Raw genomic sequence first — 140,611 nt, 5'->3', positions numbered from 1 at the left:
GTTATTGGTTCCTTTTTTATATCAACTTTTTTTTATTCTCGTCTTTTCTGTCACCTTTCTCTTTGTTCTACCTATCTAGAAGGATAACAATCAGAAAAGCAAACTGTTATAGAAATGTGTGATACATAGTTGTTAACTTACTTCTAAAACTGCCCTGAGCCTTTTTGGAAGGCGGTATACAAATCAAATAAATAAATAAACCCAGAGAAAAATCTGGTTCCTTTTGTTCATTTAGGATTGTATTAATAAATGTAACAAACTGGAATGAAAATTAACATGGCTGATATCATGATGATTATTTTCCTTGTATGTTGATACAGTTGTTACTTACCTTGTGAAGGAACTTCGCCTGGTGTGAAGGTTGCAGACATCACACTGTGTCTAGTAGGTTGTTAGGCAGTACTGGGGAGGAATCAGCTGTCGTTGTGCATGTTGGCACCAATGAGGTTGGGAAATGCTGTCAGGAAGTCCTGGAAGCCAAAATTAGGTTGCTAGGTAACATACTGAAGTCCAGGACCCCCAGGGTAGCATTCTCTGAAGTGCTACCTGTTCCACGTGCAGGGACAGCGAGACAGGTGGAGCTGAGGGGTCTCAATGTGTGGATGAGACCGTGGTGCTGGGAGGAGGGGTTTAGATTCGTTAGGCACTGGGATACATTTTCGATGAAGTGAAACCTGTACAAAAGGTAGGGATGTGAATGGAACCGACTAGCCCCGTTCAGTTCTAGTCCAGACCGGACTTGAACCTGACCAGACCAGTTCGGTCTGGCACCCCTTAGAAACTGCCCCCCCGGTTCAGGGGGGGTTTCACGAAGTTTGTTTGTTTGTTTAAAAAAATTAACCGTTAGCCCCTTTGGGAGGGCTTCCTTTAGGCCATGGGGGGAGGGGTCCGCAGAGGTTCCCCTCCCCCCACCAGCCTCGGTCATCGCTGCCACAGCCTGTTTTACCCATATGTTGGCACGACGGCCATTTTCTCTGCCGCCAAGCATGCACAAATGGCCTCTGTGAGGCCTGGAACCGGTTTGACGTAGAACCGAACCCCCCTCAAACTGTTCGCACATCCATAACAAAAAGGACAGGCTCCATTTGAACCGAGATTCACACAGAATCATTATGGGTAACATTACGAGGACTGAAAGGAAATGTGTCACTAGGGACGTGCTATCACCCTCAAGATCAAAGTGCTGAGAGTAGTTGGAGAAACAAATAAGAGAGGCATCAAAGAGAGACATGGCAGTAATAATGGTTGACTTCAACTACCCACACACAGACTGGGTAAATTCACATTCAGGTAATGAGACAAGAGTCCAAATTTCTAGACGTGCTAAATGACTGTGTCTTAGGACAGTTAGTTGTGGAACCAACCAGAGAGATGGTGACTTTGGATTTAATCCTGAGTAGTGCCCAGGAACTGGTGTGAGATGTCAGAATTGCAGAACCACTGGGTAGCAGTGACCATAGTGTGATCCGATTCAGCATATATACGAGTGGAGAATTGTCAAGGAAGTCCACCACAGATGCATTGGACTTCAGGAGAGGAAACTTCTCAAAAATGAGGGGACTAGTAAGAAAGAAGTTGAAAGTGAAAGTCAGGAGGGTCAAATCACTCCAGAAAGCATGGAACTTATTTAAAACCACAGTACTAGAAACACAGTTGGAATGTATACCAAGAAGGAGGAAAGGTACTACTAAGTTCAGGAGGATGCCACTGTGGCTATCAAGTATTCAGGGGAGCTATAAAAGGGAAGAAGACTTTCTTCAGAAAATGGAAGTCTTGCCCAAATGAAGAGAACAGGAAGGAACATAAACTCTGGCAAAAGAAATGCAAGGAGACAATAAGGGATGCAAAGAGAGAGTTTGTGGAGCATATAGCTAGAAGTGTCAAGGGGAACAAAAACTTCTTTAAATATATCAGAAGTAGAAAACCTGCCAGGGAGGCAGTTGGACCCTTAGAAGATGGGGGTGCGGGGTGAAAGGGATTATTAAGAAGGATAAGGAGATTGCAGAGAAGCTGAATGAGTTCTTTATATCTGTCTTCACGGCGGAGGATACTGACCATATACCTTCCAGAATTGAGCTTTTCAGGTTTAGCAACTGAGGAACTGGGCCAATTTGAGGTGACATAGGAAGATGTTCTAAACTGTCTTGAAAACCTAAAAATGAACAAATCACCAGGGTCAGAGGGCATCCTCTCAAGAGTTCTGAAGGAACTCAAATGTGAAATTGCTGATCTCCTAGCAAAAATATATAACTTTTCCCTACAATCGGACTCTGTACCAGAGGACTGGAAAGTAGCCAATGTGACTCCAATTTTCAAAAAGGGATCCAGGGGGGATCTGGGGAATTACAGGCTAGTCAGCTTAACTTCAGTGCCGGGTAAATTGATGGAAAGCATACTTAAGGATAAAATTGTAAAGCATATAGAAGAAAAGGCCTTGCTGAAGGAGAACCAGCATGGCTTCTGCAAGGGAAAGTCTTGCCTCACTAATCTTTTGGAGTTCTTTGAGCATGTCAACAGGCATGTGGATAAAGGTGATCCAGTTGACTTAGTATACTTGGACTTCCAAAAAGCTTTTGACAAAGTTCCCCATCAAAGGCTCTTGAGTAAACTTAGCAGTTATGGGATAAGGGGACAGGTTCATGTGTGGATCAGTAACTGGTTGAAGGACAGGAAACAGAGTAGGAATAAATGGAACGTTTTCACAGTGGAGGTAGGTAGGAAGTGAGGTCCCCCAGGGATTGCTACTGGCTTTTTAACTTGTTCATAAATGATCTAGAAGTTGGAGAGACCAGCAAAGTGGCCAAATTTGCAGATGGCACTAAACTAGTTAGGGTAGTGAAGTCCACAGCGGATTGTGAGGAACTCCAAAAAGATCTCTCCAAACTGGGGCAGTGGGCGACAGAATGGTAAATGCAGTTCAATGTAAGCGAGTGTAAAGTGATGCACATTGAGGCAAAAAATACCAGCTTCACATATACACTGATGGGATCTGAGCTGTCAGTGCCTGACCAGGAGAGAGATCTTTGCGTCAAGCTGTGAAAAAGGCTAACTCGATGCTAGGAATCATTAAGAAGGGGACTGAAAATAAAAATGCTAATATTATAATGCCCTTATACAAATCGATAGTGTGGCCACATCTGGAATACTGCATACAGCTTTGGTCACCGTATGTTAAGAAGGCTATTGTAGAACTGCAAAAGGTGCAGAAGAGGGCAACCAAAATGATCAGGGGCCTGGAGCGCCTTCCTTATGAGGCTAGGCTACAGCATCTGGGGCTCTTTACCTTGGAAAAGAGGCAACTAAGAGGAGACATGATCGAGGTGTATAAAATTATGCCTGTGGTGGAGAGGGTGGACAGAGAGAAATTTTTCTCCCTCTCTCACAACACTAGAACCAGGGGTCACCCCATGAAATTGAAGGTTGGGAAATTTAGGACCGACAAAAGGAAGTACTTTTTCACACAGCACATAATTAATCTGTGGAATTGCTTTCCATGGGATGTGGTGATGGCCACCAGCATGTATGGCTTTAAAAGGGGCTTAGATAGATTCATGGTGCACAAGTCTATAAATGGCTACTAGTCTGATGGCTGTGGGCCATCTCCAGCCTCAGAGGCACGATGCCTCTCAATACGAGTTGCAGGGGAGCAACAGTAGGAGAGAGGGCATGCACATACCTCTTACCTGATGGCTCCCCAGAGGCATCTGGTGGGCCACTGTGTGAAACAGGATGCTGGACTAGATGGGCCTTCTGCCTGATCCAGCAGGGCTGTTTTTATTTTCTAATGAAATGGTGATTTTCTTCCTTCAAAACCTCCAGCCACTTCATTTATAGCCTAATCCTACACATGTTCTTGGAAATTAGTCCCACTGTGTTCAGTGAGACTTACTCCCTAGTAAGTGAGCCTATCCTCACAATGGAGGGAAAACGGGCTAAGGGAACACGGCCTGTTTTTCACCCATCGCGAGACCCACCGGGCTCGTGGGCAAGTTTGGTGGTTCAACGATGTCTAGCCCACGAAAGTAGTCCTCCCTTAAAATGAGGTTAGCAGAGTGAGTTCTCTGCAAACCCCATTTTTAAGATCATGAATGCCGCAGTGTAGCAAATTGCGAGTAGACCCCCCCCAACCAGGAGGCTGCAGCAATGATGGACAGGTCATTCACACGCTGTAGGAGAAGAATGGCATTCAGTCCCCAAATAGCAGTCAAGCCAGTTTGGTGAGAAAGCAGCAAAGCAAGAGGTCTCGAGACAGTTCTTTAGTATTGAAGAACTACAAAGATTTATTTAAAGAAAAGATTACAAACAATTGTGAAAAAGCCTGCAGCTTAATTTCAGCTCTAGCACATGGCTGAAGAGAGAGACCAAAACAGACATCTCTGGAGAGACAAAATGGAGGCCATCACTGGAAGAACAAAGTGGGGAGGAGGCCAGCACTTTTATCCATGACCCTAACCTCCCCAGTGGTCACTATGAGACATTGCAGGTGATACTGCCAGGGTCCTAGCTGCAATACATGCTTGGGAGGGTGGGCGAGGTTGTTATGAACAGTCTATAACATATCAGAACTAGAGGTATCAGACTCAGAAGTATGTGAAACATAGGCCTGTGTCTGATTTCATTTCTTTATATTAAGAGTTCAATTAGACCTGCCTGGGCAATGCTTGGTAATTGATTTGTAGAGGCAGGGGTAATCTAGCATTGTTTATCAGGGTTTGCAGAAACTCACTGAGACAATGGGTCAGGCTTAATTACCAGTCTCACACTGCTGAAATTAACCTGTTGTCCAGTAACAGGATGCTTCTGCCTTAAGTCAAATGTGTTGATTAACTTGCCTCACTCATGCTTACCCTTTTGATGATACTTTGAATATTCTTTTGTTGCAAATACACACTAGATAGAGGTATACAAATAGAACTAACTCCCTCTTACTAATTGCTAACTTTTAACATCTTCTGGGACCAGGCTAGCACATCTGGGATGCAGATTTGCTTTTGGACTTTGTCCCCTCCTCAAGATAACAGCTAACAGGAGATGAGAGTGAGATCTCTCTGGACTGATCAAATATCCTGAGCAAATTTTGGTAATTAAAAGACAATATTCCAAGGATAGCAGGAATAAATGCCTTTTGTGATCCAGAAGACTAAAAAGGATAAGAAGGAGTCTCTGGACATGGCAGTTTAGTAGTTCTGTGCCTATGGGCATTCTGCTCACACGCTAGCTATCTTGTGCCTACAGCAAGATTTGCTCAGGAACTCTGCTCATGAACAGGAACTGTCTGTGACTTCTACTGTGCAGTGAGAAGTCAAGACTTTTCCCCAGCCATGGCACCTTCACTCTCTGCCTCGCTCTGAGCAAACTGTCTGCTTGACAACCAGAAGCCAGACCATCGCTCTGTTGCTGCTCCCAGCTACAGTCTCTCCGCTTCAGCTGAAAGATCCACCATTCTCAAGCCTGGGTAAATATGCGGCTCATACAAACCTGGAATTCCCTCATCCCTTCCCCTTCTCCTACACCCTTCACCTCTCCCCTCTACTAATTTCTGAACCCCCAAAACCATACCAGCGCTGAGCCTCCCTCCCTCCCTCCCCCTTTTTCCGCCTGTATCTAAACTGTACTAGGCTCTAGGAAGATTTAATTGCACGCACATATGTCAGTTAGGCACACTGTGGAATATATTGGTACTGGTTAGGATGTTCTGTTTAAATACTGTTGCTAATATTAATAGAGTGTTCTGCTTTCTGCTTTGCTAGATTATGTTGTTAGTCTTTATACTCAATAAAGCCCATTGAATCCTTCTGAGTAGTTTGATCTCCTTTCCTTCATTGCTTCCAGATCATACGTGGTCATCAATATAAAAGAACTTGGTCCAGACCTGTTTTGTATACTAGCTAATGAGCATATTTAGTATATAGATCAGGCCTGGTCTGCAACAAGGTGAAGACAGGGTAGGGATGTGCGCAGAATGGGGGAAGCTTAAAAGGGGGGTGCTGCTTTAAGGGTGGGGGAAGTGCGCTTACCCCTCCCACCACTCTTTCCCCACTGGCGCTCCATTTTAGTTAGTCCATGGTGCCGCAGTGTACCTCCCTGCTGCCCCATTTGCCCCCATTTACCAGATATACCCCAAAGTATCTGCTGCACCTGCACACACCAACACAAGCGCGTGCCCATCACATGCCCATCCCCGCCGGGTGTGTGGCCGCACATGTAGGTGTGTGTGTATATATATATATATATATATATATATATATATATATATATATCTGGTATATCTGGTATATCTGGTAATATCTGGTATATCTGATATATATCTGGGTATATCTGATATATCTATCTATCTATCTATCTATCTATCTATCTATCTATCTAGATATAGATATAGATATAGATATAGATATATGTATGTATATCTGGTAAACGGGGACTAACGGGGTGGCAGGGAGGTATGCTGCCACTCCATGGACTTACTGAAAATGGAGTGCTGGCAGGGGAAGAGCAATGGGAGGGGTGAGTGCACCCCCGCCTTTGAACCGGTGGAACTACCTGCCATTCGAACTCGTTCGGAGGCCCATAAAGGGCCTCCAAACCAGTTCCGTGCACATACCTAAGGCAGGGTTTAATCTACATTCCCTGCAGATGATCTGGGATGGCTTGAGCAGTGCTACGCTGCTGCGCACATGATCGCCTCCACGGTGACTGGCGTGACATTCTGGAGGCCAGGGAAATGTCCCACAGCCTCCAGTAATCCCACAATGCAGCTTGTGGCCCTAACCTCAGCTAATAGCAGGGTTACGCAGGAGCAATGGGATCTGCATGGATCCCAGCATTCCACACAAGCAGCCTAACCCAGGCAGGGCTTCGTCTAGGTTAGGCTGCTCATGAGAACAGCCTTAGAGTTTAGAGACAGACAGTCAGATTATATAGCTAATAATGCAGAGCACATGTGCAGAGCCTTCTGCACACGAGGCTTCTGCACACAAGGCTTCTGCACACGAGCAGATGTTGGCTGTCCTCCTTTCAGTCTTCCTAGTAAAATGTATGGATAGGCAGCAGCATGCTGATGTAGATGCAGAGCTCATGTGCTGAGCCTTCTGCACACAAGCATATGTTGGCTGTCCTTCTTTTGATCTTCCCAGTAGAATGTGTGGATAGGCAGCGGCATGCCGATGTAGAATGAGAGAGTTCACAGAGTTCTGAAGGGGCCTAGGCAGCTCAGGATGTGAGTCTGGAACTCAAAACTGACCCATGTTAGGGAGACCTCAGCCTTTGTGGAAGTCTTAAAGAGATATAGAAGGTTCTGGGCATTTCAAGAAGCAAATTCTGGGACCTAGAGAATTCCCACATCAGGGGGACCTCAGCTGCACCTTCTATTGTGGCTTGGGAGGGAGGGCCAGGAGCTAAGAGTTCAACTCCTGGAGAAGGGCCAAATTGGTGGAGCTCTGGCACAATGAAGGCAGCTTAAGGATATCAACTCCCCAGCAGAAGCAGTTCCAAGAGGGGTGCCAAAGAATCTAGCTCAACCAGTTTGGTATTTCTGCATGACTTGAATGTATGCAGAGTTCTGTCTTTCTGAGCACACACAAAACAGGAACTTCTATGCCTAAGGCAGATGTAGGCAACCTTGGCTCACCACAACTCCAGTCACAATTTATTGTGGCTGTAGATGATGGGAGTTGTAGTTCAACAACAGCTGGAAAGCCAAGGTTCCCTACCCCTGGCCTAGGGTCATAGCTAGGCAATCAACAAGGCTGGAAATAGCTGCTGATAACTCTGAACAAAAAGTTGATGAAGTTGGAGAAGAAAGGTTCGCTGTGTAGTATGGCAGACAATGGGTCTCCTTCAATCTTGCATACTTAATTGACATTTTCAGCTGGTTACATTAGAACGTATTGATGCAGTGTATGCTGTCTCTGTACTAGAGTTCCAACTTTACCTGTTGCCAAGGCCAGCACAACAGGTAGAATGTGCCAAGACTGGTGGGTTCATATGACATGACCAATCTCAGCATATCCTCCCTGAGATTGGAAGTAGGGCATGGGCACATTCCTGGGGCTCTGGCTGCTCCATTGAACTTTGAGTTCAGCATGACATGTGAAGTCACCCAGAGAGAGAAATAAAAATCTCCACCTATCTTTCTTTAAAACTGTCCCAGCTGGGACTATTCTTAGCATTGAGAGCTGTGTGCATGTACTGACTTAACAGGATAGCATGGGAAGGCAAGCAGCAAGGTAAGTTAGATGGGGAGAGGCAAGCAACAGCAACCTCCACCTTTCTGGGTAAGTGATTCCCTATTTCCCCAGCTCTCTCTGCTTCCTTTCTCATAGAAGAAAGCAGGAACAGCCAACTAAGTTTTATTTTATTTATTTATGTGGAGTTTGATGTTGCGCCAAAAACCCAAAAAGATTAACTTGATTATTTTCTTCATTGCATTACCCAAACAGAAAGTGTCTAACAAATGTCTTATTTCTGCCAAAAGTAATGTACTTCTGGAGATACCTGACACAAGCTTGCTTAGAAGTTAAGACCTAGACATAGAAACCTATCCATCTAATAATTAAAGATTAGTAAAGGCTGTTTGCACCTGCTCAGAGCATTCTATTACATCTCATATTTAAGGGCTTGGCTCTGGCTATCAAAAGAGCTTTAGGGGACAAAAAGTATTTCTGTGTAGGCTTTGCACTTGTCATTCACATGGCTCTTGCTGATTTAGATTCAGTAAGTTTCCTGCTTGGTTATGAAGCTTTATGGTGACCTTGGGCCACCCACAGTCACTCTCTGTCTAACTTACCTTACCAGATTGTTATGAGATTAAAACTGAGGGGGATTGGGATAGAGAATACCGAATGCTTAAAAATATGATGGCTGACATCCAGAAGCTGCTTTGCCCAGAGACACTCGACTGTGTGGATCCATGCAACCTAGCCATATTCACTAGGGATGTCCGAACAGGTTTGATGTCAAATGTGTTCAATGTCAAACCGGTTCAGTTCAACTGTTTGGGATCGAACCAAAGCCCGCTGGGGGTTCGTAAGTTAAAAAAAATTGTTTTGGGGGATCGAACCAAACCGCCCTGGGGGTTCGTGAGGTTTTTTTTAAAATTGTTTATTTAAAAAAAATTTACCCCCTCTTGGGGAGTTATACGAGGGGTGGGGGCATCCACAAAATTTTCCCCTCCCCTTGCCTGCCTCCTCTTCGGCCTTTCACCCTTGGTGCGGTGGCCATTTTAGAGGCTGCCATGCCTGCACAATAGGCCTCTGCGAGGCCTGGCATAACCCAGTTATACACACTGACATAAGCAAGTTCCTGGTTGCTATCCTATTTGACTTTCCCCCTTTATGTCTGTCTTTCATGGTGTGTCTATATGCAAATATTGCCTGAATTTTCCCCTTACAATATTTTCCCTGAAGCTAGTTCCTGTAACATTGCAAACTGTATGTGGAGGGAGGACATTTTGCCATTTCAATGAGTATCGGCTTTGGATGAATTGCATATGCTAATAGTCAGCAATATAGATTAATGACGGACATATCACAATTCTACATTGATGTCTTTATGGTTTGGAAAATAACCTCAGACAGGGATATGTAGTCGCCACATTTTCCACAGTTCACATTGTCATATGCACATTCAAAAGTTTGTCTGACTGCTACCCACAATTCATTTTGTTTCTCCTGCATAATATAGTTTGGATATAAATGAGTGTGCAGTCATTTAATGATTTGTACATATGGAATCATACCATGAATACACAATGTAACATATTGGTACAGGGTTTTAGTATAGTTCCACTGAAGCATATAAGTATACCCATGGAGGACATTTAATTTTCCTTACTGTAAAGGCCACATTACTTCATTTGGGGGTGGGGGATTTTTCACCACATTGAGGATTAAAGCAGTGCCAGCAGAAATCCAAAAGAACTTCATTAGACTACAATGAAGCTCAGTTTATTTCCCTGTTTGTAAATGCCAGCTTTTGAAAGTATTATAAGATTTTCAGCTTAGAATGTGTTATTTAATTCCTTCTGATTTAGATACAACTATTACATATAGCATTGACAGAGTGAGATTCCCATATGGTTTTCTCTGAAAGTCCTCTTCAGCTGTGTTATCACTATAAATAATCTCTAGCTGTATATGGGGCAAAATATAGGTACTTGTTGAACTCCTAATGTCACTTCACAGGAACTGAGAAGAAGCTTATCTGGTGTAGCTTTCTTTAAAAAAATTCCTGTTTTTGACAAAACCAACAGCATCTTATAAAACCACTGCAAATAGAACTGGTGGGGAAATATTTGTACCAGTAATGTATCACTGCCTTGTAATGCTTAAAACATAAATGTTACCAATACATTAAAAAAAATAGGTCAATGTACCAGCAAAAGTCAACTGAAAGCATCCAGTCTATACAGAAAACTGTTGGCATCTACTAATTTTTTTGCCAGACAGATGCATTTCACACCGGACCTTCAGTCATGCACTGAGGCCTTCCAGACTGGAGATACTACAAATGGTTTTTGTAGGCAAATAAAAGAACAAATTTCCATAGTGAGCCTTTATTCTATGCCAGACAGGTTCATGGCTCTCATGTATGTCAGAGAGTAAGGCTTCCATATGAGCAGTGTGGAGAGCCTAAAGGGTGTGTGTGGGGGGGGAGAGCGGGCTTGACCCGCCCTCCCTGCAGATGAGCAGGGAGCCATCCCTGGGTGGCCAGAATGGCCGCCTGGATGATTACCAGCTCTGTCACAGAGCCAGTTGGGCTGGCAGGGTCTGGGGGCCTCCCAGCCCACGGAAGTCCTAGAACACCCCGTGTGAGGGTGTGGGGCATTCTGCGGAGCCCACCCCGTGACACTGGGAGGCTTGTTGTAGCCTCCCCGTCGGAGGCTACTCGTGAGTTGCTGAAGCACGGAGTAGCGCCACAACAACACATGATCCTTTGACCCATTTCCTCCCCCCCCCCAGGTGCTCTTGTGCCCCAAACCTGGGTTAAGTGGCAGATTACCTGAGAGGCTTTGCTGCTGCACCGCTGCCGGGATCCACACAGCTCCCAGTGGTTCTCACACTCAGTTAAACCAGGCTAAGGAAGCACAGCGTGAGACTAGCCTCAGTGAGTCCTAGTCACAGTGGGAGAGTTGCGTTTTGGGCAGTTTACAAGTGTGTTAAATAAATAAATAAATAAATAAATAAATAAAAATCTTAACCTTGCATTCTGTGAATAGAAGTCCCTCCATTCACGGAATGAGGATTAGGTGCATGAAAGTCTCTTCCCATGAAAAGAAGGACTTCAGCTTCACAGAGCACAAGGTTAGGACGCAACCTGGAGTTCTGGGCTCCGTAATTAGTGGCTGACATCATGTGTAATGAAGCACTTGCACAGTTGTGCAAGGGCAAGAAAAGTACATAATTGTGGTAAAAGGGGGATATGCAGAATTGTGCTCTTGCACTATAGCACTCTTGTGCAAAAGCGACCTTTAAAACAAATGAAGTATGCTGCAGGTTGTGCGCAAGCACACTTGTGGCTGTGCAACACTAAAATGGAATGCAAACATCAGATGTAGTACAAATAGCGAACAAAACAGCTTTGTGCCAGTGCAGCATCCTTCCAGAAGTTCTTGTTACTCTGGATACCAGCCAATGTTCTTTCCCCAAGACACAGTAATCTGTTACTCAGCCTCTCCTTTTGGGTATGCATCACTGGCCAGATGTTATTTGGACATTATGTTGTACCTGTGTTCAGATATCTATACCCTTGTACAAGTGTTTGTGTGTATGACTGTACCTGTCTTCATTTTAAAAGTGAACCTTGCTATAAACATAGGACGTGTACTTCTACACCTGTGTTCAACATAGGCTATAATCCTAGTTTTCTATCCTGTTTAATCAGAGTGATTTGACTAAGATTGACCTGAAATTCTGCATTCTCACAATCAGCTCCACGGGGCTCATGGATCATGATTAACTTTTTAACCAGGATCCTTATGACTGTGACAATGCAGCCATAATGTGTGAATAACTATACCAGTCAACAGTTCCATACCTGTGTGCACTGTATACTCATTGTACGAGTGTTGAGCATAACATGTGAATAGGGCTACAGTCTGTTCACAGTCTTTTTAGCTTAGAATTTCTTTGAAACAAAGTAAAGAAGGTACAAATAAAGAAAATATATAATTCTTAAAGGAAAGCTTAGAAAAATATTGTAAAGAGATACCAAAGCAAAAAATATCTCAAATATTAATGTTAATGCTGTTAAGAAACAAACCAATTGAGGTGAATTTGACATAACTTTGTAGACAGCAGAGGGCACTGCAGCCATAGCGTATTTCCCTATGATGTTCCTTTCAGGTGGTTAGAGTTGGCATTCTATGAGTTTACTAGTGCCACTAGCAGAATGATATGTTAGTAAACTCTCTGCTATATTTCTGGAATAAACATGATACAAAGAACTCTTCTTCTAAGTGAAGCTACAAATTTAGACATTTCTAAGTGGTAGAACATCCAGAAACCATTTGGAAATATGTGCACATAACATTTGATTGTACCATTAAAATATTAGGCTACCCCACTGAAGACATTTTATAGTTTGTTAAAGCAGTTGCTTCTGTTTGGGCCTAAGGTGCAGAAGAAAGCAATTTGATCATTATTGCTTTTTGACGACCTCACCCCAGATTTGACAAATAAAACAGAAAATGATAAAACTATGCCAGCTTCCTTCCAGCTGTTGTGTGCATTTAAGGGCACTGCTATCACAATGAGGAGACAAAACAGAGGCATCAACACCTATTTGTAGCCCAGAGGAAAAAATAGATTGGCTGACATCCTAACAAAGTGCATGCAGCCGTTCAAAGTAACTTATAGAAAGTTAAAAATGCAATGAAAAAAACCAACCAGTATAAAATTAGCAAAATCAAGTAAAAATAGCTATTGGCTCACCAAAAATTCAGCCCAAGTCAAGCTGAAACACAAAAAGGCCTTGCAGCCATTATGAAAAGTGGGTAACAAATGGAGGCTTATCTCACAAGCAGTCAAGCCCAGGTTTACACAGCCAAGCATGGCAGTGCTGAGGTGCTAAACCCAATGCCAAAGACTGGTTTGCAGCCAAGGTTAAGGGCACAAATGCAAAATGGATTCAGATTATTATTAATAATAATTCCTGTCCTCAAAGGGCTCACAATCTATAACAAAACACAAAACAGCCACTGATGGGATGCTGTGATGGGGACAATTTCTCACCTCCTACTAAACAGAAGAGAACCACCACTTTGAAAGGTGCCTCTTGCCCAGTTTGCAGGGGTGAATCACATGGCATTCATACTCTAAAAAGCAAACTAAACTTCATTCAAGTTTAAACTTCATTCAAGTCATTCAAGTTTTGTACTTGCAGTCACAAGATTTAGGAGCTGTTACAAGTCCAGTTTTCAGAACATATCCATAAAGGTCTGGCCACCACCAGTTTTTATTATGCTCATTAATGTGCACATTGTTAAAAAGAACCAAAGATGTAACCAATACACACGCTCCTCAGCAATTCCTAATTATGAAAATCTCTTTGGCACTAGAGCCTCTGCCATTTAATAGGCATAACCTTCACATTTGGCCAAAGGGGGTTCAACCTCCACACACCCCCACACACCTACATGGCTTAATCGCTATCCTACAAAGAGGACAAGAGGTAGGGTCTTCTAAAATCAAACAGAGCCAAACCTGAGTGACATGTTTGCACAGAGGCCTTTTTTTTCTTTTGCTGTTGTGCATGCACAAAGGCCAAAAACAGGCCCAAAACAGGCCTGCCCACTTTGGTAGAGGGTGAGGGTGAGGAGTTCCCTCCCTCCCTTCCCAACTCTTTTTCTTTAGGGCCCCTGGTCCCCTCTTCTCTGTAGGTAAAGGGGAATCCTTACCAGATTTCCCTTGACCAGTACGACCTTGAACCCCACCCAACCAAGTTTGAATTTGATCTGAAACAGGCCTGGTTCGGGTGTGCACAAAAACAGACTGGACCCAATTTGGTTCAAATCCAATTCGACTCAAACCAGGGTTTTGGTTTTGTGTACATCCCTACTGACACCATCTAGCTACAATGCCTGGAGAGACGTCCTGGAAAAATTGTTTAAACTGTTTTATTGATCTACCTGATCAAATTTTTGAACATTTCATATCCAATTTTTCTACATTCTGGACAGGATCTCCAATCTTGCCTAATCCTGAAGTAGGCAAGCCCAGAGTACTCATAATGTCCTGATCATCAGATAGGAATCTGATGTGCTAAACAAGTAAAGCATGAATAAAGGAAAAGGAAGATTGCCTTTCAGGGGAAAAAAAACTTAGCTCAGAATTCATAGGGGGGGAAACACTTCAGTTCCAGTTCAGTTTTCCTAAAAGCTCCTGTCTATTTACTCATTAGCTCTTGTCCCAGCTCCTTTAATCAGTAGGTATATTTACTTTCTTTACATTTGCTAGTCTAAGGATTAATTGATTCAGCTTTTGGCAGCTCAGAGTGAGTATTCTTTCTGTACTGCTTGCTGTGTTCCAAAAACTGACCTTTCATTTTAAGAAAATCAATACACCAACCAAGCACAGAATTTAAGGCCTCTTGTATGGCCCAGATTTAGAGTATTAGCAGAGAAAAGAAATAGCATTTATTCAAGAATGCCCCACAGCTTGATTAAGCCATGTATGTTTGAGGTACATGCTTGTTTCTCTGCCTTCAGTATCTAGAACAGGCCTGTAGAACTTGTGACCTATTAAAATAAAACACTATAGTACTACAGTCCACCAATGATGTTTTTTGGCCTGAGAGCTGCTTGAGTATCTGCCTGTGCAGACTTAGCAGGCAGAAAATACAGCAAGGATTTCAAGTGCTGGTCAGGTGTCTTACATTGGCATCATTGGCCTGTCACACAAATCCGCAGTTAAACGAGACAGAGGTTGGAACTCCATGATGTCCAAATACGTGCAACCACAGTTTCACAGCAAAAGTGGCCTGAGGTTTGTCTTGCCAAACTCAAATTTGAACCTTGGGTTAGTAGTGAGTTTCGCTGCTGTAACCTGAAGTTTTTCAGCAACAGCATTACTTCCAAACACAGCACCATATCCGTGGTTTCGTTCATTGTCAGGAACCGTAATCTTAGAGCCAGTGGTGCAGAAGCACCTGGGACTGTGACCACGCCATGCCTACAGCATTTCTCACTGGCCACCTCTCTGAGCACCCACCCATTGTCTCTGATCCAACAAAGCAGTTGGCTGGCAACAGCGACGCTGCCATATCCCATCCCACACATGTCAGCCAGTCAAATGGCAAAGTCACCCAAGGGAATGCCTGCTTCCTGCTCTATCCCTTGCTCCTCCCTCCTGGCAATTGGGAAAAAAAGCGGACAAAGATGCCAAGATTGGCACTGCATGCTTTGCTCTCTGAAAATGAAGCAACAAAGTTGTATGTTCAGAAGCACATGCACTCGAGGTCGCAACATAAGTAGGGCAACTGCATTAGAGTGATGGGACGGCAACAGATGGCAGGGCGGCAATACACAGGGTTGTGTTTAAAGGGCCACACCAACAGAGAAGGGCCAGGCAGTAGGATCAGCATTGCTCCAGTGAAAGGACCTTTCGACATATGTGATGAGGATGGATGTGATTGCTGAGTAGACAGCGCATTCATGAGAGTGCAAGGCCCCTTCACAATTCACAAGAAGAACTGTCTGTGGGGACTGGGTGCTGGACAGAATAACTAATAATGTGGAACGATATCCCTCCTCCCATGGACCACTCTCTCATGAGAGTGCAAGGCCCCTTCACAACTCATGAGAAGAACTGTCTGTGGGGACAGGGGTACTGGACAGAATAACTAATAATGTGGAACGATATCCTTCCTGTCTGTGGGGACAGGGGTGCTGGACAGAATAACTAATAATGGACAGAATAACTAATAATGTGGAATGATATCCCTCCTCCCATGGACCACTCTCTCGTAAGAGTGTCGGGCCATGGAGACACACATGGGGGCCAGATAGCAGATGTTGCCCAACCTGGTTGCTCTGTACAAGCAAGCCCTGGAGATGGTTATCCCAGCAACACATCTCCCTGTCTTGGTGACTGCCATGAAGAAACTGTCAAAGTGTGCCCTCTGCCAGCCCATTCACCCATTTGAACTTTTCATCTTTGTTTTTGCCCGGAATGGTGTCCCCACTCTCCTAGGGTCGCTGGAAATTGAGGCTTCCCTTTTCTGCAAGTCCCCATGGCGGCAGATCTGTATACAACACAACACTGGTCCAAACCTAGGAAATTTGAATGATAGTAAAGATCTGTCCCCGGTCCCAGTGATTCCCGGTCCCAGTGATTCCACCTGGCTATTCACATGGAGCTTCAAAATCTCCTTTGGGTGCATGAAAGGCTTCCCTGGAGAGGAGGGGGTCGCTGTGAAAAAGTTCTATCATCAACCGGAGAGATTGGGGCCCCTCCGCAAATGGTGCCCCTTTGTTGGGTTACCTCAAATAATGAGCGTGCAATCCAATAGAATATTGAAGGTTCTGGCAGGCCTAAGGTCCTCCCCAGTAGACTGGCCCTTTCATGATAGTGCTAGTCATCGACAGCACATCACCATGGGGGCAGGAGTGTGGTTTGGTCTCCATGGAATGCTTTGCTTGGGGTGAGCCCTCGCGAGAGTATCCTTGGTCACAGCAGGCCAGACCCCAGGATCCTTTGTCTCCCTGATATACATATCCCTCCTAGGAAGTAATCATGTTCCCTTCCCTTTCCTGAGTAACAGAAAAATAGTTATTTTCAAGATGTGGTAACTGTGCTAACTCCTCCTGATTCATACGTGAAAACACTTGTGGCTGTGGCTGTTTGAAACAGAACTTTGTATGCCAGAGTCCATGAGGCAAGTTTTTCTGTGAGCTATTACTTCCCTGTTCAGTTTGGATGACTCTCGCTATGCCATCGCAAATCTTCTTTTTATGGTTCATGCTATCATGGTTGAATCTGCCAAAACCACGTGTGGAGCTACTTCACAGGAATGCTAGCCAAATATATGTGTGCCCGGCACATGTGAATCAGGCCTTCACAGAACAGACAGGAGATATGTGAGCCACGTCTATGTCTACTTTTCTTCTGCTTTGGCAAAAGAGGTATAATAATTTGATAAATACTTTCTCAGCATTGGAACATTATGAGTTCAGTAAGGGCCAGGAAAAGGGAGTGGAATATCTTGCCCAAATATGTATTGTAACAAAAAAAACAACACACAACTCTCCACCAGTGTTCCTGGTAACAGAGATTTCCAAATGTTATGGACTACAAGTCCCAGCTGCAACCACGTTTGGCTGGAGATGATGTGAATTGTAATCAAGAATATCTTGGGATCCCTATTACAGGAAACAATGGTATCCACTTATTTCACTCTTGCTGTGTGCCATATCACATCAAATAAGCAAAAGAGAATCGGTTAAAATAAGGAGATTAGGAGATGAGAGCTGGTCTTGTGGTAGCAAGCATGACTTGTCCCCTTAGCTAAGTAGGGTCCATCTTGGTTGCATATGAATGGGAGACATTATGTGTGAGCACTGTAAGATATTCCCCACAGGGGATGGAGCCACTCTGGGAAGAGTAGAAAATTCCATGTTCCCTCCCTGGCATCTCCAAAATAGGGCTGATAAAGAGATTCCTGCCTGCAACCTTGGAGAAGCCACAGCCAGTCTTTGTGGACAATACTAAGCTAGATGGACCAATGGTCTGACTCTGTATATGGCAGCTTCCTATGTTCTTGTGTTCCTAATCCTCCTTCTGGCTTAAGGGAAATATATTTTTGGAAAATGCACAGGCTCAGGCTTGTCAGACCTCCAAAAGAAGAGTTGGACTGCCATGGGAGATGGTTTCCTATGTGTCTTACAGTCTGAACAAAGTGCACTGATTGTGCTGTTAAAGTGAAGGCTTGGAGGGATAAGACCAAGAGGAGATTTCAGCTCAGAGACTTTTGTCTATTGAACTGTGTATGTCTGTGTGTTTACAGAATCCATGGGCTACAACATTTTAAAACCACTTCAAGAAATAACATTTCAAGCCCAGAGCATACAAAATGCATGGAAACCTAGGCCACTCTGTACACGTGGCCAACATTTTCAAGCACTATGTTAATATTATTCCTATTCTGCTAGCTGCCAGTGTGGGGGAAAAAAATACTAGCTGTGCTGTTGAACCTAGACAAGAACTTACTGTGTCCCATGTGCCTTTTCCACTGAACAAACTGTGGAGAGACAAGGACAGCTGTGAGCTAATGCAATGTTAAAAAAAAATAGAGTACTACTCTAGTCTGACTTACATAAACAAGCATTCACTCTTCAATTCCTAATTCAAATTCACATGAAAGAAGCTGAAGTTTTATGTGGACTAAGATTCAGTTATACAAAAAAAAAAAAAAAAGCCAGCATTTTCTTAGGGTGAGTGCGCTCCTTTCAATATTCAATAGTAGCAAAGTTTGGTTTGCTAAGGAAGGAAAAAAGAGTCTGCAAAACAACCTATCATGAATACAATATCAAGATTGAACTAGGATGCAAGGGTTTGTATGTTGTCTTTGCTGGGTCCACATATTTAATAAATGGGAATCATTTCTCTAAGACATTATTGAAAAAAGATGGGTTGAATGCTCCTTTGATGTGGAATGAGATATTGTCCATGAATAAGAGTTCTCATGTTTAATCAGACCAACTTGCATTTAGTGGCAGTAATTGCTTTTCCACTGGTCAGCTAGCTGCAATTAGTAGCTGTCAACAAAATTAATTCTCTTCTAATTTCTGGTATAGTCTTGACAACCAAACATCCTAAAAGACTACTGTAGGCTCCAATGAGATGGCATAGTAAGTGATAGATTTAATGCATTGTAGAGATCAAAAGTACTGCCCTGTGTCTTTTGCTCTTCAAGCATAATCAGAGATGAAAGCATGTCCCTCTGACTTCACATGTGCTCCAGCAATAATCGCCACCTAATGGCGCAGTGGGGAAATAACTTGCCTAGAGAACAAGAGGTTGCCGGTTTGAATCCCTGCTGGTATGTTTCCCAGACTATGGAAAACACCTATGTTGGACAGCAGTGATATAGGAAGATGCTGAAAGGCATCATTTCATACTGCATGGGAGATGGTAATGGTCATGGCTCTGTGGTCACCAGAAGTCAACACCGACTCGACAGCACAACTTAACCATTTACCAGCAATGATCAGTAGAGTTGGCCCTCGATATCCATGGACTCCAGATCTGCAGTCCATTTCACATATCCGCGATTAGGACTTGGAGACACAGTTTCATTAGAGACCCAGTTTTATCTATGGGTAGACAAACAGGCAAAATTTGCCTATCCACAGTTTGGAGTGGCTGGAAATGACCTGGAAATGATTTCCAATGTCATATCTGACTGCCATTTTCCAGCAGAGTGCCATTTTGTGGCTTAATTTTTTGGGGGGAGGGGTAATATTTGACTGTTGCTGGGGGTTGGGGGCATTGTTGGAGACCTGGAGAATAAGAGACTGTCCTTTTCTTCTCTTATTTCAGCCCTCCCTTGCTTTTTTGAACCCTCCCCCCTTTTTGGTAGGAATCCTTCAATTTCCATTGACTCACGTTTTTGTTATTTGTGGTTTCCATATCTGTGCCTATAGGTAAGAATGGATCTTGCATGAATAATGAGAGCCACCGCTGTTTATTAATCTTGTGCTGCTTAACAGAAATGAAGTATCATCTTCCACAGGCAAAGCTGTTGTCCTCCTTTCTGAAATATGCAGTTGTCAGCCAGGTCTTTCCTCCCTCTGCTTGTGGTCATGATCAAATAGTGCAACTGAATCTGGGAGGGAAAGAAAACTGTAAAGTAGTGGTATTAAGTACTAGGAGCTTCTCTGAAGAAGCTAAGAATATAAGGGTAACTGAGTGCAGGTAAGCGTGTTCTTAAATAGGAGCTTATTTGCACTATAGAAGAAATGATGTGGATGAAATTAGTGCTTCAGAAATCAAGATATGTGTGACGCACTAGCCCTATTCAGACATTATGTTGGACAAGTGTAAAAAGTTCTGTAAACTCATACCTGTGTTTGTGTGAATGACTGTTTTCATTTTAAAAGTGAAGCTGGATACAGTCACCTCGAATGCATCATTGTACAAGTAGGATGTGTACTGCAGTATCTGTATTCAACATAACATGAATAACTGTAAACTTGCTTTTAAATGTTTCTGTTTGTAATGGTTTTAAACTGTTTTTAAATTTGTTTTGTTTTAAGCTGCTTGTTTTAAATGATTGATTGTCGATTTTTGTTTTGTTGTGCAGTGCCCAGAGCATCTGGATGGGGCAGTACAGAAATATAATAAATAAATATTCAACAGCATGTCTGAATAGGGCTTCTATAGACAGACAGACAACTTGAATCTCACTACTCCATTTATTCTCCAAAATTCAAAGAAGACTTCAAAATAAATGGCATTGAAAAACTGGCCTCGTTGCCCTGCAGTACAGGCATACTTACACTGAACATTATGCATATATTTTTTCTATAACTCAGTGGGAAAAAAGAAGAAAGTGATTTCCTAAACACAATCCCTATCAGCTTGTTGCCCACACAGAAGCAGGAGCCAGAAATCCAGCCATACATTCATTCAGCAGTATGAAGACGGAATATGTCACATTTGGCATGACTGAGGGAGGGGGGAATGTGAATGAACCCTAGCTGAGGCCTCTGGAAGTCTGTCTGGAAATCACAAGCTTGTAAACCAGCAGCGTTTCCTCACTGAAATGTGAAGTAATTTCAAGCTGAGTCAACACCAAACAAGACAACTTCAACTGGCTGAAGGGAAAGCAGCCCAAATGGAAAAAGTGTGTGGATGCTGTACGTGCAACAGAGTTTAAGAGCATAGCATTTTAAAAGGCAAATTATATCATGCTCCCCAGATCCACATCTTGACTGTAGCTTTGTTGCATCATTTTTTTAAAAATTGCCTAGCTATTTAAAAGGCCTTTCCTTAATCTAACATAAAAAGACGCTTCCGTATGACTACAAGGCCAATAAGTTATTAATTTTAAAGACTAAAACAGATTCCATTGCTCCTACTTACAGAGGCATTCTTTTCAACCAGTCGTTCTAGGAGGCTGGACACATTCAGTAGTTTGCAGCCTTCTTAAATGTTTCTTTAATGCTAGATCCCTGTTAATAGAGCAGAGAGACACCTTTTAAAGCAGCAATTCTCTTATATTTAGCCGGGGGAGAGCAACTGGCCCTGTCCAACCCCAGCACAGTGCCCCTCCAGTGGCTGTTGCTGGTATCTGCCTTATGTTTCTTTTTAGTTTGTGAGCTCTTTGGGGACAAGGGAAAATCTTATTTATGTATTATTTTTCTGTGTAAACTGCTTTGAGAACTTTGGTTGAAGAGTGGTATATAAATATTTGCAGCAGTGGTAGTAGTAGTAGATGAGCCCTTTCTCAAGACCAGTGAGAAAGGGCAATAAGGTCAGTGGGGAAGAAGCCCTGAAGAGCTTACCTCTCTGCACATGAACAGTTCTCTTTCCTTGAGCGGGCAGATCACCCACCCAGACAAGCACCGACTGCTGCTGGTAGCTCCAAGGGCCGGGGTCCCAGGATGCATCACCTTACTTCTGGGCAATCCCACAGCCCTCACTGGAGAGACCGCTCGCCTCTCTCCCTCCCTCCCACCTCTTTCTTTCTTTCTTTCTTTCTTTCTTTCTTTCTTTCTTTCTTTCTGGGAGCTGAGGGGTCGCTAGCCGCCACCACCATGGAAGAGAGCGCCCACCCCGGCACACCAGTCCTTCTCTTCCCCACTTTTGCTCCCCCATTTATTTTGTTATTATTAATAAATAATAATAATAACATCACACACATTCCACAACTCCAGGAGGAGGGGCAGATAAATGTGTTTCAACAAGAATATAGACACTCCTGCCTGGAAAATATATTTCAGTGGATGGAAAATATGAATGGCCACCAGCTTACCATGAAGCATTAAACAACCCTTTACTCTTGTTCTGAAACCGCTTCCCTATTCTGTCACAATTTGCAACACATTAACACACTAAACATTGCAAATCTTGTCGTCCAGAAAACGCCCAACTCTCTCAAACTGTTTTGACAGTCTTCCTTGAAAACAGAACCGCATACTGAACAAAACCATCATCACCTTTGCTATCATGAGCAATAATCCTTCAATTCCCATTACCAGGAGAAACCGGACTAAGGGAGCCTAGCCCATTTTTTCCTGGTCGAGTGCTGCAATGGGAGCTGTGTGGCTCCCAGCAGCAAACTTCCCTAAATGCCCCTTGCCTTAAATGAGGTAGAGCGTGTGCTCCGCTAAGCCTGGGTTTTTTATAGTGAGTTACCACGGCATGGCTCCACCCTGTGGTGACTCATGAGGAAACCCCTGACCGGGAAGCTGCAACAAGCCTCCCAGCATGGGGGTCTCCACAGAATGCCCCATACACTCACACATGCTGGGACTTCCGAGGGGCATGCTGAGACTTCTGAAGGCCAGGCAGTCCCCGATCCCCACTGCACCTACTGACTCCGTGTTGGAGCAGGTAATCGTGTGGGGCTAGCCCCTCAATTGTCTGCAGGAAGAGTGGGCCACGCAAAACCCTTATAGGCTCTCCACACAGCTCCTGTGGAGAGCATCAATATGTATCAAATTCAGGAACAGTGGGCCCCTGAGGTTATAGGCTATCTGTAATTTGTAGGTCAGATTAGACAATGGGGCTATTCTCATGATCAGCCAAAATCGGTCTAGGAGAGCCTAGCCCAATTTTGGCTGATTGTGTAAACCACTGGGCTCGCAGGTGAGCTGGGTGGCTTATAAGCGGCTAGCCTGCTTTTTTAGCCCTCCCCTTAGCCCGGGTTTGCGGAGCAAGCTCCGCAAACCCAGGCTTTCTGATTGTGAGTAGCTGTGGTGCGGCTCTGTGCCATGTCTACTCAAGAGGAGACCCCTGGAGGGGAGGTGAAAAGTTGCCTCCCAGCTCCGGGGGTCTCCCCAGTATGCCCTGTGTGCTCGCGCAGGGCATACTGGAGCTTCCGGGACCGCGCGGCCCCAGAGCTCCCCAACCCCCGCCGGCTCCATCACGGAGCCAGGAATTGTGTGGGTGGCCGATCCGGCTGCCCAGGGCTCACACTTGCTCATGTGCGGGGAGAGCGGGCTTAGCCCGCTCTCCCCGCTCAACTTTGCAAACCGGGTCTCACTGATCGTGAGACCCGGCTCAATATCTTTTAGCACAGCAAAATTGTACACTGAAAAGTGAATGCAAGATTCCATTCAGTTAACAAAAATTAAATTACATACAGCTTTACAAATGTTCATATCCACACATAATATAACCAATGAATCTCTACATTGTCAGTACCATGGTACAGAAGGAGGTTATACATTCCCTGATATATTCAAGTGTGTAGGCACAAAGATGCATATCAAGGAGTCCTAAATCCTCTCTCTAGAGACTATTTACATATGGAACAGTTCTTCCTCTGATTTGCATAAAGAGAGAAGAGTCCAGTGCACCTATACTGCTATAATGTTTAACAAAGAACCAGATTGGTTCTTTGCACCCATGCACCCACTTGGACTGTCTTGCCTCCTATAAAAAAGTCCCATAACCCCAACTGCTGACAGGCTTGAAAGAAGGGATCACGAATACAGCCAGCGTTTGAATAGGTTCAACCAATTCAAATGCTAGCTGCATTTCTGATTCCTCCTTAGTCCTTTCATCATGCCTGTCAGCTGAAGTATTTATGGGACATTTCTATGGGGGCAAGACAGTCCAAATGAGTTTTTACAAAATTATAGAAGCTTGAAGAACCTTTATGAATAGAGCCTTATGCAGGTTACTTTTAAGTATATTAAAGGAATTTCCTGATGCTCAATAGGAAAATTCCCTTTGTATATTTGCAGTAGTTCTGCTGCTTCTCTCTCATTCTGCATCATTCCCCTTCATTAGGATAATAAACTTTGCAAGTCTGTCAATAAAAGAAACTCCCCTCTCTCAAGCATAGCATATCTTTTATAAGCGTAGCAAGGTTGTTTTTCTTGCCTCCTGCTGGGACCATTCACATGACTTTCTTAAATATGTTTTTAGCATCAGACAATGAGGCTATTCACACATGCATGCAAAACTGGGCTAAGGAAGCCCAGCACTGTTTTGCACATGTATGTGAGCTGCCGGGATCATGCCTCAAGCGGCAAACCCATCTACAGAGCTTTGCTTGAAAATGAGGTTAAGGGAGTGAGTCCTCCCTTAACCCTGTTTTCCAGACTGTCTGTAAGCTGCGACTGCAAGTGGCTGTGGATAGCAGACTTGGGGTGGGGTGGGGGAATCCCTATAATGCTCAGTGCACTTGCGTGGTGCATTATTGAAGCTTGGGAGGGGAGATGCAGGGTGACATGTTCCAGCACGCCAGTCCTCGGAGCTGCTTGTCTGGGCGGGTGCTTGTCTGGGCAGGCGATCTGCCCACCCAGGGACCGTGTGAGGATCATCTGTGGGGAGGTAAGTGCTTTTGGGCTTCCTTCATAGAAACATAGGAGGCTGCCATATACTGAGCCAAACCATTGGTCCATCTAGCTCAGTATTGTCTACACAGACTGGCAGTGGCTTCTCCAAGGTTGCAGGCAGGAATCTCTGTCAGCCCTATCTTGGAGATGTCAGGAAGGGAACTTGGAACCTTCTGCCCTTCTCAAAGTGGTTCCATCCCTTAGGGGGAATATCTTACAGTGCTCACATATCAATTCTCCCATTCTTCCATGCAACCAGGGCACACCCTGCTTAGCTAAGGGGACAAGTCATGCTTGCTACCACAAGACCCGCTAACCCACAAAAACAGGTAGCCCTTTCACATTGCACATGAGAAAGGGCTAATTGGCCTCTATATAGCTCTTCCAGACATCATTGAATGTTTCTATTAATGGCTTCATGTGACCTGCTGAAAGTCAGTAAGCAGTCTGGGAGAAGGACTGGAGGTTCCTGCAGCCCATGAGGATGTTTGTCCAAACTCATTGAAGTCCAGTTGGCAAACCAACCCAACTTGTTATCAATTCCAACCCGAGGTTCGTAACCAAGGGCTGAAGTTGGCTTGACAAGGTTGGTAACAACCTGGGTTGGCCAGTTGCCAATCAGACTTGGGAAGGATCAGACAGGAGCATGTGCACCGTGGAACCTCTGGTTCCTTCTCTTCCATATGGCTTACCAACTTTTAGTGGGTTGTGTGAACCCACCCTATATCAGCAACAGACGTCTCCAGAAGTGTCCATGAAAAAACCATGCAGTTATGGTGAGGAAAGTCATTCCAGGGTGCCTCAGACATGGGAATATATGGTAAGGGGTACACTGTTACTTCCTGCAGCTCCTAATCCCAGCTCTCAGATTTTCTTGTTGTATGTCCAGTTAGGCTGAAAGTTATCTCAAAGTCTGCATGCAAAATAGAGTGAAATAGCAAAAAAGACAATGTTGTGTATATTTATACAGCCAATGGGAAAAAAGTCTAACCCCTTCCCCTTCTCTCTCTCGCACACACAACCCCTCCCCCCATACCTGATACAAATAACAAATTCTGATGTTATTTTCTTTTCACTAGAAATAGGTCAAGTCCACTGAAGTCTATGAAGAGTCCCATATTAGCTGTGATTTGCATTAGACGCTTAAGGAGAAGAGGCTAAAATGTGTAAGACAATCCAAACAAATCATCAAGAAAAACCTCATGCTGCCTTTTCTGAGCCTCAGCATTGTGTTATACAGGAACCAGAATGGAATGAGGAAAATATATTCCCATGTAATATCAGAGGCCAGTTCTGTGCAATAGCATAGATGACATCAGATGTCAGCTGATTGTGCCCTTAGCACTGCTTGATATTGAACAACATTAATCTTGTTCCTTGAGCACTGATTACACCTAAGAGTATATAAATTAAATTGAGAAGACAAATAGCCAGATCTGCAGCCCAGTTTAGCCACAGCATGTGGATGGAAGCTGTTTGGATTTAACTTGGTTGCGAATAGAGCTAAAAGCACATTACTTTTAAAAATGGTTTGGGAGAAGCTGAAAGCTGCCAAAATATACATTCAAATATTACACAGAAAAAGCCAAACAGTTTAGCTTTAGTTTACAACCGGGGTTCCTAATCTGAGCTACTCCAGATGTTGCTGAACTACAACTCTCATCATCCCCAGGCACAATTTATTGTGGCTGGATGATGGGAATTGTAGTTCAGCAACATCTGGAGTACCACAGGTTGGGAACCCCTGGTTTACAATTATTGACAAATCCTCCGGTAAACCATTAAGTACAACAGAGTGTAGCCTGAGACCTCAGTTATATAAGGCAGGGCTTCTCAAATGACTTCTCAAATTGGACTACAATTCTCATCATCTCCAGTCACGAGGCCATTTTGAGTCCCCCTGATATGAAATCTTCCTGTTCCTGATTAGAATCTTCAGTTTCCATGACAGACAAAAGGAGTTAATGTCTGCGGCAGCAAATGGGAGGTTTTGAATACCAACCATATACCCTTAGTGAGGAAGAAAGAAAAAACCCCATAACATTTCTAAACAGCAATTAAGAGAAAATGCCCAACTGATGTTCAAGATTAAAGGAAGATGACAAAAACAAATCTATTTTTAGGAAGCAAGGTTACAATTATGGCAGCAATCAGGCTTTTGAAATGAGCAGTCTATACTCCATTATTCAGGCAGTAATCTCATCACTTTAACTTTATTAGAGAGTTTCCACAGTATGTAGTCACACTGTTTGCTAACTCATTATCTGGCTCTTTAAGCCTTTCTGATATACCTTTGAATTTTTAGTCTGCATGCAGGAGGAAAAGCCTTTTTCAGCTACAGGCATTAATGATTTGCCTCTAAGGCCTGTGGAGAAGAAGGTTAAACACACCATAATGAAATATTTTGAATAATATTTGTGTGTGTTTTTCCAGAGGACTGGAAAAAAACCAGAGAATGTACCAAACTTTCCATTATTTCACCCTATTCCTTTTTATTTTCCTGATTCTCAATGAGAGACACCTACAGTCTGAATCATAATAATGGGTCAATCCACATCTTGCTGAAATCAATAGCAGAACTCCAACTGATGTTCTGACCCATGTCAGTTTTTACATGTGAGAAATCAATTTGTAGCTCTGAAATGGGTGAACATTATTTACAGTGATGGCATTTAGGAAATGCTTGTTAACTAAAATAGCAGGCATGGCATGTTTACACAAAGCAGTAGTCCAAATAAATGCTCCAATAAATGTCTCCTGGGTCATATTAAAAAAACCAAACTAGGTTACCGAGGTAACTGCATTTAGATGTCATCTTTGAACTAATTCTAGACCTTCAGTGGGGCCAGCCAATGGAGTCATTGTACTGACCTTTAGAACATTCAGGAAGAAAAATCTGCTTGATTTTCATTGGGGAAACATAGAACGTGGGATGTGTTGCAGAATGAAAAGAATGAACTCTATTATTCATAAAAGCCATGAATGATCAACTGGTAGAGATGCATGAAGAATGAATCACCCCAGACACCACAGACCTGTTGACTTGAACCGGACGTGTCAATTTTCCATCTGTTCAAAGAATCTTCATAGCACAGAGGTGATGTAGTATGCCAGTGTGAGAGATGTTTTCCTGTGGTACTCTCCCACCCACCCACCCCACCACCAATTTCTCTCTTCATTTTCCTACTACTGAAGCATTAATTATTATTAGTATTATTAGTAGTATTTAATTGATTTCCATACCGCCCTTCCAAAAATTGCTCAGGGCAGTTGAGTTTACACAGAAAAATAATAAATAAATAAGATGGATCCCTGTCCCCAAAGGGCTCACAATCTAAAAAGAAACATAAGATACACACCAGCAACAGTCACTGGAGGCACTCTCCCCCTGCTAAATAAAGAGACTCACCATGTTAAAAGGTGCCTCTTTGCTAAGCTGGCAGAGAATTCCCTTTCGGTTCTTTGGATTTTGCTCATACGCTGTTTGACTGCTTCCATATTTTATGTAACTCTAGGCCCCTTCATGTGAACACTATTTGTGCTGCAAATGTGCTTAGAACAAATGCATGGTGGCAAGTTCGCCTCCGCCCCATGTACATTTACTTCACCATCTGTCACTGAGCATGTGTAAAATGCATGTGAATAGGTATGTTGGCATGTTCTCTGACTGAATGCAGAAGCCTGTGCCCCTGCAGCTTAAAGCACCATACAGATCTGAATGAATAGTGAATAGGTCAAGAGGTGAGGCATGCCACCACAGGTCTGTGCCTCTCCTATTTTTATTTGTTTATTATTTCTTACATTTTAATCCTTCTCTTCCTCCAAGGAGCCCAGAGTGATGTACATGGCTACGTCTATCCTCACAACAACCCTCTGAGGTAGGTTAGACTAAGAGATAAGCCCAGAGTTACCCAAGGAGCTTGATGGAAAAATGGGACATTGAACCTGGTTCTCCCTATTCCTAGTCCAACACTTTAACCACTACATTTGTTTTTAAGCACTGCTTGTTTTAAGCAGTGTGTTTTAAATGGTGTTTGTTTTTATGTTTTTTTAAACTTGTTGTGCACCACCCAGAGCCTTTGGATGACGTGGTCCATAAATGTAATAAATAAATACTACATAATACATAATACATCTTGTGGGTTCTCATCTATGCATATGTATTTAATCACATTTCTATGCCACCGAATCACAATGACTCAAGCCAGTTTACATTGAAAATCAATTATTACAACAAAACAGTTAAAATGATCTAAAACAAATTAAAACCATCTGAAATAAATTAAACCATCCAAAACCACTTAAACCATTTAAAAACATCTAAAACTAACCAAACGTCTGTTTAAACAGGTAGGTCTTCAAAAAGCCACCAGAGACGAAAAGCCTCCTACGCCAACAGGGGAGTGCATTTCAAAGCCCAAGGGTGACGATAGAGAACGCCTGACCCTGAGTCACTGCCAAATGGACTGGCCTCCACTGCAGACTGACTTGCAGATGGGCGCATGTAGAGAGGCATGATCTTAAATAACCCAGGCCTACGCTGTTTAGGTCTGTTGTGTGAGTAGTGCTATGCTAGCACAGTGTGTTCTTGGTTTCATCCCACGTCACTGTGATAATATCTGAAAGCCTGGACCTCCTTAGGCAAGACCAAGTGTATGAATTCCTCCAAACTGTTGGCTTCCCTCCTGGTGATAACTGGAAGTGAAAATACTATTCCATTTCTCCTATCCCTGTAATGCTGGGCTTGCCAATATTACCACAACAGTACGGCGCCCTATGTCCGTGCAGTGTTTAATCCCCGCCCCCCTCACACACACACTGCCTGACATGTGCATCCCTAGTCAGTGTACATAAGTTAAAATACAAGTACAAAACAGGATAAAATGATTAAAATAATTTTATGATGCAAAGCAGACCATTTAAAATTAATTAAAAGCTTGAGGAAACAAGTATGTCTTAAGGGTCTTTTTAAAAATAGCCAGAGATGGAGAAAGGGCTTTATAGGTCATAACCAGCACTTTGTATTTCGCTTAGAAACATAGTGGTAGCCAGAGCAGTTCTTTTAAGATTGGTGTTATATTGTCTCTTTGGGTTATCCCGGAGACTAGCCTGGCTTCTGCATTCTGGACCAATTGTCATTCTGGACCAATTGTCAATTGACTATGTACAAAGGCAGTCCCACATAGAGTGCATTACAGTAGTTGAGCCTGGAGGTTACCATCATATGTAGCAGTTTTAAGGTCATTTTCCTCCAGAAATGGGCGTAGCTGATGTATCAGCCAAAGCTGATAAAAAACATCCCTGGTCATTGCCTCAACCTGAGAAACCAGAGAGAGTTTGGGATTTTATTGTTAAATTTGTATACTGCCTTTCATTAAAACAATCTCAAGGCGGTTCACACAAAAATTAAAAACAAGACAATAAAAATGACACAATTAAAATATTAAGCTAAAATATAAAACAAATCTGACTAAAAAGATTAAAAATATAAGCATAAGAACTGAACAAAATACAAAGAAGCAGCAGTAGAGACAATCATATAAAAGCCTGGGTAAAAAGCCAAGATTTAACATGCTTTCTAAAAACTGTGATGGAGACCGAGGAGTGAATAGCCACAGGGAGAGCATTCCAGAGTCTGGGGGCAGCAACAGAGAAGGCCCTGTCTTGTGTGCATGACAGCTGAGCCTCCCTCATTGTCAGCACTTGGAGCAGAGTCCACTCAAATGACCTCATCAAGCGGGCAGCAACCCTTGGGAGCAGGTGGTCCCTCAGGTATCCCAGGCTCAAACTGTTAAGGGCTTTAAAGGTCAAAACCATCACCTTGAATTGGACACAGAAACAAACTGGTAGCCAGTGCAGCTCTTTCAAAATGGGTGTGATGTGATCTCAACGGGCAGCTCTAGATATAACCTAGCTGCCGCATTTTGCACTAGCTGCAATTTCTAAATATTCTTCAAGGGCAGCCCACAGTAATCCAGCCATGACATGACTAAGGCATGGGTACCTGTGGCCAGATCTGCCTTCTCGAGAAAGGGACGCAGCTGGCGCACTTGCCAAAGACGTGCAAAGGCACTCCTGGCCACCACCTCCACCTGTCCCAGGATGACCTCTCCCAGAGGTTTCATGTAGATGTTAAACAACATAGGGGACAAAACAGAACCCTGTAGGATTCCACAGGCCAATGGCCATGGAGCCAAGTAGTAGTCCCCCAGCACCACCATCTGGACCCTCCCCCTAAGAAAGGCCCAGGGCTTCCAATTCCCATACTCGAGAGGCAGTGTAGAAGGATACTATGGTTGATGGTATAAAATGCTGCTGAGAGGTCCAGCAGAACCAACAGAGACACACTCCCCCTGTCTAGTTCCCAGTGTAGGTCATCCACTAGAGCGACCAAGGCAGTATCAGTCCCATATTCAGGGTGGAAGCCAGATTGAAAAGGGTCCAGATAATCCGTATCATCCAATGTCTTTGCAACACGAAACAGCTGTGCTGCTCTGCACTGAGCAGATACAATGGGGTGGAGAAAACAAATTTCTTCGCCACCCCCACCTCCACAGAGTAGTCCCTAAAATGGGCTCTAGAGTGTGTTTGGTTGGATTTGTTATGACTCTTTCTCCTATTGAATTCCTCTTCCTATTGAATTACTGCCAATAATACCAATCTTGGGGCCAAGGGGCCTCCCACCACTGATGCAGATCCAGCGGCAGCGGGGAGACACCACAAAATCTGAGAAGGTGCCCCTGTGCCCTTTTGCCCACCCCCAACCCATTTTCAGATAGGGAATTCTGCCCAGCCCCCTTTGCATCTAAAGGGGAATACTTACCAGATTCCCCTTTACAAGCAGGGTCATCAAACTGGGTCGAACCAGTTCAACCCAGTCTGACAGCTCAAACTGAACCACTGCCGGTTCTATCAAACTGGCTCGTGGACTGGGCAACTCGGTTTGAAACTACCCATTTCAGTTCTGTGCACACCCCTTGTATAGCCCTAGAACTCTTAAGAGGGCGCTCCGGCTCTCTTAAACAGCTTTCCCAGCATTGAGAAAAGTGTACGGCCGTGCAGGCATCAACACAGTGGGAATTGACTCTTACAGTGAAGGTGTTTTGCCAAAGCGGCCCCTGCATGAAAAATCGTAAAGATCACTGCTTTATTGAGTTCTGTTCTCATTCTTTTTTATAACTGGCAGACGCAATCCATACAATATATTTTGATAATAATTGGGAGCTGATCTATTTTATGGATTAAAAGAAGCAGTCAGCATACTGTATTCTTGTTGTAAGAAATCACTATAGAAACATACTTTATGTTACATTTTTTCCCTCCCACTCATGGCACAGCCCTCCCAGATTGTGCTTTAGGATTTGAGATGGAACTTCCAGCATTGACCTTATTCATTCAGGGCCATGCTTCTGCTGCTGACCTTGGATGATGCATTACATACTAGACCTCCCAGCTTGAACTTGCTATCATCTTAATACGAAGGCAAAAACTAGTATTGCTTGTTTAGCTATGTTATTTAATTCAAATGTATGGGAATATTAAGAGGATAACTTGAGGCTAAGACTCACTGTCCTTCCACTTCTCTGATATATGGCTTTCAGATGCTCATTTTATGACACACTGTTGACAGAAGAGCAAAAGCTTTCAACATAAAAGGTCCCAGGTTCCATCCTTGGTATTTCCTTCTGCAAGGAGCACAGTCTAGGAAAGACTTGGAGGCCATACTACAATACTCAGCTAATATAAGGCATGATAATGTACATGTGCAAGCTATTTTTTGTGGGCAGATGAATGCCCCAGCTGACGTTAGCAGCCCGCACTTGTACACCTATGCTATCAGCACGCGCGCGCGCACACACACACACACACACACACTTTATATCCCGCTCTTCCTCCACTGAGCCCAGAGCAGTGTACATGGTTATGTTCATCCCCACAACAACCCTGTAAAGTAGATTAAGCTTAGAGAGACATGACTGGCTCAGAGTCACTCAGTGAGTTTTATGGCTGAATGGGGATTTGAACTCAGGTCTCCCCAGTCCTAGTCCAACACTCTAACCACTGCCCAACAAAGGCCTTGCATGCACTTGCACAATGCTCACTGTGCCACTCTTGCCTCCACCACCTCCTCCCAGTGTTAGAAGAGAAGGGCAGGAGTTGCTGGCTGCCCCCTTAGTCTGCCACAGAGTAGCCACCACTTGCTTTACCTAGCAAACAACCTCATGGGCTGTCCCTGCAGTCACCTATGACTCTGGCCTGGTCCTGATTGTGCCCTTATGTTGGTCTGTTTATGCACAAGGCCCTTGAAGAGGGATGCCACATTCTTGTTGGAAGAGGGCAGGTAACAGGGAAGTCCTTGTTTCCTGGAGGCTCTCCATTGCGGTTCAGAGCTGCTACATCAACAAGGGATGAAGATTTCTCAGTATAGGTTTCATGTTAATGAATACGATGAATATTTATTTACTGCTTTTCGATTAAAAGTTCCCAAAGTGGTTTAGATAGCTAGATAGAGGTTCCTGTCTCCTGGGCTTACAGTCTCAAAAAGAAACATAAGATAGACACCAGCAATAGCCACTGGAGGGATGCTGTGCTGCAGATGGATAGGGCCAGTTGCTCTCTCCTTGCTAAATAAAGAGAATCACCATTTAAAAAGGTGCACAGTTAGCAAGGGACATTTCATGTTAAGAACATGAAAGTTTACCTCGCTTGTGAGGATCTTTGAGAAGCAACTTTCTGGCTCCAGTCCAGATTGATATATCCCATGTTTATCTCTTTCTTGGGATGAACTTTTAAACAAATGCTAAATGTCTACTTAAATATTTTAAACTTAGCACATTAAGCATTTTTATATTTTAAAAAAATCATAATTAAATATTTCATGGGCACAGGCTCATTACAGGCCTTCAACCAAAAGAGTCAAGAACTTTGATCATTTAACTCTCCCTTGCAAGATAGTGCTTATTAAATATTCAACATGCAAAGATCTTCATTTGGCATACAGTTAAATCCACTGAAATTAAAGTCACATTAACAAGCATGCCAATGCAGGCATACAGTGAATTGTATCATAATGAACCTGTCAGTTCTCAGGTTGCTTTTGCACTTTCACTGGATGCCTGCTTCATCACTTGCCTGTTCCCCACAGAGCAGCTGAGTTGTACAGTCAACAGTTCAGCATGGGAAATGATTGGGAACGATGTATCCATTTCATCACAAACAAAGGAACTGGAGTGTTTCAAATAAGTGGGATTAATAGAATTTGACTGGGGTGTCTCACTGGAATTTTATTAGGAGGCTCTTGGAGGCTCATGAGAGAGATTTAGCTGAGAGCAGACCTTGTCACACTCCTAATGACTTCACTGGGGGCATGTTGGGGTCTGATTTTGCATAGAGTTTAACTTTGAACAAAATAATCTATGGCTGTATTTGCAGGTAACGTGAAACCAGAGGTTTATTAATTTTTCAAACCATGAATTGCATTGCAGACATTTGTCTAACCGCCGCAGTCAAGCAACTGCTGTTTTCAGAGCAGGGGAGCCCCTTCCTCTTCCTGGTCCACCAAAGTTGCATCTCAGCAAGCCCTGTAGTGCTCACATCACCAGACTCAAATTGCCAGACTGTGGGCAAGGCATCGACATGTCTCCGGGGTGGCAGTCATTGGCCATGATCTCCAAAGGGGCGTGCCAAGTGCAATTGTGCCTTTTTGGAATGGTCCGCCCACCCTCGGCAGGGAAAGGGCATTTAAATCCCTCTAAATGCCATGCCGTTCAAGCCCTTTGTCTGACCGTGATTGCTGTCAGACTGCTGCCTTCATAAGAACACCAAAACAAAACTCGCACACAAGCTCCATTTCTGTTGCGGGGTGGAGTCTTGTTGGGGGGCACTTTCCCCTGTTACTCAGGAAAGGGGAGGCAACACGATAAGGCTATTCCCACAACCATCCAAAAGGCTAAGGGAGCCCAGCCCTGTTTTGGCTGGTTGTGTGCTGTCACAGGAGCCACACGGCTTCTGGTGGCCAGACCTCTAAAATGTCCCCCCTTAAACAGGGGAGTGCTCCACTAACCCCATTTTTGTGATTGTGAGTCACCATGGCGTGGCTCTGCAGCGCGACAACTCACAATAAAACCCCTGACCAGGAGGCTACAACAAGCCTCCGGCGTCAGGAGGCTCTCCAGAATGCCCCGCACACATGTGCCACCAAGTGACTAGCACAATCATGAGAGGGCCAATCTACTATGGAGGACATTAGGCTCGCCGATCTTTGGTCTTCCATTGTACTGCATGCTCATGGGTTGAGCTAACCAAAGAAACACTTGTGTGGGGGCTCTCTGGTTAATGATAGAAACTTTGCACAGCAACCCTCTCCAGGGTAGCCAAAGCACCCAAAGGTGATTTTGACATTTAGTGTATCCAGGCATAGTTGGGTGGGCAGACTAGGGAACTACTGGGACCATGGACAGATCTTTACTCTAATTCTAATTTCCCAGGTACAGACTGGTGTTGTGCTTTATGCAAATCTGCCACCACAAGGAACCACGGGAGAGGGGAGCTCCAGTCTCCAGGAAACCCAGGAGAGTGGGGTTGCCATTCTGGGTAAAAACAAAGATGACCATGATCAGATGGGTAGATGGGCTGACAGAGGGCCCGCTTTGACAGCTTTTTCATGGCAGTCACCAAAACAGGGAGAGCTGTTTCCGAGGTTCCTATCTCTGTGGCTTTTTTATACAGAGCAAGCCGGCTGGGTGGTATCTGCCATCTGGCCCTCATGCATGTCTCCATGGTCTGACACTCTCATGAGTCAGTGTGGTGTAGTGGTTAGAGTGCTGGACTAGGACCGGGGAGACCCGAGTTCAAATCTCCATTCAGCCATGATACTTGCTGGGTGACTCTGGGTCAGTCACTTCTCTCTCAGCCTAACCTACTTCACAGGGTTGTTGTGAGGAGGAACTTAAGTATGTAGTATACCGCTCTGGGCTCCTTGGAGGAAGAGCAGGATATATATATATTTTTAAAAAAATGTTAAAAAATGAGAGAGCAGTCCATGGGAGAAGGGATGTCATCGTGCAGTATTAGTAATTCTGCCTGATACCCCTGTCCCCACAGACAGTTCTTCTCATGAGTTGTTAAGCGGTAATTGCACGGTCTTACATTCTCATGAGTGAGAGGTCCGCTCAGGAACAGCATCTATCCTCATCACAGATGCCGAATCGCTCCTTTCACTGGAGGCAATGCTGATTGTGCTACCTGGCCCTTCTCATGAGTAAGCCTAGAAACTGCACACATTCCCCCAAGGGAACATGTGGGTCTCCCTAAACCAACATCATTGTACAAAAAAATAGACCTGAGCTATTCAAGAATTTCTAGTAGAGGCAGCCTTTTAAACCCGACTCCAGATATCGCTGCCCTGCCATACATTGCCATCCCAGTGCTCTAATTTGGGTTGCCCTGCTTATGTTGCAACCTTGACTGTATGTGCTTGTGAACATACATCTTTGTCATTTCATTTTTGGAGAGCAAAGCACAAAGTGCACATCTTGCCATCCTGTCCCCCTTCTCTCCTGATTGCCAGGAGTAGGGAGCAAGGGACAGAGTGGGAAGAGGGCATGCCCCTGTGTGATGCTGCCCTTTGACATGCTTTGAAGGTTGGGATGTAACATCGCAGCATCCCTATTGCTGGGCAACTGCTTTGTTGGATCGGAGACAGAGGGCAAGGCAAGTGCTCAGAGAAGCAGGCGTGAGAAGCACAGAAGGCGTGAGAAGCGCAGCAGGCGTGATCCTGGGTGGAATCCCGAAACCATGGTTACGGCGCTGTCCACATTCAGATGTAATTCAGCTCCCGAAAAACCTCAGGTTATGGTGGAGAATCTCACTACAAACCAAAGTTTCAAACTGAAGTTTGGCGAGACAAACCTCAGGTCTCTTTTGCTGTGAAATGCATGCATTCGGATATATTTTATTTAATTATTTATTCGATTTCTATGCCGCCCTTCCAAAAATGGCTCAGGGTGGTTTACACAGAGAAATAACAAATAAATAAGGTGGATCCCCATCCCCAAAAGGTTGGCAATCTAAAAAGAAACTAAGACAGACACCAGCAACAGTCACTGGAGGTACTGTGCTGCGGGTGGATAGGGGCAGTTACTCTCTCCCTGCTAAATAAAGAGAATCACCATGTTAAAAGGTGCCTCTTTGCCCAGTTAGCAGGATGTTCATGATTTCAGACCCCTGCCTCATTTAACTGAGGTTTTGTGTTATGTGTGAATGTGGCTTCTTTTTCTGAGTTTGGTGGTGTTTTATAGCTGCTTCCCTCACAAACACAAAGTAATCTTATACAGATTTAAGTAAGAGTTTATTCAGAAGCAACTCCTCCCTTTTCCCTTCTGACTCCACCCCCCCCCAATACTCTCTACAGGATCCCTACTGGGGACAAACTTCCAAATATATATATATATATATATATATATATATATATATATATATATATATATATATAATATAACAGAGGCTTGAGGAAATCCAAGTCAAATCCCAAGCTTCACAAATTCTCCCTTCACCAAGAGCAAAGGATGTCACAAGGGTTACTTACTTGCTTTTGCAGCTATCCACTATTGTATTTGGAACATAGTTCTTTCATAACGTGATATTATTCTTCACAAATCAGTTTCTCCATAGAAAGTAGGTATAAGCCCTCTTCAGACATTACACTGTATGCGGATACATACATTCACTTTAAAAGTGAAAACTGGGTATGGCTGCCCCACAAATGCAGTATACTACTGTATGTGCATTGACAGTAACGTATGAACAGGGTTATGGATTCTAATTCATGTAGACTGCTCCAGAAAAGAAACAAAACACGTTAGCTGGCCTGGTAAGAGTCAAGAAAGGGTGTTTTCCCTTGCTATTTCGAATTGGCAATCACTGAAAGATGTAGAAACAGCACTGGACCCAGGATTTTTATCATGAGATCTGTGTGGAAAACTGCTTTTGGTACTGTCATGTTTGAATTGCATGGTATAGTTACATATTATATATACACACAACACTTAATCTTATAGGATTAATCTAAGCTGCTAACTTCCTGTAGGCTTCTTTGGTGGTCTAAGCATCAATTATGGAACCTCTGCCCTTCCTCAGAACCAAAGGTTCAAATCTCAGTAGGGCTGAGTCAGCCTGTTATCAAGCTAGGCTGCAATTCTAAGTGTGCTTACTGGGAAATAAATCCCATTCAAATCAGTGAGGCTCATTTTGGACTCAAACATGTTTAGAATTAGATTATAAAGACCTCATCCATTATCTGTGAAATGAAATTGTGTTCCACTTCACTATTTAGCTCAGAGCTGAATCTCCTTTACATATTCATTTTACTGGCAGCAAATATAACAGACTCAAGAGAGATCTATGGTAACCTAAGTGGTTTTGCTTCACCACAGCCCACATGGATAACAAAATCAAATATTTAGGATGGATATTTTCTCTTCTTTGCACTCTAGAGATTCCTAGGATGTTTTCAGATGACAGGAACTCTGATAACTTTTAAGAAGGCAATTAAGTCACATTTGTTCACTCAGGCTTTTAATTAAACTTACAGTTTTTCACATTGTATTAAAATTTATTCTAATGTTTTAAAATTTTAATTTTGTTTTAATTTGTACTGTTCTATTGTAAACAGCCGGGAGACATAGGTTTTGGGTGGCATATAAATATGTTAAACAAAAAGCTTGTGTTTATTATTTGTTTATTCATTCATTCATTCAGAATATTTCTATACTGCTCAAAACTTGTGTCTCTGGGTGGTTTACAATTAAAATCATTTAAAACATTCAATCAATTAACAATTAAAATCATTTAAAAGATTAAAAACATTTAAAACCCAGTATTAAAACTATTTAAAACTTTAAATCTAATTAAAAACCTGGATGAATAAATGTGTCTTCAGTGCCTTTTAAAAAGTTGCCAGAGATAGGGAGGCTCTTATTTCAAAAGGAAGCGCATTCCAAGGTCCAGGGGCTGCAATGGAGAAGGCCCGTTCCCGAGTAGCTGCCGGCAGCTGCAGGCGAACCTCTCCAGATGATCTTATCAGGTGGTGGGGCTCATGGTGAAGCTGAAGAAGACGTTCTCTTAAATATCCAGAGCCTAAGCTGTTTAGGGCTTTATAGGTAATGATCAGCACCTTGTATTTTGCCTGGAAATGTATCTGTAGCCAGAGTAGTTCTTTCAACACAGGAGTAATATGGTCTCTCCTAGATGACCCCGAGACCAACCTGGCTGCTGCGTTCTGAACCAACTGCAGTTTCTGGACTACATACAAAGGCATCCCCACATAGAGCGCATTGCAGTAGTCCAGCCTAGAGGTTACCAGCAGATATACCACTGTTTTGAGCATCTCAAGAAACGGACACAGCTGGTGTAGCAGCCGAAGCTGATAAAAAGCACCTCTGGCCACCGCCTCAACCTGGGACACCAGGGATAGGTTTGGATCCAGAAGCACCCCTAGACTGCATTCCTGTTCCTTCTGGGGGAGTGTGACTCCATCCAGAACCAGCAGATCAAAATTGTCTCCCAAGTTTCGATCCCACACAGTAAGTACCTCCGTCTTATCTGGATTCAGCCTCAGTTTGTTATCCCTCATCCAGCCCATTACTGCCTCTGGTGTTTAGGGAGGTTATGCCTTCTCCTGATTATGTTGACATGGAGAAATAGACCTGGGTGTCATCAGCATATTGATAACTCCCTGCACCAAATCTTCTGATGATCTCTCCCAGTGGTTTCATGTAGATGTTAAACAACATTGGAGACAATACAGAGCCCTGAGGGACAGTATACAGAAGTACAGATTTTGAAGAACAACAATCTCCAATTGACACCATCTGGAATCTGCCCATGAGGTAGGAGCAGAACCACTGCAAAGCAGTGCCTCCCACCCCAATCCCCTCAGATGTTCCAGAAGGATACTATGGTCAATAGTATTGAAAGCCACCAAGAGATCCAAAAGGACCCACAGAGTCAGACTGTCAATTCCAAATTGGAGATCATCCATCAGGCCGACCAAGGCAGTCTCCACCCAACAGCCCACCCGAAAGCCAGTTTGAAATGGATCCAGGTAATGAGTTTCCTCCAAGACCTCCTGGAGCTGGGAGGCCACCTCCTTCTCAATCACCTTGCCCAACCATGGAAAGTTGGAGGCAGGCCTGTTATTCTTTAACTCTGAGGGATCCAAGGCAGGCTTCTTCAGAAGCAGTCTAATGATTGCCTCCTTCAGACAAGGAGACATCCTGCCCTCCCTCAGAGAAGCATTTATAATCTCTACCAGGCCCTCTACAACAGCTTCCCTGCCAGATAGTATAAGCCATGTCAGACAAGGATCAAGAGGGCAGGTGGTAATATACTACTGCCACTACTACTAGTATACTACTGCCAGTTCTGTGGCAGCTGCATATTATTTATTTTATTTTTTGATTTCTATACCACTTTTAATTAAAATAATCTCAAAGTGGTTTACAATATAATTTTAAAATGCACAAATACAAAAAGTACAGATATTAAATATAAAAATAAAAATAATATATTTATTTTAAAGTTAAAAACCTATATAAACCAGTAACATACAAAACACAATGCAGCAACAACAACAACAAAATGCTCTCTCATATAAAAGCCTGGCTGAAGAGCCAAATCTTCACTTGTTTCCTAAAAACGGTGATGTTTTTATCTAGTCTTCCTCAAGTGTTAAATCACTTTTTGTTTTGCCATTTTTAAGTAGCCTGATAAACCACGGTGATTGCCACCCACACGGCTGAGAAACCTCACCTCTGTCTAGCATGGTTCAGCCTGGTAGTAAAGAAGAAAAGAGGTGGCAGAGGCACAGTTCATCTCTCCATGTGATTGTCATTCGATTGTCATTTACACAATCAAAAACTGTGTTCTACCTGGGTTTGAGAGCTGTCTGTGCTCCCAATTTTCAGTTGTGTGGAAGCAAGGTAAGAGGGAGACTTGGGTAGAAGTGACTGTGTGGAAGCAAGGTAAGGGCAGCTTTTCCTTCTACCTTGCTTCCACACCATCATTTCTACCCAGTTTCCCCCTTACCTTGCTTCCACCCAACCAAAAATCGGGAGCACACACAGCTCACAAACCTGGGTAGAACACATTTTTCGATTTTGTGAATGACTTCATTATATGGAATGTTCTGTGGCCAAAGAGGGCCACAGCTGCCCTTCCACTCACAGAACCCTGTAACCAAGAGCCATTGTGTGGGGGAAGATGAGGAATGCTAGACCAACAAGAACAAGAACCTGTCAAGAACTCCTGGGGGGGCCAGGCTGAAGAATGGTAGGAGTGAAGACAGGACCCTCACGTTCCAGCCTTGTTGCGACCTCACTGCTCCTCCTGGCCTCACACACCAAGGGGAGCTCCCTCCCTCTTCTGAGCAGTCAGGGCAATTGGGGCAGATGGGGAAATGTGATCTGTTCATCTGTTTTCTGTGCAGCTGCCACTGCTGCTCCTAGGAGGTATTGGGGGGTGGAGTGGACTTTTGGTTTGTTTCATTCACTCGTTATTACATTTTCAAACATTTTTTCTTAAAACCAAGCTCAAAGCAGTGTACAAAAATGTGAATTGCATAAAAAACACAAAGTATACATTTTTAAATATACAATATAGAAAAATAATAATGCCCAGCATGAGGAGGAACAGTACTCAAAGAATCCCCTTCAAATCAAAAGGACAGGTCAGGCATTTCAATGGGACTACTTTGAGTAATTTTCCTATCATGTCAGCCAATAAATAATAAAATAATGATAATGATAATGATTTTAAAATAAATTAAAACCCACAACAGAGCAGTATAAAAAATAAGTCAGACAGTAACATGGCAGGGCAATGCATACCAAAATAGATGCAGCCTGTGAGGGGAGTTTATGGATCTCCAAAAGGCTCTATGTACACAAACATGGGTATGTATAGTGGTAATGTAAAAATTAAAAAGAATTCCGGTATGGTGAAATGTCCCTCACAATCTTTGCCAATTTTCCTCAGAGTGGAAGGGATGATGATGAAGGAAATGGCAACATGAAAGAGGGGATGGTAATGAAGGAAGAAAGGCCCCAAACCACACCACTGACCATTCTTCTAGACCAACTTGTGACAATTGCTCTGTGTAGTAGTAGCTAAGTAAACAATAATATATCCGCACTAGAAAAAATGGAGATGATATTTGGGAATACATGGGAATGCACTTGTTTCAGAGGGAGGAATATCATTTTGATTCTCCAGAATAAGTTAGTGAATCTATTGGGTTAATACGACCAAAAATGGCAAATTGGAAGCAGGCCAGGACTAGCTACTGGTAATGTTGGTAGAAAGACATTTCTTAAATAATGAACACCTCCTGTAGTACACGGCTGCATTCGTGGATTAGTGGATTTGTCATCTGGATAAGATGGTGTCTAAATTTCTAGGTGATGTGAAGAATGTAAAGCATCAGTGGTGAGCCTAGAGTAGGCCACAATCATTGTACTGTGCCATATTTTAAGAGCTGAAGAGCAAGCCTGCCTTAGCATATGGTAATGTCTGGTATGGGTTGTTGCAGAAGACAAGAGTTGCATGCTGGTTTATTTATCCATCCTTACACAGCTCATGTTTATACTGCTTTCCAAACTAAACATGCTCACATAGGAAATTAAAATAATATTAAAACCAAAAACTATAAACATTTTAAAAAGAGCAAGAAAGCAAAAACTGCTAACATTAAAACCAGCATTTAAAAGTAGTAGCTACTAGCTAGTCATTAAAAGCAAGGTGTAGTCTAAGAATGTCTTCAGTGCTTGCGACATAATCTGAGTAAGAGCAGGGGCATAGCAAGGTTGTAATGGGCCCAGAGGCAAGATTTTAAAATGCCCCCCTCCCCACTGAAGCTCATCTCATGAAGTAAAGAAACCTTAAATGAGGCTGAATAGTGGTAACAAAAAGCATAGTAAAATTTATATATCCCCTATGTGCCACAATAGAACATCATCCTAAATTATTTTTTTAAAGGTTTTGTAAATTGTGGATGATGCAAGTCATTTAATGGTACTAGAGAAAGACATGCTGTTCCGGTAGCTCCAGGTCTTAACACTCACATCAATTTCGGAGGGTGAATACAAGTGAAGGAAGCCCGGGTGGGTGAGCAGCTGGAGGAGTCAGTCATGTGACTTACCTCTGGGGGGCCCCCATGGCAGTGCGCCCCCAGACAACTGTCTCCCCTTGTATTATAGTTACGCCCCTGAGTCAGAGGCAGTTGGAGAGCAAATTCTGAAGTGTAGGTTTTAATGTCTGAGTAGGACCGTATGAGCACAAGCAGTCCTTCAGATAGCTTGGCTTAGAGCATATATGGCTTTAAGGGTACTACAAAAGTGCAGGTCCAGAAATGAATTTCCAAGCTCGCAACTGATATAAAGTAGGTGTAATTTGTAAGGAGCATTAGCTCTTACCAGCAGTCTGGTGCCCATGTTTTCAGCCAATCTGAATTTTTTGAACTATCTTTAGTGGCAGCTGAAAGTAAAGCACATTACAATAATATGGATGTGTGGATAATTGGGACTAATTCCACCTTCTCCAGGTAGGGCCATAGTTTGCACAATGTGAAAAAAGGTGTTCCTGGTAACCCAAAATCACCTGTGATTTCAAGGATAAAGTCAGGTCAATGAGCAGACGGTGCACTTGTGCTTGTACACTTGCAAGACTCCCCAACAGTACACATGCGCCTTCAGGAGGAGTGCAACCCCATCAAGAACAGGTCCACCCAGTTTGTTAGGATTTCCAGCCAACAAAACCTTCATCTTGTCTGGATTAAGCTTCACTCTCATCTAGACCAGAACTGCTCACAGGCTTTGAGTTTCCACCACCATGGGATCAGCTGGTGGAAATGAGTAGAGTTGAGTGTCATTGACATATTGATAACACAGCAAACCTTTGGATGACCTCACTCAGTCATTTAATGAAGATGTTGAAAATTATTGGTTGTGGGGGGGGATCAGGATATTTTGGCACCAAAGTCTAATAAATAAATAAAAATAAATAAATAAGCCAAAAAACAATGCAATAATTCCCCAGGATCACCTTCTGGGAATGTCCTTCTAAGGAGGACTAGAACCACCATAACACCATACTTCTAGCTCCAAGTTCCTTCCCAGCAACATAACCTAACCCAGGAGTTCTCGGCCTTTAAAAACAAGTGTACCCCTTCAGTCATAAGCATTCAGCTCAGGTACCACATAGAGATTTTTAGTGGCGTGCATGTGTACATATACTTATACACAAATTTAAATGCTATAGTTATAAGATAGGGGTGTGCACTATCTTAGTTACTTTAGTTTGATGCTAAACTGGTTCACCTCAAACTGCAGCTCAATTACGGACCAAACCACCTCCAGTTCAGTTGCATGGAGGCCAGAACCATGCCTCTGTGCATGCGGCTTGCTAAACATGGATTGCTGCAGGCTTGGGCTGCACCGAGAGGGGGGAGCAATGGCGCCGGTAGCAATGCCAGCTGGTAAGCACTTTAAACTACTATTCTCACCAGCCCTGACAACCCCTTAGTAGATTCACCAACACTAGGGGTGTGTCCGAACCGGTCTGGAAGCCATTGTAAAGGCCTCCGGACTTTCCAGACCGGTTCAGATCTGGCTGGTCCGGGTCCGGGTGGGGGGGTTCCTTTAAGGGCGGGGAGGGTTTACTTACCCCCCCCGCCACTTGCCCCCGTCCAGCGCGCATATTTAATGTAATAATTGGGGCAGCAGGATACTTCCCTGCTGCCCCTTGTCCCTCTGCAATGCCGCCAGCTTTGACTCACAGTTTTGAAAATAAATTACTGCTGCCCAGTGCCAATAATGAAGTTGAAGAAGAAGCCGGCCTCCACTTTGGCGCCTCTCCGCCCGGCGGCTCCCCCAGGAGCCGCCGCCGCCTCCCAGCAGCCACTGAGAGCGGCTCTGCCATGGAGGACGCGCCGCGGCAACCCTCACTTCCGGCTACCATGCGACTTTCCCCCACATACAGAGTGGCTGCATTCTGCCACTCTGTATGCGGGGGAAGTCGCATGGAAGCCGGAAGTGAGGGTTGCATCACTTCCGGCTTCCATGCGACTTCCCCCGCATACAGAGTGGCAGAATGCAGCCACTCTGTATGTGGGGGAAAGTCGCATGGTAGCCGGAAGTGAGGGTTGCCGCGGCGCGTCCTCCATGGCAGAGCCGCTCTCAGTGGCTGCTGGGAGGCGGCGGCGGCTCCTGGGGGAGCCGCCGGGCAGAGAGGCGCCGAAGTAGAGGCCGGCTTCTTCTTCAACTTCATTATTGGCACTGGGCAGCAGTAATTTATTTTCAAAACTGTGAGTCAAAGCTGGCGGCATTGCAGAGGGACAAGGGGCAGCAGGGAAGTATCCTGCTGCCCCAATTATTACATTAAATACGCGCGCTGGACGGGGGCAAGTGGCGGGGGGGTAAGTAAACCCTCCCCGCCCTTAAAGGAACCCACCCCACAGTGCCGGACCGCAGCTCTGCGGTTCCGTGCACACCCCTAACCAACACCTTACTTGTAAATGGGAATCCTCACCGGATTACCCTTTATTTATTATTTAATTATTTTATTTATTTATTTAATTTATATACCGCCCTTCCAAAATGGCTCAGGGCGGTTTACAATTAAAACAACTCATAAAACAATGAGCCACTTGAACAGCCAAACCGGTATAGCCACTTGAACTGCCAAACCGGTTCAGTCAAACTGGTTCGGCAGCATATGGTTCAGTTCAAATTCGATCTGAATTCAAACTGAACAGCAAATTTTGGTTTGTGCACACCCCTATTATAAGAGAGGCTACTACAGTCACTGGCTCACATCCACATTAGATTATAGGGATGTGCAAAACATCTTGGCATTGAAATGTTTCAACTCAAAACAGGCTGTTTCGAGTGTCTTAAGCTCCGAACAAAACAATTCCATTTCAATTGAAAAGGTTTTGATGTTTCGAGTGCCACTTTGGTTGCCTGTTTTTCCCTTGCTGATTGGCTTTCTGGCACTGGCTTCCATTTGGCTTGTGATCTCCTTGCTTCTTGGTTGGCTTCCTATACAAATCAAGTGGGCAACTGTGCTGGGGTGAGCCCAATATGACTGAAGTTGCTATAGTTGAGCTTATGGCTATGCTTGCTTTTACTGGTGATGCTATGGCAACTGCTGCAATGTTAGGAAGTAAGGAGTCATAATTGTGTGCAATCATAATAAGAGCAACTTGTGCCAATGATGTTACTGCAGTGCAGGCACTGCAGCTGGCAGTGGATTCTGGGTCAGTAATTCTTTTTTTTTTTTTGGCACCAAAAAAAGGTTTTTTAAAACTGTGTTTGAAATGTGTGTTCTGTGTTGGGAGAGACAAGTTCCCTCTTACTGTGTGCTTCTGCAGTGTTTTTCAAGGTAGAGTTGCAAAATGCATTGCACTCTGTGCTTGCAGCTTGTTATGGCCACAGGGAGCAATGGGAAACTCAAAACACCCCATTGTTCCCCATGGGTATCTCTTAGGGACACCAAAGTGGGTTAGGTGGTAGGGCATGATGGGTGCTACCTGCCACCCAATCCCAAAAATAAATTGGCAAGTGGGGGATATAAAACAAATTTTTAACTTTTGCCCCATAGGATCTTATGGAGGTTTGGGGAAAAGGTTAAAAATGAGTTTAAAATCTCTTCTGGGTTGGGTGGTAGATAGCAGCCATCAAGCCCTACCACCCATCTCCCTTCAATGTCCCTAGGAGCTATGGGGAACAATGGAGTGTTTTTAGTTTCCCCATTGTTTCCTATGGCCAAAACACTCGAAACATTTTGAGTTTTGTTCTGTCGAAACAGCCAGTACCACTGTTTCACTGAAAGGCCATCTGCATTTCATTTTGAGCTTGAAAGAAAACACAAAATCCATTTTGTGCACATTCCTACTAGATTACTAATAATCAGGTCTCCGGTCTTGCTGAAATTAATGGGACAAGTTTATTTGTCCCATTAATTTCAATGCAAGTACTCAGGGCTAATTTTCTGAAGCCTGTCAGTCAGGCCAAGGGGAGGTGTAACAGATTTACCCAGCCTTTGTCCTAGAGCAACCCACGTGATGGGAAGAAAAATGCTGAATCATCCCCTCCTTGTGGCTTTTAGAACAAAGGCTTTCCCTTTAAATTTTCCTGTACGTCCAGTAGTTTATTCGCTGCCACCACACCCAATTATTAACAGAATTTAATCCACCCCCTCCTGGGTTGGGGTGAAATTCCAGGGAAACTCTCCTCTTACTATTGGAATAGTACAAAAACCTTCCACGTTCAAGCTTACACGTGGTGAGAAAACTTGGTAACTGATGAACGATCAAATTGAGGCATGTTTTGCATCAGCAAACCCTTTCCAGCCCCCCTTTCATGAGTTAAAAATCCACTCAAAGAAGTTTGTTTAAAATTGCAAATAACCAAAAGAAAAAAAATAAACTTTATTCAAAATACTTCTGTCTGAGGATCTCTCAGCTTTTAGTTATAGGTAAAATAAACACTCAGTAGCTGCAAGAATACTTCAAAAAGAACCCCAGATTATATTTGTGGAGGCACACTTAAAAAGTCATGGTTACCCAGTTGCAAAGAACATGGATGTAAGAAAACACATAAGTAACTTTAAATGTTTACAGATAAACTATCCTAGAACAATATCAGGGATTTACAAAGCACATGAAAGAAATATAAGTTTCTGACGCAAAATCTGACTAACAACTTGTTCCCTAGGTGGAATCCCCCTTTCCTTGAAAACTTACCCCACACCTGATGAGATTCAAGCTTCCTGCAATCCTGCCTCTCAAGAGAGAAACTTTTCAGATTGATGCTATGAGGAAACCCACAGGGAAGGCATGAAAGTAGCAGTTTTCTGCCATTGTTTGTTCCCCAAGGAACTGGTATTCAGAAGTTAATGGCCTAAGGATGTTGAAATTATAGTCTGCTTTCATGGCTAGGCACTGTTGATAGACCTTTCCTATTTGGGGAATGGAATATAATAGGAAAACCATGTTTGCCATTGTGGGGTAGGGAGCCACACCAGGCTTGGCTCTGGTTACTGGAGACAGTATGATACACAAAGCCAGAAATATGTGCTATGTGCACATCCTATGATTTTATCTGCATCTGATAGAATTATGCAAAACAAGCAATTTTCTAATTTTGTCAGAAAGCAGGAAACAATTTTTTACTTGTGTATCAGCCAAGTTCTACAATGGTTTATGCTTTGAAGAAACAATTTTTGAGAGGCGCGAAGAGAAAGTAAACATGGGTGTCTTCTTTTTTAAAAAAAGGGCAAAGAGCTGCTCACTGTGCATCATGCCATAACCCATTGTGGCATCAGTGCTTCCTTTGGAAAAAACAAAACAAAATAAAATGTACAGCAGCATTCTGAAATCAATCACATAAATATCATATTATGTTCATCTCAACACATCATGAAGAAGCACAAATTAGTATACAATTTTCATCTCACAATGAAACACAGATGGACACTAATCAGAAACATTCATATTCATATTTAAACCCTGCAGGATTTTTAAAAAGCCCTACATTGAATCAGATACACATTTTACATGGTGCCACCAAACTATTTTCAGATGTTATTGTTATGTGTGAAATAATCTGATTTTGGGTTATACTGCATTTACTTGGAAGGAACAGTACAATTTAAGATGACCTCCTGATTTCGAATATAAAAAACCCCTAGTCTTGGATTCAACTAAATGCAGTATGTTTATACAGGTTAGTCTGTAATGCAGATGTAAAACCTATGTTGTTTGAAATGTGCATTCAACTTCTTTTCTGCATTTTGTACCTTATTAATTAAATTCATTTGTGACACAAAATTCATGAGTTCCCAAGGGGTAATTGTGTTAGTCTGTTGCAGCAGGTGTGATATACTCATGCAATTTCCAGGCGTGATGATAATGATAGTGATAATAAGGGCATTTCCAAACAAGGACACTCTTAGAGACTTGGAATGCCAGCCCAGAACTACCTTGTAGAAAGTGGCAACAAAACAACAACACTTGTAATCTAAACTTCTGCACAAAAGAGACCAAACAGGAACGGAGGCAGAAATGAAAGGCAGGATAAAGAGCAGGGAAGCATGCATAGATGTGCATAAATGCATTTCCTTTTTGACCCCTGCCTCCATTTCCCTCCTCAACTTCCGATGCTCCTCATTCCGTTTTAGATTGTACTCTCCACGGGGTCAGGAGTTTGACCTCTTACACTCTGCAAAGTGCCAGGCAGGCTGATGTGCTGCTATATGAAATCAATACATAAAATTAACAGTCGTAGGCATCCTAAGAAAGGAACTGCACTCACTGGGAGTTACCAAGAGCATCAACCAACCCTCACTCAGAGTCAGGACCACACAACTGGGGAAGGAGTTGGGGCAAGAAAATCGGCATTTCGACGCAAGCTCAGGGTTTGGGCAAGAGCGTCACTTCTTTACCGAGCATGTGCAAACGCTTCGCAGATGCTCATTCGTGGAGGAGGCCAGATGATGTCCTCCTCGGACCGGCACGGTTCAGGCGCGGACGTGGGGAGAGCACGAAAGGCGCCAGCTGCTGCCAGAAGAAAGCCCTCCCTTTCCCACTCCCCCTCCCCGCCTGTTCCATGGCCAATAGCCGGAATCCGCGGCCGCCGCTTCTACAGAAGCTCTGGTTTCGCCTGGCTCGGGGCTGCCCGCTGGCCATCCCCTCCCACTCCCGCCTAGCGTATAAAAGCTCCAGCGCGCCCCGCCGATGCCCTTTGCCTATTGCCCTTAGCGGAGGGCGAGAGGGTGTGCTGCTGCCACTGCTACCATCTCGACTGCATCCCTACACCTGATTGCATCCGCTGGAGCCTCCCACCCCACCCCCGCAATTCTTTTGCATTTGGATCGGGTGGATTTGGGGGGGGGGATTCTTCCTCCGCCCCATTTCCAGCCCTCTGTCGTGGAGATCTTCTCATTGCCTTCTGGAGTTAACGGCAGCCTCACGTGCTTCGGGCAGGAGCGGGGCGCTGGGGAAATCCGTGTCCGTCAGCCCAGCTCGCAGATCCCCCTTGGCGGGGGCGTCTGAAAAAGGAGGAGGGGCGGGAACCCCCGGGTTCCGTTTGCTCTGCTAACTTACTGGCCTGCCTGGAGCGCCGAAGATGGCGATCAGCACCTCTGGACCCCTCGCTCTCCTCTTGGGTTTAGCCATTCATCTCTTGCAGCCGATTCACCCCGCGGAGCCCGAGACCGAGACCGAGACATCGCCCATCCCCGCAGGTAATTCATCCGCTCCTTACCCAGCCCACTCGGAACCTATATGCAAAACTTAGCCTTAATAGGAAAGACGAGAGTGGCTCCAGCCATGTACAGAGTGCTTGACAGCGCCAATTGGTTTTTAATGGTTAATGTCTAGAAAGAGAGATGCAGGGCCTGGATGCCAGGCGAATTTGAACCCAGAACTTCTCTTCTTAGAAATTAACTTTCCCTTTTCCCTGCCCAGTGTGGATTGTGAACACAATAAGATTAGATTTACTAAAAGGGATGGGTGGATGGATGGACAAGTTCCTCGACAAGGAGAGATTGCAACCTTTGTTTCATAATTGTTTTGTTTGATAATTGATTCCCAATAGCTTGGGCTTGTCAATAGAGAGGTTCAGATATTCCCAGTGGGGACAGATAGGCTGCTTTAGCTAGTGATTTGATCCAACCACTTCCTACCAGGCAGCCAGGGATATCTGCTCATTCAGGTTCTGGTCCAAACGTGAGACAAAAGCCCTTTGGAAATGCTGGTTCCCCCAACATGTCTCATTTTGTGCTTTGTGCTGCAGCAAATGAAGTTGCTGCACATGTAGGTGTGGCTCGGGGAGGGCAAGTGGGGATAAGTGCCCCTCCCCAAATAAGTAGTTTGTCCCCCATTTGCCCCATTTCTGTTTCCGAAATCTAATATGTGGGACACAACTCACCCACAAATAAATGCACTTTGCCACTTCTGTGCTCACCTCATTTTTCCCCTAGAGCCGTCACCGTGCACATGTTTTCTTCTTATTTCTTCTCTCACTGTCACTTCCCATCCTTGTAGCTTTCATGTGGAACATTAGCCTCTGGCAAATCCACCCTTGTTTAAAAGGCACCCCATATACAAGTTATGGCAAGCAAACGTGTTTAGGCCAATGCTGTAAGGAGTTTGCATTTGAAAATTTCAAGATGAGATTCTTGGATCCATTTTACAGTGTTACCATAGTAATCTCTCCATGTAGAAAAAATGAGTGAAGATCTCATGTAGATCTAGATATGTGATTTCATTCCATCAATGAAGGTTACTCCATATGCTTAGATGTACACGCAGTGAAGTACATGTGTATAGGATCATCCTATATGAAAAGTTTCACACAGTTTGGGGAGATTGTCTCTTTTGAACTGTCTCCGAGTGGGTGGGCGGAGAAAAAGTTCCACTATGATTTTCATTTAGGCCCTTATTATATGTATTGCATTTGTTAATGCAAGTGATACAAAATATAGTAATGAAAGTTCCAGTCAGCATCTAGCGGAAGAGCCCTGATGTTTCACAGGCAAACAAAGGCAATCCAAAGGAGAAATCCTTTGGCATCGCTCTTCCGTTCCTGTCTCTTAGTCATGATATTTGACAAAGCTGACTTGGCTTGCATAAAAATGCAGGATTCCATATGATGTCTCGGACTTAAGGACTGCTACTTTTGCTTTGCTTTCCTGGCCCTTGGCCATTTTTCACAGTTTCCTTCCCAGCCGTGTTCACATTCTGCTCTTTGGATCCTGTCCTGTGCTTTTTTGAAGGAGCTGGAAAAGAAGGAAGAAATTCAATCTTCAATGTCTAAAACAGAAGAAAGAAGACATGCATTAAAATCCTGTTCAAAGAAAAGTGCCCAAAACATGTTCCAGTGTTCAAACAAGCCATTTGATTCTAAGCAGAGTGATGCTTCCCATGCGCTTCTTGCTTGAATTCTGAACTGAGGCAGGCTTTCATTTTTGTTCCCAGTCTCTACTTGCATTTCTCCTGGGAAGTTAATCATAATCTGTGATTTACAGTGGAAGTAATAAAAAGAGCTCAGTATCTTGATTCATACCTTTGTGGTAGTGAATGGCTTATTTATTTATTTATTATTATTTTAAAACAACATCTGCTTAATTGTTTTACCATGTAGGAGAAAAACATTTGCTTAAAATGTCAGATCTTCCAAATTTCCTGCTTTATTGAATGCTTATTACTTGTGGGGGGAAAACCCTAGCTTAAGAATGAAAAATATAATGAATACACATTCCATGCTCATAAATCCCATTTATATCATGAGACCTTTGTGCTCATGGGTGACTTGCATCATGAGGTGGCAAAACTTGCATTGAAGACATACATTGTGTTGCCTCTGGACACTCATGCTACAGTAACTCTCAGGTGCGATATCACATTATGTTATTCTGGTGTTAACAGTATAGCACAAAGGTGTCAAGGAAGAGCAAAATTATTATTATTGAATTATAAAAAATTCTGATTGTGTTAAGGATAGTTGAAGTATGTGATATGGACTGGCAAGCATTTTTTTTTCTTAAATTCAGTTAATAGTAGTCTTTGTAGCCCTCTCCATGATCAGGATTTGGTGTAGGCAGAGATGTGGGTTTTCTGGGGGGAAATAAATTGATTATTATTTTTTTGGCAAAAAAATCAACATGCAAACATCCCCCTCATTTTAATTACTTTTCTCCAAAACAGATATACTATACAGATTTTCCTGGTGCCATAAACAAAATATGTTCTCGTTTGGCATGGTATTTGACCTATTTATATGGGAAGAGAAAGATTGACACCGTATTAATTTCCCTCACTGTAACCCAAAACATTTTCAAGTAGCAAGTAGCTGAACTGAAATTTTTGATCAATAAAGACACTTCATGCACTTTCATTGTTATACTGGAACAAGTTTTCAGTAAAGAGAACATGCTTTATGTGCAAATAATTTGTTGAAATATTCAGTAAATCATATGCATACCCTTTCACATATTTTCTAGGCATAAACACTCGGAAAACATTAATTAAAACTTTGAAATTGTTGAACTTACCTAATATTGAATTTGTATTGGCACCCATTTATTGTAACTAATAAATTTTGTGAAATAATGCTGGATATCCAGGCTAGCATGTTGCACATGCAACCGTCCAAGTTCCAGACTACCACTCTGCCTTGTATGGTTTTCAGGGACATAGTCTGTTGACAAAGAGATGGCTTGAGAAGGAAGTGAAGATTGGTGAAAGTTGCCCCTTCTCCCACCCAAACAATAGCCAGAGGTAGTCTGGAACTCACACTGCTGCATGCGTGCAAAGCTAGTTTGGATGTCAACCAAGGAAATGTTAGAAATGGGAAACTTCCCACTGGAAAAATAACATTTGGGGGAAATTCTCCACCCCTCATCTCTAGATGTAGGTAGAGGGTAATTTTTAAAAACCCTTTCATGATATAAATTGAGACTCTTCACAGCTGTCATTTGTCTTGGGGGGGGGAATTTCTAAAACAGGGGTTCCCAACCTGTGGTACTTCAGATGTTTCTGAACTACAACTCCCATCATCCTCAGCCACAATAAATTGCAGCTGGGGATGATGGGAGTTGTAGTTCAGTGACATCTGGAGTACCACAGGTTGGGAACCCCTGCTCCAAACAATTATGCTCACCAAGTTCACATCTGGTTTGCCCCTAAGTAAAGAATTTAGGGTCTGTTCAAATGATTCATCATTTGAGAAATGAAGGTATTCCCCCTTCGCCCAGAACGGGAGGGGGACAGAAGATACACATTTACATTGGGTCACACTTCCAAGACTTCAAAGTAACTCAGAATTTCTGGTGAAAGAGCTCCCCACCTCCTTGAGAGTGCCTCTGTTGACATTGAGACTGCTGTGTGTAAACTAGCTTGGTTGTGTGACTCCACAGGCACATATTGGTTAGTTCCCACTAAGCAAAATAAATACCCCCACCCATACTTATGCAATTTGTGGCATTTTAAAAAGGTTGTGTGTGTTTTTTTTAAATGTATGGCTAGCACTTGTCCACTGTTCTGCCTGATGGCTCATATACTTGGCTCATATACTTACCCAGATGTTATAACAGCAACAGCAAAGGGCCATAGCTTAGTTGTAGAGCATGTACTTTGCATGCAGGAGGTCCCAGATCCAATCCTTGGCATCTCCAGCTAGGGCTGGGAAATATTCCTGCCTGAAACTCTAGAGAACTGCTGCCAGTCAGTGTAGAACATAAGAACAGCTCTGCTGGATCAGGCCCAAGGCCTGTCTAGTCCAGCATTCTGTTTCACACAGTGGCCCACCAGATGCCTCTGGGAAGCCCACAGGCAAGAGGTGAGGTCACGTCCTCTCTCCTGCTGTTGCTCCCTTGCAACTAGTATTGAGAAGCATCATGCCTTTGAAGCTGGAGGTTGCCTGTAGCCACCAGACTAGTAGCCATTGATAGACCTGTCCTCCATAAATTTGTCTAAGCCTCCTTTAAACCCATCCAAGCTAGTGGCCATCACCACATCCCATGGCAGAGAATTCCATAGATTAATTATGCACTGTGTGAAAAATCTTGAGCTAGATGGAGGCCACATTCACATGTCCATGAAACCAGAGTTGAAGGGGATAGAGGTTGCCAATCCTGAACGTCTGAATGCAGGACAGCCCCTCCAAACACTGGTTCCACGTGGAGAGTGACCTGAGGTTTTGCTCTCCAAACTCCAATTTGAACCTTGGGTGGTAGTTAGTTTCACCATATCAACCTGCGGTTTAATGCAGCCTGTGTTACATCTGAACTGCAGGCTGCATTTGCAGTAACAACAGGAAGCTCCTCCCTCTCGCCAGCTGTGATCGGCTGTGCATGCTGACCTTCATGCAGGAAGGAAGCCGACAAAGCGGGTTCCCCCTCCTCTCTACAGTCTCCCTGACTGCAGAGAGACTGTTCTCAGTTACATCCAAACTTATATAGGAGAGCAGGGGTGGGGGCAGGTTCTGTATTACATGTGAATACAGCCAGAGTAATGGTCTGATTCAGTCTAAGGCAGCTTCCTATGTTCCTATGGGTTATGAAGAGGGCACATGGTGAGGCACAAAACTGAAGCTTGAGCTTTTTAAAAACACCCCCACATACACATATACATAGATGCAGGATATTGTTTCAGTTGCCTTATATGTTCCTATATCTAGACATGCTCCAACCACATGATCAGCCTAATCCCACTTGCAGGAGATGGACTGCGGGGACACACACATCTGAGGGGACTGATTCTGCATGTGGCGAAGAGCTGAGCATGAGCTTGACTTAGGAACATAGGAAGCTGCCATATACTGAGTCAGACTCAGACCATATGTCCATCTGGCTCCGTCTACACAGACTGGCAGCAGCTTCTCCAAGGTTGCAGGCAGGCATTTCTCTCAGCCCTATCTTGGAGAAGCCAGGGAGGGAACTTCTGCTCTTCCCAGAGCAGCTCCACCCGCTAAGGGGAATATCTTACAGTGCTTGTTCATTCAACTCACCACTTATGGAGTCTTCACACTGTGAGGGGAGCTGTTGTGTGAACTGCCCATAGTCTTGAAGCTTCCCTTTCTCCAATCCAAATGTTAACTGGTTTATAATAGGACACAAGTGAATAACTTCACTATTTGTAAAGCTGTGTGGAGCAGTAGTCTTGATTCATGTTATTCTGACGATAAGGCAACGGACTATTATGTTCAAACAATGTTCATAGAACCAACAATTGTGTGTTATGGAGTATCAACTTTTGTTGTTGTTTAAATGGTGGATTCTGGTTAACATAAAAGTGAAGAGCATTTTTCCTCATGTACAGCACACTGGTTGATTTACAGCAAGTCTCATGCCTGGACCCCAGACTCTGCTGACTTTGTTAACAACAGACTTCATCTTTAATCCTTGATGAGTTATTGCAGTTGTTCTGCATGCACTTCCTTGCCATCTATTGGATGTTTGAAAATTTATTGAAAATGACTCTGGTTCACCTCTGTTTTGTGTCGCATGGTTTAATAATTTCACGTGATAGAATAAATAGTTCTATCTAAAAAACTGAAGGAAAGAGAAGGGTGACCAGCAGCAAGGTAGATGGACTCGATTATGACAACAATGAGAGTCCAATGAGAGTCCACTGAGAGTCCTTAAAGGCCAAGTTGAAGGCAGATCATCCTGGAGAGAATCTATGTGGTTACTAAGAGTCGACACCAACTTGACGGCACTTAATCAATCAGTCAATGGCAAAGATGCTATTGAGAGGCTGATTCTAGTTGAATAGACACATTATTCCTGAAACTGTCCAGAAACAGAGCAAAATTGGGTTATGTCTCTTTTGTAAGCTTCATATCTATTTCTGACATGAAGCCACCATTGTATGCATAAATGGATTTTTTAAATTGTGCTTTGTAATGCATACTTCTTGACATATAATAGGGGCCAAAATGCAATGGAATTTGAAAGCTGGTGTGGTTTCAGCCTTTTCAGTCTCCCGCCCCTTAAATAGTAATCTGTCAGTCATATGTTCTGTACTTTCTAAACAGTTGGTCATACTGTACAAAGGGCAACCTGATCCACAAACCGGCTTTGTTGATGCATCTTAATTTAAACCAACACTGACGGAGTTCCACGTCAAGCCTGTTTTTTAACTAGAAAATTACAGCTGTCATTTAAAATATGCTCACACAGGCTTTCTGTAATCAGTGCATTTAAACGTATTTTGAATATTCAAGGTGGTTTGGAACAAATATGGACTCTATGAGATTTTGGTTAGAATGGAAAGTATGATTTGTTAGGTCATTGTTTAATATCAAATTCTCCAAGTAGGTGAGGCTCTTTAATAATCTCTTGTTTGAATATATGGTTAATAGGGCAAGTGGTGTAGAAAGTAGCCATTTTAATTCAAATGATAATACACAGACACATGTCTCTTTTTTTGAATGATCAGGTGGACATTCCCTGTTGATGTTTCTTCATGCCCCCATCTGAGGCCTTTCCCATAGCTGTCCCACCAGGGCTTTGGCTTACTCTGTCCTGGAGTGGAGCCCATAGTTATGAATTACTCTTTACAACTGCTTCCTGTGATCCCATGGCATGTGAGTGTGGGGAAAAATGACTACAAGTAGGGTCAATGCCAGGTTCAGACTCCAATACTTTGAGTGAAAAGGTAGTAGGTGATGGGAAAGACTTCTGCCTGAGACCCTGGACCAATCAGAGCAGCAATACTCAGCTAGATGGACCATTAGTGTGATTGGGTATAAAACAGCTTTGTATGTTCATGGGCATTTTGGGTCACATTTGTGCAACCAGTCATGCTTTTTGGACTGCCTTAGCCCTGCCCCCTAACAACATGCCATGGCTGCAGCAAAAGAGTCAACAAAAGGTTGTAGAGAGGTTGTAGAGTTATTGATATGTGAAAGATTCTTGCTGTGCCCGAGTTGGGGTTTTGCCACTTGCACTTGTGGCAGGACTTACTCTTACTCTGTGGTCTATTAGCCACCAGTAATACTGCTGATCTCACACCAGAAGTGACTTCAGTTCTGCTCAGAGCATGATGCATGAATGGAGCTTTCATGTGTTATAGCATAAAGATGTTACATACTCTGGAAAAAAAATTAATAGATCTATACCTGTAGCAGTTATTGATATAGCCTGGAAACCTTCTGACTTTTAACCCTCCATTGTATTCTTTCAAAGGAATGGCTATGTTCTTTTGTGGCCTGTGAAACCTCCTGCCACACACTCTTGCTAAAGTTCATTGCATGGTTTGATCAAGTGATTTGCATATATATATATATATATATATATATATATATATATATATATATATGAATTTTTATTTTTATTTTATTTGTCCTAGTGAAGAATGGGAGAGGAAGGAGAGCCAAAAAGGGGTATTAAGTATGTATCTTATAAAAACAGGAAAAGACCTTGGTCAAAAAGTCAATAAACTGGGTGCTGAAAGAGTAACTTCCAGTGTTCTGGGAATCTCGTATTTGGCTGCTGTTGTTTAAACAGCTGGCCTTATAAAAAGTATAAAAATAGCTTAAGGGCAAGAAGCTTTTCTTACCAGCAAACTTTTCTCACTTTGTAAAATGATGCCAGTTGTTCAGCATTTACTGAAATGCAGGCATGTTGATCGCTTAAACAGAAAAAGAAAAAAGATACCGTATGTAAAGGAACAATACAGCAACTGCATATAGCACAAACCTGCAATATAGTATATGAAGAAAGATCTTTCTTTAGTCTATAACAGCCATCTCATTGTCTGAATTCCATAATGTTACATGTATTAATTACTTTCTGGAAATCAGAGTTGGTTGAAAGCCTGTCAGAATAACTGGCTGTATTCCCATTTACCACAGGCTGTGAAGCAGCAATAAATCTGTAATGACAAATTGAGATTATCCTGCAACAGAGAAATTTGCTGAATATTTCTAAAATATTCACCACCTGTCAGTTGGCTCGGGAGCTTCTCCTGAGGAGGGGCTGCTGGGTTCTTGGAAGCATTTATACCAAGAAGGCCTGCATAACTCAGGGAGGCGAGCAGGTGGTGGTGGGGGGGCAAAGTAAGAGGGCTTCAACGCTGTCAGCTCCTCTGCCTTGCTTGGACTCTCTCAGCTCCCCCCTCTCTGTTCTGGAAGCTCCATCTCCATCTTCTAGCCCGAATGAAGGGCAGCCTGCCAGCTTGACATCTTGTTCCAGCTGGCTGCTTTCCAAGATTGCCTGACACTCGCCACCTGTCGCTTGGCTCGGCAGCTTCTCATGCTGGGTTCTTGGAGGCATTTATATCAAGAAGGCAAGCCTGAGGCATAGCCGTCGGTGTGGCTGGTGGTCCGCCTGTAGGTGGCCAACTGAAGCTGGCTGCCAGAGGGGGCTGGCCTTTGGTGCCAGGCCTTCGGGGTGGGACTGAGGTCTGGAGGGAGGTTATATTAGGGTGAGGTGGGAGGTTCGGGCTGGAGTTTGCTGGCTCTCCATTTTTATTGGGCTGTGTCAGGCCTTTTTGCAGGTATTTGTTTGGACTCTCTTGAGAGGGATGGTGTCAGGGGTGCATCGGGTGGTTCTGGGGCAGCTATTACTGCAGTGGTGGGGAATAGAAGAATTGGTGCTGGCAGAGCAGCTGGTTGTTACAGGGGAAGGTAAACTGGGCATTTAGTAACTGTTTCCACTTCCAACTGCCCTGTCTACTCTCAGGTCTCAGGGAGCAGCTCCAGCTACCCACAGAGTCTGGCTTTGCTCCTCTGCAATGCCTGGTCAGTTCAGAAAAGACTGAAATTGTCCATGATTTGATCGTGGATGAGGGAGTTGACCAGGCATGTATAACGGGGGAGCCAAGTGGGCCAGTGTGGGCTCAGCTTCTCCCACCAGGTTACTCTGTTGTGTAGCAGGCTAGGGGAAGTGGGCACGTGTGTCTCTTTGTGTGTGTGTAGTGGCTGTGGTCCACAAGAATACCATCTCCCTTACCAGGGCTACTGTGAGACAGTTGGCTTATTTTGAGTGTGCATTTCTGAGTCTGGGAACTAGGGATAGATTGGGGGTTCTGTCCTGCTGCCCAACTGACTCCCTAACTGAGCTGACAGAGCTGGTCATGGAGTTGGTGTTGGAGTCTCCCAGACTTTTGGTGTTGGGGGACTTTAATATCCACTTTGGGGCTGGCTTGTCTGGTGCAGCTCATGAGTTCATAGCAGCCATGACAACTATGGACCTATCCCAATTAGTTTTTGAACCAACTTATGTTGCCGGCCACACACTCAATTTGGTTTTTTGTTCAGATCAGGGGGTGTTCCATGGGTGGGGGATCCGGTGGTTTCCCTATTGTTATGGATGAATGACTACCTTGTTAAAGTTGGTTTCACAGCCACAATCCACCCCTTCAAGATAGATTGTGGATTGACCACCCCTTAGGATGGTCCACCCAAAAAGGCTGCTGGATCCTGTAGGATTCCAAAAAACCTTGGATGGTTTTAATGTTGGTGCTGCCAATGATTCTGTTGATGCCCTGGTGGGAACCTGGAATAGGGAACTCACTAGGGCGGTAGACATGATTGCCCTTCCAACCTGTTTCATAAATGGCCTCTTGGTATACAAAAGAGTTGTGTGGACTGAAGCAGTAGGGTAGGTGGCTGGAACATATGTGGAGAACTTGGCTCAAACTTGACAGGAAACAGCATAGGACCCATCTGAAGTTTTATGTGGCGGTAGTGCTTGCAGCAAAAAAAAAAATTTGGTCTCCATGCATTGCGTCTGCAGGTTCACGTTCGGCAGAGCTATCTCAGGTTGTGAAGCTGTGAGCTATCTCAGGTTGTCAGGTTTAGCAGAGCTATCTCAGATTGTTAATTTCCACTACTTCTGTCTTAAAATCAGTCCCCAGAAATGTTGTTCTGCTGTGATGCTTTTAATGGATTCTTTGCAGACAAAATCTCCTGTATTCAGGTTGACTTGGACTCAACTATTCCTGCAGAGTCCATGAAGCGGGTGTCCACCAATCCCTCTTGCAGTGTTAGATTGGATCAGTTTCAATCTGTGATTCCTGAGGATGTGGACAAGCTGCTTGGAGCGGTGTGGCCTACCACTTATTTTCTGGACCCTTGCCCAACTTGACTGCTTCTATCTAGCAGGGAAATTGTTGGAGGTGGCCTAGTTAATATCATAAATGCATCGCTGAGGGAGGGTAGTGTACCTCCTTATCTGAAGGAGGCAATGGTTAGACCGCTTCTTAAGAAGCCTTCCCTAGATCCCTTAGCGATGGATAGTTATAGGCCAGTCTCCAATCTTCCTTGGTTGGGCAAGGTGATTGAGAGGGTGGTGGTCGATGAGCTCCAGGCAGTTTTGAAGGAAACTGATTATCTAGACCCATTTCGAGCTGGCTTTAGAGATGGCTGTGGGGTTGAGACAGCCTTGGTCGGCCTGATGAATGACCTTTACTGGGGAATCGACAGAGGAAGTGTGACTCTGCTGGTTCTTTTGGATCTCTTGACGGTGTTTGATATTATCGACCATGGTATCCTTCTGGATTGCTTGGAGGAGTTGGGGATAGGAGACACTGCTTTGCAGTGGTTCCGCTCCTATCTCTTGGGTAGATTCCAGATGGTGGAGCTTGGTGACAGTTGCTTCTCAAAATGGGAGCTGTTATATGGATTTCCTCAGGACTCCATTCTGTCAACAATGCTTTTTGATATCTACATGAAACCGCTAGGTGAGGTCATCAGGAGATTTGGTGCTGGGTGTTATCAGTATGCTGACGACACCCAAATCTACTTCTCCTTTTCATCAGCATCATCAGGAAATGGCATTCATCCCCTAAATGCCTGCCTATAGGCAGTAATGGGCTGGATGAGGGATAGCAAATTGAAACTGAATCCAAGCAAGATGGAGGTCTCATTGTAGGGGCTCAGAATTTGAGAGATGAGTTAGATCTCCCTGTGCTGGATGGGGTTACTCCCCCAGAAGGAACTCCCCCAGAATGAACAGGTATGTAGCTTGGGTGTACTCTTGGACCCAGGCCTCACCTAGTATCTCAGGCGGAGGCTATGGCCAAGAGTGCTTTCTACCAGCTTCAGCTGATTTGACAGCTGCATCCATTCCTTGAAGAGGATGACCTCAAAACAGAGGTGCATCAGCTGGTAACCTCCCGGCTTGACTATTGCAATGCACTCTATGTGGGGCTGCCTTTGTATGTAGTTCAGAAACTTCAGTTAGTTCAAAATGCGGCAGCCAGACTGGTCTCTTGGGCAACCTGGAGAGACCATATTATGCATTTTAAAACAGTTACCCTGGTTGCTGTTATGTTTCTGGGCAAAATACAAAGTGCTGGTTATTACCTTTAAAGCCCTGAACGTCTTTAGTCCGGGTTGCCTATGAGAGCACCTTCTTCTGCATTATCCCCACTTCACTTTAAGGTCATCTGAGGAGGTCCATCTCCAGTTACCACCAATAGTCTGGTGGCAACTCAGAGGCGGGCCTTCTCTTTATCTGCTCCTAGGCTGTAGAATGTACTCCCGACAGAAATCCATGGTAACAAGTTTTATGCTGTTTTTAAATTGTGCTGTAATGATTTTTTTTAAAAGGATTGATTTGTGGGTTTTATTTTTATTGTTGTGCATTGCCCAGAGCCATTTGGATGGGTCGGTGAAGTGAACCCCCCCAAATGTCCTCCTGTCCCTCCAAAATGACTCCCTGACCCCTGAAAATCATGACACCCCCAAATTGCAAAAATAAATAAATAAATAAAATCTCACCAAACCATGGATACTCAGTTCACAGTTGGTGAGACCTGCCACAATTTTCCAGTTGCAGATACTCATAACTGCAATTAGGAAACCCATGGTTAACAAGGGATGACTGTACACAGATTATACATATGTTGAACATAATAGCCTGATTCAGACATTATGCTTTATGAGTGTACAGATGTCTGTATGTACGTGTGTTTGTGTGAATGATTATACCTGGTTTCATTTAAAAAGTGAACATAGATACAGGCCCTTCAAATGTATATATAGGAAGTATACTTCTGTACCTTCATTCAGCATTGCACCCCAAACCCCAAATAAGACAAGACACACATGAATGGATTAAAATAGGGCCACTTTATTAATAAACACATATTAACTTGTAACATTAACTTGCCGCATTAAGTAACCAGAGTGCAGGTATTCTTCCTGTATGAAACAACCTCCTAAAGAGGACTGTCCTCACACACGGGTGAACGGCTGGGTGTTGAAGGTATCAGGACAGGAGCCAAACTCCTTCCACTACGTGGTTTTCCCACGTTGAGGGGAGGGCTACTCTACATACCATAACCCAAGCCACACAAAACTCTTGAGTTGGTGAGCAAAGCACCACACTGAAAGGGGGCCATTCCCAACTCTCCAGGCCACAAAACCCTGAAGGCTTGTTCCATTGTAACCCCCTTTCACCTCAATGGCCCTCCTGCCGAATTCTGATAGGTAATCCTACCTACCCCCATCCTCACTCTCCTGCCAAGTGACCAAAACATCCAGCACCACCAGAATACAGCCCTTAAAACATATCAGTGAGAAGTAGGCAAAAAAAGGCAGCAGCCAGTGCCAATCAGGTGCAGCCCCCGAATTCCTACTTGGCCCCAAAAGGCGACTGGATAATGCCCATTGAGAATAGGGTGGGTGGGCAGGAATTTGTTCCTGCTGCTCTTGTATAAATAGAGCTCTGTGCTTCTTCACCCAAAACTGTATTCTATGCATGAGATAGAGACACCCAACTCTGCCATATTTGAAACACACATCCCAGTTTTATTCATGTTTAACTTGGAACTGTTTCACTCTGTTCAGTAGTGTTTATCCCAAGTCAGTGTGTTTAGAGTTGTGGTTGTAAACTTCTAGAAAGTCAATTTCATCTACTTATTTGGCAAAACTCTGTGCCTGACATTTTCTTCAATCTATGCAGGCAGTACGGTAGCTTTCCATTAGGGCAGGGGGTATGGCTCACCACTAGAGCAAATTAGGCCCAGTTTCAACCCCTAGTATCTTTATTCAAAAGAATCAGGTGACAGAGAAAGAGAACCTGGAGATTCAGAGTAGATTGTGCTGAACTAGATGAACCAGTAGCTTGACTTGGAATAAGGCAACTTCATATTTCCATGGGCCTTTTGAATCACATTCATGGGGACATCAGTAGTTTGGTCTTCCCATCTGCATTAGCCCCTAAAAGCACAACACAGTTGTAACTGTGTTCAGTTGGAGTGGGGGTCATAGCTCTGTGGAATGTCCCAAGTTGGTCCCTAGCATCTCCTGGAAGGGCTAGGAAAGACTAGTGTTCCCTCTAAGGCATGCACATGTGCACATGCTCACAAGTTTTTGGATGTCTGCTCAGTTAATTTTTGACCCCGCTCAGGTTGAATCATGAAAGCCCCATTCTGAATGCACATGCACACACACTGCCTTGATACTGCTGCCCAGAACAAAACTCATTCCGCACACAGATGAAAAACATTAGAGAGAACACTGAAAGACCCCTATCTGCAAACCTGGAGAGCTGCTGACAGTCAGTTTAGTCAATACTGAGTGAGCTGAATCAATATTCTGACACTCCATATAAGGCAGCTGCATACTGAGCTTGTCAAGTAGCATCAAAGGCTATTGCTATGCTAAAGTTGTTTCTAGTGCCAATATAGGAAACCAGGCTGTCCACTTGCACTGGTGAGGCTGTGGTCTGAGAGCCACTTCAGAAGGGAAGTACAGAACTGAATGCACCTTTTTAGTCATTTGAGCCTCATGTTGGTAATGGAACCAGCTATCCAACTGTTCCTGGACCCCAAGAGAACCTGTCTTGAATTCTCATCCTCACTCTCTGCTCCTGAACACATGATTGGGCTAACCAGCATGGTAGGTTGTTTTTGTCACCATTGAAATATCAGGATTCTTATCAAGCTTCTTAATCTCTGTGGGAAGAGCACATAGTTCAGTGGCTGAGTGCATGGTTGACAGATCCAGTTCCAATCCCGCACTGGTGTCTTAAGTTCATGCTTAGTAGAGCTTTGTCTAAGTCCTTGGAAAGTTGCTGTGAGTCAGACTATAGCTGACTAGATGGACAAATGGTCTGACTCAGTATAAGTTAGCCTTATATGTCCATATGTTATTTTTGTGACTTTATAAATGTGGCTTTTGAAAGCACAAAAGGTTATGAAAACACCCATTTGGCTATTGCATATATGGATTTATTCAATTTCCGGTAGAGGTAGTATGTACAGTGCTTATGATGCAATTTATGTGGGATCTAAATTGCTAGTGTGTAAGTAACTGTGGTGTTCAGAGAACGGCAGCTTATTTCCTTTAAAAAAGAAGTTTAACTCAACACCATTACTTAAGTGTGTCTAAGTAAGGGAAGTCTAGTTTGGCAAGCTATATTGTCCTTTTGAGAGTCCTGCATAATGTTGTCTCTAACATTTGCCACAATGTTTGCAGAAACCCCCCTGCCCAAGAATTTGAGAAATTCCCCTCTCATTTTACTAAATACTCCCAAAACATAGTTTTCTCCTTCCAAAAAGTCTTTCCCCAAAACACATTTAAGTCAGGAGTTGCTTCTCAAGCTTTCCTTCTATCTGTACTCCTGGTTTGTCACACAATAAGACCATTCACATGGCATGAGGGACTGGTGGGGAAGGCGGGAGCCTTCCCCCCCCCCACAATCCAGAGAGTCCACAATGCACTGCATGAGCAGCGTGGTGCACTGGGATGTCTCCTGGCTGCCCGGCCGCTCCTTCCCCAACCTCTATGACCAGGATAGCTGCCGACAGCCCAGGAAGAGCTGCTGGCAACATGAGCACCCACACAACCAGGCAGCAAGGTAGGAGGCGCATGCGTGCCCTTCTACCTCACTTTTAGCTCAGGTTTCAAACCTGGGCTACCCAGAGGTGCAACAGCGGGATCAGGAGAGATCTCAGCACTTCTCATGACCAGTCCTACCTGGGCTAGCACTGTCTTACCTGGGTAAGGCTGGTTGTGAAAACAGGCTCAATTTCTCTTTGAACTACTCACAAACACATATTTCGAGAAGGTATAGACTGACCCCCCCCCACACACACACACCCCATGACCACTGAAGGGTTCGACTAGGACAGTGACGGGGAGCAGCAAAGGAAACATTTGCATTTGATCCCCCATAATGTCATGGACGGCATGCTAGAAGAACTGAGATTTGTGTTGGTAAATTGATGCTAATCCCAGGCATAGCTTGCTGGCCAAAGATCACACCCACAGCAATATTGGCCAAGGAGTTCTTTGTATTCACTCTGGATTGAGTAGAAGCGGTTTTGTAGGTTACCTGAAACTCTTTCATAAGTCCAACATTTTCTCTGTCTTGGTTTACAGATGCACGTGCATTCTCTTATAGCAGCCCCTCCACACTTGCCTTCCTCTTTGTATTACAATTCATATGCTTTCCCAGCTGAGAATCTCCTATGCATGCTGGAGGAGCAGAAGTGTATATGCCTTCCCCAACACATGTGCTCGGACAGCTCACCAATCCTCCCCCCTCCAAGAAGAGCATAAATGAGTAGGGGCATAATGCCGGCATCACATGCTGCCTTATAAGCTGGTGAAGGTGGCGGAGAACAGCACACCTATTCCTTCCAGCTCTTGTTGTACAACTGGGTCCTGGCAAGTGAGTGAATTGGCTCTTTGAATGAATGTGTATGTACGCGTGTGTACACACACACACACACACACACACACACACACACACACAATCTGAACATTGCATTGATTCATTTGGATTTCAGCTGCGTGCCAATTTTTTCTCCCCTCACTTTTCAAGTGGCTTATATGTACGTTTTTGGGGGTCAAATAACCCTTTTGTTAAATGATTTGAAACAAATCCATCATTCAAATTTAAAGCTAGTGTAACATCAGTCATCCACATGTGTTAACATTATGAACAAAAGATTTAAACCTTTGAACAGATATGCTCCTTCTGGTGAAAAGCTAAGAATGCCTGTGTTAGAGTTGTCCCATGAAGCTACCTTTTATCCTTAAAGGAATATCTACATGAATATACATCAAATATACTAACTGTTTGAATTGTAATGCTGTAGGGAGATCTGTATGTTGCCTGACTTTCAGCCAATTCTGTAGGAAATCTGTTTTTGAAAAAGCATGCTTTGAAAATAAAGTAGCTCAAAAAGAAAATGGTTGAATAGAGAAATTGGAGTCTTCACAATCTCCCCCTAGGTAAGGTTGTTAGGTATTCCATTCTAGAGGTTTCAGAGAAGACGTGGCAGTGTATGGGCCTAGATATCACATCTCGGTTTAAATTCACAACATGGGTGGTCTTTAAAATCCTGTCAGTGAGACAATACATACAAGATAGTTTGGTAGAATACTGCTCTTCCTTGCTCAAGCTAAGGAGCCTAGGGTTTGATTCAGAGTATTGGAAGTTCTGTCTGTGTGTGTTTGTATGTGTTAAACTGTGCAACAGGAAAGTTGACTGTAAACATGAAGTCTTTCTGAGTACATTTCATGTTTATGAATAGCTTGAGGAAAACTGCTGTCAAAGTGCCTGCTGTTTGATAATCCTCTAGGACTGCTTTGTCTTTCTTTTGCTTTGAATTTCTTTTTTAAATTGAATGTTCTTTTAACAAATATATAGTCACCTTTTAAAAAATGAGATATTCTGTCATCTCACTTAAAGTATTGTATCATGGACCCCCGCCCCCATTGCATGTGGATTTACAGTGGTTTTCCTTTAAAATTTAGCTTTTAAATGTGTAACAGATAGTCTTTAAAATACATGGGTAAAAAAACATAATTGGGAACTGTATTTGTCTGAAGAGGAAGCAAAGTATCTTTCTCTTTTAACTAGGAAGTACAACATTATCCCATGAGATGTTAAATTGGACATGTATTGGAGTATTGGTTTATTTTTTACTTGATACACCCAAAATGTAAAACATTGTGGAGCATCTTGCCTCTTTCAGGATGTGCTCCAGAAAATGAGCTCAATGATGTTATAGCTGTTTGTTTATTGTTAAATTGTTATACCACCTTTCCTAATGCATCTCAAGGTGGTTTACAAAAGTTAAAATACAATAAAATTCTGTAAAAGTTACATGTTGCTTCGAGATATGGGATATGGTCCTAAACTGAGCTTTAAATTCCATATAGCTGCTGCACAGTTCAAGAATGTCTGCCAGAATTGCTTTGGATTTAATAGCACATAAAATAAATCCCCAGGCCTGAAGCAGAGTCCTCCTGAAGAACCCCCAATGTCTCCACATATGAAAATATGAAGAATTCTTTCTAAACTCTGCTACTGAGGCCTTAAAAGGAAATGCTGGAAATGCCAGCAACTGAACCGATGTATACACAGCAAACCCATTCAAAGTATGCTGTAAGCTCCTGTGTACTTTCTAATCTCTGCAGTACATCAATCAATTAGTCTGTGTGTGTTGTATGTACAAATAAGTTACATCCAGGGCTTCAGAGAGAGGAATACAAGTGAGCCTGCTGAGGGAATGTCAAAGCGTGATCATACACCCCTCCCTCAAGATGAGACTGAAATACAGATATTTGTAAAATATTTGTAAAAAGGAGAATCCTTGGCTCCTGCATCAGACTAGAGAGAGCTGCAAATTCAAGCAGTAACTTAATAAACCAATCCATATTATCTTGAATAAGTAAGCCATGCCAAGAAGAGTTAAATTAGACTGCATTCGCACAATCACAAGGATCCTGGTTAAAATGTTAATCAGCAAGCCCCTTAGAGCGAATTCTAAGAATGTAGAATTTCAGGGCCGTCCTGGTCAAACCATTCCAGTTAAATCAGCATTTAACCAGGACAGATAACTAGGATAGATACTGGAACTTTGTTAACGTTCAAGCTTATCTTCCAACATCTCCCTTCCAACAAATCAGCAGTTCATAATGGGATAAGTAAATGAGCTACATTGTACAGTTATTTCAGGGATATGCTTCTGACTATTGCTTCTTTGCCAATGGAAATGGCAGCAAATAAGATAAAGGTTTAATAAAAGAAAAACATAATTTTAAAAGTTGACAGTTATCTATCCTTTTTTTTAAAAAAAGTGGTAATTTATTAGTCTGGAGGTATTTATGACAATTTTAACCTTTAATCTTTTGCCTGCTTCTGTTGTGGCATGCTTTACATATGCTTCCATAACAGTTTTCTGGAGAAAACAATTCTGTTTTCTGCAGAACTGACATCATTAGCTCACTTAATTTGGATCCTCTGCAGTGACTGTGTCACTGCAAAACCACTGCATTCCAATTTCCCCTGTTGTCCTCTTGACTTTTTAAAGACCTGTTTTTCTGGCATTTTTAATTATAATTGCAGTGCTAGCCTTTCACGTGAACTTTCTAAACACTATTGATCATGATCCATGGACAATTCCCATTGGTCAGTGAGTTGAAGCCCTACCTTTCTGAACTTTCTCTGCTCTGCTCTTCTGGTTGCATCACTACCGTTATTTGTCTTAGGCTGTTGGGCCCCTTTCTAAAAATGTTTACAAGGCAGTTAAGACACATTTCTTCACCCAGGCTTTTAATTAGACTCAATAACATTGTTATAAATTTTAAATTATTTTCATGTTTTAATTTTGTTTTAATTTGTGCTGTTTTACTGTAAACTGCTCAGAGACATGAGTTTTGGGCAGTAGATAAATATGATAAAATAAAATAAAATAAAATAAAATAAAATAAAATAAAATAAAATAAAATAAACAAACATTCCAGAGGTCATCTATCCAGGAGTCAAGGTGGGGCAATAGATGCAATTCTTTGTCCCCCTCCCAGCAAAGAATTTTATTTTAGCCAGTACTGACTGCTTGCATCACCATCATTACATGTCTGCCATATCTTTCCCTCCCCCTGCCGTTACTTTTCAATAGCTGATGTTTGCTAAAAAAAAAAATCTCATTCACTTTTCTGCTAAACTGCACAAACAAGAAGTTAAAAAAGGACCTTGCACGATTGCATTTCTGCCAAGACATATTCTTCAACACAGACTCCTCACTGATTGCTTTTCAGCAACCAGTTATTGCCTTTTTCTTACCCCTTTCTCTTGTTTTTGCACCAAAGTACTAGTATACTTATAAAATTAAGGGCCAAATGTTCAGTTTGTTTGCTTGGGTTTGACTATGGCTGGTGCAATAAAGCAGTGCCCACTTCTGCCTTTGCTGTGGGGATGGACACTGCAGGATTATAATGGGGAATAGTGCCATACTAAGTGCTGAGTGGAACCTCAGTGATCTATCTGCTTGTGCCTGGAAGAGCAGAGCCCAGCTACACCAAAGGGCCCTATTTGTGGAAGAGACTCCAAACTGCTCTCCACAAGATTGTACAGTATTATAGAATTGCAAGCTAGGGAGCAGGGCTAGATGTAAGACTGTCCCTTACAAATAAGATCAGTGCTGCCCATTTTACGCTGCTGTTGTAGAAGTTGCAGTTCAACAACAGGTGGAGAGCCAAGGTTGCCTAGTCCTAGAGTGCTTGGCACTGGCCAGGTTCATGCATGGGGGAACCTGAGGTTCCCCAAACCTGATATATGGAGGGAACTTGAAGTTGGCACTGCAGATAGTCACATATTTCAGCCAGATATATGACCCACCGGTCCGTACCTCCCAGCAAGGCATTGGATGTAATCCCTGCCTGCCTTGTGCTGCCTTTCGACTGGCAAGCCTCCCTTTTGTCAGCTGCCTCATATCCATTGGTCCTGCTTGCACAGGGGGTTGAGTCACCTGAAATAAACCTGAGGTTCATGAACAACATGTATTGAGACATAGAGCACACTTCAGAGTGAGCAACACTTGATCGGCAACCCCGCTTTAAATTTTGGTTACATATTTGGGTTTGATGCCCCAAACAAATCTTTGGTTCCTGCCTTGGTGTGGGTTCAGACAGTCATGGACAAGTTAGTTACTGACTTCACAAGTAGGTTCTGTGCTATGTGTGAACCTGGTCTATGACTCGGGAGATCCAGGTTCAAACCTCATGCTGCTCACTGGGTGAACATGGGTCAGTTATACATATTCAGTTTAACCTACTTTACAAGCTTTTTGGAGTGGAAAAGAAATCATGTGTGCTCCTTAGAGGAAGAGTTGGATAATAACTGCATACTGTAACATCTGTATAAGTAAAATTGGACTACAGCCTATGATATTACATGAGCTGAGTAAGTATTTTTCCAATAGCTTATTTGAAGAAGCAGCTCTTTTTCAGAGGGTTAGTAATATGCTCTGGGGGAGTGAATGTAACTGTAATTTAATGCATTATTGCAGTGTTATTCCAGACTCATAAGAGACAGGATGACGGCATGTTCTGTCTGGTCTATATCTGCCCAAACACAGAGTAGCACATTCCGCCTATAAGCACCACTTCAGTAATTTCTTGAGTCTTTGTTTTAGAATCATGCGTTCTTAGCTTTTTTGCTGCTTCATAATAGAGCTGGCCAGTGATATCTGATGTACAGTACTATAACCTAAACATTTTATAGGCTTGCAAGCTAAAAGGAACCTACAGTGAGATAATCACATTCAGACAAATCTGTTTTTGTACAAAATGGTCAATTTTAGATTTGAGATAGCTTTGTACCTGTGACCTTTCCATAACCATGAAGAGATGCATCCTGAATGCCTCTGTCAGCAGTGAAGTCTGCATATCATTAATCACTGCTGAGTTCATTGGAGAAAGATGGAAGAGGAAAATTTGTATTTAACCAAGGCCTGGTTCACATTGTGTCTCTGACATGTGGCAAGGCATAGGAGTGAATTTTTCCTCCACTGTTGATCTCTGGTATGAACTGGGGCCTTTGCTTCCACCTTCTCTTTTACATATACCCCAGTCTTCATGGCTATACTGCCACTGTATTATGCTGTACTCCAGCTTTCGCAAGTTTTTTTGCTGTATTATCATTCAATCATTTCTACTTTTATAGCTCTCCTATCCATGCTAAATGTGAATGCAGGAATGTTTATGTCAGTAGCTGTGAAATGTAGCACATGGTGAGAGTGCTACATTAGCAGGGTCTCAGATATCTTGTTAGCTCTTTTTATGTATGAGTCCCATAGAGAGAAATAATGAAGCTCTTCTCACGATTGATGAGAAGTGCTTCTTCCGGGTCTGCAGGGAGAGCAGGCTTAGCCTGCTTTCCAGTGATCATGGGAATAGCCTCAAAGTGTTTTAATTCTGTAATCTTGTACTTAGGATATATGTATTGCTGCATTTTACTCAGGACTTCTGGCATATGTATTCTATATAGCAGTTCAGCATAATTGTAATTTTGCCCCTGTCCCCTCCTTCCTCATAATTTCCATTTTGAAAGATTGATAAAGACTTTGTGACCAAAGGATTAGAAAGGAAAAGTGATGTCGTTTTAACAATTAGCATCTATCCACCAAGGCCGAAGACTTGAATTGAGAAAAAAATGACAAAAGCCTATCTGAACATCTCAGGGTGCAGAAAGATAAGAGGCTGTGTGGGTGAGAGGAGAACATCTGAAGACCCAAGTCCAGACAGGTGGCATCAGAGTTGACATAACTATAGGTTTTGATGGATGTGAGTAATGACCCCAAGAGCAGTCCAGGACCAAGAAGACTATAAAACCAGAAGACTCCAAACCCAACTTTCAGTGGGCAGGTCCAGAAGACGCATCTTCTCCCTGTCCAATGCTGCAGCATCTCCGCACCCCTGCATCTGCACCCCATCTTCTCATTGAACCCTAGCATCTTAAATCACTGGGAGGAACATTGAACTGGCCATTCAATTGGTTTCCCTACACCTTTGGTAACAAACTTTACCTGCTCCCCTTCCCCTCCTCCCATTCCCTTCGCTTGCTAGGTAACTGGCTTGTATTAGAATTAGGTAAATTAGCTTTGTTTGCCAGGACCTTATAACTATTGAACAGCTCCAAATCTATTTCCTTAAGTAAATTCATACAAGACAATCCCTGTTTGATTGCTTGTGTCTCCTCCCACATCCACGGATTGAACCTATGCTAAGGGGTTTAGGTAACAACTGAATATATAAGATTCAGGGTGCATGAGTACACTGGTATGTTGGCACACTGGTCCATCCAGGGTCCATGAGGGCACTGGTACATTGGCACACTGGTACGTAAGTCGCCTCACAAGGAACAAGCTGTGCACCCTTCTAAAACAGAAACTAGGGTCTCCAGGTAAAAGCATAGGTAAATTTCCTCCACCATAGGGAGTAAGCCCCTTGAGCCTATTGGGTGGAGATTATAGTCCAGCCAAGTAGCTGGTTACAGACAAGCTCCCCTGCCATAGTGAGTAAGTAAGTCTGACAGCCCAGGGAGGGAGGACCAAGGTGAGACATTTGGGGATTGGTGAAGCCTCTGACTACAGCCTGAGCAAGGAATAACCCCATGTAACATCTCCATCTGGCATGTAACATCTGCATCTCCTCCACCACCTCCTCCAAGCCATTTATGAAAAATCTAGGGCCCAGGACAGAGCCCTGTAACTTTCCACTTAATATCTTCCTTCAGGATGCCATGGCGCCATTCATGAGTAGGAGAGACCTGAGTTCAAATCCCCATTCAGCCATGATAAAAGCTGGGTGACTCTGGGCCTGTCACTTCTATCTCAGCCTAACCTACATTACAGGGTTGTTGTGAAAGAGAAACTCAAGTATGTAGTACACCGCTCTGGGATCCTTGGAGGAAGAGTGGGATATAAATGTAATAAATAAATAAATAAATAATTCATGAGTACTCATTAGTGGCTACATAAATGAGCCCCTGGTGGCGCAGTGGTAAAACTGCCGCCCTGTAACCAGAAGGTTACAAGTTCGATCCTGACCAGGGGCTCAAGGTTGACTCAGCCTTCCATCCTTCCGAGGTCGGTAAAATGAGTACCCAGAATGTTGGGGGCAATATGCTAAATCATTGTAAACCGCTTAGAGAGCTCCGGCTATAGAGCGGTATATAAATGTAAGTGCTATTGCTATTGCTACATGCCATCCTGGGGGAGGTATCGAGTAAGAATTATAATGCTATACATATGCTGTCTTAATGTGTGAATAACTTTCTTTAGGGTGGTTGTGAGCATAAAAAGAAACTCACACTACTCTGAACACCTTGGATTTGGCTGGAAACAAATGTGACCAATGTCAAAACAAATGCCTAGCTGCTTTAATTGTCTTAACTTTAACGGTTTACCGTACTCGTACTGTAGGTTGCCAACTCTTGACTGAAGCAATTCCTGGAGATCTCCCACCCCAATATTTTTCCTAGTATTTTTCACATTATCAAGGGTTTACAATCCCCAGGATTGCTTTCAATATTCACCTGGAATCTTGTTGATTCCTGGAGACTCTAGGCCAATCCTGGCATGTTGGCAACCCCACTGTCTTTAATAATTATTGCACTGTGGATATGTAAACACTTGTATTCTTCATGAATCCTGAGCTGCATTAATACAGGGTTCAGAGTAATTCATTTTGCAATCCCAATGCCATTCTATTAGTTCCCTTTGTGCAGAATATAATTTATCAGTTTAATTGACACAATGCTACTTTTCACTGAGTTAGCTAACACTTTACTGTCAAAGCAAACACTTCTGTGATCATTTTATTTTTGGGTGATTAGATCAAAGACTTATCTTTCCAACTACATCTCACACTTCACGCAGTAGTTTGTTTAGCAATGATGCTCCAACCCTTCATTTTGTCATTCCCACAAAAAAGAATTGGGTGTCAAATATCTCATCCCAATCCAAATCTGTAATTGCTGCCAAATCTAAATAGTTCATGTCGGAAAATTTAGTAAGGAACTAATTTGGCTTAGTCGTTCTTCTATAATCACATTTTCCAGTTTGCTATTTTCCTGGAGGTCTGTGTCAGAAGCCACATAATTCTTACTCCAGAAACCAAAGTGGAGAAAAAAAGATAGACAGTTATTTCTCTTCCCATCAGTGTAGATTTCTTCTCTCTATTGTCTTCTCAAGGACAAGAGACAATTCAAAGGAAGGCTAGATTGTTAAGGATCCATTCCATAACTTCCAAGTGTACCTGTTGAACAGGTACAGTACCAATCTTCTTTCTATGTGTGCAGCTTGCGATTGTGTGCTTAATTTGTTCCAAATGCTGAAATTGACTCATTGACTGACATGCATAGGCTTACGAGGACAGAGCAAGAAATCCGACCTTTCAAGCAGGCAGGAAACTAACTGTGTGTGAGGCTTGCTGTGCAGTGCTGGGTGAGCGGAGGGGCAGGGGGAAGTATTTTCACACCTCTCCCTGAAAAAGCCCATTTTACACCCAGGAATATGTCCTCGAGGGCTGTGCAGCCCTTGTGGACATATTCCTGGGTGCAAAAAGGGCTTTTGTGGGGAGGAAAGAGGCATGAAAATAACTTCCCCCTTCTCACCTACTGTATTGTAAGGCAAGCCTCGCACACAGTTTCCTTACTACTTGTGGGATCTCTTGCATGGCATGTCAGCCACTGAAAATAACAAACCTATTTTAAAATAAGACTTTGAAATAGGAATAGTTTCTCATCTGACTAATCACCAGTAATATGCAATCTGATGACATAATAGCTTAAAACAACAGATTTTTAATACACAATCTTTTCCCCTGCTTTGTACTATAAAAAGCAGGCATATTGGAAATGCATAATTCTCCACGAGTTTAAAGGGCTTCCAAATGGCTTCATTCCTACTTGCACTGATATTCAAAGACTTTTAAAGGCTATTATTGAGAAGCTGAACAGTTCCAAGTCTTTGGGTCAAGCATTATAGGGGGAGGATGCCAAGATGAGATTTGGCCTAAACTTGTAATGCCTTGCATCCCGAGTAATATGACACAAATAATTTTATACAGATGTATTTCATAAAAACCAGCTTTCAAGATCTATTCATGACTAGTGGGTTTGACAACCTGCCTTTTAGTACTTGAAGTGAAATTTGTTCATGAGTAGAAAGTTTGTACTTTATCTTGTGGGAGACTGAAACACATTTTTCCCTTGAAAAAAGGGGGGCATAATTGTGTAAAACAGAGCTGGTGTGTGGTGCAGAGCTGAAGTACTAGATGAGAATATGGACGACCCTATATGTAAATTATCATTGAGCTTACACTGTATTCATGTGATCGTGGCAATCCTGGTTAAAGAGTTAACCAGGAACTCTGAGCCCTGCAGAGCTGATTGTGAGAACTCAGAATTTCTTGGCAATCTTGATCAAATCGGGGTGGTTAAACCACATTTAATCACAGTGCTTTTGTCGAATTATCTGTCTTGGTTAACAACAGCAATTTGAACAGAGTTGCCCAGAAATTTTCAGGGTAATCAGTTCTGCAGGGCTTAGCAATCCTGGTTAACTCTTTAACCAGGATTGTCAGGATTGTGTGAACACAGCTTTAAAATCTCCTTGGATGGCTATTATTCTATTTCAGCCTAACCTACATTGTGGCTGGTGGCCAATCATTCTAACCATTATACTGGATTACTGCATATGAAGTTGCCTTATACTGAGCAAGAGCATTGCTCCTTCTAGCAGGATACTCTGTAGTGTCTGACAGAAGCACTCCAGGGTCTCATGAAGAAGGCTTCTGCTAACTAGAGATTCAGGGCAACAAACCTGGGGCCTTATGTACTGTTAAGCAAATGTGCTCTGAGAGGGTTGCAGACTGTCCCCAAAAGGCAGATCGTTGGGGTCTTTATCTAGCTTTAGACAGGCAATGTGAGCTGCAAATCCATAGACTAGGCTTTATTATTTAAAAGAACACCTTCTTCTTCTTCATGAACCCCACTGCCTGTTAAGAAAATCTGGGGAGGTCCGGCCGTGGTACCCAACGGCTCAGTGGTGGTGAAGTTTCTGCGTTTTTAATCTGTATTTTGAACTGTTTTAATTGTGTCAGTGTTTTAATTGTTGTGCTTTTAGATAGTGAACCACCCAGGGACTTGCACATGGAGTATAAAAATTTGTCAAATAAATATATTATGAGCACCTTAGTCTGGCCAACTGAGCTAGGTAATCTATGAGGCTATTCTCACGCACAGTGGAAACTGAGCTAAAGGAGCCAAGCCCAGTTTCCACTGCGCCTGAGAACTGCCTGGAGCCGCATGGCTCCTGGCGGTGGCGCGGTGGCAAACCCTCTTGGGTAGCCTGCTGCTTAACCCAGGTTTCAGGCACAGGAGCACCCAAAAAGCGGGTCAACTGCTCGTGTGTTGTGACGGCATGGCTCTACATTGTGCCGACTCATTAGTAGCCTCCCGGCATCAGAGGGCTCCCCAAAAGCCACCATGCACTCATGCGGTGCCTTATAGAACCCCACCGCCCAAACCAGCTCTGTGGATGGAACTGGTAATCATCTGGGTGGCCGATCCAGCTGCCCAATTATCCACCTACTCTTCCCACAAACCCCATTCAGGCTTTTCACACAGATCATGTGTAGAGTGATATGGCTTACAACATATCTTTTGGGCTAGTAACTTATGTGGTTTACAGTATTTGCAAGTCTGGATATAAATTTTATAAGTTAAAAAAACACACCCTAGGAATAGTTTTTTAGTTTTTTAAAAAATAGGAAAAACTATTTTTATGATATATTCTGTATCATTTCTGCATCAGAGCAGGACTATAATTCATTAACTGTTATGAGGGTTTGTCAGTCAAATCAATTCTTAGCCTTTTTGTAAGTGTGCTATTTTAATTATGAAGTTACACCTCTCTCTCTCTCTTTTCTACCTTCGCAGATAAACTATTAATTCTAACTGTTGCAACTAAGGAAACGGATGGTTTTCACCGATTCATGCAATCAGCAAAGCATTTCAACTACACAGTAAAGGTATTGTGTGCTCCCCTACTCTTTCTGAATTGTGAAAAGAATTTCACCTGTGTGAGAGTGAGTGCACAAATATGCCAAGGCTATTCTGCACTAAAAATAAAATTTTTCTAGAATGAAGTCATGGAAAGTACCTCTTAGATCACTTGCTGTGGACCTTGCCAATTAAGAATTTATCCCTGCTGTAGGCTTGCTCATGTTTTGCCTAGTCTTTTTAAATATTCCAGATGCTAGTCTTCTACTTCCCTCAGGAGATCATTCGACAGGTATATAGATTTAAGTGTTGGAAAGGTTTTCTTCAAATCTGTGTAAAGATTTCTTCTCTTCCTCTCCATGCTAATCCCCTGTGATTATTAACCATTCTAGTCATTCAAATGGATCATAGAACAAATCAGTCCAGAATTGTCACTCGAGGCACAAATGACCAGGCTCAAACTATCATACTTCAGACACATTATGTGAAAACCCAGCTCCCTTGAGAAGTCCATAATGCTCGGAAAGGTTGAAGGAAAGAGAAGAGGACAACCAGTAGCAAGATGGATTGACTTGCTTACAGCAATGAGTGCACCACTGAGAGACCTTAAAGGCCAAGTTGAAGATAGATAATCCTGGAGATAATCTATCTATGTGGTCACTAAGAGTCGACACTGACTTGATGGCACTTAATCAATCAATCAATCAGTCATTCAAAAATGATTTCCTTTTACTTTGTGAGTTTAGTTTTAGTGGACCAATTTCTCCGTTTTGTGGTATTTAGTTACATCTTTAAAAAACAAACAAACCACCAAATGTTTTGTTTTTGTCCCAGCTTCTGCTTTGCAGTTTTGTTAATGGAATGTATGCTCTTATACTTTACTCTGTGGGAAAGCATTGTAATTGAGTTTGACTCTTTACAACTTAGCACTGTAAGTCCAAAGGGGATTCTTTATCACAGAAGTTCATTGGCAATGAATATAAATTATAATAAAGCCTTTGGCTTTCCAGATTTCCTTGGCCCTGCCTGCAAGACACAAGTCCTCCGGGATGAAATTGTGTAAGGATGAAATGGGATCATGGCAAGGTTCCAGGTTTCAGGGGACCTCAGCAACCTGCAACAACAGAGCAACTCTTGGCAGAAATAGTTGCTCCACCACCCTGCACAACGTTAGTATCTCAAAATACTGATATTGTGGAAGGGCAGCAGGATTTCTTTATATCTTTATCATATTGCTGTACCATCTGATATGTGCATCTCTAGGTGGTGTACAGAATTTAAAATACAACAAATATAAAACAGGGTAAAACCAATTAAAACAATTTCACATGATAAAAACAAAAACAATCTCAGAAGATAAAAACAAATTAAACAGTTTAAAATTAATTTCAGTTAAAAGCCTGAGAAAACAGGTGCGTCTTGAGGGTCTTCCTCAAAGCAAACAGAAGAGGAGATGCTCTTATTTCTACAGCAAGCATATTTCAAAGCCCTGGGGAAGCCACAGAGAATGCCCAGTCCCAAGTCACCAACAAATGAGCTGGCAGCAACCCTAACTGGACCTCTCCAGATGATCTTAATAGACAACAGGGTTCATGACAAAGAAGGCGCTCTCTCAAGTACCCTGGAACCAAGCCATTGAAGACTTTATAGGTAATAACCTATATTGCGTCTAGGTTAATATAGCAGGGACGATGGATTGTGCCTGTTGTCTGTGCTCCTGACATCCATTATGTCTTTTTTCCTTTGTGAAAAAGAGCCTATGCAGGCACTGCTTGTACACACATAGCAAGCAGGAATTCCACTTTTTTGCAGGGCTCCTGATTGCATGAAGAGAGCTTATGTGTACCCAACTAGCAGGTACGCAGGCCTGGTTCACAAAGCGACATTGGATGAATGGAGGTTGGAACAGGGATGGTCAGCATTGGGGTTGGCATCACTGGGTAGTTGCCAAGGCCCAGGGCTCTCAGAGGGGCTCATTGCTGGTTCCTGAGGTCACCTCTGTCCTAGTAGTCTGTGTGGAAAAGCATAAAATATGTCATAATGTTCATCATATATTTATTTTAGTTCTACTTTATGCCCTGCCTTCACATTTGCCTTTTTCTTTAGTAACAAAATCCCAAACACACAATTAAACAAAACACACACTTGTCCAACCTAAATCCATGTCTGTTCTAGCTTCTCGATACTATAAATGCACTTTAGCTGTGACATTATGCATGTGTACCCCTTTGCAATGGCCAGGAAGTGAAGGCAAGAAGTGCAGAATGTGTTTCTGCAAGCCAGGCAAAACTCTGTCTTTTTCTACTCTTGTGGTTGAACAAAAACCCCAACATTCAGATCAATAGATGGTTAGTTGCAGAGAGTTTTGTGTCCATTGTGATTCAGCAGCCCTGTCCCTCCCAAACAGAAAGCTGTATTTAAAGCAGTCTGGCCTCTTCAAGGAGAGTGGTAATGATTACAGGATGTTGAATTGAAAAGAGCACCCGTGCATGCGTGTGTGCATGCATGCGCTCACAAACACACACCCACACACCCCTGAAACAATTACTCCACAGTCCACTGATGGCTCTTCATCCCATCTTGTGGCTGTAAAATTAAGTCATACTGCACACAACAGGGAACATAAGATCAGCCCTGCTGGATCAGGCCCAAGACCCATCTAGTCCAGCATACTGTTTCATACAGTGGCCCAGCAGATGCTACTGGAAGCCACTGGCAGGAGTGGAGGGTGTGCCTTCTCTCTTGCTGTTACTCCCCTGCAACTGGTACTCAGAGGCATCCTGCCTTTGAGGCTGGAGGTGGCCTCCAGCCTCAAAACCATACTTACAACCTCCAACTAGCAGCCATTGATAGACCTCTCCTCTTTTTAATTTCTCTCTGCCATTGTTTGTTTTCTCCTACACTCTTCCTTCACCATTACAATGTATGACTTGCTAGTTCTTATTTTTGTAAGAACCGTAAGATTAGTTTCTCTCTCAGCAAGATGGTGCTGTGAGTAACTTCTGTGCTGGAAAGTAATTGCTAGGTTACTATTTGGTTAGGAACTGTCTCTCTCATATTTCTTGCATGATGTCACTGTTCTCAGTGTTGCTTGAAACATGTAAAATTTAAGGGCACTGAAGTGAGGGCTTAATATGTATTAACAGTTGGAGGGCATGATATCTGAAGGTGTGTGTTCAGCTTGGTTTTAACTTATTTTCAATACAGAAGGATGGCACCTTATACCAGGGCTGCTCAACTTTGGCCCTCCTGCAGATGTTGGCCTACAACTCCCATAATTCCTGGCCATTGGCCACTGTGACTGGAGATTATGGGAGTTGTAGTCCAAAAACATCTGGGGGACCAATCTTGAGCAGGCCTGCCTTACACATACTTGCTTCTGAATGAGTTTGTTGATGTTAACTGATTTCTAGAAAATTTCTCAATTTGAAAAGCCAGAGTCAAGTAATGATTCTTCTTTGGAATGATTTACTCAGGCAATGAAAATGTTATTTTCTTTTTATTGTGCTAAGTAGGATTATGTTTGGAACAGGTTTCGGTGGCTGACATCATGATTAATGAAGCACCAGTGTAACACCAGTGCTTCTGAAGAGTTTGATACTAACACTGCACTGTTGACAGTGTACGTGGAAAGGAATTTCAACTATCTTCCCACTACCTCTCCTTCCCACAGAAGCCTTCTGTGTCAACTGAGAATATGTCCCTGAGAACTGTGTGTCCTTCAGGGACATTTTTATTTCTGGGTGGCACAGAGCACTTCCTGGGAAAAGGGAGGCTGTCGAAAATTGTCCCCCACCACTGAGCTAGCGGTGGAACAGATTTAGCAGAACTTTTCAGAAGCACCGGTGCTTCTCCCATTGCACCAGTGCTTTGTTAGTCAGGAGCTCAACCATTATCTTTAGGTAGCAGTGATTGATTGATTGATTGATTGATGAATGATTTGATTTGATTTGATTTGATTTATATAGCACCCTTCCAAAAATGGCTCAGGGTTGGGCACTTGACTGGTCAAAAAAGATTCCATGGACTGATCAAATATTGATCAAATAATGAGCATTTTTAAAGCATTAACTTTATTAGAACAAAAATGAAACAGTGATTTTAGCTTTCTTCAGCCCTCTACATTATGTCCACTCACTTCAGTGTTTCATGTATATTATTTTAAACAGTGCCTTACAGCTACTGTTTTTCTAGATTACTCTGGTCCAATTCTTCACAGGAGCCTTGAAAACAGACAGCCAGATTACATAGAGCATTTGCTTATTCTGCAGCAACCAAAATGTCATCTGACTGATCAATTGACAATGAGGAGAGTCTCATGATCAATGAGACCCACCGTGAGGGGGTTTGCGGGGAGAGCGGGCTTAGTTTATGGCATATTTCTCTTCAGACAAACACCATTTGTGGGAGTGTTGGGAGGAGAGCTGGTAAAGGTGGGGGGGGGGGAGGTAGCAAGCATGAATTGTCACCTTTGCTAAGCAGGGCCCATCCTGGTTTGCATTTGAATGGGAGACCACGTGAACACTGTAAGAGATTCCCTTTAGGGGTTTGGGGTCACTCTGGGAAGAGCACCTGTATGTTTGCATGCAGAAGGTTCCAATTTCCCTCTCTGGCATCTCTAGATACAGCTGAGAGATATTGCCTGTAACCTTGAATAAGCTGCTGCCGATCTGTGTAGACAATACTGAGCTAGATGCACCAATGGTCTGACTCTGTATAAGGCAGCTTATACAGGCTCCCCAGCATATCAACACTTGGTATGGGACTTCCGGGCAATGAGTATAGCATTTGTTTCCCTCCCACATCTGAACAGAGCTATGAAGGATAGGTCTATAAATGGTTGTGCTGCTGCATACCTCCTGAACATTATCTGCTGGGTATTAGCAGTGGGAAAGAGCTATTGCCTTCAAGTTTTGCTTGTGCTTCCTAGAAGCTATAGTGGAAAGCAGGATGTTGGAGTACATAGACCTTTGGTCTGATCCAGCAGGGTTCTTCTTATGAGAGGAGGGCTGGTCTCATGGTAGCAAGCATGAATTGTTCTCTTTAAGGAGGGTCCGCCCTGGTTTCATTTGAATGGGAGACTACATGTGAGATCCCCTTAGGGGATGGGGCCACTCTGGGAAGAGCACCTGAATGATTGCATGCAGAAGGTTCCAAGTTCCCTGTCTGGCATCTCCAAGATAGGGCTGAGAGAGACTCCTGCTTGCAACCTTGGAGAAGCCTCTGCCAGTACTGTAGACAATACTGAGCTAGATGTACCAATGGTCTGACTCGGTATATGGCAGCTTCCTATGTTCCTATGTTATGTTCCAGTTTCTAACCATTTTCTTCATATTTTCAGGTGCTTGGTAAAGGTGAGGAATGGAAGGGAGGAGATGCTCTAAACTCTATTGGCGGAGGCCAGAAGGTACGCTTGCTGAAATCTGCACTTGAAGAATATGCTGATCAGGAGGATTTGGTGGTCATGTATGTTGACTGGTAAGATAAGTTCCTGGGTTTGGCTTCCATATACCAGTCTGCGGAAAACTTCAGAAATGTCAGCTTTCTTGTGATTTGCTGCTGGTTAACATGCAGATATTTTGTTTTCTACCCTAGGTTTAATTTTGAAAAGTTAGTGTCTGTTTTCCTCTTAGGAAGATGGTAGGCTGGAGTTGACCAGACTGTGTTTGTTCAGTGGTTTTGCAGCTGTAGAAACTGTCAGTGAGCCTTGGCTGCTGTATTCCTTGAGATGGAAAAATGTTATCTAGACTTCACAAGCATTGAGGCGTAGTGCCTAAAATAAACATTCCTGTACTTTGACTTACTCATTCTTGTCAGAAATGAATGGAGAACTGTATTGCCCAATTGCCGCTTAAGTACCAAGTGTTTCCATGAAGAATGCACTGCAAGCTGTAGTGTTTAAAGGCACTGCCATACAATATTAAACAGTCATCTCAAATTTCAGTTCGGATGCTGGGATTTGATGGGAAAGGGACCACTGTTCCCTCTAAGGGATGCACATGTGCACGCGCTCACACATTTTCTGATGTCCACTCAGTTCATTTTAGATCCTGCTTCCAGTTTGAATCAGGAAGATCCTACTCTGAATGCAGGTGTGGACACACTGCCTGGATACTGCTGCCCAGAACAAAACTCATTCTGCACACAGATGTAGCTCAAAGACCCTTTGAGCAGGGACTTAATAGGGCAGTGGCAGAGCACCTGCTTTGCATGCAGAAGGTCCCCCCAGGTTCAGTCCCTGGCATCTCCAGGTAGGGCTGGATAAGACCCTTATCTGAAACTCTGGAGAGCTGCTGCCAGTCAGTGGAGTGACCTAGATGTACCTAAAGTCCAGCTTGATATAAGGATTTGGACTGATGATTTCACTCTTTTTGAAGTAGAAGCTTTCCCCAAATCATAAATGTGTGAAGGCTGGCTGCAGTTATTCAAGTGGTGTTCTTTGCACATGCTCGGAGACCCTCTTCTTCTACTGAACATTTTCCAGGTCTGGTTCCTGAAATATGTCACTAGAGTGGAGCCTCTATTTTGGAGTCTAACATGGTGCATATTTGAGATTATTTGATGATAATCTGTTACCCTTTATAAAACACTTTATGCATCCTTTTGTACTCACAATGAGAGCAGTTAAATCTGATACTAGTGGCTTTTTCTTCCATTGTGTACTAGTTTGCGGATAAAATGGGGATTCTAATCAAACTTGCTGTTTGCCACAGTCAGAGGTATACATTAATCTAGAGCAGGGTTTCTTAACCTTGGGCCCCCAGATGGGCCCATCATCCCCAACCATGTCCATTGCAGCTGGGAATGATGGGAGTTGTAGTCCATCAACATCTGGGGGCCCAAGGCTAAGAAACCCTGGTCTAGAGCACAAGTTTCTGTGTGATATTGGTCACTGCAAAGTCTACTCTGACTGCTAGCATAAAGTTTCAAGCCCTGTGGTCATTCCTTTGACACCTGTTAGGGTTGCCAACCCTCCAGGACTCTGCATCAGTCTCCAGGAGAGTTTTTGCACAGCAGGCTTTACCAGAAATTTACTGCAAGGCTTATTGTGAGTTCAAAGTTGCCCAACGCCCCCTATGAGTGGATACTGTGAACCATGGTCTAGGAGGTGAGACTGGAGGCACTTGTGTATCCCAAGATGAAGTTATAGTTCATTAGTGTATTTTTGTTACAAATACTGATACCAAAGTATCTTCATAACTAATTAAGATTATAATAGCAACAGGATACTTTTTTGTAACTATTTTGTGTATGTATGAAACTAGTTGCTTTGAATGCTTTTTCAGTTGGTAGAAATAGCTGCTCTATCTGGCTTACACGTCTGATGTAGAACATATAGTCAACAATGAGACTATTATATCTGTGGTTACAATGGAAGTATTAAAATATTGTTATCTGAAACAGGCAAGTTAAAACATCATATTATTTGAGATATCAGATAGCAAGCTGAAGAAGGAATTTAAAAAATGAAAAAATAAATTGGATGCTCTGGAAAAAAAAGCTAGAGAGGATCTAGTAGAACAAAAGGAATTAGAAAAAATATTAGCTATGCATGAGCTTTTGTTTAATACATTAACTAGGCAAGCTGAAATTTTAGAAAATAAAGCCAGAGAAACAATTTGATGGTACAAGCTAAATGTCCTAAAGATATCTTCATCAATTTTTTGAAGTCTTAAAGAAGTTGATTTTGCATATTGTTGGGCAGAAGCCTAATCTGATTATTCATGATCATTAGTTTAAATACTCTTATTATACTTTTCAATGGAGGTATATGCTCTGTCTTTTTTTGTCTGTACTTTACATTGTGATTTAAATATTACTAGCTGGCCCTGTGCAAAACATCTGTACCCTAGTTCTCCATGTCTCACCCCTCCCTGGACAATCTGGCTCCTTGTCCTGGCTTCCCCCCTCCCCCCCTCCTTAAGCTGCTCCCTGCCATCCGGGATGGCAGAGAGGTGGCGAAACCCTCCCCACTCTCCCCCACAACTCCCTCTTGCTCTCTCCCCCATCCCTCAGTCTCCACCCTCCCCTTAAGGAGAGGGGCATTGCAACGGCCTAGGTTGGCTCCTACTGCCGGCCTCTGTTGCGTCGCCCTACCAAGTCTCCTCATGAGGAGGATGGCCAATTTGGGCAGGAGAGCACACCAAGGGCTGGCCTCTGTTGCCCTGCTGAGTCTCCTTCTGAGGAAAATGGCCTTCCCTTCCGGCCTTACAGATGGCCCTCGGTGCACTCTTCCACCCTGGACATCCTCCTCATGAGGAGACTCAGCAGGACAATGGAGGCCACTGTTCAATGTCTCTTCTTCTTTCCTCCTTGTTGCCACAGTGCCAATTCCTCCTTCTCCTCTGCAGCTGCCCCTCTGTCCACCACTCAGCCCTACTCCGTGCCGTCTCTCCTCTGGACAACTCTTGCGAGATGTGCCACATACCATGGGATGTGCGACATATGTCCTAAGGCTTAAATATAGAAGATTAGATTGGAAATGCTTTGTTTCGTATTTTCTTTTTCAAATCAACTCATAGAGAAAATCAAACAGCACAAAAATGCTTGCTGTTGAATCATTTGTTTGGGTGGTGAATTTCAAGGTTGTTTTTTTTTAAGGCTTAACCCCCCACCCCCACCCACCCCAAAAAACCCCAAACCCCTCATAAACACTGCAATAGGAAGACGCACATGAATGGTTACCCTGCAGGAAACAATGGCTGATGTTCATATTGTCATCCACTGCACTGGTGCAATCATGGCTGACATCCACACTACAACTGCACCAAGGCAGGGAGAAGAGAATATTAGAGAATATTAAATGATCTCATCTTCCCTCTAAAACCCATGGTGCCTCCTGGAATTATGTTCCTGAGGGTTGCACAGTCTGGATGCCAGCCACCGTTGCACCAGTGCAATGTTAGTCTAGATGTCATCCAATACCTCCATCACTTCAGCTTTAACTCTCTTAAAAATGATTGTTTGCCTTCTTCCTGAACAGTGTTGGAAATGAAGAGCCAGGTTTAGGTAGAATGCTAGGATTTTAAATGGCTTGCAGACTGACATTCCTGCAGTCATGCCACAAAGATTCTGCTTGACAAACAAGCTAGGGGCTGCTAAATTCTGTTTTGCCCAGTGTCATCTCATGAGTTGGAAGAAAAAGCAGCAAGACAAACCTTCACGAATGTGACAGGCTGCATTCCAAAGAGTCTGAAAACCTGGCATTAATGAAGCGTAATTATGATGGCTAACGAAGCTGCGATTTGGATTTGTAAACAGATCTTAAATACTTATGTCTTCCCTCCCTTTTCATATTGCTGCCAGTGTTGCCACTTCAAAAGTCATTTGAATGCCTTCATATGCTACCATTCTGGGAGGGATAAAGGCAAGGAATAACATTAGGTCATGCTGCCTTGTGGTGGAAAAGTTGTCTGGGAAACGGCGCTGTGGAGTGCATCTGGTTCCTGTCAACATTGCTTCTGCTGCAGAGCCTTTGCAAAGAGGGAAAGAATACCCATTAGCCACCACTTTCTTCTTGTCCTGTCAGATATTCCCTGTTTTGCACTGTCTCAGACTTGGGCTTTGCCAGCTTGAATGTAGGGTTTCTGTAGCATAAGCCAACCAAAAAAAAAAAAAAAAAAGCTGGATAATTTCCAAGGCACACTTCTCACATTCATCCTTCTGCCAAATCTTGGGAAAAGCAAAACAGTGGGAGTCTTTATAAACCACTAGGTAACTTTACACATATTATTTAATAGGCTTCCTCTCCCCTAAAGTTCTTAAATACCCGCCATTCTGTTTGGAGCTGTAGAGAGTCTTTCCCTCTCTCCTTTTTCTCTTGTAAACTAGTGGCTCTCTGTTCCATGTTTGGTTTTTTTTACTAGTGAGGTAAATTCCCTTTTTAAAAGAGGCATTAAAACATACTCATTTTATTATGAAGATTGCTACATTTTGGACTTTAGTACTGGAGCACACCATCCAACTGTGCCTACATACTTTATTGTTAGAATATCAGCTTCCTTTCTACGAAGCTAGATAAAATATATAGAATAGAATAGTATAGAATAGTTATAGTACTGTACATAGTTCAGAAATTCTGAAAGTAGTAAAGTCCAAGATCATCACTTAATATGCCCTGTATCCTTTTTGAGATATGTTGGGCAGATTCACACTATCCACTGATAAATAAGTAGGAGGGAACCAGTGGTTCCTGAGGAGTGCATGCTCCCAGTGGGTATGTCGTCAAGACCTGTCCACCGCCAAATCTGCCCACCCGAGTTCTCTGCTAAACCTCTGCCCAACATCCCTACTCATATTCCTCTCTTGTTTACAGAATGCAGGAAAATGTCAGTCAAAATTTGAGCCGAGGACTTGGGAACCGGCATTGGGCGGGTGGATGACGCACCGATTGGGAATGTGCACTACCTGGGAACATGGTTCTCTCTTAGTTACTTGCTGGCAGATCACGTGAACCCACTTGTTGTGAGACCATCATGTTGAACACATGCTGAATGGCTCACACGATCTCTCTTCATATGTTTGATGGAGGACAATGAACATTCACGGGGATGAGCATCATCATGACAGCAGGCTCCTCCCCAGGCTTGTATTCACAGAGGGCTCTTTATACATATTGCAATGCATGTGTGTACATCAGGGGAAGAGCCAACTACTGGGATGCTGCTTCACCCCTGCCTCACAGGTTCATCATACACTCTCTGAACATCTGAAAACCACAAAGATCAGTTCAGTGTGTGCAAATCGACCCTGAAGAATTCAACTCTCACTGGCTTCAGTATACATAAAACCCAGTCTTGTGAATCTGCCATGAACCATAATCACCTCCTTCTTCAGGGAATGTTTTATTCTCTCTCTCTCTCACCAACTTAAAATGCTGCTGTATGTTTTCTTGCTGTTTTCAGCATTTAGGGGATATGAAAGCTAGCCATAACCATTTTCTCCAAATCATACAGGGCAGTCTGGCAAAGACACTTTGGTTTAAATATGCTGTTTTAAAGAACAAGGCATGCACCTTTCAGAATTTTTCCTCCATCTACAGATGCTTACAGAGATTCTGTAGAAGGATAATTTGAATTGGCATGCCATGTTTTGATTCTGCTAGACATGTTAAGATTGTTTTGCAAAGTGTATTTGGTAATTTTGCTACCTGCTAAGGAAATTTTTAAGCATACAAGCTGGAAAGTTCATAGCCAAGTCACATAGTAACTTTTGAACAAGACTTTCCTTTGGCAGTGGAACTTTACCATGGCGGTGCGGCTTCTGTAATAGCTCATAACTAAGCAGTTGCTGGTGGTGGTTTGTTTTTCATTCAGATTGGTTAACTCTTAAACTTTTTTCCACATACTTTTCTGATAGGACTCATTTTCAGTTATTACATGCTACTCTTTTAGCCTGATAAAGTGAACCCATTTCATGTTTGGTTCCTGGCCCGCAGGAAATACCTTTAGATTTACAATCTTCTACACCTCGATCAGGATACTCTTTTAGCTCTTTGGAGAGTTTCATACTTTCTGTTACACAGGGCTGGCCTTAGAGGTGGGTGAGCCAGGCAGTATCCCAGGGTGCTTATTTGAACAGGGCACAGAGTTGATAAATGAACCATTGCAAAGGGAATGGCATCAAAGGCACTCATCAGGGTTCTGTTTATCCTAGGGCTGTTTGTACCATGCTGGTCCTTGTCATTTTCAAAGTAGTAGTCTTAAGGGATTACATTTTGTATTTTTCTTCTTCCATTCTCTGAGGTTTGGGTCCATCAGTCTATCTATTATATTGTCTTTCTACTCTTCCTCAAAGTGCTTAGCACTGGGATATATGGATAACCGCTTTATCTTTAGCAAAATCCTCTGAGGTGGGTTGGGCTGAAAGACAGCGATGGAGCCAAAGTTGTAAGTAAAAACATACAACAAAGTTTTTGTAGTTGATGGGAACCTGATTTTGATTTTCCCTGGCCTGAGTCACACATGCTAACTATAGAACTACATTGGTTTTCCTCCTCCTCATTAGATAAACTGCCCCTTTTCTATATACCCTCCCTTTTGAGTCCTTCCATATTGGTAGAGTTTACACTGCCAGCATTACTCCATATTCAGTAGATTGATAGCCAGTCTGCTAGTTAGGCATATATTTTGGTGCTAGCTCATGCTACAACAATACAAATTGCTATCTTAGTTCATTTCTGAATGTGGACTTCTCCATTGATGGAGGTGCTCATCTTCATTGGAACCACTTTATTGGCACTATTGGACAATATGGATGGTGCAATGCACCATCACACAACACTGTATTTTTTCTATAAACTGCTAGAATGGTCCTGTCAGCTTAGTAATACCACAGTTTTCTCCCAGGAGTGTTCATACACACGTGCACACACACATCTTCTAGAGACAAATGGGTCACATACAGTTTTAGATGTTGCAGAACGAAACAACCCTACTTTGCAGGCAGGTATCTCAGTTGTAGTCCTATAACAGACATCAACTTTTCATGCACAGTAGGCAATCCTTGTCCTAAAAAAGAAGGAAAGAAAGAAATTAATTAAAATTAAGTGGAGTTAATTATAACTCAGTCTGGCAGCATCCATAATATTTAATATGTTCTGTTTTACTCTGGTTTCAAAAAAATTACTTCTTTGTGAACTTTGATGTTTGTTTTGTTTTATTCTTGTTAGGCATGCCCCAATCAGATGGCAGCATTTGGATATTCTAAATAAATAATTATACATCATAATACTTTTAATATATTTTTATAAATTAAAATTATATTTAATAATATAATATTTAATATATTATATTTTATAGAAATGTAATTTGTGTGTCTGTGTATATATTAATTTATATATTAATTAAATGTATATATATTAATTTATATATACTTTAATTATATTTGTACCCTGGCTTATCACAAAAGGTTATAAGGTGGATAACATTGATCATAAAACAATTAAAATAAGGTCTAATGCAATCATATTTAAATAAAAAGTAGCACTGAAAATGACATTAAGATCACAGAAGCACAGCAGTTTGGTAAAGCAATACTAAGAACTAAGAATAGTGAACATAACCATGTATACTGCTCTGGGCTCCTTGGAGGAAGAGCGGGATATAAATATAATTAATAAATAAAAAAACAAGGCAATGATTTTCCTGAATTAAAAGACCTGGGCAAATAAAATCATTCCACATTGAGTGCTGAATAAAGGCTAAATGGTTGGCTCTGGAAATGGCAATCTAATGTGAGAGCAGAGACGTCTTGAGCCTTAGTCACAACTTGCCATGCCTACCTCAGTAGGCTGGAGTAATTGAAAAATAACTTCCCCAGATGATCTCGAAGAATGGGCGGATTCATGCGGAGGCAGCCAGCCCTAGAGATTCTCTAGTCCCAAGAAGTACGTGCTAGCACTTTGAAGTGACCCTGGAAACTCATGGGAAGCCAAGTGTAGAAGTTTTATATCATGATATCAGTTCCAAATGGCTGGGATCAACTGGCAGCATAGCTGCTGTGTTTTGGACCAAGTGAAGGTTCTGAAGTGTCTTCACATACAGCCCTGTATACAACACGTTAACCACAGACCATACTTGGTGTTACCAATGCATGGATGACAGTGGCCAGGAGCTCCTCCCTGGGCTGAGTTGAAGCCTGTTCAGCTATAATGAAATCTTCTGCTCTTTCCTGTATCCGATTAGATGTCTGAGAAGTCTGTAGAGAACAAAGCGGAAAAGGTGGGATGGGACAAAAAGGGCGGAGTAAGCCAAGATGCCCCAACCATCAAGGGTGGCAGTAGCAGGAGAATATGGTCTGAGGAGTAGAGGGAGGGATATAGCAGGGAAAGGAAAAGTGAGGGAGGGAATCTGCACCTTCTGCACTTTTGTAGTGTATATAGAACTGTGAACAGCAAACAAAGCCTTTCCCAACTTTCCCCCCATGTGGATTGGAGCTGCCAAATTTGAAGGAGCTCTGCTTCATTTGCCTCTGCTGTGGTGGCTGCCTGGGGAAATTGTGGGGGAGGAGAGGAGATGGTGGGGAAGGCTGGAGGTAGCCAAGTTTCCCAAGACTGCTGTAATACCAGCAGCAGGAGAGCATGGTCTGGTATGGATGAGGTAAATGGGAGGAAGCATAAGCCTTCTTTATATCCTCCTATGGATGATTTTATTTCTACGGAAAATCTCTGAAGAGCTTCAGAGGGGTAATTAGGGACAACCAGGAATGAAACAAAATTTGAAGAGCTGCAACAAGAAAGCCCTGATTCAGTCATATACACCAGGTTGTAAAATGCTGTGGTTTTAATCCAAGAGAGCAATTTACTTTCTTATGGCCAAAGGCTATTAAAATATAATCCAGCTGTTCTGCATGTAATGAGAATGCACAACGTATGCACCCTGCCAATTTTAAGAAGGGCAAGTAATCTCTCCATGCTATCGACTGGACAGTACTTTGGATTTGTATGAAGGAAACTGTTTGTTATCATGCTTGCTTGGATCCATGTCTCTTACAGACATGGGCACTTGTTTATGGCTGGAACATCAGCTCTGTTTTCCCAGGGGAATTTCACTTTGAAGCTGGGCAAATTATTTGAATGCTAGGTAAATCATTTCCCTTCTGCAGCCAACTCTGTCAGTTCAGGAAGCAGGCAGCCATCTGTCTGGTACAGAGCACCCAGACCAGCAAGCATAATTAATTATGGATCAGATAGGAATCATAGCATCACCATAGTGTATCCTGAAAGGCAAGTAGGAGGCAAGAATTTTTAAAAAGAAAGGGGGCCATTCACATGAACATCCCTACTCAGGCTTGCACAGCCCTACCTAGGTAGGGTTGCTCATGTGAAGCATCGGGATCAGGACTAATCCGCTGCCCCACTGGGTAGCCTGGGTTTTAAACCCGGGCTAATGAAGGGCACGTGTTCACCCTCTTACCTCACTCCCTGGTTGTGTGACAGCACATACTGCTTGCTGGCAGCCCCCCTACCATAGAGACCAGGGGAAGGACATCCTGACCTCTAAAATGACTTCAGTGTACAGCGCGAAGAACACGGTGCATTGTGGGCATTCTGAAGGGCGGACATCCTTCCCCCGGTCCCTCTCTCACTGCACCACTCTCTGCAGCAGTGATCATGTGGCCACACAGCATGGTGAGAGGGGAATTGATGGCGGGTCATCTGGGGGAAGGTCAGGACACTCCTGCTCCCCCTCCCCACTCTCCCTGACCCCAGGATTATTGGTCGTGAGAATGATCTCCAGGATTTATTTATTTATTACATAGAGCACAACACAATAACCAAGCTTTGAGAATTAGTTGAAGTAGCAAGATTGAAGGGAGTTTCAAGGGAAAGGGTAAGGATTTTTTCAAGGTAGGGATGTCAGGGCAGTGATTGATGTCCAGCTGGATGTGAAGAGAGAGCAAAGGGAAGGGGAGGAAGAAAGAGATAGGGAGATATGGGGAGAGAAAGTGGTTTGTAAAAAAATCTTGCTGTTCATTCCCTTATGACTGTTTCACTTGCCTGAAATGGAGGCCAGCACTCACAGCACAAGTGCTGGTGCAGGCAGTGGTTTGTCTAGGCCAAGATGGAAACTACATACCAAGATTTGAGTGTGGGGGTGTTCTAGGAGCATGTTGTATGCTAGCAGTGTAACATGATGCTAGTCTAGAAGTTTTGCTGGATAGAATCAAGTTAATAATTGCTTCTGTACCTTGACAAAGGCCTCTTTGATTTACTGCATGCAGTACAATCATTCAGACACATGTAATCACAATGATTGATAGCAAGCCGTTTTCTTGGCTTAAAAGGAAAGGAAAGTTCTTTAAACAAAGCAATATGACTTGTGGTGCAGCACTGTGTCTTGTTCTGCATTAATAGCTGTGATAATCCTTGTGGAGCATCAAAACCAACATATCCATTTTCTCCTGTGAAACATGAGTTGGCAATGGAAGTACACAACAAGCCATTGTTATATACAGTCTTGACATGGGTAGTCCATTTCACAATTCACTGTACTTTTGTGTTGTATAGTATTCTGTGCCAGATGAGTTCAATAGTCTTTTGTAAGTACCTGATGCCCTGTTCCTAAATATTTGTTTCTCAAGTATCTTCCTGTAATTTGGTATGTTTCTTGGCAATTCCAGCATAATGTCATGGTCTGTAGTATCCTGTAGTGAAACATCCAGTATGCTCTATCTAAATATCCCCTTGTTGTTTCAAAGCCATTACGTTTGTGCTGTTTGGCTCTGAAAAATCTATAGATCCCTTCCCTAACTATTTTATTAAGGTGGGCAATTAACGTCCTTTAATATAACATAACAAAATACTCTTATTTTTTATGGGGTGTGTTATGTCAGGGAACTGAGGTTTTTTAATTAGGGAAGTTAATGTTTGTTTAAAACAATGTGTTGAAATGAATAAAATTTAACATTTAAGCTATGAGAGAGTTTGAGGCTGGGAAGGTGCTGAGGAGGAGTGTCAGGAAGTAGGTTCTGTCTTGTGAGGAATGGATGGAGTCCAGAATTATAAACCACCACGCAGCCTGAGAGAGAGAGCAGAAGAAATTGGGAGGTTGCAGAAAACATGCCGGGATGGTGGCCAATGACATTCCTGACAGCACTGAGAGCATTACTGGGGCAACTGATATGCTGTTATGAGTTGCCCACAGCAAGTCTAGGGAGGTCGCGTGGGAGGGCAGGTCTTGCCTTCTAACAGACTCAGCTCTCTCTCAGACTGCAGGCCTGCAAGGCACTACTTGAAGGAGAAAGGAGGTGTTTGTAGGGGAAGAATGGCAGTTACAGTCCTCAAATAGCAGAGCCAAACCAGTTTGGTGAGAGAGCAGCAAAGCAAGAGGTCTTGAGACAGTTCTTTAGTACTGAAGAACTACAATGATATATTTAAAGAAACGGTTACAAACAAATGTGAAAATGCCTGCAGCTTAATTTCAGCTGTAGCTCACAGCTGAAGGAGAGAGCAAAACAGACAGACATCTCTGGAGAGACAAAATGGAGACTAACACTGGAAGAACAAAGAGGGGAGGAGTCCAGCACTTTTATCCATAACCCTAACCCCCCAGTGGTCACTCTGAGACATTGCAGCTGAGAGCTGATGCTGCCAGGGTCCTAGCTTCAACAGAAACCTTATTAAACATTTTGTAAACTATAGTACAATGAGACTAATATGATGATTAACCATTTAACTATTTCATATTTTAAATATGAAATATATAAACATCCCCTGCTAACTGAGCAAGGAGGCACCTTTTAAACATGGTGATTCTCTTTATTTAGCAGGGAAAGAGTAACTAGCCCTATCCAGCCCCAGCACAGTACCTCCAGTGACTGTCGCTTGGTGTCTGTCTTATGTTTCTTTTTAGATTGTGAGCCTTTCAGCTCCATCTTTCTTTCCTTCTTTACAGTTGCTTTCTTACTTTACAGTAAAGAGTGCCGTCAAGTCAATTTTGATTTCTGGTGACCGCAGAGCTCTGTGGTGGTCTGTGGTTGAATACAGGAGGGGTTTACCATTGCCTCCTCCCTCGCAGTGTGAGATGATGCCTTTCAGCATCTTCCTATATCAATGCTTCCCGATATAGTACCAGCAGGGATTTGAACCGGCAGCCTTCGGCTTGTTAGTCAAGCATTTTCCCACTGCGCCACACTTTACTTTACATTATAGTTATTTAATAAAGACCAAAGGGAATGATCATGAGTATATTCCCCCCCACGCCATGTTAAAATGATTTTCCTGCAAAAATGAAGAATGTAATTCTTTTTCTGTAGACCTAATATTTACGTTCAATAAATGAATCAACAAGGCAAATAATAAATTTGATAAACTTATGTTCTTAGGATGGAAAAGTTCAGGACTAAATAGTCATATCGGCAAACATAATACTGACTGCCAAGATGGAAATGTTTGTGTGAGAAAATTCCATTAGAATGATTTTGCATATCTATTCTTAAAGGAGCTTTGTTTTGGTTTGGTTTGGGGTTTTTTTATTTTTATTTTTTAGAAAGGGTCCAGAGATTGTTGCAAAATTGCAACTGTCTGCAGCTATCTTCTAGATTTACAAGGAATTATTGCAAAGAAAATGTGAATGTTCCAGATGTGACTTTTTTTGTCTTGCCCTGAAACTTTTTTTGACCTATAGTTAAAACTTGGTGTTTCTGGGGCAATACCACTGATGTGTCTCAGGGCCATGCCAAATTACATCTAATAGTGCCAATAGCTTTCAAATGATTGGCAGAGCATAGAATGGTCCTGGTTTCCTTTCCTTTCCTTTCCCTTTTTTTTTTTTTGGCCTTGGCAAATCAAAACAATTTTTTAACATGAAAAAGCCCATTTAACTAAAATCACATACAAAAGAGAGGCTGTATCACATTCAAAGGGCTATGTTTTCAGTTGGACAGTGCATGGAAAATATTCTTAGAAATTGGTGTCAGTTCCTGTGGAAGTACCTGCATGCTTCATCTTTGAGGATTACACAACTTGTGCTGGTCCCTGTAAGGGCAGATTGTGCAGAATGAAGCAAACTGTGAAGCAAACCAACATCCTAGCTAATGCTGTGCATATGCAGCCAGAAGAAGCATGTGTGCAATGGATGGATTCTGAAGTGCTGGTGCTTGCATGCAGAGAGAGCAATTTTTGCTGATCTTGTCATCCCATAACTCAGGACTGATTAAATGGGAAAGCTGATGGAAGAACTGAAAAAGTCCATCTAGGCTCTGTCAACAGAAGACATGTGCAGATGCTATATCTGCTGTGGATGCTAATGCTTGTGAGGTACATTTGGAAATGCATTGGTTAGCCACTCTCCACATGCTGATGCTTTAGCTAATCATGCCCCCCCCCATCCCAACATGTCCTGTTCATGTCTGCAGAGGGCAGCACCGAACACAGGGAGGCTTTCTCCATTTAATCCTGAACCCCCAGGGTTGTTGCTCCCCTTGTGCACTGCTTTCCACAGCGGACATACTGGGGCTATTCTGACGATCAGCAAAAATCAGGCTAGCTTCCGCTAGCCCGATTTTTGCTGATCGTCAGAACCACCAGGCTCGCCGCCGAGCCTGGTGGTTCTGGAGCGGCAAACCCACTCTGGAACCCCTGGTAAAAAGCAGGTTTGTGGAGCGAGTGCTTTTTACCTGCTTTTTACAATCGTGAGTAGCCGCGGTGCGCCTTCGCGCCGTACCTACTCATGAGTAGACCCCCGCCCGGGAGGCGAAAAGCCACCTCCCGGCTCGGGGGTCTCCCCAGTATGCCCTGCGTGCTCGCACAGAGCATACTGGGGCTTGTGGGTGCCGCACGGCCCCCGAGCTCCCCAGCCCCTGCCGGCTCTGTCTTGGAGCCAGCCATCATGGGGGCGGCCAATCCGGCCGCCCAGGGCTCCCTCCCCGCTCACCCAAAGAAACCGGGTCTTACGGATCATGAGACCCGGCTCAATGTCTGCCTAGGACTAATGACTTCAATAGGAGTGCCAAACTACAAGTTCCAAAACCATCATTCATGTGGCTGCCTCATTCACATATAAATTGGAGTGGGGAGTAAAAGCAGTGTTGAGCAAGCTGACCACCTATGTCTTCTTTCTAGGGTCTTGAGTCTTACTTCTAGAGTCTAGCTGCTCTAGACTCTTTCCCCATTTCTGTATTCTGACACTAGAAGTGAGCAGGAATTAACAAAAGATGTTGGAGCAATGGACTGAAAGGAAGTAAAGTGTGAAGGGTACAGTGTTTCTTCAGCGCTTTCCTTTTGCTGTATTTCTCCTGCCCCAACCAGCATTCTCCCACATAAGAAAATAAATAGTGTTCACCGCTATCATATCTAGTTTGGCCTACATACCTTCTATAAAACTGGATAGGAAACAGATCATATAACAATTCATGGGAAAAGAAGCTCAATGTTTAGCTAAAGAAGCTAAAAGTGTTGAAAACAGTGAATGAAATAAATTTACACAGAACAGAGCTTCTCAAACTTGGGCCCAAGGATGTGGTTGTACCCACCATCCACAATTTTGGCCATTGTGCCTGCAGAAATGGGTGTTGTAGTCTATCAACTAAACATCTGGAGACCCAAGTATGTGAATACCTGATATAGAACATATGAAAGTAGGCTGGGGCGGGGAAACAATAGACAACATGAAAGACAGATTTCATTTAGATGCAAAAAAATTGTGTGCTCTTGGCTGGGTTGCAAATGCATCAGAAGATCTACATCTGAAATAATTTCTGAATATTAAGTTTCTTCCAAATCCCTATAATCTTTTAAAACAGAATAGCCTTTATTTCCTCTTGTTTTCAATATTTATGTTCTTGTTAAACTTGGAATTATCACTCACCTTTTTTTTTAAACTTCAGCTACGATGTTATATTTGCTGGGGGACATGAAGAGTTGTTAAAGAAGTTTCAGCAAGCTCATCACAAGGTCGTATTCGCAGCAGATGGATTGGTATGGCCGGATAAAAGATTAGCAGACAAATACCCTGTTGTTCGTAGTGGAAAACGATTCCTTAATGCTGGAGGTAAATCCTATTTTTAAGGATTTTAAAGGTTTCCCTCATTTGCTCCTCACAAAAACCTGTTCTTTCCGGGTTTTTTTTAATGTACAGACGTATTCTAGAATAATTTAGATCCATTTTTCAGTCTTTAATACAGACTAAGCAATTACTAACAGCATTGCCAAACATGTTTTCCCCTCCTGACTATCAGTATTGGCACAGACAGTAAAATGGAAAGAAAGAGAGAGGCAGAAAGAGAGCACAAGATGGGAGGCAGAGAAGAGGAGAAATAAAAAGAAAGAAAGAAAAGATTAAAAATATTACAAGAGAACTGGAGAACACCATCATGCTAAAAAGTGTAGTGAGTGAAGTGTGAGGTTTTGAGGCACGTCAACTTGGAGTAGGCTTTCTGGTAGTGGTTGTAATCCTGTACATAATGAGGTTTACAAAATGAGGATGTTCCCATGACCAGCCCTACCTGGGTAGGTTGGGGTTGGCCTGGGTAAGGCTGGTCATGAGAAGTGCCGGGATCACTCACAATCCCACCATTCCTCCCCTGATTAGCCCTGCTTTTATATCTGGGCTTACTGAGAGATAAGAGGACACACACATTTGCTACCTCACTTGCTGGTTGTGTGGGTGAGCAGAGTGCTGGCAGCCATCTTACTCACAGAGCCTCAGGGAAGGAGTGGCCCAGCACCAGGGAGGTATCCCAGTGCACCATGCGGCTTGCGCTGTGCATTGTGGGATATTTAGCAGCCCAGCTCTCTTCTTCCCCCACCCCCACCCCACTCCAAATCCTGCCAGCCACACTGTAGCACTAATTGTGTGAGGTCATGGCACAGCAAGGCCCAGGAGTGGCTAACGTCTGATGAGGGTTGAAATTATTGTGACTTCTGTTGTTCTATAGCCTTTCATTCTCCACTTGCCAGTTGTCAGTATCTCCCTTCAAATCTCTTTCCCAACCAGTTTTGTTAGCTGGAAAACTGAATTTCATGTGTGAATCCCTTCCTCTTGTTGTTGTGGCGTGAAGATTGATTCCTTCCTTACTGGGATGATAGGTGGTAAAATCTAGGGCTGAGAGTTTCATACATTCTCCCATAGTCTGATCTGCCTCTCAGGAGCAATTAGTGGAGATAGATGATCAACACCTGGAATTGCCTTTTGAGTCATCTAAACTAAACTTTTGAGGAATCTAAACTAAAGGAAGAATGGAATTCAGGGACTTCATAGCAAAAAAAACACAGAAAGATCGCTGGCTAGAAATTGCTGGGCAAGGTTCACAGTGCTTCTACTGAAACCTTAAAACTTCATCTTGCATACACTGGATCAGACAGAAAACACATTTTCAAGTGGATATCATTATGTATATGTGTATTTATTAAGTTCAATCTATTGTTTATTTCAGGATTTATTGGTTATTTGCCCTATGTAAACCGTATTTTGCAGCAATGGAACCTCCAAGACAATGATGATGACCAGCTTTTCTATACCAAAATCTATATTGACCAATCAAAGAGGGTATGTAGAACTTCATCAGTAGTAATTCTTGCAAAATGTCTGTAATTACAAACAATGGTTAAAAATGAAGGGAGAGTATGCATCCCTAAAACAAATACATAGAATACATAGATCATTGCCTGTATACATTTATTTATTTATTACATTTCTATACCGCCCCATCCATCCAAAGGCTCTGGCAGTGTACAACAATCAATAACAAAAACAACCAACCATTTAACACCATCAGCTCAAAACAATATGAAAACAAATTTTAAAACAGTTTAAATCCATTTAAAACTAGTTTAAAACAGTTTAAAAACATTTAAGAACAGTTTAGAATCTTGGAAGGCAAGGCCAGACAAATATGTTTTCAGAGTTCTCTTGAAGGCTAACAATGAGTCTGAAAATCATGCAGCTGAAATCAACAGAACATCCATGTAATACATTTAGCTAAAAGCCAGTTGACTGGATTTAGATCTCAGCGTTTTTAAAAAAGAGAGAGAGCTCTGCTCATGCTCTGTTGGTTAGACTTGCAGCTGAACTTATTACATGAATGTTCTGTTGATTTCAGATAATTTATGTAAGCAGTATTTATACTCTCTCTTTCTTCTCCAGAATATTAACATAGGGCTGGTTTGGACAAGCACTGTCACAGCACATGAGCAGGAATGGGTTGCGCCAAGAGTGCACTCGCCTTGTCATCACTGAAGGATGTCCCAATGTGCTGTTTGAACAGGGTTTTAGAGTGCATGTTGAGGGGCCATTCAGATGAATGCCGTCTTCATGTGAACAAGAATATCCTGACAGTGCATTGATATGCCCTCCAGTGATTTCAGGGTGGGTGTGCTCTTGTTGCAACCATAACCTGATCACATGTTGTGCAGGCATTCATCTGAACTGGTCTATATAGATTTAAATTTTGTTTAAATCTATATAGACCAGTTCAGATGAATGCCTGCACAACATGTGATCAGGCTGGGGTTGCAACAAGCGCACATATCTCTTAAATCTATATAGATTTAAACAAAATTTAAATCTTCTAAAACAAGATTTAAACAGCAGCATTTAAAAACAGACCACAAATCCATCCAATAATCCTATAGCAACTACTCCTGCTTACTGAGCAAAGAGGCACCTTTTAAATGGTGACTGTCTTGGATATACTGCTGACAGTCTGTGTAGACAATACTGAGCAAGATGGACCTATGGTCTGACTCAGTGAGGTGGGTCTCACAATCAGTGAGACCCACCTCAAGAGGGTTAGCCGGGAGAGCGGGCTTAGCCCGCTCTCCCTGCAAATGAGCAGGGATGCAGCCCTGGTCAGCCGTATTGGACCACCCACATGACTGCTGGCTCTGTTACGGAGCCAGCGGGGGCTGGAGGGATTGGGGTCCAGGCAGCCCACGGAAGCTTCTGCATGTCCTGCGCATGTCCTGTGCATGTCCATGCTTATGTAGGGCATGCTGGAGAGACCCCCGAGCCGGGAGGCTGCTTTTAAGCTTCCCAGTCGGGGGTCTACTTGTGATTTGCCATGGTGTGGACCTGCACTGTGGCAACACACACTCGAAGAGCCCAGGTTAGTGGAGCGCTCGCACCGCTAACTTCAGCTAAGGGGAGGGCATTTCAGCGGGTTACCTGCTTTGGTGAAACCGGGCTCAGCTGCAAGCCCGGTGGTTCTCATGGTCATACAAAATCGGGCTATTCTCCCTTAGCCTGATTTTGTATGACCGTGAGAATAGCCTCAGTCAATGGCAGCTTCCTATGTTCCTATATTTTGGGAGGGGGAGAGCAACTGGTGCCAGACAACCTCAGTTTAGCATCCCTCCAGTGGCTGTTGCTGGTATCTACCTTATGTTTCTTTTTAGATTGTGAGCCCTTTGAGGACAGAGAATCATCTCATGTATTTATTACTTATATTTCTATGTTTTCAGACTTTTGTTGAAAAGCGGTATATAAATAATAGTGGTAGTGGCTGTGATAATACAAATCCTTGCAGAATAAGAATGTTTTTGATGGTTGATTGAAAGCTTTCAAGAAAGGAGCCTGATATATACATCCAGGAAGGTCATTCCAGAGTTTCAGTTCTGACACTGAAAAGACCCTGTTTCTGGTAGCCATGAAACAAATCTCACTTGAAGACAGGCCAAAGAAAAGAGGACATTTTAAGTACTCTGACAGGTTCACAAATAACCATTCTGTATGTATCATAATGTGTTTTCAACTTTTATGTTTAAAGTTGCTAATCCAGTGGCTTTTGGCAGATAGTCTTGTCCTATATACTGACAAATTATCATTCTTCAAGAACTCATGAACTTGATTTGCTTAGCTTATAAAACAGAATGCAAGCCTTTTTATACTATAGCCATATAAACAGTTCTCTGAGTAATCATACATTCCTAATATGGGATACACCTGCATGACATTCTGAACTATGAAGATATAGGACATATTGAGAAAGATTTGGCTGAAAAAATAAATATTTGTAAATGAATTGTCTAGTGTGATATGCAGTAATGTTTTAGTTTACATTTGTCAAAATGAATTCAGCTGATATAATCCTTTATTTATAGTGCCTCATTGAGTATGTTTGTTGTTCTTACACTTTAGGAACATATTAATATTACCTTGGATCACAAGTGCAGCATTTTCCAGACTCTAAATGGAGCTGTTGGTATGTATTCTAAAGTGTGCATTGAGTAATAAGTGTTAGGAATATATCTTTCAAATTTGCATGTTGCCATTGCTGCACTAACTATTATAAACTGTATATGAGACCTATATGCATATTATATTCCACTTGGATTGTCTGCAATTGGCAGGTCTTAATCCCCCGCTCTCTCACCATTCAAAGACAGAAGTGAAAACTTTGCTGTTATTTGAACATGGGATCTATTTTGATTCTGGGAAATTAAGTCCCCTGTATTAGGGCTTCAATGAAGACATTGAAGTGGTGGATAGCTTCTGCCTTTTAGAAGCAACAGTCTTCCAACAGTCGACAGTCAACAGTAAAGGATCCAGAAGTCAAGAAATACGCCGCAGACTAGCACTTGGTAGGGTTGCAATGCTGTGATGTGTCCACACCTACAAAGATTAGAATCGTTCGGACAGTGGTTTTCCCCATGACAGTCTATCGAAGTGAAAGCTGGACTTTGGAGAAGCAACATAGAAAAAGCATTGACGCTTTTGAACTTTGGTGCTGGAGAAGACTCTTGAAGATACCGTGGACAGCCAGGAAAACAAACAAATGGATCATAGAACAAATCAAACCAGCATTTTCACTCAAGGCACAAATGACCAGGCTCAAACTATCATACTTTGGACACATTATGTGAAGACCGAGCTCCCTTGAGAAGTCTATAATGCTGGGGAAAGTTGAAGGAAAGAGGACGACTAGCAGCAAGGTGGATGGACTTAATTATGACAACAATGAATGCACTACTGAGAGACCTTAAAGGCCAAGTTGAAGACAGATCATCCTGTAGAGAATCTATCTATGTGGTCGTTAAGAGTTGATACCAACTTGACGGCACTTAATCAATCAAGGCTTTGCATCCAAATCAGAATAGGATCCGATCAACACATTCCCTATAGGTGACATTTTCATTGTATTAGTTTTGGTGCAAAATTACTAATATCGGCACCACCTTATATAATATTGTTATTGTATCAGATTCTGTCAAACCATCTGGTGATCAGATTGCCTTTTTTCATGGTGCTTTTTTGGGATGTGCAAAATATTTCTGTGTTGAAACGTTTCGACTTGAAACAGGCTATTTTGAGTGTCTTGAGATCAAAGCAAAAGACCCTTTAAATAAAGGGCTTGTTTCAAGCTTGGAACAAAACATCCCCATTTTGATTTGAGATGTTTTGAGTGCCATTTTGGAGACCTGTTTCTCCCTTGCTGTTTGGTTTTCTGGCACTGGCTTGAGATCCTATGGGGTTTGAGGGAAAAGGTTAAAGATTTGTTAAAAAATGCCTACTTGTCCATTTTATTTTTTGGGTTGGGTGGTAGGTAGAACCCATCATGCCCTACCACCCAACCCACTTTGGTGTCCCTAGGAGTTACCTGTGGGCATCAATGTGGTGTTTCAAAGTTCCCCATTGTTCCCTATGACCAAAACAATCAAAATGTTTCAAGGTTTGTTCCATCAGAACAACTGGGTCGACCACTGTTTCAGCGAAACATTTCAACTGTTTGCATTTTTGTTTCAAGCTTGAAACAAAACACAAAGTCAGTTTCATGCACATCCCTACTGCTTTTCTCTCTTGCTGATATCTTGCTTGTCATTGAATCTGGTAATGTGCCATATATCGAAGACGTTGTGAGGTGGGGGGGTGAAGAATGGTTCTTATTGGCATCCGTTTCAGATCAATGCCTCTTCAAGCACTGACCCTTTCTCAAAGACCCTGGCACTTTGACTTGAATTGGCTGGGTGGGTGGGGGGGTGTGTTAAGAGAAAAGGAAAGGCCCACCATCTAAGAAAGGTCTACAACACCTGAAAGTTTCATCCCATTCTGACTTACAATGTTATTTTATAGACATTTTGATGATTTCCTATGAGCCATTATAAAAGAATGGAATCATGTCTCTGGCTTATTACTCTCATCCCACTACCCCTTCTCTTGCCATAAATCCTCATGCCATTAATTTTTTTACTATAGAAAAAAAATGTGTCTGCTCATGATACGTCAAACAGTTCAGTCCTGTGTGGTATGATTATTGGTTGCACAATTCAATAATTCAGTTCCCTAACCGAGCTGATGGACTTGGTCTCGGACTTGGTGTTGGAGTCCCCCAGGTTTGTGGTGCTGGGGGACTTCAATGTTTACTTTGGGACCAATTTGTCCGGAACGGCTCAGGAGTTCATAGCGGCCATGACGACTGTGGGCCTATCCCAAGTGGTCTCGGGGCCGACACACATTGCTGGTCACACGCTTGATTTGGTCTTTCACTCTGATCAGGGTGGCGTTCCGAGGGTGGGGAATCCTGTGATATCCCCATTGTCATGGACAGTCCACCATCTGGTTAAGGTCGGACTCAAAACCACTTCACAGGGGCGAGGGACCTATTAGGATGATCCGCCTGAGAAGGATTTCAAGAAGCCTTGGAGGGATTTAGTGTTGCCTCTGCTGGTGATCCTGTTGATGCCCTGGTGGAGAAGTGGAACAGCAAACTCACTGGGGCAGTAGACATGATTGCTCCTAAGCGTCCTCTCCGACCTGCTTCAAAATTGGCCCCTTGGTATACGGAAGAACTATGGGGGCTGAAGCGGTGAGGTAGATGACTGGAGCGCAAGTGGAGAAAGACTCGGCTTGAATTCGAAAGATTGCAACATAGAGCTCATTTGAAGACCTATGCTCAGGCAATACGTGCGACAAAGAAGCAATTCGTTTCTGCCCGTATTGCATCCGCAAGTTCATGTCCGGCGGAGTTGTTCAGGGTTGTGAGAGGGCTAGTGAGTGCCCCTCCTCCCTTGAATCAGAATCTGGAACCATCGATTACCCGCTGTGATGTGTTTAATGAATTCTTTGTGGGGAAAATATCTCGTATTCGGGCCGACTTAGACTCCATCTCCCCAATTACCTCAGTGTCTGATGTGGAGGTGTCCAGCGACTCCTCTTGTATGATTAGGTTGGATCAGTTCCAGTTTGTGACTCCTGAGGATGTGGACAAGCTGATTGGAATGGTGCGGCCTATCACCTTTTCTCTTGACCCTTGTCTGATATGTCTTATATTATCTGGCAAGGGGGTTGTTGTAGAAGGCCTGGTAGAGATTATAAATGCTTTTCTGAGGGAAGGTAGGATGCCTCCTAGTCTTAAGGAGGCAATTATTAGACCGCTTCTGAAGAAGCCTACCCTGGATCCCTCGGACTTGAACAACTACAGGCCTGTCTCCAACCTTCCATAGCTGAGCAAGGTAATTGAGAGGGTGGTGGCCTCACAGCTCCAGACAGTCTTGGATGAAACTGATTTTCTTGACCCATTTCAAACTGGCTTTCGGGCTGGCTATGGGGTAGAGACTGCTTTGGTCGGCCTGATGGATGATCTCCAATTGGCAATTGACAGAGGAAGTGTGACTCTGTTGGTCCTTCTGGACCTCTCGGCGGCTTTCAATACTATCGACCATAGTATCCTTCTGGAGCGTCTGAGGGGGTTGGGAGTTGGAGGCATGGCTTTGCAATGGTTCCGCTCCTACCTCTCGGGCAGGTTCCAGATGGTGTCCCTTGGAGACTGCTGTTCCTCAAAATCTGAACTTTTGTATGGTGTTCCCCAGGGCTCCATATTGTCTCCAATGTTGTTTAATATCTACATGAAACTTCTGGGAGAGATCATCAGCAGATTTGGTGCAAGGTGCTACCAGTATGCTGATGACACCCAAATCTATTTCTTCATGTCAGCATCATCGGGAGAGGGCATAACCTTCCTAAATGCCTGCCTGGAGTCAGTGATGGGCTGGATGAGGGATAACAAACGGAGACTGAATCCAGCTAAGACGGAGGTACTCCTTGTCCGGGGTCGGAACTCGAGAGATGATTTTGATCTGCCTGTTCTGGATGGGGTCACACTTCCCCAGAAGGAACAGGTACGCAGTCTAGTGGGGCTTCTGGATCCGAGCCTCTCCCTGGTGTCCCAGGTTGAGACGGTGGCCAGAAGGGCCTTCTATCAGCTTCTGCTGATATGCCAGCTGCATCCGTTTCTTGAGGTTAATGACCTCAAAACAGTGGTACATCTGCTGGTAATCTCCAGACTGGATTACTGTAATGCGCTCTATGTGTGGCTGCCCTTGTACATAGTCTGGAAACTACAGCTGGTCCAGAATGCGGCAGCCAGGTTGGTCTCTGGGTCATCTTGGAGAGACCATATAACTCCTGTATTGAAGGAGCTACACTGGCTGCCGATATGTTTCCGGGCAAAAGGCAAGGTGCTGGTTATAACCTATAAAGCCCTAAACAGTTTGGGCCCTGGTTATTGAAGGGAACGCCTTGTTCTGCGTGAACCCCACCGCCCACTGAGATCTGCTGGAGAGGTCCGTCTGCAGCTGCCACCGGCTCGTCTGGTGGCCACTCAGGGATGTGCCTTCTCCGCTGCTGCCCCGAGGCTTTGGAATGCGCTCCCTAGTGAAGAGCCTCCCTAGTGAAGAGCCTCCCCATCTCTGACAGCTTTTAAAAAGTCTTTAAAAACACATTTCTTCACCCAGGCTTTTAATTAATGGTTTTTATGGTTTTAATGCTGTTTTAAAGTTTTGTTTTTAAATTTTTAAATTGTTGTAATTTGGATATTCCCCCCACGCCATTTCTGTCTTAACTAATGTTTTTACTTTGTTTTTATTCTGTTGTAAACCGCCCAGAGATGTAGGTTTTGGGCAGTATAAAAATGGTTAAATAAATAAATAAATAAATAAATAAAATCATTTGCATTGTATCAAATCTTATAATTTCATCCATGCACAGCCCTACTCTTTATATATCTCCAAGTATATTCATTATTATTATTTTATGGCAAGAGGAGGGATGAGTGGTGAGATGAGAGTAAGCCAGGGACATGATTTCATTATTCTCCCAGGAAAAATCTAGAGAGAAAAGATAATATCAGGTCAGGCCTAACTTGCCAAGCAAGTGTTGAGAAACAGACACCCAGTTCTTAAAGCTCAGAGGAAACAGGTGGCCCATTGTAATAAAAAAGGATCTTGAGACAGCCTGAATTATTTTTAAAAGGTTGTGGTACTGACTGTTTATTCTAACATGTCCCAAATGAACTCTGGAATGAGCAGCTTGAAGATTGTAAAGTGACAGGATCAGCATAGAAGTGAATAGGACATAATTGTTCCATCAAATGCAAAGAATGTTTTGACACTCTTGCTGATGTATTGTTATTTCTGTTGAACTGCAGATGAAGTTATTCTGAAATTTGATGAAGGAAGAGCCAGAGCTAGGAATTCAGTGTATGACACTCTGCCAGTCACTCTTCATGGAAATGGCCCAACTAAAGTAAGTTCAACTTCAGTTCAGTTTCTGTAATAAGATGAGAATGAAATATATATGTTTTAATTTTAAGTGACAGTAAGGCCAAATGCATCTCATCCTGCTTTTAGCCCAGTTTTCGTTCATCTTCTAAACTGAGTGTATGCTACTGCAGAGCCTCATGGATTGAGCCTTTAATTGAAAACCACAGAAATAGAGATTATGATTGTGCTGAACTGATTTGTACTGTTTTTCTTTTTAACCCAGATTAATCTCAACTACTTTGGAAATTATATCCCTAATGGCTGGACCCGTGAAACTGGATGTCGTGACTGTGACACAGATTTACTAGATCTAGCTTTGCTAAATGTAAGTAAACGCTGCATGTAGTTAAATACTTTCATGGGCAAAACTGCATGTTGATGACAGCCTTTATTTCAGATGTTCCAGCTCTTCTCCTCTCATTATCATCGTCCTGCACCTAGCTCTTCTCACCTCCTTGCTTCAGCCCCTACCCCTGCCTCTATTCATAAAGCCCATTCTCCAGCTTAACTCCCTTTCCCCACTCTGCGTATCTACTGCATACTCATTAGCCCTACATTCCAAAACCTGCCCTGCAATCATCAGTTCAGTTTCTCCCCCCACATCCTTGCCCACTTAATCTGTCACCACAATTTATCTGTTCCAAAGATGGAGGAATGAGATAGCAAGGCAAGGTATCTGATGGTTTGAGGACAAAGTTGTCTGAGGGAGAGAAGAAGGCAGGGACCTGAAGGAATCATAGATGGGAGGTAAAAAGGAATGGAAGAAAGACAGGGCCAAGGACAAAGCGGACTTGTGGCAAACTACACAGATTCAAGGGACAAGAGAATCTGGGTACTATTGGCAGAAATCAGGGAGGGGGAAGCAAGGAGATGGAGGCAGTATAGTAAGTAGTCTGAGGGGAAGGGTGGCAGATGCCGATGGGTGGAAGACAAATATGTCTGAGGGAATGACAAGACAAGACAGAAGTTCAGGATCAAAAACAGTGTGGACCTAGGTTAAAAACCCAATAGGTCTTAAGAATAGGAGGGCAGGTGACAGAAAGCTGTATATAGGCATGCAGCTCATAGAGGCTCAGGAACTTTGGATCCATAAACCCAAAACGGGCAGGAAGTGGATGAGGTCTAAATTTGACCTATTTGTTCGAAGGAAACCCCTTATTTATTTGAACTGTAATCTCTGTTGACTGCACAAAGAGGCACCTTTAAAGTGGTAGTAGGGGGATAGCAACGTTCCCTATTCAGTCCAGCATAGTGTCGGAGGCTCTTGCTGGTATGTCCCCTGTGTTTTATTGTAGACTCTGATTCCCTTTTGGGAAAGGGACCCATTTCCTATTGTTCCTTTGACAGAATGCCATGTTACCTGGTTGCTTGGGTGGCCTTGTGCAGTCTGGAGAAGGGCGTGGCATCCCTCCTGTGGGGCTTTCGTTCCCTTCAGGGGGCAGTGGGGATGAGAGGGGTCTAGGCTGGTCAGATCCCAGTGGGATTGAAGGCTAGGCAGGGAGAGCTGCAGGAAACAGCTCCAGGGAGACAGCTAGGTTGGGTGTGGCAGGAAACAGGAAGCAAGTTCAGGAAGGGGGCGGGGCTGGAAGTAAGCTTTAAGCCCTGTCAGCTCTGCACTGGGGTATTTAAAGACAAGGCAGCTGATGATGAGGTGCTGCTTCTGAGTATGGGAGCTAGGAGTTCTCCAGGAGAGGGAACTGGCTGAATGCAGCAAAGCGGAGGAGGTGGGTTGATAAATGACTCCTAGGTATTTGAAATTAGTCACTTGTTTGATCATATGTCCCTCAATCTTCCAGGAGTGTATCTTGGGCCTCCTAGCAAAAGCCATGGTTTTAGTTACGTGATAGTTAATTTCCAGGCAGTCTTCCTTGCAGTGCAACATCAGGGCCCTCAGGGCCCTTAGTGCTCTTCTAAGGCCAATGGGAGTTCTTGAGAGGATGGCTGCATCATCCGCATATAGTAGGATGGCAGTATGTCTCCCCGCAAGCTTTGGAGGGTGGAAAGCTCTGTTACTGAGCTGGCCCACCATTGAGATGATGTAGAAATTGAGTAAGAGAGGGGCCAGAATGCATCCTTGTTTGACGCCCTTCCGTGTTGGAACAGCACTTGAGAGGTGGCCTTGTGGGCTACATCTCACCTTGATTGAAGTGTCTAGATGCAGGGTTCGAAGGAGATATAGCAGGCACTGGTCAATAGAGGAGGCCTCCAGCTTCTCCCATAATTTGACATGTGAGATGGAATCGAATGCTGCCTTGAGATCAATGAAGGCGGCATATAGGGAGGGTACCCTGGAGGAGGAGTATTTCCCAATGAGGTGCTGTAGTACTAGGCACTGATCAATGGTGGTGTGCCCCTCCCTAAAGCCTGCTTGTTCCTCAGCAAGAAGATTTTCCTGTTCCAACCAATCCCTAAGTTTCCCATATAAGTGTCTTGCATAGAGTTTGCTAATAGTGTTGAGCAGACTGATGGGTCTATAATTGGAGAGATCATCCTTCTTGCCATTTTAAAATATGGGGACAATAATTGCTACCCACCAATATTTGGGATACAGGTAATGCTGTATAAGGGCAGTGCAGAGAAGAAAATGTCTTATTTGAAGAAAAAATTGTTGGTGTTTTTTATTTCACTTCTTGGCACTGACTCGGGCAGATACATCACAAGTATAGTTGATTCATCAATCTTTCAGGCCCATACTTGGTTGTAGACTGGTGCAGCAGTTTCCAAATGTTTATATCATGTATCTGGGGGAAAGGTAGAAACATAATCTTGTGTTACCAGCACACATTTGTTATGTGTTGCAGGATGGTTTTGGTTATCAAACATTCAAAGTTTTAGCATTTTTTCCTGCTTGGCATTTAGTTGTGATCCTAGTTAAGTTTTAATACACCTGATAGTTTGGATTAAATCTTTTATCTGTTTATTCAAAACCAAATGAAGACACTGCTAGTCACTACTTCCAAATCATCACCATATAGTGTAATGTGTCCTTACTGATGCATTCATTGATATTGATAGGCAACTAGATATGATAACTAGTTGCATATCACTGTATTTTTTGTCAGCAAATCTCTATAAGAGGAATTGCAGTGGCATTTTTCTTCAACCAATCTGGAATGGGGACCCAAGGTGGGGACTGGGAAATTAGTGTCTAAAGTATATAGATGTTAAAATAAACAATATGTTTGTGACCCTTCTTATTGATTTTAAACCCTTTTTTCTTTGTTACGCTGCCACCACCAAATTAAATCCTAATTTGGGTTTCTAACAATAACTTTGGTATTATGCCCAAATGGTAATATGGGGAGACACAGCTGAAACAGTTTTAAAATTCTTAACCAATTTAAAGGCTCAGTTTCTTGTAATGTGGCCAAGTTCTGCTACATAGCTTGTAAAATTCGCAAAGAACTCACCATCTGATTATTGTTTGCAGTTGTCTGTTTATTATTGCTGGGCAATGACTAAAATAAAGATATCTATCTATCTATCTAACTATACCAAAGAAAATAACTTTATTCTTGTACAATAGCTTCAGTGGTTTCTTATTCACTACAATGTAGTGTCAAATGAATAATAGTTACTGAGACAGAATAACAACCTTAGCACTAGCAAGCTTGAACACCACCTCTTATACTTAAAACTGGTATTCAGAATCAGGTATATATAAGATTGTGTCAGTACATCAAAAAAGGCTTTACTTTCAAGTTATTGAGGTTGCTGTTTAGAAACAGCAAGCTTCTTTAGACTTCCAACATTTTTACAGGGATATAACCTCCCTGACTGTATAACCTGTGTAATAAACCAAACCCTCCCAGCATTTACATTTGATAGTCAAGTTTGCTCTACAGAGGTCATGCCTGGTGTGTGAAACCTACCCACCAACCTCCCAATTCCACCTTCAGTCCTGCTTTAACCAGAGACAGGGGCACTCTTAGGTAATTGGGGCACCCGGACTGCCCCCACCATGAGACCAACCCCCATAATGCCCCCCCAAACCTGCTTTTGGGGTGCCTCCTTCAGCCACTCCATGCTGCCCCACTGCTGCCCTGCCGTGCTGTACCTCTATTTTTTCCCCTGCTTAATTTAAGCCAGCATGTGTGTGGCCAAGAGGTGGTATCTGGGGCGGGCAGGCTGGGGGTTGAACTAAGCAGGGCTCACCTCCCCACACCCCAGTGCCAGCGGCTGGACCAACCACTGGGCCTGTCCATTCAGCCCAGTGGCTCTTGATAACTGCGAGGCGTGCCTGGGCAGCTGAAATAGATTGTCGCAAGCCTGTGACCTCATGTGCTTGCTATGATCTATTTCATTTTTGCAGGCATGCTGGAGTGCCTCACAGTGATCAAGAACCACTGGACAAAAAGCACAGGCCCAGTGGTTGCTCTGGCCTCCAGCAGTGCCACGGGGGGAAGGCGAGGCCTGCTTGGATCACCCCCAAGCCTACCTCTCAGCCATGCACATGTTGGCTTAAATTAAGCAAAAATCAACAACAACCCCACAGAGGTACAACGTGGCAGGGCAGTGGTGGGGCAGATGTGGGGTGGATGAAGGACCCCCCCCGACCCTTGGAGGTCCTGGGGGGTAAGAGCACCACTGACTAGAGATTCTATCAAGAAAGGAAGCACCCAGGCCAGGGAGCGATTGTCCTCAGCTCCCGAAAAGACCAACAGCCTGAGACAACATTTTATTAATCTGTTATTTGTCACTTTTGATATTGTAAACCGCTTCAGGTGCCTTTGTCAAGGCAGAAAAGTGGTATAAAATGTAGAAATCAATCAATCAATAAATATCTCTGGCCCTACCCATCCCTATCTGAACCTGTCTGTTAATGCCAACTGAATTTTATAGCCACTTGCTCACTCCATTCCAAAGCCCCTCCCTTAGGAATTCTCTCCAGGTTTCTAAGTTTAAATTCCTCTTGATTGACTGTGTTTACTGGCCAAACACCACACAGGCTACCACAGACTTGATTGTTACTCATTCAGGCTGACACAATCCTGGTGCAGAAGTTCCCAACACCCGGACTAACGCTGCATCATTGCATGAGGGAATGAGGAGTGATTTTTGCCAATCTCTCCTCTCTGAAGCCTACTGTGCCTCCCAAAAATATGTCCCTGAGGATCATTTATTCCTTAAGAATAGATATCCCTCTCAAGCATGTTGTACACAATGATGTACACATATTATTGTGTGAATGACGTTACCTGCATTCATTTTAAAAGTGTACCTGGGTACATGTCCCTCAAATGCGTAGTGCAGATAGGAAGTGTACTGCTGTACCTGCATTCAGCATAACATGTGAATAACTGTACATATCTGTTCCTGTGTACAGTGTACACAGATTGTACAAGTGTTGGACATAATGTGTAAATATAGGCATATACATTTGAAACAAGCATTTGAAATTTCTGAGCATGTCCAACTAAACAACCCTGTAGGTTATTTTAGTTGGACAAGGTAAGTTGTTAGGGGCTTCAGACCAGTGTTCCCTCTAAGGCATTCACATGTGCATGCACACATTATGATGTCCGCTTAGTTAATTTTAGATCCCGCTCAGGTTGAATCAGGAAGGCCCTATTCTGAATGCATGCACTGCCTTGATATTGCCACCCAGAACAAAACTCATTCTGCAAACAGATGGGGGAAAAATTAGAGGGAACACTTGTTCAGATATCTGAACACTTCAGATATGCTGGCTGTTAGAAGTGTCATTTTTCTGCAGTTCATAGGGGCAGGGAACATAGTTTCAGTGCAGCTGAGCCCAAACATGCATACTTACCCATGTATAGTGGAAATTTCATGGGATCAAAGACCTCTTGGAACATCCAGGATTTTGAATAGATATGGGCAGAACCCCCTAGCTATCCTCTGGAAATGCCTTTGTAGACCTGGGCTTTCTATCAGAGGTAGCCATGGAAGTTACTCCCTGAAATAGATCGCAAAGTTCTGGTGAATACCCTAACAGAATCCAATGCAATTGAGGGTCTTTTGGGAAGCAGTGAGCCATACAACCCATGCCTTCTGCACTGGCATGATGAATGTAAGTATGGGTGCATTGGTGCAGGAGACCCCATTGGTGCAATGTTGAGATGCCTACTGCATCTCTGTAGGCTTCTGGACTAGTAGTGGACCTGTCAAGTGTAAGTTCCACCAGGAGTGGACAAACATGCCACCAAATTTCATTTGGTGAAGAACTGTTTTCAGAATTAAGTGCTTAGGTTGTTTCAGAGGTAAAAGGGAAGATTTCAAAATTCTACTAAAGAAACCCCTCAAGACTAGACTATGCACTATAACCATAGTCACAAAAAATATTACGAGTATCGAGCTGTTGCTCATATTTTAATTACTTGGATCATATAACTGAAAGTGTGCTATATAATCATTAAAATTAGCAGTTCCTGTTTACTACTGGCAATTTAAATTATTCATTTCTCACACAGATAGTTGAACAGAGATTTATTTCAGGAGAAAGATGTATTTTTACTGCTTTACAAATTAGCTGTTTTACAGATGTCTGTGCTCAGTAGTGTCTGAGCACATTCAGCACTTAAAACTGCTACGCAAAGTTTCATTCTTTCATTTTGTGCAAGTTATATATTGAAAGACCTGCAATTTATTTTCCAGCCATTTATTTTCAACATACATAGGGTGGTTTATTTGTGATGGAGGACTGTTCAAACTATGTTAGACTTTGAATGAAATATGTATGTATTTTTCTTTTTGTCTACATGTTATTTTTAGGAGACTCCAACAGTAAAAATTGGTGTTTTCATTGAACAACCAACCCCTTTCCTGTCGAAATTTCTAGACAGATTGTTGGCTCTGGACTATGCAAAGGAAAAACTTAGCCTCTTCATTCATAACAATGTAAGTACTGTAATTAGGTGTTAATTGCACCATTATTCTTGTAAATTATTAAATGAGTCAAGGTAGTAATATAGACTTACAACAATGTTATGTTGTTAAACATTAAATGGCTCTCTTACTACATATTAGACCTATAATGTAAATTCAGAAAATAATAAAAGTTAAAAAACTTCAATCTGACCCTTTGATTGATTGATTAGGTTGCGTCAAGTTGGTGTCGACTCTTATCGATCACACAGATAGATTCTCTCCAGGATGATCTGTCTTCAGCTTGGCCTTTAAGGTCTCTCAGTGGTTCATTCATTGCTGTCGTAATCAAGTCCATCCACCTTCCTGCTGATCGTCCTCTTTGTCTCTTTCCTTCAACTTTTCCCAGCATTATAGACTTCTAAAGGGAGCTGGATCTTCACATAATGTGTCTGAAGTATCATAGTTTGAGCCTGGTCATTTGTGCCTCGAGTGAAAATTCTGGATTGATTTGTTCTGTGATCCATTTGTTTGTTTTCCTGGCTGTCCATGTATCCCTAATGTCATTTAAAGTCACTTACTAAGCCATGGTTTTCTATGTCTGAAAACTCAGAATTTAGAGATTTTAAGAAATAATCATACAATGTACTCCACATCATATCCCAGCTATTCAGACTCTATGGGCTGAGTAATCTGCAAGTGTAACCACAGGAGAAAATGTTAAGGGAACTGATTTCATGCAAACAGAATATGAAAGAAAGCACAGAAGTTACAAACAACGGAAAAGATACTGGGTCTCACTGAAAGAAATTGAAACCTTATTTGATTCTGTGCATTTATGAAAATTACTTTTAAAAAACCCTTATCCAGTATCTCTGAAAGTTATATTTTGGCTGAATATAGGCTGAAGCCAATGGAGCCTGCCATGTTTGAGTGGCCTTGAAAGCTGTTGTCACAACAGATTGAGTTCATTTAACAAATTCAAAAACTCCAGGCTCACAACAACATCCTCTTGAAATCCTCTGGACAATCGAAACCTATGATGTTGGGCCTTAGCTAGGGATAACAATGAATAAATATGATAACAAAAAGTTCTGCCTGGAGCCACCACCCTACAAGCAAAGATAAGGTTTCCTGCTAGAGACAGCAGCTCATGCAGGTGCTTTTTGCAGCACCTAAAGGATATCAACAGCTCCAAAAGGGCAAGCAGTTTGGGCCCTGGCAACCTAGAAATGCAGAGGACAACAAAAGAAAATCATCTTGATAATGCAAAATGGAATTAGACCCTCAAACCCATGTGAAACACCACTGCAGGAAGGTGCTAAACTTCTCAAAAGTGAAGCAGGAAATAGGAACATAGGAAGCTGCCATATACCAAGTCAGACCATTGTTCTATCTAGCTTAGTATTGCCTTCACAGACTGGCAGCGGCTTCTCCAAGGTTGCAGGCAGGAATCTCTCTCAGCCCTATCATGGAGATGCCATGGAGGGAACTTGGAACCTTCTGCTCTTCCCAGAGCGCCTCCATCCCCTGAGAATATCTTACAGTGCTCACATATCAAGTCTCCCATTCATATGCAACCAGGGTGGACCTGCTTTGCTAAGGGGACAATCCATGCTTGCTACCACAAGACCAGCTCTCCTCTACAGACCAAATAGAGCAGCCCATGTTGGTTGAAATAAAAATAACTGTGAAAGCAAAAACTCAATAACTCAAATACATTGGGATGCACAGGGAGCAGACGAAAAACCGATTTAATATTACATTTGCCCATGAGCACCCCACACCATTAGCACGTACCAGTTCCATGGTGGCAAAGAAGGAAGCATATTTAACTGATCCTAATTCAGGGTCAATAAAATCATCCACTTTGCCTCCCTTAGGAGAGGACAGATGATGAATCAATCTAAATTCCATCAGGGTGTTCCCTTAGGGCCTCAGCAGTTTATTAGCCTCTTTGCATATTTTTGCATGTATGATGCCCTCCAAACCCTTGACTGAAATCAAATCATTGGCAGAACAATCCTGCCAACCCTAGGTCCCATGTATGGGATGCGAAAACCAGGGTGCGGGGACCGAGCCACATATAGCCAGCACTCTGTTCGGATACATAGCCAGATATCTGTGAAGAGCTTCCAACCGCCCCTGCATTAGCACCCTGGTTTTGAGTGCTTTTTGCTGGCCCTGCATTTGGTTGCTACATCTGTATTGGGAACATTTGTGCTTAGACTTGCATTGCACGGGAAAACATTTGCCAGCAGAATTGAAATCCCAACAGACAAGCTTTCCCAAATTATGAGAAGCAGTATCCTTTCCAGCTTCAGACTTCCAGTACATACCCTAGTGGAGCCTGTTGCCAAAAAATAGCCACTATCAGAGCACTTGCCTGATCCAAGTATATTACATCAGACCAAGGCTCATTGTCCTTTTGGTCCGAAGACAGAGCCTTGTTGACTAGGGATGTGCATGGAACTGGTTGGCCCGGACTGGCCTCGAACCCAACTGGGCCAGTAAGGTCCGGCAACCCCCCTAAACACCCCCCCCCCGGTTCGGTGGGTTTTGCAAGCTGAAAGGGTATAAATAAATAAATATTGTTTACCTTTATTCCCCTCGGGGGAGTTCCTGGAGGTGGCAGGGGTGTGTGTCTGTGGAGGTTCCCCCTCCCACCGCCAGCCTCTGTAATCACCCCCTCGCCCAGTTCGGCCACTCTTCAGCCAGCTTTTGGCCTTTGACGTCAAGCCTGTTTGCACACTCCTATTGTTGACCATGATGCACATGCAAAAAAGCTCATGTGCCAGCCCCGAGGCATACGTGTAAGCACTATACATCCCGTGAATAATGTCTAGATATTTAACCAAGGATGGGACCTGCCAAGTTTGTGTTTTAAGGACAACCACCATGAATATTGGGTACGCATATAACCAATTGACCCAATTCTTTTCAACTTTAGGATACTTAATCTGTTCAACTTCCTTAAAGAGAATGACCAGTACCCCATCCTTGACTGAAAGCTTCAGTTCAGGATCTGGCCTGGGCTTTGATGCTCCATCTCCATCAGTGCCACACTTACTGGATGTTCCATGGGCAAAGCCCAGTGAGCCAGGGGGTGCTGCATGGTTTCTGATGGGACCACTGTAGACCCACTCCCTCAGCCTCGCACCCCTGAGTGTTAGGGTCTTTGGGCCCCATTCAGTAACCAATGTGTGACCATTCACTAACAATTTGTAAGAACAACTGGGCTATGTTAAGACTAAATCTCTGCCCCTCACAACAGCGCAAGGGGTGAGAACAATTAGCCCCCTGATGGCCTATCATGACTCTCCTCAAATCACCCCACAACAGCAAAAACAGCAGTAGGGTGCAATTCATTCTGAAAATAAATGCCCATACCTAGTGATCAGTGGAGAAATACCATTGTTAAGATTTCCCATATATACAACCATTCTACATATATTGAAGATTGGAACACAAATATTTTCCCCAATATGACAAGTTTACTGTTGTATATGTTTTGAAAATACCTTACATATTTTGGCACACATTTTAATTAGCTAGCTAGGGATTTAGAAACGGGGTCTGAATACTGAAATGATTGCACAAAACTAAACTAGATCAAAGTCCATGCAATCAAACTAAATTTTCACAGGCTATATTACTTTTCTCTTTTACTGTTCTTTAACTACACTAACTATATGTACAGAAGGGTGATGAACATGTTTTTAAAAATAATTAATCCAGGACATTCTTAAGTTTGTTCTTAAGTCTACATCACCTTACAGAATTTAATGCAACAGGCACAAGATCAGAATTTTTTGCTGTGTATGAATTAATAAAAAACAGTTGACACATCCAATTTTCAACTTCCTTTTAGCAAAAAGAAAATATAGCACATTCTGGAGTTAAAAAACACAATGGTTGACCTCAAACAGTAGTTGATCTTGGACTAGTTTATTCTGCCTCCTGTTGTTGAATTTCCAGTGTGATACTTTTCCCCCCCTTGTAAAGGCTCATGTGGTTTATCATAATATTTTAAGTAACTGATATGTCCCAGCTCAAAGTGAAGGATACTTGAGTCTAAATAATATTTTAAAGAGAAGAGACTGTAAAGCTGGAGTTACTTCTATAGTTTTACTTTTGGACAATTGTATTCAAAGGCACTTTCTCTTGTACAAGGCACTCCCATGTTTATTGATGATTCCCCTCTCACACTGGAACCTATCTTATACTTGCCCTCTCTTACACTGTTTGGAGCATCTGACACTCAAGAGTGTTGGGGGTGGGGAAGGGAGATGCAGTGGGGTAGGGCAAGGAGAACCCTATTGCATGAGTGGAACCCAATATTTACCATTCAGAGTGATTATTGATTTCCTTACTGGGATATAGTCCTGCAAAAAGCATGTACAACAGTGCACATATGAATAATTTTAGTAGGAGATTTCACTGGAATGATAAAATATAAGTTGCCAACCTCCAGGATAATGAAGAACTGATGCCGCTAGTATCTGAAAGGACTATTTAGAGTGATTTGCATAATTTCCTTGGGTTTTTTAGAAATAATTTTTAGAAATAATTATCTTAACCCTTCATCGTCCTCATTCCCTTCCTCCTTTTTCTGTTTGTTTCTGTTTTTGTTTCATACCCCCACCTTGTTAAAACTGTTAAGGGGTGGGATACTGCACTGGTGCTACAGGGAACATTTTTTTGTCAATTTTCTTTTCCTCCAAAGCTGACTTTGACTCCCAAAAATACAGCCCTTAGGAACATATTTTTGGGAGTCGCAGTCAGAGAGGGAAGGAGAGATCAACAAATTTCACCCCTCCCCTAGTAACACCAGTACTATTTTTATTTTTTTAAATAGCTATTTTTAATATTTAATATTAATATTTAATGTCAGCTATTTTTATTTTAAAAATTTTACAGTGTGTAATTTTTGAACACTGATTTTAGCTGCCTAATAATAACAGATCTGGCATATATTGTAAAATTATTAGGTCCACCATCCATTCCTTTTCTCAAGCTAGAAATCTTTGCTTTATATTTGATTTTTCCTTCTTCTTAGATTTCATTATTTGCTAAGACCGACTGGCTGACAGCCATTCTTATGCTTTGCACACTGAAGCATGCCACCCCCCCACCAGACCCCCTGTGTCTTGTGAAAATATGCCCCTGAGGCTTGCAGAACTCTGAGGGACATGTTTTTGGGAGGCTTAGTGGGCTCCAAAGGAAAAGCAAAATTGGCAAACGTGCACACATGAGACATTTTTCAGCACACATAACATTAGTCTGGATGTCAGCCATTGTTTTCCGTAAGCAAATATTACTAACCTTTTTCCCCCATTTTTAAAAATTAGAACAATACATCACACTTAATACATACACAACATCACAAACATTAATATTATATTAACAAAATGCATTATATACGGCTTATAATTGGATAGCAATTACATTACTTATATCCCACTGTGAAACATTTATCAATTAAAGCTTCTTGTTTCTCTTCTGCATTTTGCTGCCTACTTTATTTCTTCCTGAACGCCAATATAACTGTTCTCTGCTTCTGATTTTTCTTCATGGGCTATCTTTTCATTTCCACATTCAATTTAAGATGCTGTTACTTACTTTTAAATGTGTTCATTCTCTAGCTTCTCCTTATCGTTCATCTCTGATTTCTCTGTATTCTCTCCCTGCCCCATCTAGTCTTTTATTGCTTGTCAAACCATGTATTTCTTCCTCTATTCTGCACCTTCATGATTTTTCTCATATTATCTCTGGAACTCTTTTCAAGCCATTATTTAATGTAATTGATTCTTTTCCTCGCTTTAAAAAAAGCCCTAAAACTCATTCATTTCGTCTAGCCTGTCTGGCTGTTTTGGACCTTCTCCAGTTTTATTTAAGCGGGGGAGTTGGAGTTGAAATTTTATTTTTGGTTGTTTCTCTGCATTAGGTTGGATGGATATTGGATCCATCATATGTGTTTTGTGTAACACCTAATTTATTAAATTAATAAATTCTACTGCACATGGTTGCTGCTTCATGGCTTTGGGGAGAAATAGTGAGGCTGCTCTACTGGCTACATATTCAAGTCATTCCTCCTCCCCTGTTTTGCTTTAAGTCCCAAATCACTCTGAATGTATAGACCAGATTTCACATACCACAGCTGTTGAATTGTTAGGGTGAGTGAGGGGAATCAAAATTTGAAACAAAAACAGTTGTGTATATAACCCATTCAAGACCTGAAAAACTTGCCTTTTGATTATAGTCTAGGCTAGCACTGGACTGTTCTACTTACTGATTAATTTTTATACAGTATTACTGATTTCCCATTGACACTTCTTATTTACTAAGTGTTTTAACTCTTCTAGGAAGTTTACCATGAAAAACACATCAAGAAATTTTGGGAAAAAGCCAAGAATGCTATCAAGTCAATAAAAATTGTTGGTCCTGAAGAAAATTTGAGTCAAGCAGATGCCAGGAACATGGGAATGTAATCTCTTTTTAAAAATAATTTATAATTTAGATGTGTATATTAACACAAAGGAAATGCAACCTTTTGCTTGGAAGGTGACAAGCAGAACTGCATGAATAACAAGGCATCTTTTAAGAAATGCACAAATTGTTTATTATAGCTTTGAGACATTTTTTGTTTCTTATTTGTCTTACTTTCTGGCTGGCTGGCTAGGATTCAATGATCCATCATTCGGATGTTCAGCATATGTTTTTAGAGTGTAGTGGATAATAGGTTGTGTTGAAGGAGAGCAGATGTTGCAGCCTTGTTAATATTATTTTATGTCATTTAAAACACTTCTGTCCCACCTTTTATGGGGAAGCTTTCAAAGCAGCTAACAATTTGGGGGTGGGGGGAAGGATTTAGCAACGCCATTAAAACAATAAAACATTTTAAATTATAAAACAATAGAAAACAACAATATGGCAGCAAGAATGGCAAACAAAAAAATTATACCTACAATGAGAGGTATAATAATGTTAAAGAAAAATTAAACGCTCAGGAAAATAAATTGTCTTCCCCTGGCTCTGAAGAGCTAGTATTAGGCCTCGGTTCCTCAGAGTATTCCACAGTAAGTCTGAAAAGGCCACTCACCACCCACTTCACCTTGGAAGTTAGTGACAACTTTAATAAAGACTAGACAGGTTCATATGTTTTATTTATTTATTTATTAGATTTATATACCTTGTTTTATTAAGGTATTATAAGATATTCGATTTATAATAACCTTGATTTCATAAACACATAAATAAAACACATGTAAAAGTACATATTAACAGTGCAAGTGGTGCTAAACAACCATACAGTGGTGTATCTAGGGCAGGCAGGGCACGTGCCCCGGGTGCCACTTGAAGGGGGGCGCCATTTTCTAAAATTTAAAAGAATTTTAAAAATGGCTGCTGAAAACAAAATGGCCACTGCGCATGCTCAAACGGTCCCTGTGAGGCCCTAGAGGCCAGCAGGGGCGACCTTTGCAGACCCCCCCTCCGGCCTTTAGGAAGCCCCCTGAAGGGGCTACAGATAAATAATAATAATTTAATATAATATAAGTCACTGTACACATATTTAGTTTGGTACTATGTACAGAGAATCAGGGCTTGTGAATACTGAGCTGAAACATATGAGCTAGGATTGTATCTGGGAGCTAGGATTTGCTCTTACTTTGCTTCTTGTGATAAGTGAGTTAAATGTGATGTCTTAATAATATGGCTATTAATGGTGAATTTGTCTTTGAATCAGTGTGAAATCCTTAGTATTAAGGCCCACTGGGAGTTTCTTGCTCTCTTTCTCTCATTTTAACTGTCTTTCTGAAATACTCTGCATATCCTTTAATTATTTTCAGAGTATCTGGAAAAAGTCAAATTCTCCATTTATTTTTAAAACTTATGTAATAGTGATGCTACAATGCATAGTAGATAATTAGACAGACAGTTCTGTTTAGTTTTCCAAGTATACCTCCACATAGTTTTTGGGTATTTCATGAGCCCCAGCATGCTGAAATTTGTAGTTTTCCAGCATTTTTTGGTCTGGCTACGTCCACTGCTAAATAGTTTTTGAACTATTACAAGATTAACGAGCTTGACTTGTATTTTTCAGCTGTTATTATGGTAAAGTTATCTGAAAGATGGGTGTCAGATGTTTGGACAGGGAGTGCAATTTCAGTGATTGCCCTAGGCGCTATTTTCCCTAGCTACGCCTCTGCAACTATACACTTCTATAAAATGAGAAGTTGTCTGAATTGAAATACCTAGAAGTAACCCAGCCACTGGCCTAATTTATTTGCCCATTCTAAAAGCTAGCCAGGTCATTGATAAGATGCTATGTATGTAAAAAAAAAAATAATAATTCCCTCAGAGTTCTGGAATCCAGGTGGATTCATAAATCATCAGGAGCAGACCATCTGAATTAGTCCTCCACCGTTTAGTTACAATCTGTTTCATTACCAGATCCATGAGAAACACAATACCCTTTTCTCCCAAATGAATTTTTCCAAGACCTGTGTAAAATGCTGCAGGTCATATAGAGAGCCATTTTACAATCTACAGCATGTGTTGGGTCAACAGCATACAGCTGTTCCTGTTTCTTCCAGGCTAAGTACTAAAATAGGAATTTAACCAGCTGTTGTAGATTCGATAGCAATAGCAATAGCAATAGCACTTACATTTATATACCGCTCTATAGCCGGAGCTCTCTAAGCGGTTTACAATGACTCTTAAAAAACTGTTCTAAAATAGCTTGCATCCCAAAAGTAAATGCAATCATAAACAAAACAACAACAACAAGAAGAACAATAAAAGATAAAACAGTCACAGAACACATAGTTTCATTATGGATACTAACACTGTTGACTATACCCTAACCAATTAATTAAAACTAGCTGGGCCGGGTGCCAAGCATCTGCGCCTCTACCTGCCACCGCCATTTTCTTTCCCTGCCCACTCATGCCACTGCCATTTTCTTCCCCACCCACCCAGCGCTGCCATTTTCTCTCCCCCCCACACCATCTCTCCCACCTCACCCACAAGCTTGTCCACCGGCATCACCACTTTCCTCTCTCCCTGCCGGCAGCTCACTCACGAACTCTCACGAGAGCTGCCACACCTAGGATTAGTGACGGGTACACCTTAAAGAAATATAGATAGATAGATATAACAGCAACCAAAACTGGGAGTGTGAGCAGAGAGGCAGGCTCCTGCCATGCTCAACCCTCCCCACAAGGCTCCACTGCTCACCCAACTCACAGTTGTCACTGCGGCATGATCAGGAGCGTGGTGCATTGAAGGATTATTCACTGCCAGGTGCTCTTGCTGCCCATCTTCATGCATGCTTGGGCTGCACAAAGCTGCAAGCCGCCCAAGTGTGCACACAACCAGGGACTGAGGTAGAAGGGTGTTCTCATACCTTTCTACCTCAGTAAAAGCCACCGGGGGGGGGGGGGGCGCTCAGGCTTCCTGGCAGGGCCCAATCCCAGCACTGCATTCATGTGAACAGCCCACCATCTAAGTATATATGTAGTAACTAATGTGTTAGATAATACAATGTTGTAATAAAAGCCACTGCTTTAAATAAACTTGTTTCCCTTCATACAGTAGCTGAATTGCCAGTTTAAGTTTTTTTAAAAAGAGAAGCTTTTAAGTTCAACATTCTGTATCTCATGATACAGCTCGTTTAAATTATTGTAAGCTGTTTGGTTCTGGACATATATAAATGACAGGTCTGTCTTTTCTTTTTCCAGGGATCTCTGTCGCCAGAAGAAAGAATGTGACTATTATTTCAGCATAGATGCAGATGTTGTATTAACAAATCCAAAGACTTTAAAACTCCTGATAGAACAAAACAGGTAGGCATAAGAGGAAGAGAGAGAAGGAATCTTCCCAATTTAATTCCCCCCCCAGTATCAGGGTGCAATATTCAGACGAATAAAGGAAATAGAAGGCATATCTGTTTAATCAGGCTTTTAATCTGTAGTTGAGTTTTTAATCTATATTTTAAATTGGTTTAATTATGTTAATGTTTTTATTATTGTGTTTTAAATTGTAAACTGCCTGAGATTTTATATGGGGCAGTATAGAAAGGTGCTAAATAAATAAGTCACTACCAAGTCCTGTTGAAATTTATGGGACTTGTCTCATTGATTGCAGTGGTATTTGATAGTCTGTAAATCTGACTAACTAATCTGGATGTTGTCCAGTGACTCCACCCAGTTCCTTCCTTCCTTCCTTCCTTCCTTCGCTGATTGTGAAAACTATGACTTTGAGTGTTCCAGTTACTGGTCAACATCCTGACTAATGAAGCGTGTGTGCTTTGAGCTCCTGTGGGCTCACAGAGTAGCACTAGACCGCGCACTACTCCAGTTCTCTCGCACATGTGCTGTTCTGGAAGAGTCACAGAATGGCTAACAAAGTGCATGCTCTTTGAGCTCCTGCAGGTACATAACACTAGCTCCCATGCTGTTCCCTGGACCCTCTAGCTAATGTGCACTGTTGTGGAATTGGTCTTTGAGTTCAGAGTGCTCCCTGCACTCTGTCTGGGGAGGAGAGGACAGTGAAACACTGTCTGGGGAGGAGAGGGGCGCCCCTCACACTGCCAGCCAGCAAGTACTTTGTTCACTGTCTGGGTGCAAGAGAGGGCAAGGGGGCATTTTGCGGGGGGGGGGGCAGACCCTGGTGCCTGGGGGACTATTGTTCCCCGCTGCTTCATTGTCCCTCCTCCCCTGCCTCCTCTTTACTTTAGTCTTGCATTTTAATCCCATAAAAATCAGAGCATTAGCACTTGATGTTAACTTCAAGTTATCTCTCCTTCAACAGAAAGATGATTGCTCCTCTTGTAACACGTCATGGGAAGCTCTGGTCCAACTTCTGGGGTGCCCTGAGTGCTGATGGATATTATGCTCGATCTGAAGACTACGTGGATATTGTTCATGGAAACAGAGTGTGAGTTATCTATATGTTACTTTGTAATTCTCTCTCTGCAAGTGTATATGCACGCATGTGTCTGTGCACATGCACAAATGTGCGTGAAAGTAAAAAGTTGCTAACTTGCATGACAAAAACATGTATGCACATGAACAGGAAACCCACATAAACATATGCACACTGCAAATACATGTTCACAAACATGCATACAGAAACACAAAAACATGTACATGTATGTACACAAACAACAAAACATGCACACAGAAACACAAACACACAACACAGGCGCTCACACATACACAACACTAACACAAGCATACATGCAGAGAAGCAAACACATGTGCACTGCACAACACACACATTTTTACATTTACACACACACACATACCAAACACAAGCACATGTACACAACTTAAAGACACAGGCTCACAGACACATGAACTCATGTGAACACACACACACACATACATAGCTGTGTAGATGTGTACGGTAAAGTGTGCCGTCAAGTCAGTGTTGACTCCTGGCGACCACAGAGCCCCGTGGTTGTGTTTGGTAGAATACAGGAGGGGTTTACCATTGCCATCTCCCGCGCAGTATGAGAGGATGCCTTTCATGTAAATATATGTTAGCTCAAGTCTGTCTCTGTACAAAAGGGGTTATTTCTAAGTAAGCCTAGTGAGGATGCAGACCGCCCCCCCCCCCCGCTTCATTGATAAACTGTCTTTCAGGCAGAGAGGGCCTGAAAATTGCCTTAGTGTTGTGCTTCCTATCCCTCATTGTCAGAATGTTTAAGGAAAACAGCACTTGACTTATGATAAGAAGGTCACACTCACTTCTGGGCTATTTTACACCTAATCAATTAAAAACACTGGGGTTTTTTCTCTCTGCAAAATTTAGCCTGTCTATTCACAAAAACCTGTTCAGCCTTTCCCAGCTCTCTCCTAACTCCAAGACCTTGTGGTGGGGAGAGTCTTTGCTTCTCCATGTAGTAGTATTACCAAATATCGCACAATTAGTTAATTTGTCTCCTTTCATCTAGACTGGAAATGGACAGTGTTAGCATCTTTTTAAAAATCAGCATAAAATGTTAATACTGTAGAGTTAATTCTGTGGAGCTTATGCATATTGGCGTACAGATGATAAAAATGTCTGTGCTTTCATTCCATTTTATGGGTGGAACAACCTTCTAGCTGACAAATGGTTTCATCGGTGCTGTTCAAGTGCAACATCAGCTGGTTTAAGTAGAACATTTGAAACCCCGTTCGTGCTTTGCAAGTTTGGAAAATGTTTGAACTTTGAATGACACTGTAAGTATTACCTCCCACTTCATATTTCTTTCACAGAGGTGTATGGAATGTCCCTTATGTGGCTAATATATATATGATCAAGGGAGAGACTCTGAGAACTGAGATGAAAGAGAGAAACTATTTTACTCGTGACAGACTGGATCCTGATATGGCCCTCTGCAGGAATGCCAGGGAAATGGTAAGATGCATGTGATAGAGCTGCTTTGAAAATGTCTCACTTGGTCGTTGCTCTTTTTTCAAATTAAAAGTACTAGCCAATTTTTGTGAGTTGTAATGATTTTTTTTAAATTTGTGACTTCTTACCCATTCAAAAAATTGCAGTGGCAGCATTTAAACTAATTTACAATATAGATATTTTTAAAATTAATTGAAAATTATATTGAAAATTAAATTTTTAATATAAAATATATTGAAAATTTATAAATAGTATTCACTGCCTTGTTTGGAATGCAAAATTACTTTTTTATAATGTGAATGCATCAATACCTTTTTCAAATGGCAATTATAACAGCACTGATTTTTCATTTTTTCTAAATTTCAGTCTTCCCTGGGGTTAATAAAAGATTGCAAATACACTATACAATATTGTATGAAAAATACGCTAGTAGCAATGTCATTTTAATTATTGCATTTTAGAATCAATGTTTTTAAGGGAATGAATGAGTGATTTAACTATTTCAAGGCAGATTAAACTTTCTAAAGAGGATTGCTCCTTGTTAACGCACTTTAATAGATGTTAGTATTATGAGAACGTCTATGAATATCACTGCAATACAAATGTAAATCTGTATTTGTACTGATATTTACACTAGTTCCAGAGCAGAAACAAATGACAGCTATTTCCAGACAATGTAGCATTGAAAAATAATTTTGCTGAAATGAACAAGAAAAGTTGGCAAGTATTAAAGTTTATTCTCTCCTTTAACAAGGCATGATTTCTTTTGTTCGTACTCATTCTACAGAACAGCCCAATCAACAGTCTCTTGTTCTCAACCTTCCTAGCATCAATTATTGCAATCTGTGCTTACCATGTGCTCAACTAATCTGACTCGGTTGCTCATCAGGGGAAAAGAATGCCTCCCCCCCCTCATTTTCATGCTGTGAAACTGCCTGGTACCAGCTTGTATTTTTTGCAGCAGATAAGGGCTGATAGATCAAGCTTTTAACCGATACATGATAAGCTTTGCTTTGAGCTGCATGCTGTTTGTAAAGGTTCTTTTGAAATAACAGCTTTTGATTAAAGGATGCTGTTTATCTAACATGGCCGTGGAAACCTAATGCAGCTCTAACAGTGTGAAAGAGAGCAAGGAAAGGTCAACTGATGTGGTGCTTCTCCTTCATTTTAGACTTTACAAAGGGAAAAAGACTCCCCTTCTGCGGAAACATTCCAAATGCTCAGACCCCCAAAGGTGTTGCTTTCTTTTGTTTTTATTCATTAGTTATTCTTTTATTATTATACAAGATTAGTTTCCTAGAGGTCGATCTTTCCCTCTTCTTCTTTACCCTAATAATAATTGATTATATCTTCTCTCTTAAGTTTTATTCCCATGTGCACAGCTTTTACAAAATAAAAGCTCTATTTTCTTTTTCAATAGTCATGAAAAAATATAGGGTTAGATCCAAAGAACCATGAATAGAAGGAAAATAGTTGCTAGTGCTTTTCCGCAGATGCTCATGCAAAGGTTTGCACAAGAGCTGACCAAGTTGAAGGACATGTTTTCATTTAGTTTCATTTTCATCTGCAACACTTTAGTAAAAGGTGTAACATGTTTCTTCCATGAGGAAAATTCATGAGAAAAGCACTTGTGGATCTGACCTACAGTAAATTTCTTACAATTTTTGAAAGTGTAAGCCAGCCACTGTGTTAATGTACTGAAATAAGTATAAAAGTGCTAAACACACACATATACCCCCACTCCCACCCCATACACATTCTATATCATTTGTGTAGATTAGAACCTATTTTTCCAACTACATCTGATATGGTGAATTCACCACAAGATGAATTCCCCATCCCTTTTAATATTGCATTTTATTGTGGTACACCTCCCTCTCCCCAATGGTGAAACTAAAAGAAACTACATCCTGAGTCTCACTAGCTCAGGAACATCATTTCAGTAACAAGCAGTGCCTTACACATTAATTATTAGAGGTTATGCAGCAGAAATGCTTGATGGATTTCACTCATAAATGTTGATTGTTTAGCTATGTCATTTGTATTTGTGGGCTGAATGCAAAATAGATCAGTTAATTGTTAAACCAATGAGGCCACTGTGCATCAGGATGAGGTTGCCATTTTTAGCTAACCAAAGAATTCACTATTATTACCAGTGACAAGAAGTTAATTTCAAAAATACATATTTTTTCAGTGGAAGAATAACTAAAAAGCAGTGTAATATATGGCCAAAGTGACCACTATTTGCCTACATCTTCCTCAGCAGTATCAGCATGTGCTCAAGAATAGCTACATTGAAGGTTTCTTCCATAGCCCTGCATGGGCAGAGGAGAAAGCAATTTTTGCCCCTCTCTCTCCACGTTCCAAAAACTATTTTTTCCAAGAACATGTATTCGAGGGCTACTTGATCCTTGGGGACATATTTCTGCAAGACAAAATAGCTTTTGGTGGGATTGGAGAGAAGCAAAAATTGCTACTGATGCTCTCTCCATCCATGCTGGGCTGTGGATGAAGCCCTCAACACAGCTATTCTCCAGCCTTATTCTACCCTCCCTTATTCTCCCTCATTCCACCTTCATAGCTGCAGAAGATGTCTCTCATTGAGGCTATTCCCATGATCGCCCAGAAGCGGGCTAAGGGAGCCCAGCCCGCTTTTGGGCAATCGTGTGCTGCAATGGGAGCCATGCAGCTCCTGGCAGCTAGCCTCATTAAATCCCCTCCCCCTAAACGAGGCTAACTGAGAAATAGCTCCAAAGAGATAGCTCCTTGTTTTCTGGCTCGTGTGTCACCGCGGCATGCGGCAACACATGAGTAGAACCCTGACCAAGAGGCTGCAAGCAGTCTCCCAGTCTCAGGAGGTCTCTCCAGGATGCCCTGTGCACTTGCATGGGGCATCCTGGAACTACTGGGGGCCGCACAGCCCCCGATCCCCGCAGCCCCCACCAGCTCTGTGATGGAGCCGAGCACCATGTGGGTGGTCGATTTGGCCGCCCACCTACGAGTGGCTGCTCGTCTGCGGGGAGAGCAGGCTAAGCCCGTTCTCCCCGCCGAACCTCGTCAGGCACTTCACATGTGTCGTGTGAAGTGCCTCATTGTCTTCACGTCCTGTGTAGCTTCCTAGTATTCAAGTCAAGAACCACACACAGCCATTTGAAAAAATACACAGTTGAGTAAAATACAGTGTATTGGATTATGTGTAGTTGTAACTGGGTGCAATTGAATACCTAGTTGTGTTAAGGCCAACCTACCCAAACTCTATTGCCCATTCTAGTCTTAGAAGGAATACAATCTATTACTTAAACAAGAGTTGCTTGCTATGCCCTTGCATTATTTATTCAGTCATTCATCCAGTGTTTCAGTATTTTGTTTCAATGAAACCAAAAATTTATTTGGCTTAAGAAGGAGAACTTACTGTCACTTCCCCCCACCCCCATTTCATTTGAAAAATTATGTCTGTAGAGTGATGACAGCTTTTCTTAAAATACACCCACTCTTGGAAGCGTGACTTACCACTGCTTTTCTCCAGTTCTATGCTGATGCAACTCCATTGGAAGTAATGGACCATAAAACTGAGTAGTGGTGTGGTGTATTTTTTTTAACAAAGAGAAGCATTACATAAGCATTATTTAGCTATTCTGACAGAGCTTTCTTGATGCAGCTTTCTATACAGGAGACCCTCACTTTTCGTGGGTGGGTCACAATGATCCAGTTTCTTTTTTCACAGGCCTAAAATAGCCCTATTTCTGGCTATTGGTGGTATAGAGACCTGGTTTCTATGTTTGTACATATAAAACTAGAGCTCTTTTTATCTATTCACAGTATAGAGACCTAGGGTTTTTTGTATGTACACTAAAGCTAGGGTTATTTCCAGCTATTTGAGGCTAAGTGCCACCAGGAAATGACTTCTGGGCATTTTCCAGATTGCATGCTATCACAGTGTCACAGCAGGTCCCTAAGTGTGCTTCCATATTGCCTGTGTTTTTACATCATAGCCCCTGCATTTTAAGGAAGGTGTCATTCATATTTCCAAGCCTTTTGGGGTTTTTATTGCTGCATCACATCCCTATAATGTCGTATCTGCATTGCAAAAAAACCAAAAACAAAACTGTATTTGCCCGTTGTAGGAGGCTTGCCCCCTTACAACAGACCTCTAATGTGGTTTGAATTCGGCAACACAAAACGTTGCAATTTACACCACTTTTTGTGGTGTAAGGCTCATAATCTGGAAAGCGCTCTGCTGTTATTTCTGGTGGCCATTTTGTGACTTTTCCACACACAAAACACCCCAAAACTGGAAGATTTGGGGGTTGGGGGCCTTCCTGGAGAGTTGGAGGGTGAAGTAATGTGCTTTACTACTCTGATTTCTGCCCTCCCCCACTTCTTTATGAGATTTGAGCACATTTAAGTCTGCAAAGGGACCTAAAACCCCCATCACTATAGGCTCAAGATTGATTTCTCTGGTTATGGAAATAGGCCAGAACAGAAACCCTGTGAAAAAGAGAGCCTCCTGTGTATGTATATATATTTAATAAGAGCCATGGATTGTAGTAGCACTTTAACAGTTTTCTAGACCAACCATTAAGATTTGCATCCTGTTCCTTGAGCTGGCATATCTCTGCAATGCTCACAAAACATGTTCTTAGATATCATTTGGTAAACCCTGTGCAAAGCGCTTGGAGCCCTTCCAAGCATCTGCTTCCTCAGTGACAGTAGCCACAAACCCAGAAGCAAAACAGGACATATCTCATAGGAGAAGTGCCTATTATCATGTGGGTTTGAAGTTACTATTGTTGGTTTTGTTCCATAGTTCCACATTCCAGCCTCATGCTGATCCTACTAGTATGTCTGGGTTACAGGTCCTAAACATGAGGACAGCTGGCCTTTAGCTTGCAGATGGCCAGCACGCTAACATATCAGTGGGCCAGTTACCCATACACCACTATGACTGCCAAACAAAGCAACCATTTTAAAGCATGCTTATTCGGTTGTGTGGGAAACCATAAGATTTGGCCATGACCCAAATGAATCCTTTAGCCTTTAAAAAATGTAATGAGTTGGTCTGGAAATTGTTGCATTAAAATAAAATAATTTCTTTTCAACATTAGTTATCTTATCTCACTGTGATTGCGTAGTTTTTGCTATAATAATACATGCCATTGATCTTCATCCTTACTGAAGTGTGACACAGAGGTTTGTGACCTTCATTTTTTGCCCCTGCCCCAAATAAACATTTTCATTGCAGGTCATCTCATCAAAGGATATTGTAGGGAAGAGAGAGAAATATAGTCCATTGTATTCTGACACTTACCTACTTTTCTTTCAGTGCGCTAATCTGTAATTTAGGAAATATTTGTAAGAGATCGTCTGAGAACAATTGCATAAAAGTGTACAAAACAAGATATACTAATAGTGATGTGCACAAACCATGGTTCAAACTGTGGTTTGAGCTATTTTTGGGCTGAGGGACCAGGAACTTTAAGAAAAAGGAGAGCAGGTCCTTACCTGGACCTGTGTGAGGTGGCTCTCCGCCACCCCATACAGCTTCCTGCTGGGGTGGTGCACATTCTGAGAAGCCCCATGTGGCATCAGCATGTACATGGTGTCCACGCATGTGCAGCCATCATTTGCATGTCCAGCAACACCACACTCACCATGCAAATGGCGCCAACACATGCACAGAGGCCACATACATGCTAAAAATGTCATGCCTTTACGCCACATGGGGCTTCTAGGGACACACGCCACCCCAGCAGGAAGCTGCATGGGGCAGTGGAAAACAGATGACCTGTTCTCCTTTTTCTTAAAGTTCCCAGTCCCCCTGCCCAAAAAGTGCTCAAACCCTGGTTCGTGCACATCCCTATATACTAGTATCCTGCCTATGTGAATCCTGACACTTGGTCAGCATTAGTTACATCAGTATACAGATATTGGAAGCTCCATATGTGGGTCTTTGGTACAGAGGTGAAGCTCCTCATGTGCAGGAGTTTTCCCTTTCTTCACTCCACATAAGTTGGGAATGTTCCATGAGTACTTTGAGGCTTTTCCATTGCATACACAAGCTACATGTGGAAGAGAGCAGCCTCTGCACACATCAAAATACATATTTGCTTGCCGCAGACAAGAGATCCGTCTGGCAGGATACTTCCCCCAAATGCCCTAAAAAACCTTACATAATCAGAAGTTCAGAAGAACAGCAATGCAGTGTGTTTGTATTACATGGCTTTTGGGGAATGGGCATGATAGATTGTAAATTTGGATAATGATGAACCTTGAACGACTAAAGACTGAGTAATATAGTTTCAAAATTTCTAGAAGTTAAATGTAATCACTAACATAAGGATGTTTTTGTCTGCTGGTAGGGTGTCTTTTTGTACATCACTAACAGACACGAATTTGGGCGCCTTTTATCAACTGCCAACTACAATACTTCTCACTACAACAATGACCTCTGGCAGATCTTTGAAAATCCTGTGGTATGTATTAAAGTATGCAATAAAATTATTGTCAGAATATTTTTCTGAAGATAAACTTTATTTTGTGCGCCAATGGATCCCAAAAAGTTTTTAAAAAAACAAAACAGTGAAAGGCTTCCACAGTTTATTATCCAAACTTAATTTCCTTCTCATGGCTTTCTTGCTGAATCTGAAGAACATGTTATAGTCTAAGCACTTCTGTGTGTTTCAGAAACCCTAACAAGCACGTTTTCCTTCAAATTCTTTTTAGGACTGGAAGGAAACCTACATAAACCCCAACTATTCAAAAATCTTCACAGAGAATATAGTGGAGCAGGTAAGTAGATGTTCTCTTTGGTAATGAAGGTATCGCTTCATTTGTTAAAACAAATCTGTTTTAACCCAGGTTGGTGGTGGTTGCAACTGAGGTGGGGGAAATCCATGTGCAAGAGGTGGGGATGAGGAGAAGCATGAGCAATCCTGTATCCCCATTCTGAAACCCCAGATGTTGTACAACTGCACTTGGCCACACAGCTCCTTCAATCTCTGCCCACTCCCTCCAACAAACTTGGCAGTTCCAAAACTACTACTACTACAGTTGCAAAATTGCACACAGAGGAAAAAAGCTGAGAGATGTTTTATCTATCCTTTGCTAGCTCTTTCCGATGGGGGTGGTGGTGGTGGAATCCAGTGCTAATGTGTACACAGGGTGCTTCTTCCTTTTAGGCCTTTTCAAAGAATTGTCTGGAAATGCTTAGACTTTTTTGGAAGTTGCCTAAAAGCTCAGAAAGAGCTGTTCCATTCCAGAGACTTACCTCACAGTCCCTCCCCTGTCTCCTGCCTTCCTCTCAGCTACTTACTTTCTCTCACAAAGGTACCTTATACAAGTGAGGAAAGGAGGGAAACCCCAATATCTTCTGTCTCCCGGATGAGTCTCAACCCTACCTGCTTTCCTTTCCCCCAGACTTTTCTGCCAGCATCAGTAATGGAAGAGGGTGTGAAGATGAAGCCAGCTTCTCAGACCTTCATTAGGACCTAAATCTTGCAAACAAGCTCTTCCTGTTGCTAAGAATCTAGAACCTAATGAAGGACAGAGGAACAAGCTGTCTCTTTGTGCCCATCATTTTTCTGCTGAAAAGAATATTTGGGGAAAGGAGGAGGAAGCAGGGGGAATTGCAAACAAGTCAAGCTTATTTATACAGTAAATCAAGCCAAAATTCAAAGAGATGTTGGTTCTGGTTATAAAAGGTTTGTTTTATGAACTGGTGGGAATTGTTTCTGAAAACCCACACTTCCAAAACCTGATAACATCATTAGTAAAAATGAAAGCCTTTTGGAAGTACAGTAACTCAGTGAAGTCATTCTCACTACCAAAATCCCTGGTGGCTAGGGAACGCAGGAATATACCCGCCTTCCTCCAGACAAGCATATTGTCTCTGCCACTCCACCAAGCTGCACGCCCATATGGACTGGAGCTTACTGCATTGGGGATCTGGAGGAGGAAGTCCTCGTATCCCACAATGCATAGCTTGGGCAGTGGAGCAGCTGCCCGTGGCAATGCTGCAGCTCCCAGCTTCCTAGCCACTCTTTAAGCAGCACTCTGTGGTTTTATGGAGGCCGGGCTGCTGGAAGCTGCAGCACACAGCCCTGATTGCACACACGATTGGTGCGGCCAAGGTAAGATGCGGTTTTGCCCTTTTAGCCTAGGTAAAAGGTTAGGTTAAATAGCAAGGTAGCCCTGCTCTGGAGCAGCAGGATAGGGGTGGGTCCCAAGGCTCCACATGAACCTTGCTACTCAGGTTTTCCCACTCCTATCCTGCTGCAGCTGGTCATGTGAATGACTTTAATATGTATCTGCTCTGGACTTTAAATTTGAAATTTGAAAATCAATTTCTCCCTTCCACAGACCAGATGGCTTTTCATGCCATGCCGGTCCATCTATGCTCCAGGTGGAAAGTCTATCTGTGCTCCATGTGGGAAGAATCCCCAGGCACAATGAGGACATGAGCCAAATTCTGGTGTCAGTCACACAACTTTGTGGGGTGGTGCAGATGTTTGCAGCCGCTGAGGCATTGGACAGGAAATTTCAATGCAAGTATTACATAGACATACTAGTGTGGTCATTTTTAGGCATTTAAGAGGAAACTACTTCACTACGACTAACCCAAGCAGCCACTGAAGGAGTTTCTTCTTTCAGATAATTAAAGAGCTCACTTAACTTTTTCTTACGTAGCAGTGAAGTGCATTTCACAACATAACCAATTCATAACTACTTTGCTAAGTCCACAAGCTAAAAGGCAGAAATTACATTTTTTGAAAAATTAAAGGACTGAGCCTGGTTGATACAATTCTGGATCAAGTTTTCTGTCATTACAGATATATCTAAATGCTGAGACTAAAAGCAACAACTCTGTGTCTGCCTTGTCAAATGCACTATGTATGAAGTGCAACATATTAATGTTCTGGTGTGTATTTCTCTCTTATAGCCGTGCCCAGATGTGTTTTGGTTTCCCATATTTTCCGAAACAGCCTGTGATGAACTGGTGGAGGAAATGGAACATTTTGGGCAATGGTCTGGTGGAAAACACCATGTAAGCATATTTTGAAAACAGGTTTTTAAATCAAGAAATCTTGGTTTCTATCTTTAATATTGTAACATACTATATAACTATAGTGTTAGAGAGAGAGAGAGAGAGAGAGAGAGAGAGAGAGCTTTAGTTGATTAATTGGGTGGGGGTTAATTTTAATCAGTGATGCTAAGAGTATGGCTACCTATGTATATTTTAAAGGCTAATTATTGTGGATTCCTGTAACAAGGTATCAAGAAAATATTAGACTGCCATTTCTTCGAACAAGTGATGTATTATGATTTTTAATCTTAACAATTGTTAGCTTTGATCTCCTTCAATATCTCAAAAAGAGGTGAATACTAATCATTTGACAGTCCAAGTCTGGATAGTTTGCTGTGTAAAGGATATTGCTATATTTAGCCGCTAGTGAGTGATTTGGTGAAAGGAAGAATTACTGTTTTCTCATTTATTTGAATAATAGGTTTGATATAAACAGTAATTGCCATGTTGTTCAGGAAAGAACAAGAGATAAAGCAATATAATTTACTGTACCAGGATTTTCTGGAAGGTATGGGACCGTGGAGACAGACACATTGGCTGACAAGATGAGGAAAATTACACAAAATAGTTCCATTGAAATTAAAAAGGCAAGTTAGACATTGCCTAATTTGTCTTTTTCTTTTGCCTTATCAAATGTTCTGTGTGACTCTGAAGCATCCTTTTGCACCTAAAGAAGCCAGTCTAATAAAATATATAAGGTTCTTAACATAAAAGTGGCTCATCAATCCCACCCTGTTCCCTACCCTAGGACAGCCGCATTTCTGGAGGATATGAAAATGTTCCCACTGATGATATTCATATGAAGCAAGTTGGGTTGGAGAGTGTGTGGCTACATTTCATTAGAGAATTCATAGCACCTGTAACACTAAAAGTGTTTGCTGGCTACTACACGAAGGTAAGTTAAAACTGCAGTAAAACCTAAAAAGGACTCAATCCAGTTGAAGAGGGATGCCACACCCATTCACAAAAGAGCCCCCCAGCCTCAATAAAACTATTTGTCCCATATCCCTTACCAGCACAAGTGCATAGAACCTGCATCAGTAGCTCATGATATTGAAGTGAATGGGAAGCTTATGTATACTTCCATATCTCCATTTATTTTTTCTGTCCCTGAATCATGCAGGTTGCTCATGTCTCACTTGAATAGCATAAAGAGAAATGGATTCATGAAGCTAAAGCATATTTTGTCCATCCAAAAGAATGCTTAATAGATTCATCCACATTTGTTCTTTTCCCCCAGGGCTATGCCTTGCTAAATTTTGTTGTGAAATACACTACTGACAGACAACGTTCCCTCAGACCTCATCATGACTCATCGACTTTTACTATCAACATTGCTCTCAATAAAGTAGGAGATGATTTTGAAGTAAGTTTGGGACATATTCAATTGATTAGCATGGCTCATTTAGCCTTCTGATAAATTCCTGCTCAAATATTCTCACAGATATGCTAAGAAAACCCAAATAAGAAATTGTCACCAAAATAATGCAGATTTGTCTTAGAATATTTCCTTGGAAAACATTGTAATAGTGTTACTTGCAGTGCTGGTGTGACTGCAAGTTGCTTCAGTGATACAGCAGTTGGTACAATGCAGGCTATTTCAATGATACAATAGAAAAACCAGCCCATAAGAATGTCTTCCGTATTTCAACAACTCATAGAATTAGACTATAAGGCTGATTAGTAAAAGGAGGGAAGGCAACAAAGCAGAGATGCAGTGGTGGCACTAGAATAGATGGGGGACACATTTTGTCCCACAGAATGGACAAATTCTACTTCTGGGTGGGCGAGCTGTTTTCCACTTGTTAGATTTCTGAAACAGAAGCAGGGCTGGTGGGGAGCAAACTCTTTGTCAGAGGGGGTAGACAAGACTCCTCTTCCCCAGCTCCCGGAATCACCCTTGAAGGAATGGGAGAAGAGGAAACCTTTAAAGACCAATGAAAATATAGGACCAACTATATTGGTCCTAGTTGTGTCCGGTGAAGAGTGCCTCCTTGAGATGCCATGGACTAGAATAACCTGACTCTAGTGTCATGTGACATATGTCTAGTTTACCATTTCAGAAGTGATGTTGCACATTAGAGGAAGGGCCTGGATTTGAATTGGAATGGTAGCCATAAAGATCATGTGAAGTTAGGTTGGGATAATGCCCAATTGATTGTATTCCTGCTCCAAATGGAATTGTAACTCTAATTACTATTGTGATCCTCAAGATACCTTGTGCTGGAAAATTCTACTGATTTCCCTAGAACTACGTGAAGACTAAGATCTAAGACTATTTCTTTTTCTCTCATAGGGAGGTGGATGTAAATTTCTGAGGTACAACTGCTCAATTGAGTCACCTAGGAAAGGATGGAGTTTCATGCATCCAGGAAGACTCACTCATCTACATGAAGGACTTCCCATTTTGAAAGGAACAAGATACATCGCAGTATCATTTATTGACCCCTAATATTATTTCCCTGGCCTCTTAAAGACAACATTTGGCACCCTATGACAAACTCTTATTTATAGTTCTTCTCCCAGAAGATGGTGACAAAAGAAGCTTCTTCTAGAAAGCTGCTTTACTTTGGGCTAAAATATTGGGAAAAACATTTTTAAAAAAAAAAAAAATTGCCGGAAACCTTCAAACATCTGTTCTGAGCCTTGAGACGTATAGTACAAAATGTTTTCATTTCTCTCCCTTGTGTTAAACATGGAGTAATTGTGTTAAACATAGGGTTATTGATGCAGACAATCTGTAAAATGTTCCATGTGAGTTTTCCATCCATAACATTATGAATATCAAGATGCATTTGTGAACATCTTGGTTAAAGAAAATTATATCCAATATTTGGCTCCTTGGAGGAAGAGCAGGATATAAATGTAAGAATGAATAAATAAAATATATTTGCATATTCTTCTAAGAAAGAAATGCATTATACATGAATGCAAATCATTGGTTAAAAAAAAGTAAATGATTTACTCAGGTACTTTAAAATGTCTTTTAAAAGAAGGCATTTAAAGTCCTTTCTGTTCACCAAGTGTCCTTTGGTCAGACTGAGCTATTCTGAAAATAACCTTTTGCACCTGTTCAGTGATGGCAATCCAAGCCTGAAGCTTGATCAATGTATACAAGATTGTCTTGGAAACCAAATTTTCTACTCTTATTTAAAACTACTTGAATTTTGTATCAGGAGATCAAAAAGTTGGAAGTTGTTGTTTTAAAACCTGCAGGTTTTGACTTGCCTTTGTTTTTAAGGGATCAGTTTTAAGTAAATCCTGCTGTGCCTACTGTTTGTAATTTAAAGGTTACACTTGAAAAAAAAATGCTGAAACCATGAAACCTGAGGTGCTAAAATGCACATATTTTTTAAGTCTTGTGAGAATAAAGAAGTCTTAAATTAAGGACTGTTATTGTGTCTGCTTTTTAAAATACTTTGATTCAGTTCTGTTTCATAAACATAACACACTTGATTATTTTTTTAAAAAACACAGTATTTTGTTTAATGTAAATTTACTAATGCTTCACATTTTTTATCCATAGTTAGGCAAATCATAACTTAAACGGAACAGGGATTGGCTCTTCACCCCTACAGTGCAGAAGCTAAAGGTTTGCCACTTCAGAGCAAGCCTTACTTGATTTCCCACGGGTGACACACCTCCAGGCAGCCCCATTGCCCTAAGGCAGAAGCTGCCCATCTCAGCCAACCTAAGGTCAGGTCTCTGTCCACAACAGCACCCTGCCCAAAGCCTCCAAGCCTTCCAAGTTGGTGTCATTTGACAGAGTAGAGCTTGCCTGATCAGAGTTCCCTGAGCTGCAAAGCCACTAGGGAGTTGACCAGACCACTCTATCACCAAAAACGTAAGTGAAGGTGAAGCAGCAGAGCTCTAAAAGGCATCCTTCCTCCACACTTGCTGCATACAGACTGAGAGGAAGGACACTCGGGAGTGTCTGCTTGGTGGTGATGGCTCCCCACCTTCCTCAGAGCCAAAAGACTCCCTGCACATCTCATGCCCTCTTGTCCGAGAGGGGATGGGGTAAATGGGCCACACTGCCTATCCAGACTGCGAGCAGCCAGATTCAGTAGCTTTCAGAAATACTTATTTTGCACTTCCTGCATCTGTATTCTGCAGCCACAACACTGGAAAAGCTGCAAAAATCTAGTTTACTGAATGAATGGGGTGGTCATGGAATGTCTTGGATAAACCAGTTTGGTAAACTAGTTTCACAGGATCCTGCTTCATGGTGACCACAGGAATCCACATATAATGGAAAAAGTACTGTCTGTATATATTCTCTCCAAGAGGTATATCATTGTTCAAGGGCAGACAATAAATAAAGAATTGGCTAATTGCAGCAGTTCAGTTAGGCACAAACCATAAACGTGTATTAATATCTTATGCAAGCAGCAACATACGTGGCAATATCTAATAACATTTTTTCCCCTGCTTCTGTATGTTTGTTATATCTGTCTGATGAATGCCAGTATTTCAGCTGGGATATAAAAAGACTTGTAGGTGTGCCTAAAGCCCTCTCAGATGGGCAGGCAACTTTGCAGATTTTTGTTTCCAACCTTTGTGAATGGCTTGGAATGGGAGAATTCCAGCAACTCCAAAGGAAAGGGTTCTGGGGCACACACAGAAGCAACCTGATCATTCTGTGGATCCCAGCTTTGCCTAAAATACATATCTAGCCTTATTTTGTATTTGCTTCAACTCAGTGTCCACTTTATATCATTGTCTACAAATTGCAAAACACTATGGTCACTTTGCCATCATGGAGAAGAGTCCTTAAATACAAATATTGCTGAATGAATGGACTCTTTTGATGAGATCTATGCCGCACCTATGCAAATTACAAGTCTTTAAAAAAAAATAACCCTCTATAATTCTACATTGTACAAGCAGTCTGTTTAATGAGGTTATTCCAAGCAGTGGTCTGTGGTCTGCTGGGAAAGCAAAGCACTATGTGTCCCGTTTAGGACTAAGTTACTGTAAAAAAAAAACCTGACTGTATTAAAACAATCTTTCCTGAAATCTGAGCAAAGAAAAACTAAAAATTCTGCAGATTATTTGTGCAAACTCTAATGATTAATACTAATGAATGTTTGGAGGTACCAAACTAACACTAATCAGTGATGAAGTTTGTTTTTATATATATCGTTACATTTTTAATGTGTAAAATTTATTATTTATAGTAAGACATTCACTTTGTAGATATTTGATAGTTAAGTGTGGGGCTATTTTATCTGTATCTGTATATGCCTGGTACATTTTAATTATATTTTAAGCATATTTCTTTTCTCTCTCCTTCTGAAAATATACACAGTTTTGAGATGGAAGAGATGGAATTAAATAGTGTAAGCTTTCCTGAGCTTTTGGAATAGGATGATCATATGAATAAATCAAGAACCATTGAGTAGATATTCTTGAATTTGTCTCGGAACTTAAAGTAAATTGCTTTTGGCAAACTTGGCTTCATCTGTTGTTTGTTTAAAATCTAAAA

The 140,611-nt window shown here is 42.5% G+C and overlaps 1 protein-coding gene and 2 long non-coding RNA genes across 9 annotated transcripts; 1 reads left to right on the top strand and 2 right to left on the bottom strand.

Annotated features, from left to right (window-relative positions):
- Positions 1 to 19,685: 19,685 nt before the first annotated feature.
- On the bottom strand, positions 19,686 to 49,807 carry LOC128351668 (uncharacterized). Its single transcript, XR_008319961.1, has 3 exons — positions 49,671 to 49,807; positions 21,081 to 21,169; positions 19,686 to 19,821 (listed from the first exon to the last, which is right to left on the bottom strand). It is a non-coding gene; the product is annotated as an uncharacterized LOC128351668 (long non-coding RNA).
- Positions 49,041 to 138,510, top strand: PLOD2 (procollagen-lysine,2-oxoglutarate 5-dioxygenase 2). 6 transcript variants are annotated; one of them, XM_053311382.1, is made up of 22 exons: positions 49,687 to 49,810; positions 74,019 to 74,093; positions 76,769 to 76,860; positions 77,842 to 78,000; positions 82,173 to 82,309; positions 97,160 to 97,323; positions 98,708 to 98,820; positions 101,410 to 101,473; positions 106,694 to 106,791; positions 107,032 to 107,133; positions 113,544 to 113,669; positions 120,002 to 120,123; positions 123,380 to 123,484; positions 124,452 to 124,577; positions 125,903 to 126,044; positions 127,213 to 127,275; positions 132,401 to 132,514; positions 132,765 to 132,830; positions 134,980 to 135,084; positions 135,872 to 136,018; positions 136,364 to 136,489; positions 137,420 to 138,510. In XM_053311382.1, exons 3-22 carry the CDS (start codon positions 76,825 to 76,827, stop codon positions 137,573 to 137,575), a joined length of 2,271 nt encoding a protein of 756 aa, XP_053167357.1. In that variant the 5' UTR covers positions 49,687 to 49,810; positions 74,019 to 74,093; positions 76,769 to 76,824; the 3' UTR covers positions 137,576 to 138,510. The 6 variants fall into 6 exon arrangements, with proteins under 6 accessions (XP_053167354.1, XP_053167356.1, XP_053167355.1 ...); XM_053311379.1 differs by lacking the exon at positions 74,019 to 74,093 and having other exon boundaries at positions 49,041 to 49,810; XM_053311381.1 differs by lacking the exons at positions 74,019 to 74,093; positions 77,842 to 78,000 and having other exon boundaries at positions 49,041 to 49,810.
- Positions 98,712 to 111,628, bottom strand: LOC128351667 (uncharacterized). 2 transcript variants are annotated; one of them, XR_008319960.1, is made up of 3 exons: positions 110,219 to 111,628; positions 109,343 to 109,549; positions 98,712 to 98,859 (listed from the first exon to the last, which is right to left on the bottom strand). It is a non-coding gene; the product is annotated as an uncharacterized LOC128351667 (long non-coding RNA). The 2 variants fall into 2 exon arrangements; XR_008319959.1 differs by lacking the exon at positions 98,712 to 98,859 and adding an exon at positions 106,514 to 106,815.
- Positions 138,511 to 140,611: the final 2,101 nt, after the last annotated feature.

This window comes from Hemicordylus capensis, chromosome 3, assembly GCF_027244095.1.
Source record: "Hemicordylus capensis ecotype Gifberg chromosome 3, rHemCap1.1.pri, whole genome shotgun sequence".
NCBI lineage: Eukaryota > Metazoa > Chordata > Lepidosauria > Squamata > Cordylidae > Hemicordylus > Hemicordylus capensis.
The sequence above is the reverse complement of the archived record's forward strand: the minus strand, read 5'-3'. Positions and strand labels throughout refer to the sequence as shown.

What these genes read in the sequence shown, in the direction of transcription:
- PLOD2 (XM_053311379.1), top strand. Translation starts at nt 49,693, where the DNA reads ATGGCGATCAGCACCTCTGGACCCCTCGCTCTCCTCTTGGGTTTAGCC. An exon ending in GATGCCAGGAACATGGGAAT is followed by an intron (nt 120,124 to 123,379) that starts GTAATCTCTTTT and finishes TTCTTTTTCCAG; the next exon opens with GGATCTCTGTCGCCAGAAGA. An exon ending in GCAGGAATGCCAGGGAAATG is followed by an intron (nt 126,045 to 127,212) that starts GTAAGATGCATG and finishes CCTTCATTTTAG; the next exon opens with ACTTTACAAAGGGAAAAAGA.